The following is a 131,849-nucleotide window of genomic DNA, read 5'->3' on the forward strand; positions in this document are numbered from 1 at the left end:
AGACACAGAGTTTGAAGCAGGCTCCAGGCTCTGAGCTGTTGGCACAGAGCCTGATGTGGGACTCAAACTCACAAACTGTGAGATCATGATCTAAGCCCAAATTGGATGTTTGACTGAGCCCCTAGATAACTCATATTATTAAAGGAATATTCTACCTGGCATTATAGCTTACTTGCAGATTTGCATTTTTTAATAAAGTGTGAGATTCATGGAACAAAAAAATAATGAAAATAATAAAAAATAAAAAAGACCTCAAATCAACAATCTAACTTTACATCTTAAGAACTAGAAAAGGACCAAAAACATCCAAAGTCATGAGAAGGGAATAATAAAAATTAGAGCAGAAATGGAGAACAGAAAAGATCAACAAAATCAACAAACCATTAGCTACACTGAGAAAAAGAGAAAAGACACAACATAAATCTTAAGTGAAAAAAGGACAAGTTACAACTGATACAGAAATAAAAAGGGGTAAGAGACTATAATGAACAAATTATATGCCAACAAACTAGATAACCTACAAGAAATGGATACATTTCTAGAAACATGCAATCTACCAAGAGTGAATTGTGAAGAAATTAAAAATCCAAACAGACCTAGTAAGGAGACTGAATCAATAATCAAAAATCTCCCAAAAGCCTTGGACCAGATGGCTTCACTAGAGAAGTCTACCAAACGGTGAAACAATTAACAATTCTTCTCAAACTCTTCCCAAAAATTGAGGAGAGAATATTTCCAAAGTCATTCAATGAGACCAGCATTACCCTGATACCAAAATTAGACAATGGTGTTATAACTACAGGCCAATATACCTAATGAGTATTGATACATAAAGTCCTAAGACAAAACACTAAGCAAATCAAGTCCAACAGCACATTAAAAGGATTACATGATCATAATCAAGTGAGATTTCTGGAATACAAGAATGGTTCAACATATGAAAATCAATGTAATTCACCACATTAGGGACAAAAACCAGGATCATCTCAATATGTGCAATAAAAGCATTTCACACACCACCTTTTCATGATTAAAAAAAAACAACACACTCAACAAAATAGGAACAGAAGGAAATTACTTCAAAGTAATAAAGGCCATATATGAAAATCCACAGCTTAACATAATATCCAATGGTGAAAAGCTGAAAGCTTCCACTCTAAGAGTTTGTCTTTTTAAGGTTAACTGGAGTATAAATTCACAACACGTGACAATGATACTCATCCAGAAAATACCTGTATTTTTTAAAAGCTCTGAGAATCCAAATGAAATCAGTGAATAGGTCACCGGGAAGGTAGAAGTCTGAATATTAATAGAACTGGCTTCGTATATAAATAAGGAAGACAAATGGAAAAGGGAGGTTAAAGGAAAAGTGGTTTTATATTTGGATAGGTAAATAGGTAAGTTCTTGAACAAAGGAAACATGATATACTGTAGAGCAAATACATTTAAAGGAGGTTCCTCTGCGTACTTCAAAGCCTCCAAGGGCACTTAATAGTTTTGAAATATATAAAACCTTATTCCATTTTAATGTGTGAAGGTAAATCAACAAGATTTCTGTGTAGAGACAAAGAAGCTTTTTTTTTTGAAGCCGTTTAGCCTAACATAGTCTAAAGTACAGCCACAATTTTGCTGAAAGGTGAGACTAGATAAAGAATTTGCTAGTAATTTTTACTTTTCCTGCACTACCCTAAAGAGTTCAACAGGAGCCATAGTTGCTGGCCATGTTTATTTGTCCTTTTCTTTGAACAGGATAACTAAAGATACCGACAGTATTCAATAAAATAAAATAGATGAAACAAATTCTAAGAGACTCCAACACCACATGCTATATTTAACCTAATTTTATTCATGCTTGCCTTGGGATGGGGAACAGATCATTCAGTAAAAACATACAGTAAAAACAAAATATGTCTTATCATGTACAACTTTTAAACTACAATAATGATGTACCTTAATTACTTCCATGCACACAAGTCTAACATTACAATTTGTTTTGTTTTGTTTAAAAATAAACACAGTTAAGACTTCTAGGAGCATTTTATAATAAAGTAATTCCTAATGTTTCTTTGTAGATAGATCAAGCACCTCCAAAATACAAATTCCTATACACAGTGAGCGCTTTACTTAAAATGAATACGAAAGTAAATTAAGTACGTGGACAGCCTTAGGATGAGCCGACATTATATATTCAGCTAAGTAGGCAACAAACCATAGTGCCAAATGGAAAAAGTGTATTTGCAAATAAATTTCAAAAACTAAGTCAACTTTTTATAATTAAATACAGAAAATATACTGATTTTCTAAAATAAATAAGATGTGATGTAGTAACACTTCACTATAAAGAATGCATACCAGAACATTTATAAACGGTGCGTGAATCTTATTAATAGTTTACTACAATAAACGCTGGCTAAATAGAAGTGCATGTGTGAAGCACTATGGATGGTATATGTTTTGCCACATACTTTTGTTACCTTGAGGTAGATAACACATGTGTACCAAATTCGGCATTCATTTTCAGTTGCTGCTGGTATCATGTGTTTTAAGAAATGTGTACAGTATGAAAAACTTGAAAATACTCATGAATGAAAAATGTTTTAGGAAAAAAATAGATATTTTCATGCAATTATGTACAGTCTCACTGTGTAAATTTCAAGGCAAGATTTTTGTTTCCTGTAAAACAGATCATTGTTCTATGAGAGAATGTTTTTTACTTGTCTTAGTGCATTTCTTTTGTCTCCTCCTGCATTGCATTATTTTGCTCTATTCTTTATTTTTGTGTGCAAACGACATGCCAGTTAAAATGAAAACCATCTCACATGTAGAAAAAAAGTCTGGATTTTAAAAACCAAGAACTAATAAAATCCTTTCTAAATGACACCATATGATTCAAGTAAAAAAATGACTTAAACACTAGTAATAAAAAAGACAAAACACATTTCATGAAGAATACAAAGAGAAATGTCTGCTGAGTGTTTTAGTTCAGATGTTTCAGAATGCTGCTGTATGTCTTATGAGGAATCTGAGGGGAAGATTTCATAGCAGAAGGTGTTAAGGTGGCCTGGATTGACTTCAGTGGGGACCCAACTGGACTGTGAAACTGCGGGATGCCTATGGATTCGAGCTGCTTGTTAAAGAGGAACTCCCCACTGTTGTTCAGAAATCCTTCCTCATTTCCTCTCTCCCCAAGCTTCCCATCCTCTACTGGCTCAGTTTCTAGCATTTCGGTATCTTCTTTCCTGCTAAAGAACTTGTCCAGGTAACTGGTATAAGTGTTTTCCTTCTCAATTTGTTCATCCTTCCTTACCTCACAACAAAATTGATTTATAAGAAAACAGTCCTCCCCACCACCCACAAACTGGCTATCCCAAGAAGACTGGTACAAGGCTTCTAACTGAGCCAAATTTGCCATGCCTTTTTCCTGTTTTTCTCGGCTTACTGACTTTGATATCAAACTTTTCAATTCTAGTTGGGACACTGAGCTATTCAAGTCATTCAATTTATCAACAACATCAGTAGGTTCATGTTGTGAACTAAGTTGAATAGTTCCTGCAATAAAGGAATCAAAGTCAAATCCCTGATTCTTTTCCCTTTCTTTTTCAGCCAGTTGCTGTGATGCTTCCTCTAGAGCTATCTGGGCTTTAACCAATCCATTCCTTTCACATTTTGACTTGCCTTTCTTATCAGACTTTTCTTTGCTTTGTTCTTTCCAATTGGAAAGATCTATGATAAGCTTGGGTTCATAATAATGGTTAACTTCACTCTCTCTCCAAACTAAGTTATCTAAATAAGATGATGACCTTGTTTTGTAGTTACAAGTATGGCTACACTCCAGATCACAATATTTGTTTTCATGATGATCTGGGTACTGCCAACAAGGCTCGGTAGAGTAATTCGTATCGAAAGCAGGATCCTCCAAATACTTCTCACGATCTCCATCCAAATATTTTCGAGGATCGACTTGTACTTCTTCTTCATCAGTGACATCAGACAGAGCTCTTGGGTCAAGCTGAACTTCATCAATATCAAAGTTGTTATGTATAGGCCAATCATGCTCTGAAAATTGGCAATCGTGGTACCTGAAAAAAATGAATACATTACTGTTAGTGCAGGGGTATGATTTCATTTTCAAATTCACTGAGTGCCTTTTAGGTGAAAGCATTCTGCTAGGTCTATGCAGGGATAACAGGAGCGTAACTCCTAACTTTAATGGATAGGTAAGATCTATTACTACATAAAGTAATAAAAGGCAATTTTGGTAATTACCAATGAAGCCTATGATTATAACAAAATTCTAAGCCCTCCATTTTTAAATTTAAGATGAGATACCATTTTACACTTATTCCATCTTTTCTCTATTTTTCATCCACCTCAAATACAGCTGCAGATAAACATCTGAGTGACTGGCATGTCTACGGTTCAAGTCCAACAGTTTCATACACAGAAAAAACACTTTGTGGCCACAAAATGAATCTCTAATCTTAATCAGGTCTCTTACAGATTTTCACTGTACAGGTACCAAGTCAGACTAGAAAAAAAGGAAGGCTTCCTAGAACTCATAATGAATAGAAAAAAAACCCCTCCATGTATAAGCACTACCAAATACGGTATCCTCTTACTGACATATCACAGCGAGGTGACCATTCATGCCCAAGTAGCAGCAGACTGGGAGACACACACAAATGGTTGGGGGATGGGGAGGAGAGACTCGGAAAGATATTAGAAGACATCTGGTTATGTACCTACTATACACAGGTAGTAGAAATGTTCATGTGGACAAAATGGTCATTGGCAGAGGTGTGTAAACATACAAATACCTGAACATTTTAGGAGGAAAATGCAATGACTTCACAAACTAATTTAATGATTTTTCTTTTAAACAAAGAAATATATGAAATTTTAAAGTTTTACGACTGTCATTAGTGACTTAACACCTAGTGGCTAAATATCAAAATTATCTGAAGATTTTAAACACCATCGATCCATTATTATATGCTACAACCTTACTTTGAAGCAAAATTATACCTAAATTTCTCCAGAAATTTAGAAATCCTAAAAGAAAGTGGAGGGAAAAAAATCTTTAACTCAAATGTATGATGTTATCCATCTTGATATTTTATACTATTCAAAACAGAAAAGTCCCTTATACTGGACCTATGTTAACTGAAGTTTTTTTTAAATTTTTTTAGTGTTTATTATTTATTTTTGAGAGAGACAGAGAAAAACAGAGTACGAGCAGGGGGAGGGGCAGAGAAAGGGAGACACAGAATCCGAAGCAGGTTCTAGGCTCTGAGCTGTCAGCACAGAGCCCAACATGGGGCTCAAACTCACAAACCGTGAGATCATGACCCAAGCCGAAATTGGATGCTTAACCAACTGAGCCACCCAGATTTCCCCCAAAGGTTAATTTTATGTCATTAGGAAAACAGATTTGAATAGCATATACCATGAATCAAAATAATTGCTATCCTAAGATACAAGAGATTATATGGAAAGATTTGAGACATTATGCAGATACCTTACTGGATTAAGGTTGAGTCTTGTCATCCAACATCTTAAATAGTAACTATTAATATTTAAATTACATAAAGGCTATTCAAAGATATTAAGTTTAGCAGAAACCCCAAGGGACCATCACTAATTATTTTTTTAAATTTATTTATTGTGAGAGAGCGAGCAAGCAAGGGAGGGGCAGACAGAATCCCAAGCCAACTCCGTACTGTCAGCACAGAGCCCCACACGGGGCTCAAACTTTCAAACAGTGAGATCATGACCTGAGCCAAAATCAAGAGTCTGACACCGAACTGACTGAGCCACCCATCCAGGTGCCCCCCATCAGTAAATTTTTAAGAGATCTACATTGTCTTACCATAATTTAAAAATAAAACTCACATAATAAGTGGGCCGTGATCATATAGTAATTAGTACACTGTTGTGAAAATATAATAAATTGTATTTTTCTACCTTAGCATCAGTTTACCTTTCCCAGTTATAAATGTGACTATGAGTTTCATCCATAAGCAAAATATCATCAACTTCATCTTCAATATGAAAAGGATGACTGGAAATTGGCTCATCCATTGGAAAAGAATATATGCTCATGTAAGGATGAGAAAGCGCTTCCTCTGCAGTCAACCGATCCATTGGGCTAAATGTCAGAATTTGTTCCAGGAAATCCAGTGCTGCAAAAGAAAGAGATAAAACACCTTAACTGTACTGGAGGTCTGCCAACCAATGTAGGGGAAAAAAAGGGATTATACAATTAAAAGGTAAATTAATTTATCAGTAAAATAAAACTGATTTACAGATTAAAAAGATACCTATTCAATAATCTTAATAAATATGTGAAATGTACCCCAATCTCTTATTATGCTCAGTTACAAAAAAAAAAAAAAAAAGAATATATTAAGTTGAATCATCTGAAACTTCTATTTTTGTCAGTCAAAAATGGGCAAATGACAGCAATTTCATATGGTTCGACCTAATACTATAGGTCGTAATCTCAGCTCTGTAACTCACAAGCTTAACTGAATTACTCCCTAGCTGTCAAGAGCTAGACAGATTACTTAAACTTGAACTTCAGTTTCTTCATGTATAAAATGGGTATATTGACAGATATCTTATAAGGTATAAAAACTTAAATGTAAAGCATAGTGTCTAGTGCTTAATAAAAAACACTTTCCCCTTTCCTTCCCTTATCTCACTGACTAGCTGCTGTACTAATTTGTTGATCTCTGTCTCACATCAATCACTGGGCCTTCCTAAGCTGCTAACTCAGCCTGAACCACACTGTCACCAGCCTGAAGGTTGCCCTTACACCACCACACACTTGTATGCCTTATGATTTATACCAATCTTCAACTTTGAGTGATTTCCCCCATCTACTTTCTCTGCTCCCTAGCCGTACAGGCCTGATGAAAGCTACAAGCAAAATCACACCCACGGCTCACTACAAATTCATACTGTGGAATTGCAATTTGGCCTTTGCTATTGCTCAGCAATGTTCCACACCATCTCTTTACACTATCATTCTCAACAGATAAACCCGCTTCACATTTACCTCAGTCCCTAGTTCTTCACTATGGCCTGTCACACACCCTCGTATCTTTACCTCTGTCTCTAAGGAAAAGATAATTCTTCCATTTTCAATTCCCGATTTCTCATTAATGTAAACAATAGCTGATTTTTTACAGCCTTTTATATTTTACAAAGTGTTTTCATATACATTATCTCATTCAATACTCAATCACTCCAATAAAGACTATAGAAACTAAGACTCACTGCTATTCAGGCCCTGCAGTGGCCCAGGGCTGAGGCCTCTTCCTCTCCTCCCCCTTATCCCCCTCTTATCATATTACCCTAATCTAGGAAGTCATTTCACAATACATTAAGCTGTTCTTGGTTGTCTTGCAAAAGAGTCTATCTTAATTAGCCCAGGGACCATGTGTCACAAGGCAAGAGAGACTCTAAGGCACAGTTATGAAGGGCTGACCCAGCACAATCACCATTCTCAGAGAGAAGGGAGATACATATCCCAATACACAAGAGGAATATACTCAAATCCCTAGCATTTGGGAACTGTAGGCAGCAGGTGGAAAGAGATAGAGATAACAAAGAAACTAGCTAGGCTGAGCTCCCAAGTGCATGCAATATACACATACATAGACTATCTCCATAATTACAGAAAGTTCTATTGGACAGCACTGCTCTAAAGGAAATAAATCTATTTGCTATGATGGTGTTGAAGTGTGCTAAGACATAAAAAAAATTTTGATGTGAGAAAGCAAAAGGGAGGATGAGAGATAAGTATAGGGGGAAATGAAAAAAGATTATTTCACTGAAAGATGAAGACCACTAGGGTTCTGGGGCGCCTAGGTGGCTCAGTCGGTTAAGCGTCCGACTTCGGCTCAGGTCATGATCTCACAGTCCGTGAGTTCGAGCCCCGCATCGGGCTCTGTGCTGACAGCTCGGAGCCTGGAGCCTGTTTCGGATTCTGTGTCTCCCTCTCTCTCTGGCCCTCCCCCATTCATGCTCTGTCTCTCTCTGTCTCAAAAATAAATAAACATTAAAAAAAAAAATTAAAAAAAAAAAAAAGAAAGACCACTAGGGTTCTTAATTGTCTTCATTATTACATGTTAATTCATATGTACTTAATCTTGTTTGACTTTTTCCTCTGAAGATCATGAACAGAGTGGGAGAAAAGAACATGTATTTCTTATGAAGTCCCCATTGCCTCAGAATGTGCTCTGTTCCAAAAATAAAACTCCAATGTTAATCTTGATTAAGAAGAAACTGGTGTAGAGCACATCTACACAATGTATCTTTAGTCTCAGGAAATTTAAAAACTCTGCAATGCACTTGTATATAAGCATAGTTCCGCTACTTGTGAATACCAAGGATCTTTGGCTGATGGTTAATTAACCCATTATGAAAGACATACATTCAACGCATTATGAAAAATCCCAGCCATCAGGCAAATATTCAAGTTGATTCAAAACCAACTAAGACATGGTCCTGACCCTAATGAGGGTAGGGGAAATAGAAGATTCAAGTTTGGCTAGCCTGCAAATGCTTCAACAGCAATGTCCTACATTATTACTAGCTTGCCTCTGTGGATAAGACACAGCAATAGCGACAACGGCTCAAAGCCAATCAAGGTTATTCCTGAGCAATGTCTCTCAACCTGGCTGAGTGGGGCCACACCTGTAGAGGGCTTTAAAAACAGACACCTGCTCTACTCCCCACCTTACCTCTGGATTCTGACTGAACAGTCTGCATTTTTAAGAAGCTCCCACTTGGGACACCTGGGTGGCTCAGTCAGTTGAGCATCGGACTCTTGATTTCAGCTCAGGTCATGCTCCCTGGGTCATAGCATCAAGCTGAGTACAGAGTCTGCTTCAGATTCTCTCCCTCTCTTCTGCTGCCCCTGTCCCCATCTTGTGTTCTCGTTCTCGTTCACTCTCTCTCTCAAAAAAAATTCTCCCACAGAGGATTCTGAGGCACAGTCCAATGCTACGTGACTACTGTTCAGTTACGAAAAAGGGTGTCATGACATGGCTACAAGGTCAGGAGCAAGACAGCGCACTGGAATCTGAATGTGAAGATAAGACTTGAAGACTGGTTAGGAATGTAGAACTACTGAAAAGGAAGCCTACAAAACCTGCTGAAATTAAATACAGCTGCTTCCTCATTACTTAGGCATTTACTATATAGGTTCTAAGCACAAGAAAACAAAATGTCATTATGATATCCCCATCCAGTGCCTATTTCTCAAAACACTTGCTACTTTAAAACACTTTGATACACACTAACCCAAACCACATATAGTGATCAGAGTGGGTAACATGAATAATGGATATGTAATTAAGAGAAACAACTATATATCCCTAACTTGATTCATGAGAGAACCATACAATACTGACATTGATGTATCTTAATATAATTCTTAAAAATATAAGACACAATCAACTTTTAAGAAAGATTTTCCTTATGTCCAATGCTCATCCTTAAAAAAATGTTATCCTGGGGCACCTGGCTGGCTCAGTCAATACAGCATGCAACTCTTGATCTGGGGGTTGAGTTCGAGCCCCACATTGGGTGCAGAGATTATTTAAAAATAAAATTTTAAAAAAATTATCTTACTACAGGTAACCACTACAAGAGTTAAAGACTTTTGTATATTATTTATATCAACAAATCCTGAAGACATGTCACTCTTTTTTGAAACATAAAATTATTATGTTAATGGTCAACAAAGTTTTGATTCTAAGTTCCTACCCCTTTCAAGCTTGCACAAATTCTCATATTTAGCACCTAATATTCCTAACACGAACCTGCAAACTCTTATGTAATGTGTTTGCTCATATGGAGTTTTGCTCTTTCCTCTACTTCCTTGCCCAGAAGCCTTTGCTTTCTCCCAACTCAATTCACTTTCATATGTAAATAACATGCATATTCATACCCAACTTACTTATCATATAACCCTCACAGAACATTCTAGCTTAATGAGGGACAGGGTTTCTAGATGCTCACCTATGCCAGAGAATCAGAGGTGCAAGCTAAAAAAATAGATGGAGTTAGAACCAGGACAGGGGTTCAGTTTATTCAATCTGAAAAATTATTCAGAGGAACAAAAAAAGATATCCCTCTCTAAGAGTCAGGGAAAGGGAAAGTAAGGGTTGAAATTTTAGATATATCTTAATGTCTAAAGACTTTTTGGGAATATAGAGATCCTGCTTGCATGCATGCATGTGCACACGTGTGCACGCACATGCACACACATACACCCCATTACATGATGGTTACTCTTGAGTAACAATACCTTCTCGACTAATTCCTGGAAGCAGCTGAGTTAAAGGTTTGTGTGGCTCAGTCATGTCATTTCTAATGTAAACTGGAATTACGCTGAGAAGCTCCTGACGATCTTCCTCATGTACTACAGGAATAGATTCTAAAATCAGCTGCATCTGTTCAAGTTCATGTGCACCTGAAATTAGATAAACATCAAATACAATATAAACATATTCCTCAATGCTTACTTATTTGCAAAAGACATTCTAAAGTTATAGGAAACTAACTTAAATACTATAATGACCACTGGGAGGAAAACGGTTTTAACTGAATCTTTAATCAGCATGTTTCTTTACTTTGAATATCATCAATCTACTCAAAAAGCAGATCTATTCCAATTTCAGCTCACTGACATATTTACTTTTGGCTGCTTTGTTGCCATAAGAAACTGACCCTTTATGTTTAGCCTCAAATTAAGGCATCATAAAGTAGTGAAGAAAGCAATGAACTGGGATTCAAGACACATGGATTCTAGTCGTGGCTGTATCGCTAATTAACTGGCTATACCTCTGGGCATACTTAAGATGATAAAGGCTTCATTTCATCACCAGTAAAATGGATGGTTGGACCAGATCTGCACAACAAGAAGTTTTATAGTTATAGGTTACACTCAGGTAGCCATTTCAGAACCAGTATTAAAGAAATAAAAGCGGGAAGAGGTGCCTGGGTGGCTCAGTAGGTTGGGTGCCCAACTTTGGCTCAGGTCAGGTCATGATCTCACAGTTTGTGAGTTCGACCCCGTGTCCAGATCTGTGCTGACGGCTCAGAGCCTGGAGCCTGGAGCCTGTTTTGGATTTTTTGTCTCCCTCTCTCTCTGCCCTTCCCCCACTCACACTCTGTCTCTCTCTCTCTCTCAAAAATAAATAAGCATTAAAAACTAAATAAATAAAAGGGGGAACTTTAAGCTAAATGGTGACTAAAGAAAACCATTCAGTTTGCCTTTCCATGAATTTCTAGAATCCATTCAATCTCCCAAATTTTTCTTGGGGTTCCTACTATGAGCAAGGTACTTTAAAATACAGCTATGAGGGCACCTGGGTGGCTCAGTCGGTTAAGTGGCTGACTTGGGCTCAGGTCATGATATCACCGGTTTGTGAATTTGAGCCCCATGTTAGGCTCTTTGCTGCCAGCTCAGAGCTTGGAGCCTGCTTTGGATGCTGTGTCTCCCTTGCTTTCTTCCCCTCCCCAACTCACAATCTGTCTCTCTCAAAAATAAACATTAAAAAAAAAAAAAGTTAAAAGAAATACACCTATGAAACAAAAAAGACCAAACCTCTGTCTTCACGGAGCTTACAATCTAGTGGAGAAAAACAGATAATAACTGTCAACATTTATGTCAAATGCCATGAAGAAAAATAGAGTAAGCAGGGAGGATAAATAGCAGTGTTAGGGGCAGGATTATTAATTTATGCAGGATGACCAAGGAAGGCCTCCTTCCTTGGAAATGCTGAAAATTAAAGAAGTTGGAGAACACACCATGCATTCATATGGAGGAAAGGAGTTACAGAAAGATGGGGAAAGCCCCAAAGGCCCATAGGAGACAGAGGGCTTGTCCAAGAAACAACAATTAGTTAAGTGTAGCTGAAACAGAATGGCTGCAGGGAATAGAAGATAAAGTCAGAATGGTACCAGAACACAAAGGGTATACTTTATCCTGAATTTGATAGGGAGACATTACAGAATTTCAAGTAGAAAAATGGCATGTTCTGATTTATGTTTTCAGAGAATACTATGGCTACTATGTGGTAATTAGGCTACAGACAGCAAATATTAAAGCAGGAAAGACAGTTAAAAATCCTGCAATAGACCAGGAGAGACACAGTGGTTGACTGAACCACAGGGAGGTGGGAAGCTAATAGAGATAATAACAAGCAGTTAGATTCTGAATATATTTCAAAGGAAGAGTCCATAGACTCTGTACTGACCAAAGTGAAAGATGAAGCCAAGATGTTTGCCTTGGCAACTAAAAAGTGGATCTGGTTTACACAGATGAGGAAGACAGCAGAAAAAGAAAGCAGGGAGAAATACCAGTTCAGTTTTGGATAGGTTAAATTTGAGATGGTATTAGACATTTCAGTGGGTGTCTTTTATTGCTCTGTTCATTTGAGGCCTCTATCTAATAAACATCTCCCTCATGCTGCTTTTGTTGAATGGCTCACAAATTTACCAATAAAGGAGAAGAGAATTAAAACTGGATCTTTCAAATCATTTCACATATAATTCTCATTAACTGTTTAAAGTTTACATGGGTGTAAGATCAAAATATTGTTATTTAAAGGTGTTGTTTAATCCAATTATTTTTATTGCTATACTTGAACAATTCTGAATATGTTGAATGAAAAATCAATATAGCATTAAGTTCTGACCCCATTTCAAATGACTTAGAGCATGATATAACAATTATAAACAAGCTAGTTTTCCTGATAAAATATTCATTATTGTGGCAGCATTAAAATATGTCCACAAATTTGGGTGCCTGGCTGGCTCGATCATTAGACCATGCAACTTTTGATCTCAGGATCCTGAGTTCAAGCCCCTCATTATGTGTAGAATCCACTTTATTTTATGCTGTTTTCACGTTTATTTTTGAGAGAGAAAGATACTGAATGTGAGTGGAGGAGGAGCAGAGACACGGGTAGATGCAGAATCTGAAGCAGGATCCAGGCTCTGAGCTGTCAGCACAGAGCCCAATGCAGGGCTCGAACTCATTAACTATGAGATCATGACCCGAGCCACAGCAAACACTTAACCGACTGAGCCATGCAGGTGCCCTGTAGAACCCACTTAAAAAAAAAAAAAAAAAAAAAAATGTCCACAAATTTTTTGGTACTCTTCCCTTCAAAAGGTGGAATCCAACTTCCCTCCCTTTGAGTGTGAGGTATACTTAGATGACATTTCTAATGCATAAAATAAAGCTGAAATGACAGTGTGTCACTTTTGAGTCTAGGTCACAAAATGACATGCTGCATTTAGGGTCAACTGGTTTTTGACAAGAGGGCCAAAATAATTCAATCAGAAAGAATAATGTTTTCAGCAAATGGTGATGGAATAACTGCATATCTACATCCAAAATAATAAAGTTAAATCCTACCTCACACCATATACAAAAATTAGCCCAGAATGGATCACAGACCTAAATTCAAAAGCTAAAACTATAAAATTCTTAGGGCTCAGGCAATAATTTCACATATATGACACCAAGCAAAAGTGACAAAAGAAAAAAAATAGGTAAAATAGACCTCATCAGAACTAAAATCTTTTGTTTCCAAAGACACCATCTAGAAAGTAAAAAGAGAACCTGTGGAATGGGAGAAAATATATTCAAATATATTCAAATCATTTTTCTGATTAAATGATTTGTATCCAGAATATATAAAGAACTCTTATACCTCAAATATAAAATACAAACAACCCAATTTAAAAATATGCAATGAAGGGGCACCTGGGTGGCTCAGTCGGTTAAGTGTCCAACTTCAGCGCAGGTCATGATCTCATGGTTCGTGGGTTTGAGCCCCGCGTTGGGCTCTGTGCCGACAGCTCAGAGCTTGGAACCTACTTTGGATTCTGTGTCTCCCTCTCTCTCTGCCCCTTCCCCTGCTCATGCTCATGCTCTCTCTCTCTCCAAACATAAGCATTAAATAATTAAAAAACAAAAATATGCAATGGATCTAGATAGTTCTCCAAAAATGACACATTGTCAATAAACACACACTCAACATTATTAGTCATTAGGTAAATGCAAATCAAAACCACAATAAGATACTACTTCATATTCAAAAAGAATATAAGACAGGGGCGCCTGGGTGGCGCAGTCGGTTAAGCGTCCGACTTCAGCCAGGTCACGATCTCGCGGTCCGTGAGTTCGAGCCCCGCGTCAGGCTCTGGGCTGATGGCTCGGAGCCTGGAACCTGTTTCCGATTCTGTGTCTCCCTCTCTCTGCCCCTCCCCCGTTCATGCTCTGTCTCTCTCTGTCCCAAAAATAAATAAAAAACGTTGAAAAAAAAAATTAAAAAAAAAAAGAATATAAGACAGACTACATTTTAATTAATGTTGGTGAGAATGTGGAAAAATAGAACCCTCATACACTGCTGGTGGGAATGTAAAGTGTTACAACCACTTTGGAAAATGGTCTAGCATTTCTTCAAAAAGTTAAACATAGAGTTATCATATGACACAGTAATTCTACTCTTAAGTAATATACAAATCCAACAGAATGGAAAACATAAAACTACACAAAAACTGTTCACTGATGCACATGGTAGTAGCATCATTAACAATAACCAAGAAGGACAAATAACCCAAATTTCCATAAACTGCTGAATGTATAACCAAAGTGTGGCACATACACAGAGTGGAATTATTTAGCCACAAAAAGAGGACATACTAATACATGTTATAACATGGATGAACCTCCAAAATATTACATTAAGTGAAAGAAGTCAGTCACAAGGCCACTTGTTACATAACTTATTTACATGAAATACCCAGAACAGGCAAATCTACAGAGAAATAAAGTAGCTTAGTGTTTGTCAGGAGCTAGAAGAAAGGGGAAATGGAAAGTAACTGCTAATGGTTACAGGCTATCTTTTAGGGGGGACAAAAATGTTCCAAAATTAGATGGTTATACAATCCTGTGAATATGCTGCAAAATATTGAACTGTATATCTTAAATGGGTGAAGTGTATGGCATGTGAATTACATACTGATAGGACTTTTTTTTTTTTTTTTTTAAGATACAGAAGCTTTCTCCTTGCTCTCTTTTGGATCATTCATTCTGGGGGAAGCCAGCTTCATGAAGCCAACATAATGAAGACATTCAAGCAATCCTATAGAGAAGCCCATATGATGACAAACTGAGGCTTCCTAGTAAGTCATGCGAGTAAGCTATCTACAAGTGGATCTTCCTGCCCCAGTCAAGCCTTCAGATGACTGCAGACCTAACCAACACCTTGACTAAACAAATCTGAGTTAGAACCACCCAGTGAAGTCACCTCCCAATTCCTGACACATACAAAATATGAGATAATAAATGTTTGTTGTTTAAGCAACTACATTTTGAGACAGCTGGTCATACAGCAACAAATAATACAGTAATTATTTTACATATGTTGGAAGGTACTTGAATATCAGGAATATAACCTCCAATTACAGTATTGTTTCTAGGAAAAGATTCAATCCACTCAAGCATTTAGTTTCCACAAATAACTGGTATTTTCTCAGTTTTCTAAATTGAAATTCAATCACTATGAGACATATCAGAAGAAATTTCAGATAAATTTACAGGGAAAACTACAAATGATTGGTCAATGTTACGTAAGCTGAGTAGTGCAAATGTCAGCATTAAAAGAGAAAAGTAAGGGCATTTAGTCATACCATCCTTTCTTCAATAGTGTTCTCCTATGCACCCTTATCTTTCTTTTAGTAATCCTTCTTTTGTAAGCAGACCCTGCCCTTTCTTCTGCTCTTAGCATAATCTGGGAGTGGTGGGAGGGCCACTCTAAGTAAGATTGGTTAGAGAGAAAAACAATAATGTCCAAAGAGAGAAAAGACCTAAATCACCATCATGTCACTTCTCTAACTAAAAAATCTTCAGTACCTTACTACTTCCTGGTTTTCCAAATGGAATTCTTCTGCCTACTTTCTAAGTATTCTGGCCCCATCTTAACTAGACATAGATATCTTCATTATTTGACACCTTGCTTCCATCCAACTTTTTGCACCAATTCTTGCATGTACACGATTTCTGTCATCAAACTTTTCTCACTGATTCAGGCTCATACCCTCATTTACATTACCACTTTTTTCTTTCTCTTCCTCTCACCAAAATTCTTCACTATTTCTATGTAGTGAAAAATCTCATAGCATCAAACTCAGCAAAAAATTCCTTGTTTCTGAAAGGTCAAAGGAGTCAAGCAACAGGACACAGCAGTTCAGGCAACAGGGATGATAGTGGACAAAGAATTACTGGGTTTTCAACAATAGCTAAAAATTTTGACTACGAGTGACAAATACTGACAGCATTATACAACTCAGGTATCATTTACCACAGATTACCAACAAGTATTATAAATCTAAAAATACAACATTATGTTTGGGGTGCCTGGGTGGCTCAGTTGGTTAAGCATCTGACTCTTGATTTTGGCTCAGGTTTCTCATGGTTCATGGGATGGAGTCCCACATGGGTCTCTGCACTGACAGGGTGGAGCCTGCTTGGGATTCTCTCCCAGCCCCACCTCCCATCCCTCCCTTGCTCACACTATCTCTTTCAAAAAAACAGACATTGTACAAAAAAACACACAACATTATGTTTAAGATAAATACAAAAGAACACTAAAATTCTGACTATATTTGCTGTGTGAACAATTCAGTGAATATATGAAAAAGTTTTTTAAATTTTTTAAATATTAAAAACACCATTTTCTCTCTTAATATTCCAGACTACAATTGTTTTAAATCTTATATAAATCTTGCTTCATAGATACATGCAAAATTATTTCTCTTTTGGATAATTTTCCATATATTTTAAAATCTCTAACCTGCAAAGAGGGTTTTACCAGTCAGCATTTCAGCAAAGATGCAGCCTGCAGCCCACATATCAATGGCTTTAGTATAATTATTAGGAGAAAGTAAAAGACGTGGAGACCTGTACCATTTAGTAACCAATCCTTCAGAAAGATGACCCTGAAAAAGAAACAAAAACATAGTTCAGTTTTTTTCTTTAGCTGAAGAACAGTACAAAACTTGAATCCCTGATCTTAAAAACAAAACAAAAAACAATAAAAACGAATTGTGAGATCCTAACAAAATGCAGTTGGTTTCTATAGTTTTAAGGCGCTTATACTTTTCTGGCTAAATAGGAGCTTAAACTCCCCCTGGGATATATAATCTATAAGATGATGTTCACATGAAGTCTGCTCACCAAAATATACTGTAAGAATTTAGTGCTGATTCTAGGTCACACTTTCAAAACATGTTTCAAAAGAGGAGCTATTTTTCACTTCAGGTCTTAATTAAGGAGCAGGCATGTTTCAAATCAATGAGGGAAAGGTAGAGAAGAACACCAAAGGTGCTACTTCTAAACTAATGCCAAGCTCTTTACTGACAACCCACGGGACTGGCTCTACTACATATCCCACTCTTAATCAATTTTGCTACTTTACATTTATAAAGCATTTAACAAAAACAGTTATACATATATTGTGTTACTTCATCCTCAAAACAACCTTGAAAAATTATGAAGGTAGATGTTAACTAGGGGTTCTTTATAACCAAAGCAGCTCCACTTCAATATTTTAAAGATCAGGATCCCACAGATAATTTCATTTGAAAGTTAAAAAACCAAAGTTCAACTCAGAAAATACTCACTTCTTCTATGAAGGCAAAATGTTACCTAAAGTACAGTTACTATGAGTCCCTTTAGCTATTCTTACTTCCCATTTTATCTTCATGCAAATTTAGATAGCAAACTAAATTAAGTGTGCCTAAATAAGGCATAACAGAATACTAGAGACTCAAAGGGACACAAGACATAAAAGTTCTAATAGCATCCCCTCTTAACTTCAGATAGAGCCACAATTCTGCCCTACACACTTAAGAATATATCCCACTTTTAGGGGCGCCTGGGTGGCTCAGTCGGTTGAGCGTCCGACTTCGGCTCAGGTCATGATCTCACGGTCCGTGAGTTCGAGCCCTGCGTCGGGCTCTGTGCTGACAGCTCAGAGCCTGGAGCCTGTTTCGGATTCTGTGTCTCCCTCTCTCTGACCCTCCCCCGTTCATGCTCTGTCTCTCTCTGTCTCAAAAATAAATAAACGTTAAAAAAAAAATTAAAAAAAAAAAAAAAAAGAATATATCCCACTTTTAAATAAGGGAGAGTTTCAGTTATAATAAATAACCATACACTTTTAAGAATTTTTATGTAATTAGGATCCCACTCCACCTTCCTTTTAAACACAGATTCTGACTGAAAGATCTGTATCAGAAAAAAAAGGTACCATGGAAAGTTTAACACAGTTAAGGAAAAACATCTGTCATAATATAAAAGAAAATACAAGACCTATTCCTGATGATACACATCAGTTTAAAGATCTGTCTCAGCTGGCTTTGCACCTACCTTATGGGAATAATGGGGATCCATGATCCGTGCAAGACCAAAGTCACCTATCTTCAGCACCAAGTCTTCAGTATTAATGAAAAGATTAGCTGGTTTGAGATCTCTGTGCAGTACGTTTGCAGAGTGAATATATTTGAGCCCACGTAGCAGCTGATACATGAAAAGTCTGGCATGCTCTTCCAGTAAAGGGCCCTGCTCCAGCACATTAGCCAAGTCTGTCTCCATGTACTCCTGAACAATGTAAACACTGTTCAGTTCGGTAAGAGAGCCCACATCGTCTGTTAACTGGCTTCCACTAGGACCAAGAATTTCAAACACTTTCACAATGTTATCATGGTCAAGTCTTCTAATAATTTTGATTTCACGTAGAGCATGTTTGACACTTTGGGGATCAGTAAGGACAATTTTCTTGATGGCTACTCTTTTGTCACAGTCATTGTCTACAGCAGAAAAAACCAAGCCATTGCCTCCACAACCCAATGGTTTTAAGTCCATATACCTAGAGCCCAGATCAAAACCATGAATGTTCATGAGACTTTCAAATTTCTCTGCCATTTTGAAACCTCTACTATTGCCTTTTCCTTTCGAATTGTTGAACTTGTGTAAACAAGGAAGAAAACTGACATCAAAAGGAAAGATCTTTCAAAAAAGGAAAAGAAAAATAATTTTGCTTCCACAGCAAGATGATTTCTTGATGTTCATTGCATATGCCAACCAGGCCCGTTGAGTTCCCCTTAGATTTAAAGCTCAAAAAGCTCTACTCATATTGAGAATTAAAAAGATTGCAGTACTCATAGTTCAAGAAAGGGGCAGCAACTCTGCAGACATTTACAGAAAACACTCAAGAAACTCAAACGGAATGAAATGACATACTATGCACTCAGATTTACTGTGCTAAACGATTTAACATTTAACAAAAATGTGAATAAATATGCACACAACAGGCTTCTATGAACATTCTCCTCACAGTGCAGATACATTCAGTGTTGGACTGGTCCTGAGCAGCATCATTCTAAGGTGCTGGTAAGCACTATTTCCGTTTTGCCTCTTTTCTTCCTTTGTTGCTGTGTATTTCAACAGGAAGCCCTGGTGGCTGTTGGTTAACAGAAGATGTCTTTTGTTAGTGATCAGGTGGCTCCAGCTCACCACAATCACAATCAAAGCTACCGTCCATCTTACTCTGATACAACCTAGAGGATGAGAAAAAAGAAGGAAAGAGTCACCATTGCAGGAAATGCTCTTCTTACACCTTTGTTAAATGACACGAACTGAGCATTTAGCTATAAACAACTACTGGTACATTGAACTTATTTATTTATAGTCACCAAATGGAAAGATGACCCTCAATCAAAAATAGCTATCCATGTTGTAAGCAATTCACATGTACTAGCTCTGACTCTAGATCCCACCATACTAGATACTTTATAGTATTTACAGTCATTAGGTTGTATCATTTCTTAAATGGCAATGAATGAAGGAAGGTTCATAATTGTTTTACAGAGCTCTTTAGAACTTTTTGAGGACAACATTAGTAACATTTCCCTAAAACAAACAAAAAAACATAATGAGCCTGCAATGTGTTAGTCTTTGTTAAAAAAACATATTTACTTATTAACTATGCCAATCGATATCGAATAAACAAAAATCTAATAGTACAAATAAGAAATCTGCAGAGCATGCTCTTCAGTTTACAAAAGAGTGAACCTGAACAGTGAATAAACCAATAAAGGTGTTTAACTCTACCGGTAATTAGAAAAATCAAATTATTCGAGAAGAAAACATTTCAGATTAGAAAAACATTTTTAAGAGTTTGCTAATATCAAATCTGAGGAGGAATGTGGAAAAACAAGGACTTTCATACAATATTGGTGAGTTTAAATGAGTAAAAGAATGAGAAAGAGCACTTTGGAATAAATAAATATGTATATGAATAAGTAGCATACCTATGATTTGGTAATTTTTCTTCAAAAAACATTCCCTAGAGAAATACTTGCAAATGAAAAAATGCCCACTTTTTTTTGTAGTGGCAAAATATTAAAAACAGCCTAAACTTTCAACAATTGGAGAATAAATGAACTATATTCATATAGGGAACCACTATATAATAGTAAAAATGAATAGATGGTTGAAATCGCCATACACTCAATTTAAAAAAGCAAACTGAAGATAGAAACGGACATGCTGAAACCAGTTATTTCAGGTTCATAAACAGGCACAATGTTACTTTATATATCTATGTCTATATAGATAGATATAAATACAGATATAAGGCAAATGTATTAAAAACATGATTGGTAAGTAACAAATTCATGATAATCATTACTTTGAGCAATGAGAGAAGGGATTACCAACAGGGTGGGGTTACACAGTATGCTACAACTACATCTTTAATTCTTTTTAAAAAATATGTATGGAGGCATGACAAATTATTAAGAATTTAACAGAACTGGGAGGTATGTATGTGAAGAGCTCATATAGTGGGGGAAGACTGGCTGACAAATAAGCAAAACACAGATGCTAGATGGCAATAACTGATGTAAAGAAAATAAAAGAGAAAGGGCACAGGGAGAGTGGTTAGGGAATGTCTCTAGTGAGGTGATATTGACAGCAAAGCCCCAAAGCAGGTGGGCCTCAGGGGTGCTGTGTGGGAGTAACTGTTGTGGACAGAAGGGCTAGCACATCAAAGCCCCTGAGGGTGAGTATGTGTCTCCTGTCTGAGACACAACTAGGTGGCCAATGTAGTAGCTCATTTAACGCATGTAATACAGGCTAACTCTTATATGAAAAGGCTTGTTGTTGCTGCTTTTTGATCTAATAGCTGGCAAAGGTGTACGTACAGTGTTATTTTCTGAATGGGTCTGAAGAAATTGGAAGTGGGACAAGTGCAATATTCATTTATTCAAAGGGCTAATCATTTAAAGGCAATGACAGACATGAAATAAAGCAGTCCATTCTGAATTTGAATTATGTGACAATTTTCAATCACCTTCAGCTGTGGCTTAAGAGAACTGCTAGCACTCTCAAACACATGAGCTGTTTCACAGTAGTGAAGCTTTTGTACAATAGGGAATCTGCCTTTATTTCCTGCCTTCTTCATATTGCCACATACCTCACATGCGGAAATACAAGATTCTGAAAAATATAAGGTACAGCTACTTGCCACAATCTGAGCAAACCACTTTCAAGAAATCCACAAACATTATAACTGTGTGAAAGAGGAACTGATGATACTGATAACTCAAGAGTCTAGATAAAGGATCCTTATGGCAACAATTTCACAAAAATTGATATTTACTATCACTGAGTTCTTTTAGTAAATATGAGCACTTCTTGTATCTGATTAATGTTGTCAACAACATTAATAGCCTAACAGTTTTGTTTTACTCTAACAGAGATAGTTTCTTCTCTTTGCAAGCTTTTGTCTGCTTCTCAGAAATCAAGGAAAAAAACAAACAAGCAGACTCCGAAAGATTCTGTACCTTACCAGTTTGTGCAAAACATTTTAAAGTTAAAGTCTGCAAACAAACTTTTGAATTAAAGAATGTTTCAATTTTTAAAAGGCTTTAATTAATACTATCTCCCCTTCCCCTCAATTTTTTCTAGTTGTATACATCTTGGTACTTCCAATTCTCTACCAAATATCCTTTAAGAAACAGTACTTTTTTAATTTATTTTTTAGAAAAAGGGAGAAAGAGAGCACATGCGAGTGACAAAGACAGACAGAATCTTAAGCAGGCTGCTCAGCCCACAGCCTGACACAGGGCTCAATTCTACGACCCTGGGATCATGACCTGAGCCAAAATCAAGGGTTGGACCTTCAACCAACTGAGCCACCCAGGCACCCCTAAAAAAACAGTATTTTTTTAAGGCACCAATATTTCTGAAATTTTACATTTCCAGTCTCCACCCCAAACAGAATGTTTGTTTCATACTTATCTTCTTGCCCTTGTGTAGACAATTCCTTAAAGCTCAGTCAACTTTTAAGTTTTCGATAAATGTACTCAGTTCTACAGACTTGACATACAGAAAAATCTCTAAGCACTCTCTTAAGCTTCTAGTTCACTAGTAGAGCAATCATAGTCAAGTGCAAATAATTTAGCTTTGCTAAAAGTGACACCGCTATTATTGGACAGAATAGCACTATAACAGGAACTGCAGCCAGATGACTGGAGAGTCATAAGAACGCCAAGATCTCCACTCAAGGCCTCCACCCACATCTGCTCCCTTTAAATCGTAGTGAGACCCAGAAGCATCACAGACCAAAAACAACAAGGATGACAATGCCTTTTCAGATATCTGTGACTGGTCAGCACTTACAGGGGTAGACAGTGGGTAAAAAATCATATTGGGGAAGGCAAGGACTTGTAACCAACCTGAGAATCACAGAGTCCTCATTACAGATTCAGATGATGACTATACTGAAAGACTTGAACAGACTTTACAGAAACATGAGACCATTCTAGTGAAAGAAAGGAATGTTAATCACCAAAACTATAATTCTACAGTGAGGATTACACTAATAAAAAAATGGGGGGGGGGGGGGTAAAGCTATTCTTGCCCAGTGATCTACCTCACTGCTCTGTACTAGTCTTTAAAATCCTTCAATATCCATTGGACCAAAAGCTATTGGAGCAGGTTTTCATCCAGGAGCTTGGAAAGTAAGCCCACCTTAATCAGTAAGTTGGAGATAACGCTATACTTCTGCAAGATAAAGTGGATCCACTGAATGTTTCCAATTCATTCATGCTCCTTTCAGCAAGTATTTACTAATTATATGCTATGTACCTGTGAATATATAGGTACTGGGGGTAAAATAGTAAGAAAAAACAGACTTGTGCCTTGACCTCATGGGGTTTACAGTATGATTGGAAACAATAAACTAATAAAAGGAAAAAAGAGGAAGGCAAAAGGGGACAAGTGGTACCAAGGAATGGTACAGGATGCTGAGAACCTGCACACTGGGGGATCTGACCTAATTAAGGAGATCTGGATGTATGCCTCTGGAAGCCACAAAAAGGCAGAGGCCTCCCATGCTCACTCTTAGTGACCATGAATACAGTTTCCTCCTTATCACCCTGATACAAATCCTGATGTCTCCAACTACCTCCATCTTATAGGTCAATCATGGAGTTCTTTGGCCTGAATAAAAGCATGCAGTTACAACTTAACTGGACCAGCAGATTACTGCTCAGAGCACCCTCCATCCATATCAACAATCTCTAGAAATGTCCTATTTATTCCATTTCCTCTACCATCTTTCATGTTTAACTTCATAAAAGTCAAGTTCAAGGCCTAGACTCAGGAAAAGATACATATTCCTTCTTCATTTCCACATACTTCAAGGGAGGAAAAGGAAAACTAAGATGGGACAGTAAGTAACTTAAAATAAACCTTCCCAGCATCCTTCTAATTTCTCTACCTCCAAATGTTACCCACTCCTACCAAACCCAGTGCTGATACTGTGTTGCCTGGAGAGGGATCCTTAATTAATTTAAATTTTAATTAACATTAGCCCATGTTTTGTTTTGAACAACAACTAGGTAAATAAAATGAATTACAAGGAATGATTTATAAGAATAAAGATGGCTTTATGCTTTACCTTTGGTCTTCAGTGATCCACCATATAACAGAAGTAAGTCTTCTATGTAGCCTAGTTTGGGTACCAGCTTCCTACATTTATGACAGTTCCCTGAAACTGCATTGGCCACACAGATCTCCTCAAGCACTCCTTTCTTCCCTTAATCATCCTGCTTTCTGTCACTTAGCCTACCGCCAAGCCAAGAGAAATACAGGCACTGTGAGTCAAGCCTAAGAATATTCAGTAAAGTTATAAAATGACAAAGAAAGAAATAAAACAGTTAAATAAATAACTTCACTCTGCCCCATCTTCCCATTCTATAGAAACTGGATTTTCCTTCCCTTCCTATATAAGAACTTGGCCCCCTATCAGAAAAGGAGTCTGGATGTACAAAGCAAGTTTGAGGTGAGAGACTTAAACATATAAAGGTTACTTATCTGGTTTTCTCTTCCATCTTCCACTCTACTGCTTATCAGGTTAAACGTTGACATGGGTCATCTGGCCTGATCACATGCACTGACAACTCTCCACCTCCCCCTCCTCAATGCCTCTTGCCTACTTTGCTCCTCTCTAGGGTCAAGTGAGTAACTTGAGTTACCTGGAATCCAGCCAACCTCACATCTCCTCAGCCAAAACCTAGCTGCTTTTGGAGAGAAGGGAAAGGTTGAGCTCTATTTACATTCACCTAGGACTATCTCTTAACCCTGGCACAGAGAGGTGTTGTCATAGCAAATTCATCCTCCCCTAAGATCATGTCTCAAGCTCTCATCAAAGCTACTAAGTTTCTAGGGCAGAAAAGGCCAAAGGTTACAGCTTAACTGCTTGTTCATATTCATTGACAATGCCCTTGCTCCTGATGTAGGGGAGCCCTAAAAGTTACCAGGGATCCCTCTCAAGATATGGAACTCAAGGAGGCTCATTGTGCAAACTAATGTCAATGAATGATCTTAGCCTTCTGGGGTGGGACGAAGGACCTTAAAACTAAAACACCAAAGCCTAACAGGCCTTTGCCTACTATCAGTATCTGCTATAGAAGCAAACTTACAAAGTCAAAGAGGATTACTTGGCTTCAAAGTATCCAATTTTTTAACAACTCTTCTACTCCCAGCTTCTGTTCTTAAATTGTCTGATCCTTTGCCTGAATATACTTTAAGAATTTGCATTTGCCTTTAACTATTTAAAAAGCCATTATAAAATAAATGCCATTATGTTTATTTAGGTGCTTATCTCTACTTGCTATTTATTCTAGGGTATCCATATTAGAATATAAAAACACAGACCAGATAACTTGGTCAAAGAATCTCTCAAGACCCTTCCAACTCTAAGTCTATGATCTGTGGAAGTACATACAACAGGTCTTTTACTTATCTGGTCTTTGTTCCCAAGCACTTCTTATGGTGGTATGCCCAGAATGGGGGAAATGTGATTGAAACTGCTATATACTAAACATTAAACAAATACAATCCTTTCTACAAATTTATGGCTGGAAATTTAAAAATAATTATAATAACCCTTCATCCCCTCTCCTATCTTTCTCTTGCCTGAGACCTCATTTCTAAGACTCCTCTCTTAACTAATGTTAAGGCAACACCAGAGCAAATATATAAGCAGGAGACAAGTGGGCAGCCTCCTCCTTCAAGTGCCTTTGGCCATATGAGGATTCCAACCAGATGAAAATTAATATAAATATCTGTAGTCAACATAGGTTAGATTACTGTACACTAACAGAAAATCCCCAACATCTCATTGACTTACAACAGAAGTTTTAAGTCATGCTCATGCAACAAGTCCAACGTAGCTGTCATCCAAGTTGCTGAAGGAACTACCAGCTCTGCCACTGCCACTCGATGGTGCCAGAAGGAAACAGAATGTGGGAATACCTCACTGGTCTAAAGCTTCCATCCAAAAAAGACACATTTCACTTCTGCTCACATTTTACTGATCAAGGCAGATCACATGGTCAAACCTGCTTCAAGGGAGTGGGGAAATGCAATCCCAACATAGTCCCAGGAGCAGATAACCAAGATGTTTTGAACAGCTTTGACTGAAATAGCTTTAATTCTACCATCCATTACATTTTTATTCAACAAAACCTTACTGCATGCTTACCATATGCCAGACATTGTTTTAGGCATTAAGATATAGCAGGGATCAAAATAGTTTAAAAAAACAAACACCCTGACCTCATGGAGCACATACTCCTAGATCATTGTAGTAGATTCCTCCCTCGCCCACTAACATTTCTTCCCCCCCCCCCCCTTTTCTAATAGTATTCTCCTTCCCTTGTCTTAGGCCATCCTTGCCCAATCTAATCTCATCTCTACTCTTCAGATCCCTCTACACTTCCAGGGCACTGTTCCCCTCCCCTTTGTTGCATGTAGCTCTTTTTTAAAATAAAAGGTTTGAGATTCAGTTGCTTTATTAATACTTTCTGAGCATAGTACCTGGTACTTGTAGGCATTTTAAAAACTGTACTGAGTGAATTAATGTAAATATCAAATTGTATTTGACAGTAAGAAGTTTTGGAGAAGATAAGCTCTATCCTCAATTTTTTCAGAATCAGATCATACTCTGACCTACCACAGGGGAACATCAGTGATGACTCCTAGATCTGGTACTTTCCTTTCCAGGCATTCCCCCCAGGAGCCTCACCCTATGGTAAACACACAGGTTTATCAACATGTGAAACAAGCTCACTCAGACTGAAAACAAAAACAAAAACCTTCAGCTTTGTTATAGTGCCTTTTTTGTTGTCGAGGTAGTAAGAAGGGGTGGTACCACTGAAATAGCGTCTTATATTAGTAGACAAGCAGGATTCTATAGGAAGCCATTAGCCCATGTGATAGCAAGTAGGTATCATGAAGATATGGGAGACCTTGACATTATTCTGATTATTCTTCAGTTCATCCTAGCAGGCTCTATGGCATTTAACATCAAAGCTTTCCAGACTGCACATCAAACATAACTGCTGTCATTTTTCAGCTAACCCTGGTGAGGGTATGAAGAAGGCCATGCAAAACACTTTTGGACTCTCATCAAATGGACAGAACCACATACTTCATTGGAGAATAATACCCAATTAAAAAAAAAAATGAATCAGAATGGCATGTAACTTTTCTGGAATATCCTTCCTGGTTTGTTTCTCATTTCTCCAAGGCTGAACAAGCTTACAAGATTAAAAAGCACAGTGTAAGTTTCCTGTCAGATTCACACTAACGTTTGGCACTACTGAAAAATTCCTGTCTGGGTTCACTAAGCCCATATTAAAAGGGGGTAAAAAATGAATTAAAGAGATCTGACATCTAGTTCAGGATTCAAGGCTAAATTAGCTGTGTATCAAAGTAGTCCACATTTCTAGGCCTCAGTTCCTCATCAGGAAAATGATGTAGCTAAACTACATGACTACTACAGCCTCTTCCAGCTCTAAAATTTTATAATTTTTTTTAAGTTTATTTATCTTTTTTGAGAGACAGTATGAGTGGGGGAGGGGCAGAGAAAGGGAGAGAGAAAATCCCAATCAGGCTCTGTGCTGCCAGTGCAAAGCCCAATGCAGGGCTCGAACCCATGAAACCGTGATATCATTCCTTGAGCCAAAATCAAGAGCTGGATAATTAACCAACTGAGCCACCCAGGTACAACAAAAGTTTTATAATTTTAAAGAAAGGCTCAGGATTTCCACTTCTGATTGGAATGCAGAAAATTACAAGACTCTATTACTCTCACCCTATAAACCACAATAAGTTGGATAAGCTACAATATTGCAGTTTTAAAAAAAACTCAACAGGAAATCTAAAGATGCAAAGAAATCTAAATTCTAAAAAAATTTTTTTAATATTTATTTTTGAGACAGAGAGAGAGAGAGCGAGCGCGCGCGCACGCAAGCAGGGGGAGGGGCAAAGAGAGACACAGAATCCAAAGCAAGCTCCAGACTCTGAGATGTTAGCACACAGCCAAACACAGGACTCGAACCCACGAACTGTGAGATCATGACCTGAGCTGAAGTAGGTCGCTTAACTGACTGAGCCATCCAGGTGCCCCAAAGAAATCTAAATAAATTCTAGAAAACATTAAGCCCTTCATAAAAGAAGGACCATGGCATAACTATTCTCATTCCTGGCAAAGTAAATAATTTACCACTAACAAAACTGAGAAGAAACCAACCAAATTTATAACCAACTTTAATAGCTACATGTGGTTTCAGCAAACAGATTAGAATTCAGAGGAGGCCCAGCTTCAAGTCCCACCCGCCAACTCTTCCCCACAGGTCCTCACTGAGAACAAAAATCTGAGGGTAAGGCAGGAAAGCAAAGAGAGAATCTCATGAAGCATATGGGCCTCCAACACATCCAAGGCAGCTGCCCTCTGAGGGCGGTGGCGAGGGACAAGTCAGGAAGCAATGCATTCTGAGTATAAGGCAGATGTTCTTCCTAAAGCAAATAAACAGGGCAAAAACACAAAGTACAGAAAACCTGAAGTGGTACCAGAAAGCAAAGAAATGTCCAAGCAGTCCCACGAGCTAACAGCTAGGCTGAACAGATTCAGAAAGCTGACAGGGTAGAAATATATGAAGAGATAGTCAACAAAGACTTTCCAAAACTGACAAAAGACACCTACTCACAGACTCAACAACTCAATGCAAGGCAAGCAGGATAAATATAAAGAAATTTATACCTAGGCAGATCATAGCCAAATTGTTGAAAATGGAGGAAGAGGAAAAAAAAAACAAAACAAAAAAAAGAGCTCCTCTTAAAAGCAACCAGGTAAAAAAGAGTTAAATATATTAAGAGAAGAATGAATAGGATGGCTGATTTATCACTAGAAATGATGAAAGCCAGAAGACAACCTAACGTCATCTTTCAAGTGCCAAAAAAAAAAAAAAAAAAAAAAAAAAAGGAAATATTAACCCAGAATTCTGTATCTAGGGAAATACATTTCAAAAGTGAAGATGAAATACAGACATTTTCAAAGAGACAAAAGTGACAAGAATTGGTCTCCCTCAGACTTTTGCTAAAGAAATGCTAAAAGTTCTTGGGCTGAAGGAAAATGACAACAAATGGAAGCTGCAGAAAGGAACAAAATTTCCGGAAGGGGTAAATAACTGGGGAATATAAAAAATCTTAAAACAAAACAAAAAACATCTACATGTTTAAATGTCTTTAAGAGATTACTGATTATTTAAAGCAAAAATAATAATGTATCATGGGGTTTACAGCACATGTAGAAATAAATTTTAAGACAACAAGAGCACAAAGTGCTGGAAAGGGGTGAACTGAATCATGCAATTCTAAGGTTTACAGAATTGGTGAAATAATTTATAATATTTTAAAAAGACTGTGATAACTAGTAAAAGGCTCACAGGTTATCCTTAAACACCTTCTTCCTTTTTGGTCATTATGTTTACTTAATAACATGTCCATCAATGGAGAGTAAAAGGAAGGGAAAAAAGGAAAACTAAATAAATCAACAACTGCAAGTAATACTTAGTTTGTCAAGAGGTTCTTTTATACTTTTACATCAATCATAATATAAACCAATACATTAAACGTTACAGATTCATTGGTAATTCCGAAAGAAATGGAAATTAACCATGTTAATCAAGATATACATATTTTCATTGAAATAACAAACTTGATTAAGAATGTATTATGTGGCAACTATTGTACTGGACATATACTCTTATACTAAATCCTAACAAGGCTGTAAAATGGATTTTATGATCTTTATTTCAGACAATTTAAATAATGCATTCAACATCACACATCAATGAAAGAGCCATGATTTGAATCTCAGGTTGCAAACTAAAGCCCATGACCTTCTCCCCCACCTCTTACAGAGTACAATATATTTCCTACAGACAGGACACTCTTCTGTATAACCAAAAAGTAATCAAGATCAGGAAATTAACGCTGGTATAATACTACTATCGAATACTCAGATCCCATTTAAGTTTCTACAAATATACCAATAATGTACTTGAGAGCTAAAGGACCCAGGCCAGAATCACATGTTACATTGACAACACAATCTTTAATGTAGTTTTCCCTTTTAGAAGCTTAAAGGAATCAAACATTTTCTATAGTCCACAAAAATTTAATTTACTGAGTACCTGGCATGTGTCAGGCACTATTTGATGGTACAGTGCATATTAAGACAGTTAAGGTTCTTCTACTTCCAAAGAGTTTACAATCTAGTTTACAATCTAGTGAGGACAGATTAACAAAGAAATAACATAACTCCAGATTTATCTAAGTGCTATGATTGAATGTCTGGGAAATGGCCATCTAAGAAGCTGAAATCTAAATAAGACGGTACCAGCATTGCTATGAGATGGGAGCAGAGCATTCCAAGCAGAAAAAACAGCAAATACAACCTAAAGAAGGAAAGAACGTGGTATTTTGGAGGAAAGGATGGCAGTGTAGCCACAGCATCCTGAGCAAAGAGAGGGGGGAGTGACGTGGAGTTAAAACTAGACAAGTAGAAAAATAACACATGAGGCTCTGAATTTTACAGTAAGCACAAAGGAAAGCTATGAAGGATTTAAGCAGACAACTGGCACAGTTTCATTTACATTTTAAAAAGATGAATTCTGGCTACTGGTAGGAGAATGGACTGAAGATAATAGAGTGAAAGTAGAACCAGTTAAAAGCTATTTTCAGTAGGCCAAGTGAGGTGATGGTGGCTAAAACTAGGATGGTAGCAATCAAGATGTAAAATAGGAGAGAGATTCAAACAATATTCTGGAGACTAAGAGAATCTGGTGATGGATTAGATATGGGGGTAAGGGGAAGAGGATTTAAGGACAACACCTAGGTGCCAATTACTGAGATGGGGAAGACTGGAAGAAGAATAATATGGGAAAAAGTTCTATTTTGGATATGTTAAGCCTATTTACATAGTGTCTGTTTAGGTAACTGAGTGGTAGTATCAGGTACACACTGGATAATGTCTGGAGCTCAGGTGAGAAGTCTAAATGTAAATCTGAGAATTATCCACGGTAGACAGTACTTAAGTTGAACGAGTCGACCAGCTGGGGAAAGAATTTAGAAAGGGTTGGGGGAGGCCCAGAACTAAACTCTGGGATATGCCAATATGTGGAGGCAGGTAGAGGACAGAAGCCTGTAAAAAATTTTAACAAGGTGTGAGGTAGCAGAAAAACAAGAATATATGTCTCATAAGCTAAGAAAAGCAGGTGAATATGCAGAAAACAGTAGTCAACTATATTGAATTCTATTACAAGATCCAGTAAGGTGAATTTGGTAAATCAAAAGTCACTGGTATCTTGATTAGAGCAATTTCATGGGGTTGAGATGGTGACAGAAGCCAGTCTAGAGCAGGCTGAGGAGCAAAGAGGAGAGAGCACACAAAGACAACCCTTGAAATTTTGCTTCAAAGACAATCAGAGAAATGAGAAATTAGTAGCTAGAGGAGAATGTGCAATCAATCAGGAGAGGGTATGTAGCAGATTTCTATAGACATACTGTTCAATATGGTAGCCAATCAGCCACATATGGCTACTGAACAAATGAACTATGGTTAGAAGTCTGAGAAACTGATTGTCTTTCCTCAATAAATTTTTATTTAAATAGCCACATGTGGCCAGTGGCTACCACATTAGATAGTTCAGAGCACATTTATGTACTAATAAAGACGATCCAGTAGAAAGGGAAAAATTCATGATACAACCAAGAGATGAGTCCATAAGAGGTCAAGAGAAGGAAAGCAGAGCTCAAGTGGAAGAATCTACAAGGGATATGACACGAGTGAAGCAAAGCATGAAGTTACAGCAACCAGTAGAAACCAGTAAAATCTAAAATTACACTATGTCTTAAGCCTGGTTGAAATCTTAAGCATAAGACTAAATTACAGAAGGCCATAAAAGCTAACCAGGAGGTCTTAGGAAGGCAATTTGTATTTACTAAGTATGTATTAAGCGCGAGACATTTTCTAAGTGACAAATTATTTCTGCTACTCAGAACTAGTACCTTGCAAATCTTATTTTACAAACAAAAGTACTGATACTCTGAGAGAGAAAACAACTTCACTGAAATCATATACATAGTAAATGTGAAGATCTGGACACTGGCCAGTCTGATTTACCTTAGGGTTAGTTCTTCCCTGTGCCTAATGTGCGAGGTTAAGAATCAATCAATGTTTCTGCACCTGGAAATAATATAAAAAATGGCAGGGGTGCCTAGGTGGCTCAGTCGGTTAAGCATCTCTTTATTTTGGCTCAGGGTATGATCTAGTGGCTTCTGAGTTCAAGCCCCATATTGGGCACTCTGCTGTCAGTGCATGAACCCCTTTCAGACCCTCTGTCACCCTCTCTCTGCCTCTCCCCCACTTTCTTGAGCTCGTGCTCTCTCTCTCTCTCAAAAATAAATAAAACATTTTTTAAAAATGGGAGATCAATCTGGCAGCTATCAACAAGTGCCAACAAGCCTGGAGGTACTAGACCAGAGGCAAAAACTATCCCCTCGATACTATCTACAAGATTAAAATTAAGGCACATTTATTTAACAACTATTTTTAATTTTTTAATGTTTATTATTTTTGAGCAAGAGAGACAGGGTGTGACCGGGAGAGGGGCAGAGAGAGAGGCACAGAATCCAAAGTAGGCTCCAGGCTCTGAGCTGTCAGCACAGAGCCTGATGCTGGGCTCAAACTCAGAACCGTAAGATCCTGACCTGAGCCGAAGTCAGACACTTAACTGACTGAGCCACCCAGACGCCCCTTTAATTTGTTTAATCTGAGTGAAAATATCTTTATTAAGACAAACAGGAAAACATACATTCTTGCAACTTACATTACCTACTAAATACAACAGTATCAATCAGAAAACTGGCAGTACTTTATATTAACTACTAAAATCATATCTGGGTATAATGGAAAAGCAAGCAGTTAGAAACCATCTTTCCAATTTGTAAATGAAGAAGGAAATTATTTTTTAATATTTATTTATTTTGAGAGAGTGAGCGAGTGGTGTGGTGGGGGAGGCAGACAGGGAGAGAATCCCAAGCAGGCTCTATGCTGCCAGCACACAGCCCTACGCGGGAGGGGCTCAATCTCAGGAACAGTGAGATCATGACCTGAACTGAAATCAAGAGTTGGCTGCTTAACCAAGTGAGCCATCCAGGTGCCCCAAGAAGGAAAGTATTAAACTGAGCCTAATCACTTATTAAATTACACCTTAGATTATTTTAAATTTGGTACAGGCAAAAATCATCTAGATCTGCACTGTCCAATATGGTAGCCACTAGCTACACGCAGCTATTTAAATATAATTAAAACAGGGGCGCCTGGGTGGCTCAGTCAGTTGAGTGTCCGACTTCGGCTCAGGTCATGATCTCATAGTTCGTGAGTTCAAGCCCCGTGCTGACAGCTCAGAGCCTGGAGCCTGCTTCAGATTCTGTGTCTCCCTCTCTCTCCGCCCCTCCCCTGTCTGTGCTTTGTCTCTCTCTCTCTCTCAAAAATAAACATTAAAAATAAATAAATAAAATTAAGTTAAACATTCAGTTCCTCAGGTACACTAGGCATCATAAAGTGCTCAACAGTTACATGTGGCTAGTGGCTAGAGGCTACCTCACTGGACAACAAAGAATACAACACTTCCATCATCACAGAAAGTTCTATTGAACAGTGATCAATTAGAGCTTCAATTTCCCTTTTGACTTTTTTCAGGAGACCCAATAAAAGGAGCAACTCAGAAAACCTGAATTTTCCAAATCAGTCACTAACCAGTTAAGCAACTAAATATACATCATTTAGCAGAGCTTCTAGAAATGAGTGTGCATTTGAATCACCTAAGAGTCCTGTGAAAATGCAGATTCTAATTCAGTAGGCCTTGGGATGGGGTGGAGAACTCTGCACTAACAAATTTCTGGGTGATGTTAATACTGCTGGTTCAGAAATAACACTGAGTACTAAGATGTTAGTTCTCTCTGGGCCTCGGGTTCCTCAGCTATCATGTACCTGGGGTAAGAAAATGGCCATGACTCCTCTGTAAACGCTAATATTTTATAGTTGATACAGAATTAAATGCAGAGATTTCATTCTCAGCAGAGGAAGTTTCTTCCCTGAAGTATTCTAACAAACAACTTTTGTGCTACCATTTTTTTCCCATGAAATGACATAGTAACTTTAAATGAAAATCAATGGAAAAATCTGATTTGCTATATAAACGTTCAATCTCTGTACACTTTTAAATCCTTAAATAGATTTAAAGGGCTGACATGTATGAAAGACAAACCTTTTAAGAACCATCAGCGGGGCACACTATATTTTCTAAATACACAGCTTATGGAAGAAAAAACTTGATGCTGGACTCAGCCCATACCACTGTTACCTTAAAAGCATCAGCTCCACATCAAAAGCCAACTCCCTGGGAAAAGCCATTAACTACAATAACACTATGTTGTTTTGTTTTTGTAAAGTTTCAGTCAGGTCTCTGAGCAATAATACTGACCAAAATCCCCATACCACTAGCAAGCTACAGAGTAATGTTAACAGCCCACAAAACAGGCTGAAAGAGCTGACACAGGGCAGCCAACAATGCCACAAAGAACTTATTTTGAGACATCTATTTTAACAGGAGTCCTAGAGTAACACATGGTTCAAATGAGCAATGCGAACAAGGAACTGGACCGCAGAGGTGTGGCTCACCGTTTCATAAGGATCTCATGGAAAGGAGACAGGCTAAGGTATCCAGTGTGTTCATAAATTCTGAATTATGAATGACAGGTAATTATCTATACTCTTAAAAAGATAATACTGGTGGGGGGCGGGGGGGAGCGCAGTCAGTTAAGCATCTTACTCTTGATCTCAGCTCAGGTCATGATCTCATGTGAGTTAGAGCCCCACATCGGGCTCTGTGCTGATGGCAAAGAGCCTGCTTAGGATTCGGTCTCTCCTGCTCTCTCTGCCCTGCCCCTGCTTGTGCACCCACTTGTTCTCTCAAAATAAATAAATATACTTAAAAAAAATTTTTTTTAAACCTGGAAATACAACATGTTCAACCTCTAGGTGATAGGATGTTTTGAAAATATACGATACTTTTACATTTGTATTTTTATACTTCCTTTAGTGGGAAATACAAAGTTTAAATTAAACTTCATTAAACTTCTGTATAAATCATGGAAGGATCTTCCAAAATCTTTCCAAAGATTTAATTCACATTAACAATACACCTTACTACCTGCAAAACTCTTCAAATAAATCACTTTGAGAAGAAAACCTAGGGGATGGGGAGTTTTTCTTCTCACTTTTAAAACAAACTGCTATTCTCCTCAATCTTTTTTCCCCCCTCAGTCTTATTTTAAGCCAACCTGCTAAATGGTGGCTTTAAAAACTCTGTCAAAATATCTTGTTACCAAATTTCAGTTTGAGTCCTAAATTTGGAACCTTACATTCTGCTGGTCTTTAAAACAAAGACTGATGAGGGGTGCCTGGCTGGCTCAGTCAGTGGAGCATGGGACTCCTGACCTCAGGGTTGTGAATTCGAGCCCCATGTTGGGTGTAGAGACTACTTAAAAATTAAAAATAATTAAAAATAAACTTGGGGGAAAAAAGCACTGATGAAAAAGTGCCTATAACAACACCTACTTCAAGTTGTCTTTATTAAAACAGAAAATTCATGTAGATCAGGAGAAAGCACTATGTATAATTCTATCAGAGTGAAATGCTCATGTTCAGAGCTATATCCGATTAATATTTCTGCACCTTTACATTTATTTAAACTAATTTCTAGATATTAAAGATAACTTTTAAATTACCAATGAGAACATAAGGTTAATTTCTACCCATACCACAAAAGTTCTGTTTTTAAATAATCCTTAACAAATCTCTCAATAAGGGAAGAACTGCTGGTATCAAACGTTTAATCATAGCAACTGACCAGCAATTAATTTTACCTCTCAACAAACGTTACAAAATTCCACCTGTAGGTTATATGACCTTCTTTTAAAATGCAATTTAAGAAGCCATTACTCTTAGAGAAACTGTGGCTCCTCTTGAGAGAATTATGATGTGGACAGAAACATTTTAGCCCTATCATTTAAAAAAATACAGTGTATAAAAAAAAAAAGGGCCACGTAGCAGTCTGTGGGCAGTATGAGTCATCATCCAACTCAAAACTTGCCACACTTCTAAGCTTCCTCCTACCAGACCCCATCCCCTTCAGTAATGTACCCTGAGTCAGCAAACCTTACTATTTTGTCAGTTATGAATTCTCACGATGCTTAAATGAACTTATGCAAAACACTGCAACACATTTAGTACTAACACTTGTCATGAGAACATGTGCTGTTTCTATCGCAAAATTAACTCATCTTCAAATCAATCTTCTTCAGATTCTTTCTTAATCACAAAGAGTAGCCAAACACTACATTTAATCCTCTTTTGCAAGTAAATGAACTCCAAAATATGGTCATATATAAAGGTTTTTATAAACAATTCCCTATTTCCCAGAGATTTTTTTTTTTTTTTTTTTGCTTAACAGTAACATCTAAATAATAAAACATGTCCTGCTCAAATCTGGCATATTTCCTAGATGACTACAATTACTGAATTTAGAACACCAATAAGCAATTTTACAAGTTTCACCAGGCAATTCTTACTAAGTGATGTAACATATATATGTGAAAGGACTTTACACTCCTTGGCACACTGCAAGCAAGCCCTTCATAAACGTGTTTGAACAACGACTTGTTAGAGAGGTTAGAAATTCTTCCACCCAGTTCAAAATTACTTTTCACACATTAAAACCTGACATTTCTAAGAAGAAACTCTAGAAGCCATTCCTTTTCAGGGCCAGGCCCTGTTTGGACCCTACATTCTTTCTGTCAGATTACTCTTTCCATCTCAGTTTCCCAACGCTTAAGAGAGAATATATCCAATCAGAACTTTAAAACAGAACAAGGCTAGAAGAAACAAGCAATCAGAAAATTACACTGAAGCTGTCTGAGCTCCATTTTGTCCCCCGTTAATTTTTTTCCCTTGACAAATCATCTTGCATCGTTAAAAAAGTTAATACTGACTTTTAAGAGCATTTTTAGCACTGAAGAAAACAACATGAATTTTGCTGCAAACGCAATAAAGCTTCTAATTCCACCACTTCATTGGATGTTTGCCAATGAGCAAGCAAAAGATAAATAAAACAGGAAAGGAATCAAAAAGATCCTGCTTCACAGAGCTCCCACCTAACACCTGAACCAGTTGAGTCTCGCTAAGCCAAGGAACAAAGGAGGCTAGAAGACCTTTACTTTTCAACGCACCTCACTAAATCAGATAAAAACGCACAGCCAAGTGAAGAGGCCCTTTTCAGTGAACTGACAAAACAAGTTTCCATTTGGGTACTTTCAAAGACCAATGCTCCAAGTCCCGAACGCAGCTAAGGAAAGGCTGCAGTAGGGGGGGGGGGGGGGTGGAGAAAAGAAATTAGGAATTCCGACTCGGACAAGTTTTCTGTACCTCATTTACAGCTACAACTCAAAACTTAGGCAGAAGACTTCGGGGCTCTGAGACCAGCCGGGTGAGTGGTGCGCGCTACGCAATTCGCCGAGTCCACTGGAGACTTTGCCCGGCCGGAGTCAGCTGAGGCCGAGTCACCGGAGTGGGATGGGGGAGGAGACGCGGGAGCATTTCGAAGGCAGCGTGCCAAGAAGGCGAGACTCCGCGCCACCTCACGCTCCCCGGGCCGCCCATCCCGGCCACCGCCCCTCGCCCGTCGCTCGCCGCCCGGGGCGGGCTTCGAACCCGCGGAGCCCGGCGCGGTTGGCGGTGCCGCAGCGGAGCAGCTGGGCCCCGGGGCCGGCGGGCGCGGCCGGGCCCGGCAGCCGGCGAGGGGCGTGCCGGGTGGGAGGGGCGCGCCGGCCGCTCTGCCGGCCCCACGCGGGGACCCCAGCCCGCCGCCCGCCGCCCGCCGGCTCGCGCGGGGACGCGCCGGCCAGGCCCGAGCGGGCGGGCCGGCGGGCGGGAGGGCCGGAGACGGAACAAAAGCGCCTTTGTTGAGCGGCGGCCGCCGGAGGGTCACACACAATGGAGGAAGGAGCCGGCTCCGCCGCCGCCGGCGGGCCCGCCGCGGCGCCCTCCAGAGCCGCCCTGCCGGCGCGCCCCGCACACGTACACACACACACTCACGGGACTTCTCCGGCTCATCGAGGGAGTGCGGGGCCCGCGGACAGCCCCCAATGTCGGCTCAGGTCTCCGGCTGTGCTGGCGGCAGCGGCGTCTCCGAGGCTCTCGCTTTGCCGCAGTCGCCGCCATGTAACCCCGACCCGCGAGAGAGGGCGAGGGAGAGGGGGCGGGGTATCCATGAGCCACGCCCCCTCGCGTCACAGGCTCACTCCACGGGTTCCCCCGCCCCCGCTCGGCCCCGAGCGCCTTGCACGCGCCGGAATTTCCAACGCTGGTGACTGGGTTCCGCGCGCTGCGGGGGCGGCGGGAGAGGCACGCGGTGTCATCAGCCACCTCAGGTGGGCTGGGCTGGGCCGGGGGCTGGGTGGGAGGTGGGCAGACGGGCCCTCTGTGCTCTGCCCTTGCCACATCACTATAGCACAAAGTGACCAAACTCCTTGCTAGTGTTTATTTGCTCACCTACTACGGGCAAGCCACTGGGCCATCCGAGAGGAGTGAGCCTTAGCCCGTGTGCTTAGGGATGGGCCGGGAAACAAGAAAGCCTGGGCCTGAAGACAGGTTGGCTAAAAGGTAGCAGCCTGAGTACGAAGCCAACACTGTTAGCGGCTAAAAGCTAAGAAGGTCATTAATTCTACCTGAGGGTTAGGAGGAGGGCTTCTAAGTGAGGTCGCCACGGGTGATCTTTCATCTGGACCAGAAGGAGCAGATATAACCAGAGGAGGCTCAGCTGGATCTGAAGGAGATATAACCAGAGGAGACGAGGGGGAGGGTGTTGTTGCGTTGGGAACAGCAAGACAGCTAAAACAGGAAGGAGAGCACCTGGCTTGTTGCTGAGCTGGGACTAGGCCTGAATCAGAATTTGGGAAGGGGTGTACTGTGAGATGTAGTGGGAAATGTAGATTGGTGCCTTCTTGGGACTACTTGGATGAAAGCAAACTTAATTTTATTTACCATGACTTATTTGGTCCAAGGAGCCTTTCCAGCATTTATGGGAAATTTATGTAGTTATTTGTCAATTTAGAGACACGGGTCAGCACTTTTTTTTTTTTTTTTTTTTTTTAATATATGAAATTTACTGTCAAATTGGTTTCCATACAACACCCAGTGCTCATCCCAAAAGGTGCCCTCCTCAATACCCATCACCCACCCTGCCCTCCCTCCCACCCCCCATCAACCCTCAGTTTGTTCTCAGTTTTTAACAGTCTCTTATGCTTTGGCTCTCTCCCACTCTAACCTCTTTTTTTTTTTTTTTTTCCCTTCCCCTCCCCCATGGGTTTCTGTTACGTTTCTCAGGATCCACATAAGAGTGAAACCATATGATATCTGTCTTTCTCTGTATGGCTTATTTCACTTAGCATCACACTCTCCAGTTCCATCCACGTTGCTACAAAAGGCCATATTTCATTCTTTCTCATTGCCACGTAGTATTCCATTGTGTATATAAACCACAATTTCTTTATCCATTCATCAGTTGATGGGCATTTAGGCTCTTTCCATAATTTGGCGATTGTTGAGAGTGCTGCTATAAACATTGGGGTACAAGTGCCCCTATGCATCAGTACCCCTGTATCCCTTGGATAAATTCCTAGCAGTGCTATTGCTGGGTCATAGGGTAGGTCTATTTTTAATTTTCTGAGGAACCTCCACACTGCTTTCCAGAGCGGCTGCACCAATTTGCATTCCCACCAACAGTGCAAGAGGGTTCCCGTCTCTCCACATCCTCTCCAGCATCTATAGTCTCCTGATTTCTTCATTCTTCCATCCTTGTCAAGGGGAGTGCTAACCTTCTCTCCTTTCATACAACACTCAGCACATTTTTTCAATGACTTAATAATTCCTGGTGAGGACCAAACGTTTGGTAGCCCCTTAACCATTATTATGCCCATCTTCAAGCTTGAGGCAAATAACCACTTTAAATATCACATAGTAGCTTGAAGTTAAGTGGTTGGGATAGAGCTGGTGTGTTCTATATGTTTTATATTTAAAACAGTATCATCTGAGTACCAGGTGTGAAGAGGTTGAGTAGATAAAACCAAGAGAAAGGGGGAGCCTGTTTCCAACCGCAAGATTTTGTGGATGCAGTCTCTCTGCAACAAGAGCTCCTTAGGTGTGACCATTACACATCCCTCCTGCCCCCGCAATAGGATACCCTCAGATCCCTGAGACACCCTTCCTTCCTTGTCCATCAATGTTTGATCACCAGCAGGAGATAGGAGGAAAACAAATAAATACTGCTTTTCCCTTGAGAGCTTGTAATGTAGTGTCAACTCCTGACGTCCAGCAAAGACAACCAAAAGAACCTGTTGATCAAAGCCAAGTTTATTGCTTACAACAGTAAGTGATACCACTATGTTGATAGTCTTAGCATCTCAAAAAGGGACGTCATGCGTAGAATAGTTCTAAGATTCAGGGCATCTGGTTTAAGACAAGTCTTTTCAATGAAAGCATGATTGAGACTGGACTGAATTTATAATATCATTCAGGACGATTACAGGGAGGGGAGAGTTTTGAAGGGAGCCTAGAAGAGTAAATAATTGTTTGACAAATTCAAGAGTAATCTGTTGAGGAGCAGGCTGTTTATCCTGACGAAGGCTAGGTCAGTCAATAGTCTGTTGTTCAGATAAATGGACTTTGAGGAAATTCCTGAAACCGCAGTTAAGTTATTTGCAACTTCATCTTCTTGGGCAAGAATTTCTTGGAATTGAAGTCAAGTTTCTGTGAATGGTGGAGTTGTAAAGGCATGTTAATGTCATCGGTCTTCGTTCTCAATCCTATTGTGTGGCTGTAAATAGTTTCAGTTCTCAGTAGTTTTTCAAACTGAAGGCTATGATCCAGTAGTGAGTAGTGAAGTGATTTTGGTGGATTATGACTTGCATTTTTTCTTGTGGAAATAGAATAAAAAACTAGAGAGCATTGCCTATAATAAATGGTAAATACTGTTTTGTGAAACTTATGTTTCCATTATCTACTATATTTCAACAAATCTGAAATGTCATTAATCATGACATGCCATTATTTTATGTACTATTAAGAAAGTGAAAACAACACAAGTGAAAACTCTTATCAAAATATGATACTCTATTGCTGCATCCTGGTTTTAGAAATATTAACACAGAAGACCTATTTTCTTTTCATTGTTATTTTTGAGAGACAGAGACAGAGCACGAGCCAGGGAGGGGCAGAGAGAGAGGGAGACACAGAATCGGAAGCAGGCTCCAGGCTCTGAGCTGTCAGCACAGAGCCGACGTGGGGCTAGAACCCATGAACCGTGAGATCATGACCTGAGCCAAAGTTGGACACTCAACCGACTGAGCCACCCAGGCTCCCCTAGAAGACTTATTTCTTAAAATTGATGAAATAAAGTATATATAAATGAGCCAATTGGATAACAGTGTAAAATGTATTTCTACTTATCTCTCATTATTGCTATGAACTATGCTGTTGTCAAAAGAGTCTGAAAGCCACTGTTGTAGTGGAGTCATGCAGGAGAGGATCGAGTAAGTACACCATAAAGCAGCATGAGATGATTACTTCCAGAACAGAAATGCAAATTACCTGCTCTTATTGGAAAGAACAATTAATGAGGACATCAGGAAAGCTTCAACTGGAAGAGGGAATATCTGAGCCTGGGCGTGATTCCATCAGGAAGGATCAGGGAAAAAATTTCTGAATGAGAGAGCAAAATGTACAAAGGCATGAATGTGCCAGGCACACTTTGGAAGTAGAAGAAATCTGACAGGCCTAGGGGAATGCAGACAAGTTAGCACCAGACTGAGAAGGCCTTGTTTGGATGCCAAAACTTTTGGATTTATGTTAAAGGCAGTAGGAGAGGCACTTAGATGATACAACTAGTACTTTAGAAAGGTAATTCTGCCATAAATGGGAAAGGTGGGTTAGATGAACAAGAAATTAGAGACAGGGAGAAGGTAGGAGAATCTATTGCTTTTTCTGCCCTGCATCCTTAATCTGGTAACAATACTCTGATGCCCTCTAAGGGCCACTCTTTACTGGGTAAGTCAGAATTCTGTCACAGTGACGGAAAACCCAATCCAAACTCTGGTTTAAACATGAGAGAAAAAGAAAGAGAGAGAATGTGTCTCTAGTGGGCACAGAAAGGGAATGACGATACAAGCGATAGTCTTGGGGCAGAATCAGAGGGAGTTGGTGAATGCTTAGATGAGTGAAGGGTAAGTCTCTAGTCACCCAGTTGCCCTCACTTCACCTGTTTGAATTTAAATTCCCTCATTAGACTACTTGTTTTATCTTTTTCCAACTCAATTACTATCTTCCTATTAAGATAAACTGCCAGTATCATGATTTGCAAGATGGAGAGCAAAACAGATTTTAAAAATACAGACCACTAAGCTTGATGCCAAACCCTGGAAATTTCCTAATATAAATCACAGAACACAGTGTGTTAGGGAAAATGTAACTATTAGTAGGAGTCATGGAGTCTTTTCAAGTAAATCATTACAAAGAAATACCACTTCCTTTCTTGATAGGATTATTACATTATTGAACAAATGTGTTGGTCATTTCAAAAAGTCAAGATACCTTTAGGTTGGGATGAGAGGATATGGGTTTATATTATTGCAGAGAAACGTTGATTGGAAGAATGCTGATTAATGGAGTGACACAAATCTTGAAGCCTTGCGTTCTCAAAAACAGCAATACACATTTTTCTTCCCCTTTTGCCCAGTCCTGAGTAATGTTTTTGTCAATGTTTTGAATTAAGATACTTAGCAAATTTAAGAACTCAGATCAGAATATGATAGACGACAGAATAATTATTCAAAATCATGGTTTTTACAGAAAGAGATGACATTTAACTGTAGTAAATATAAAGTATAGCCTCTTTGTTCAGAAAAGTCATTTGGAAAGGACCAGGACTTGGGAGATTCAGCTTGACTTGATAATATAGGGGTAAATTACAGATACTCATGCGGCATGAGCAATCATAAAAAAATAATAATGACATAATGTAAATTGTGTTAAAGTGATACACCCAGCATTCAAATCACAGGGGTATCAGACCTATGCTGTTGAGCTCAGAATTTCTGAACTTTTTGTGTTCAAATATAGATATCACATAAAAAGAACTACCATACATAACAAATTAGGATTCTTTCAGAAGAGACATCCAAGAAAAGTGTGGAAATCTTATACTCTGAAAAACAGATGAGGGAATTGGGTCTATTTAACCTGCAGAAAAGAGATCTGCTAAAGGGTTGTTATGCAGAGGAAAGAGTAGATGTGTTTCGTGTTGCTTTGGAGTTCAGATCTAAACCATCAGGAGGGCTATTTCCAAGAGGAAAATTTTGGCTCAGTATAAGAAAGGACAGTTTTGGATATTGGAACTGAACCATAGTGGACAGGACTTCCTGGTGAAGTGCGGTGCTACATTGCCGGAAGCATTCAATCAGAAAACAATGGCCACCTGTCAGGGTGCTATAAAAGGAAATGAGGAAGGAGGGGCCTGCAGAGATGTGTAACATCCAAGGTCTTCTCTAACTTGAAGCTTCTATGTATCTATGTTTATACTCTTAATTTAAAATGATTGCTCTCTTAGACATGGTTTCTAAAAGAACACATTGTAATTTGATTTGTAAATAACTTTCCACTGAAGAAATGCATTGCCAAGTACAGTTGATTCTTTGTTCATGGTAGCTTTGTTCTATAAAGTCACCAAGAACACTGAATTAGTGACTGCTGAGCCATTGCTTCTAGGGGAAATAACAGGATTAGGATCCTGCAAAACTCTGGTCTCAACATTTTTGCCAATCAGTCATTGTATAATTTTGTGTTCTGTGTGTTTCTATTTAAAGACACCTAATTTAATATATATTGTTGATTCTTTAACATTAAACTCATGGCCAAAAGCACTATAACTCATGCTAAATGAAGAATATCTAACATATAATCTCTGAAAGGCATATTACACCTTTCTTATACTTAGGGACACTCGCCAGCACATCAGTATTATTCTTAGGGACCATTTTAAACAGCTAAATCACCACCACCACCAACAACAACAAAACAAAAAAATATGGCACTAAATAGACCACAGAAAAGACACTTGCTTATAGTATGAGAGTTGATACAAGAAGGTAGACTACTGCCTTGTTCAACCTCTATGGAAACGTAGACATAAGGCAACAAATTTTTCACCACTCTTTGCATAACCACAAATGACTGAAAATGCTGAGTATTGATTTTGCTTTTCTTGTGTTATTAGTGGATTGGCATCTGGTTTACAGTGTACAGTCTTTGGGACAAATAAATTGAAGCAAGTAGTCAAGTTTGCAAACAGAATCTGCGAGTAACGAGAGTTGACTATAGTTAAAAATTATGAAGAAACTGTCTTCAGTCAAAATCCATTAAAACTGTATGTAAAGTTCATTAAGAGGCAGATCAGTTGAATGCTTTTATGAGGTGGGAGACACCTATAAAGGAAAATCAAAGATCCTACATTTAACTTGATGGGACAACAAAGAGCTTACCCCTTGGGAGAATGGTAATAGCATCATTTGTCAAATTCCTACCAAGCAGCCTGTTTCGGGTAAACAGTTTATAAACATTATATCATTCTCTTAGGCTATGATAAATGGGATTTTGTAGAAAAGCTGCAGTAAGTAAGCTACTTAAATTTTTTTAGATAAAGCCAGGCTTTCTGTGCAATAAAATTACTTTCTGAAACAAAAATGTGTACACTTCTTGAATAATGGTTATGTAACTAAACATTTAAGTGTACTGGGAAATACCTATTGGAGTAATTTTGAGAATAATCCGGGTTTCTGCCACATAACCACTGTAAATAGAAAGAATAGACATGATTTCCTTCTGCCCATCCACAGGGACTGATAAATATTTTCAACTGTGGGGACAAAGCAGCTTTCACTGTACAAGGTCATTCCCTTCCCTTTTGCATTCCAAAATAGACAAGCTATCTGTCACTTGGGAAAGAAGGTAATTACTATCTGTAACTCTAAGTAAACTTGTGTGGAAGATTTGTTTACATTCAGCATTCTGAGTACTCAAGTTATCAACTAGTATGTAGTATGATTTAGTAGGTCTGCCTTCCACAATCCCATCTCCCACCTTCTGTTTGACAAATATTTTGCCAGCTGGCAGTTGCCACTACTCAGACACCCTCCCCTGAAAATGTTATCATCCCTATAGATCCAGACCCACCTCTGGGGTCTTGACTGAAGCCATCACCATCTCTAACAATGCCCTAGGTATGGTGTCCTGAAACAAAAATAGCGAGGCCCTCAGGAGGCCTAAGATCCATCTGCCCACCCTGGGTGGCTCTATCTTTGTGAATGCCCGTGTTAGGCTGCCAAAGGCCTCTCCCCACGTCCCCCAACCTCACCCCCACGCCTCCCATACTCAGGGTGTTATACAGGACCCCACATTCAGAAAGACTATGCTTGTTTTAATACTCTACTGTTGCCATCTTGAAATTCCTAATAATTTTATCCTCCTTTTCTTAGTTTTTTATTTTTTGAGAGAGGGAGAAAGAGTACACACGTGTGTGTGTGAGCTGGAGAGGGGCAGGGAGAGAGAGTAAGAGAGAGAATCCCAGGCAGGCTCCTTGCTGGCAGTATAGAGCAGGTCTCAGGGTTTGATCTCACAAATCAGATTGTGAGATTGTGACCTGAGCCAAAATCAAGAGTCAGATGCTTAACTGACTGGGCCACCCAGGCGCCCCAGCTAATAATTTTATCTTTGAACTTCTGTTTTATAGTACAATTGATGGGACAATGGAGCATGCATGTGAGTAAGAGAAGCAATATGCACGTCCACTGTTCCTTGCTGCCCCATTCACAGAGAGCATTCTCCATGCCCCACAAGCACAGAATACTCATGGACCCACACTGTGCTGGAGTTCAGTGAAACAAAGCCAGTGAGTACAGGGGGTGTTATGCCCACAGCTGAGTAAGTGGAGGGGGCTGATAACTCCAAAAGGCCATGCTTTCCATTGAAACCAGAACTTGCTGGGGCGCCTGGGTGGCTCAGTCGGTTGAGCGTCCGACTTCAGCTCAGGTCACGATCTCGCGGTCCGTGAGTTCGAGCCCCGAGTCAGGCTCTGGGCTGATGGCTCGGAGCCTGGAGCCTGCTTCCGATTCTGTGTCTCCCTGTCTCTCTGCCCCTCCCCCGTTCATGCTCTGTCTCTCTCTGTCTCAAAAATAAATAAATGGTAAAAAAAAAAAAAAAAAAAAGAAAGAAAGAAACCAGAACTTGCTTTGAAACCAGAAAGAAGGCAATGTCATTCTAAGAAACACAAAAGACCAAGGAACCCTATTGTACCCTCTCTTGTGTTTCTTCCCTGTATTAGCCAACCACTTATGCTGAAAACATTTCCTTTTCCTTTCGGTCCTTTCTTCCTCCTCATGAAGGCAAAGGTAGACAGTCCTGGCAGAACGTGTATCAAGAAGTGAAATAATAATGGTTAAGTTAGTTTTCTGCGGTGTTCCACTGCTTTGGTAAGAACAAAACATATATGCATGTATGAGCTATGAAACAAATTGTGTCATTTTGGTGACTTCACATAGGAGTTAAATGCTCTTGTATTTCAAACTGGCATTGTTTATGGCAATATAAAAATTGTGAAATCCATGCTAATAACAAAATATTTCCTTAGCACGATATTAAAGTTATAATAAACTGTCTATCTAAATTTAAAACACCAGGACAAGTCGAGAGAGACCAGAAGGAAGGAAAAAACCTTTATGTTTTAGTATCTTTAGCTGCATTTGTTTTTTTCTTTTTGAACAAGGGACCCCAGAAATTATGTATCTGGCTTTGATACAAAAGAATACCAGCAGCCCTACCCTGAAAGGGGAAAGACTCCCTACCTAATGCCACTCCCCTCACTGGTGGGCTTAGGGCAGGAGAGGTGAGAGACTATCTGTGCCAGGTGGATATGACATTCCAGTCTGCCACAGAGCCCAGCCACCCACACTGGGAGCTGCATTTCCTGTAGTAAACACACTGGCTTCATTACTCATGGAGGTAGGAAGTGGGGGAGGAAGGAAGACCTTGTTCAGCTGCTGGGGCCCATTTTCCCCATGGAAACAATGCCATGGTGTCCATTCTTCTCACAGAGTGGCATATGTGCTAAGTGGGCTCCTATGAGTGGGCCTGAGAACCTAACCCAGGTTTGTCACATTGTTTCTCTGAGGAAAGTGCATTTTCAGTTTCAAACAACCAAGTTAGAAATCAACTTTGGGGAACACATCTTGGTCATACAGGAGCTGTCTGTACCTTCCTCGCTCAGAAATGCTCACCACAGACAAGGATGGTGTCTGTCAAAACCTAGGTAAGCATTAAAGAGAAGGTTTATATTAAAAGTAAGAACTTTATCCTCTCAGTGGGATGAGGAGTCCAGTCCTTCAGATGTGTAGCTTGAAGAAGTTGATTGTAGGTTCACCAGGGATGATTGGTCTCTGGCAACCAACACACGCCTACCAAACCCAAGAAACTGTGTACTGCAAACCAGATGCCAATCTACTAAGAACTCGAGAAAAACTGTGCTCAGTTGGACTAAAGATCTGTCTAGTCTGGTATTCTCTAACGATGGTTGTGAACCTCTGTTCTATTCATTGTGAACTCTAGTGTTGAGCATAGGCCCTGAATTTAATGTTCTCTCAAATGTTGAAAATGAAGTGGGGTTGCCTGGCTGCCTCAGTCGGTAGAGCATGTGACTCTTAATGTCAGGGTCATAAGTTCAAGTCCCACATTGGCCATGGAGCCTACTTTAAAAAAAATTGGGGTACCTGGGTGGCTCAGTCGGTTAAGCTTCCGACTCTTGATTTCATTTCAGGTCATGATCTCATGGTTCATGGGTTGGAGCCCTCTGTTGGACTCTGCACTCACAGTATGGAGCCTGCTTGGGATTCTCTGTCACTCCCTCTCTCTCTGCCCCTCCCCTGCCTCCCTCTCCCTCTCTCTCAAAATAAATAAATGTCAAAAAAAATTATAAACAACACAGATGTTTAAAAAAAAGAAAATGAAGTATTTTTTAATATTGTAATTGCTCTCTATGACATAAAATTCAGAAAGGTAAGGATTTCCTCCAAATATCCACTTATTTAATAATTTTTTTAAAGCAACTTTCTTCGCAGGGAATCTGATTATTTTAGTTCCCCTTTATTACAACCTTATGTATCTACCAGGCTCTTTTTTTAAGGGTTTGGGGCAGAATTAGGTGCATGATTCCAGGTATTCATTATCATTATGTCAAATGTAGGATAAAACAATGTTTCCAGTTTTATTTTCCACATTCTTAGCACCAAGAGCTAGCATCATTCTATATGACTTTAGGAAACAGTCAACAATAACTCATGGTTCTCTTTCTTTCTTTCTTTTTTTCAGTAGGCTCCATGCCCAACATGGGCTTGAACTCCTGACCCTGAGATCAAGAGTCTCAGGCTTTACAAACTGGACCAGCCAGGTGCCCCTGGCCTTTCTTGAAAATAAAGCATAGCTCCTTTCTTGTGGCTCCTTTCGTGAAATAAAGCATAGCTCCAAGCTCTTCTTTTAAGTATGCTTCAGATTAACAATCCTAAATACATTATTCAAAATTAGTACAGGATGAAACTTATTTGTCTCACTTATGTCCACTCACATAGCTTTGTGCAATTTATCTTTTCTTCAGTTTGGATCCATCTGCTTGGTATTTAGTACCCCAGAGAGCTTCAGGACATCTCAGCCCAGTGACTTTTTTTTATATGAGTCTGCTTCCAAGCAGTCCCTAAAAGTCTTAAATAAGACAAGTCTTCCAGCAGTAATTCATGGGGGTTCCACTCTGAAATCAGAAGAATCCATCTGGTATCCTGCACTGACAATAGATAGCAGACCTAGGGACTGGTCCCAGTTCTGCCACTTATTAGTTGTTAGACTACAGGCAAATCATTTAATCTTACTATTTTTTAAAGTAGGCTTTACACCCTACATGGGGTTTGAACTCATGACCCTGAGATCAAGGCCTGAGCTGAGATTAAGAGTCGGACGCTTAGCTGACTGAACCACCCAGGTGCCCCTAATCTTATTTTTTTAATGGTATAAATAACACCTGCCTCACCTCCCTCCCAGGATTGTTCCAAGGATTACCTGAGACTGTGTCTGTGAAAGCACTCTGAAAATGCTAAACAACTGCATAAATAAAGGGTGTCATTAACATCATCATTCAGTAGCTCACCTGGTTAAAACATGGTTTCCTGAAGGTAAGCCAGCTCTCTTTCCTTTCATTCAATCCATCCCACAGAGGTTCTTCTAGTGCCTATTTTATCCAAGATAGAACTTTTCCCCCACTTTCTTGGTAACTTGGGTAGGATTTCTTTTTCAATGTTTATTGTGTAAATTGGTAGACATTTTTTAAAAAGTGCAATGTCCACTCCGTGCTTATTTCTGTCTCAAAGAGATGTGGTCAAATAGTGAAGCAGGAGACACGCTTGAGCACGCTGCTGCCAAGGTGGAAGGCCAGAGCACAATCCCTACCCGCATCTCCCCCCAGAAAGCAGTCTTCTGCTACCCTCAGGCTAGGAGAGACAGAAAGGAAAGCCTAGAGGGGGTGCAGCAAAGCGGTTAGTGAAGAGAACACGAGGAATAACTGTATACAACCTCTCAGATCCCAACGATCAGTATTATAATAAATAGATTTACTTACATGAAAGCAGCTTAAAGCAAATCTCCTTTAATTTAGCCTGTGGTCCATTCAGCAAAGAAACATTTCTTCCATTTTTAGAAGCTTCTGATGGAGATTTATAGATACTGTTTCCAGAGGAAAAATAAAAGGCAAGTGATTCTCGGGGAAGAGAGGAAAAACACAAAATTTTTAAATGATTTAGCTGTACAGCAGGTTATGAAGGAAGGAAAAGGAAGAGATTAAAATGGTTCTTTCCCTCCTCCCTCTGTGACTCAGAGATTCATCCTAAAAATAATTTTCATTCCAGTTTGGGGAAGCTGAGCAAAGACTCACGTCTCCACATTCCAAGTTCCATGATGGCCTTGGAGAGGGAGGGAACCAAAGGAAGAGGAAAATGGGAAACAGTAACTATTAAAGGTAACCTGGAAAAGACTTTATCTACTCAGAAGAGGTGAGGTGAAATTAAACACCAGGCTAGCTGTAATGAAGCAAGCATTTTCTGTTCTTGCCCTAGTCTGAGGTATGTCGTGTCAGCCAGGATGAAGCCTCAACTTGCCTTTCAGCCTTATTTCCTACCAGCTCTTCTGGTGATCAGTGTTTTACTCATTCAAATGAATTTTTGTCTTCTAACATCATTCCCCTTTCTTGTTTTTTTTTTAATTTTTATTTTTTCATTTTATTATTATTTTTTTTAGGTATAATGGGTCATTCCTCTTTCTTTGTATCAGCAGCAGAAGGTTCTTGTTTAGGTGTTTCTTTAGTCACATTTAATTGATATTAGTATGTTCATTTTAAAAAGAGATTTTTATTTTTAAGGTATTTCACACTTACAGAAAAGTTGTTCACGTAGCATACTGAATTCTTTTTTTTTTTTTTTTTTTTTAACCTGAACAATTGGAGAGTAACCTGACAGATAGCAACATGCATTGACTAGATGCCCTTCAAGGAAGGACTTGTTGCCCAGCCTTGGAGACTGTAGTCGGCACACAGCTGTCAACTTGCATTTCCTTCAGGGTTTGCCTCATCTGCAGAGAGCCATCTTGCCCAAGGAGATGCCCCTTTCCCAGGTGGCCCAAATCCAATGACTGATAATGGCAAGGATAGAAAGGCCTGGCTATTTTGGCCCTGTGCAAGACAACTTCAGTGGCCATTTCCGCCCGAGAGCTCCCAGTGGGGTTAGCTGAGGCTATCAGCCTGCAGCTCAGATCAACTTCTACGTCTCCCCACTCCTGTTTGCTTCCCCTCCTATCCACAGATGTTGATCCCAAGAGCTCTCCCTAATAATTATCCTGAAGACTAAAGTCTGCCTCAGAGTGTGTTCCTAAAACACCCAAACTACTACTCAGCCAGGACAGGTCTGAGAAAGCAGACAATAAAATGGAGTTTTGGATCTGCATCACTCACCATTCACCTGGTAGGAAGACCTCGTCACTGGTGATAGATGGAGGTCAGACGGTGACTGGCAAAAGGTGGCAGCCCAGTTATTAAGATTTTCACCAGCGATGAATTGGGGTAGTATACCAGTGAAAGAGAATGTATTAGCTTTTGTACTGTGTGGAGGAGATAGTAACTACAAGGGGATTGAATGGTTATTGTGTAGCCCTCCTGAAGCTCTAGGTAAAGAAATGAAAAAGCTGAGAAAATGACTAGCAGACAGCTGAAAGCCAAGTGTGAGAACCAGAAGGTCTCTTTCATAGCAAGTAAAGAGGCTTTCATAACCTGCAGTGGAGAGAACCGGATCGAGCTAAACCGTTATGTAACCAAGAGCCAAAGGTTAAACTACCAAGTAAACTAGGTCTCCTATGCTAGAGATGCTGCTGTGGTTGAGAAGGAGTGAGACCCTGGCACATGGAATGGGGACATCTGAGCTGATGCCCCCCAAAATCTTGAATTCCCAGATTTCTCTTGATCCTCGGAGCCTGAAGAAGTGAGCTACCCTTCCCTATTAAAAGCCGCACATTCCCTTTGCTTGAGAAAATAATGCCAAGGCCTCTCTCTGCAAGACAACATGTGACTCCCCAGTATCTGCCCCCACCTCCCCTCCTGTCCACTAAATCTATAACTAGGGTGACGTGGCAGCATAACCCACCTGGGGACATGCTAGGCCTGAGAAGCGAGCAAAGAAACTAGACCCCAAAGGAGCAAAAAGATCTAACCAGCATGGACTGCAGGAGGTGGCGGGAATACACATGGGACTAGATTCTGAGGATACTTGATCAAAGGGGATAGAGCATGAGATTAGATAACAATTTGTGTGTGCTCTCCCATAGTCAAAGATTTACACTCTGATGTAAATCTTACTTGCCAGTAAAATGGCTTCTGTGAAGCATGGTAAAAGTGATGGCCCATGCTGAGTGAGATCAAAATACCATAAATGTCTTGGCAGGTGGGAGAGGAAAGAATTAAAATGCTAAGAGAAATTTAAAAATAATAAAACATCTAGGAGTGAATTTAACAAGACTTGTACACTGAAGTAAAAAGGGGGGGGGGATAAATTTAATAAGACCTATACACTGGAGAGTACAAAACCTTGTTGAAAGAAATTAAAGAAGACCTAAATAAATGGAAAGATATTCCATGTTCTTTTATTGGAAGACTTACTGTTGTTTCAATGCTAATAACCTCCAAATTGATTTATAGATTCAATGCAATCCCTATCAAAATTCTGCCTGGATTTTTTTTTTCTTTCTTTTTTTTTTTTTTTTTTTAAAGTAACAGATCTTAAAATTCATATAGAAATGCTAGGGACCCTGAATAGCTAAAACAGTCTTTGAAAAGAACAAAGTAGAGTACTCAATTCCTAATTTTAAAACTTACTACAAAACTATTGTAACCAAAACAGCATGGTACTGGCATAATGATAAACATAGCATAAGAGAATAGAACTCAGAGTCCACAAACAAGCCTACATGTTTATGTGCAATGGATATTCAGCAAGAGTTCCAAAACAATTATTGAGGAAAGAATAGTTTTTTAAACAAATGGTTCTAGAGCAACTAGACATCCCTATGCAAAAGAATGAGGTGGGACCGTTATCTCACAAGTGCACAAAAATTAACTCAAAATGAATTATAGATCTAAATTTATAAAGCTCTTAGAAAAAAATTAAGTAAATTTTTGTGACCTTGGATTAGGCAACAGTTTCTTAGACATGACATCAAAAACATAGCCAACCAAAGGTAATTTGGTAATTTGGGCTTCGTCAAAATTGAAAGCTTTTGTGGTTCAAAGAATACCAGCAGGAAAGTGAAAGGACAGCCCACAGAATAGGAGAAATTATTTGCAAATAATATATTTGATAAGACTCTAATATCCATTATCTGTATCTATATGTGTGTATCTATCTCTTTATTCAATAAGAGAAATAACCCAATTTTAAAATGAGCAAAGACTTTTAAGGGGGGCCTGGGTGGGCTCAGTCAGTTAAGCATCCGACTTCAGCTCAGGTCATGATCTCATGATTTGTGGGTTGGAACCCCATGTTGGGCTCTTTGCTGACAGCTGAGAGCCTGGAGCCTGCTTCAGATTCTGTGTCTCCCTCTCTCTCTCTGCCCCTCCCCTGCTCACATTCTGAGATACCATTTAGCACCAATAGAAAGACTGTAATAAAAAAAAAAGGGAAAATAACAAATGTTGGTGAGGATGTAGGGAAATCGGAGCCCTCATGTTGCTGGTAGAAATGTAAAATGATGCAGCAAATTGAGAAAACAGTGTGATAGCTGCTGAAATAGTTAAACATAAGGTTACCGTTTGACCCAGGAATTCCATACCTAGGTATATACCGGAGAGAATTGAAACATATGTCTGCACAAAATTTGTATCCAAATATCTATAGCAGCATTATTTACAATAGCCAAAAAGTGAAAACAACTCAAATCTCCATCAACTGATGAACAGATAAATAAAATATGCTATATCTGTACTATGGAATACTAGTCAGTTATAAAAAGAAGTGGGACTCTGATACATGTTACAACATGGATAAACTTTGAAAACATTATGCTAAGTGGAAGAAGGCAGACATAAAAGGCCACATATTGTATGATTCCATTCATATGGCATGTTCAGAAGAGGCAAATCCACAGTGATAAAGTAAATTAGTGGTTGCCAGGAGCTGTTGGTAGGAGAGAATAAGGAGTGATTGCTGACTGGCACAGGGTTACATTTTGGTGTGAAGAAAATATTCTAAAATTGATTGTTGTAATGGCTGTACAGCCTTGTGAACATACTAAAAACCACTTCAAAATGGGGAATTTTATGTATAGTTTGTGTTACCTCAATTTTTTAAAAAGGATTCAGGGAAGTAGGAGTGCTGGTGTGGCCACATTATGTAAGATCAGAAAACCCACCAGATGACTGTTCCACAGGAGGACCTGGAGAATACAGTGTCTACCAAAGCAAAGAAGAATGTGTTGGTAAACAGCACTAGAATCACTGTGAAGTCTAGTGGTGGCTTGCTTTTGAAGGCTGGACTTATGGTAGGGGAAGCTGTTACAAAACTGATCTCCTCATTAGCAAGGGGGATCATATAACCCAGAAATGATTGAGCCAGGTGACATCACGCGACTGTCAGAAATCATGTGGATGCAGTTAGGATAATGAGTGGCAAGATCAAAGTGGCAACCATGAGCACCTGACCTACAGAGAGTTATGGAGATAGTTAATAAAACATGGTGTCACTTGCTAGAAAATAGATGGGCAGCCAATAAGGGTACTACTCCTTCTGTATAAGCAAAAGAAAACAGAGGATGAAGGGAATGGAATATTTGGGAGCAAAGTTTTTATATACTGTTGAAATTAAATTCATATAAAGATGTTAATTGTAATACCCCAAGGAACCACCAAGAAAATAACTCAAAATATACATATGTACTAAATAGGAAATGATGAGAGAATTAAAATGGTACATTGGAAAACATCTTTTTAGCACAATAGAAGGCAATAATATAAGAATGAAGGAATAAAAAAGACATGGCATATAGAAAAGAAAGCTAAGTGGCAGATGGGCAGATATAAATCCCTCATGTATAGAAGGACTCAGCCAGTTGATTTTGCCTCTGTTACTGACCACACTATTGCTGGCACAATGGATACGTGAATGAAGTGGCCATGGTGGCAGAGACTGAGGCTATTCTTGGCCCGATAGCATGGGTTCCTACTTCTCAGGGCTCATCTAGCTATTGCCACTGCTAAATGTCTAACTTGACAACAAGAGATCAATGCTGACTTCCTGATAGAGCACCAATCTTCAAGGAGACCAACTAAGCAATTGGTGGCAAGTTGACTACTTTGGGACCTTTCCACCTTGAAAGGGCCAGTAGTTCATCCTGCTAGGATGAAGACATATTCTGGGTAAGGGTTTAAATGTCTTATCTTCAGGCTTCACCCTGGGCTTACACAATGTTTGATGCACCAGCAGAGGACCTCCCATAACATTGTATCAGATCTAGGAACCCAACTTACAGCACAAAAGGTGTGAGAGTGAACTCATGACAATGTTATCTACTGGTTGTTATCACTTATTTTAGCACTCCAAAGCTTCCAGCCTTGTAGAGCATCGGAAAGCCTTGCTGAAGGCACAGCTGAAGTATTAGCTTGGTTGAAATGCTATGAGTGCCATCTTCCAGGATACATTAAACCTATTGAATAAAAGATCTTTTGTGGTGCTGTAACCCCAGCAGGAAAAATACATGGGTCTTTGAGACAAAATATGGAATTAGGAGTGGTCTTGCTTATCATCACTCCCAATGGCCCCGTGGGGAATTTATGCTTCCTGTTCCTGCTATTCTGTATTCTGCAGGTTCAGAGGACCTGGTTCCTAAAAGGAAAATATTTCTACCAAATGGTACAGCAAGAGTCACTTTGATTTACTAGCTAAAACTGCTGCCTGGGCACTTTGGGTTCCTACTATTCAGGAATAATTGGGCTGTAAGTAGAGGAACAATCTTGGCAGGGGTATTAACCCTGATCATCAGAAGGAGTTAGGTAAGGTTGCTGTTATACAGTAAGGGTAGGAAAAATTATTTTAGCATCGAGACCATGTATCTGAATGCTTCCTGTTAGTCCCTTGCACAGTTACAATGGTAAATGAATAATGCAGCAAGGACATGGCAGTTAGGAACTCAGACCTCTCTGGGATGAGAATCTAGATCATGCCCCCGGGTAAGCCACTAAGACTAAGAGAAGTGCTAGCTGAGAGTGAGAGGGATTTAGAAAGGATGGTCAAGGAGGGAGGCTGTAAGTTTCAATGAGAGCCCTGAGACCAGCTACAGCAGGGCTATAGCTTGTCCTACAAACCTTCCTCTTCTAAGTCTCCCCAGGAGGAGAGGCTCATCAGAAACCTGGAGAAGCTACTCTTCAACAAAGATGAAGTGGATCCAAGAGCAGCACAGGGAATGAACATGGAGATGAGCCCCTGAGATTTCTCTTTGCAAGACTTCTTGTCCCGGCTCCCTGGAGGACTGTCAGCAGGCAGCCTTCAGTTCCCAGCTCCTGCTGCTGCAGACAGTTGCTTTATCAAAGCTCAGGCCCTTTGGGGCTAGGCCATAGCCAATTCTTGATCCAGGTCTGGGTTTAAAGCCCAGCCCTTTCAGCCTGGTTTGGGACAGTAATGAAGGGCCATTTCAGCTCCAGAGCTCCTCGTGGGGTTAATTAAGGCCGCTGGGCCTTCCTTATACGCAGCTTGCTTTTTCCTTCTGTCTAAGCCTGTTTCTAAGCCTGACACCCTTCCACAGGTGTCAATACCAAAGGCACTCCCTAATAAACATCCTGGACACTAAAGTCTGACTCAGAGTCTTCTTCCTGCAAAGCCTAAACTGTGAAAATGCCTTGTCATCTCAAATGTGTTTCTTACTAATGAGAACTTTCATCTAGATCGCCCCAGTAGAACTATCAAAATCAGGAATTTAACATTGATGTATGAACATCGGTTCAAATGTCGTCAGCGGTCCCAATAATGTCCTTAGAGGAAAAGGATCTTGTCCAGAAATTATGCATTTTATTTAGTTGTCTCTTTAATCTTCTTCAATCTTGAATAGCTTCCTCATCTTTGCTTTCATGACCTTGACACTCTGTAAGATTCAGGCCTTTTTTTTTTTTTTTTTTTTTTTTTTTAAGAATATCCCTCAATTTGGGTTTGTCACCTGTTTTTCAAGATTACATTCAGGTTAAGCATCATTGGCAGAACTAGTAGAGCAGTGATGCCATGTTCTCGTCATTGCATCCTGTAGGTTGGCACATGACTCTAATTTGTCCCATCACTGATGATGTGGACTTGATTAAGGTGATGTCTGCCAGGCTTATCCACTGTAAAGCCACCCTTTTCCGCATTATAATTTACTATTTTGTGGGGAAGTATTTTAAGGCTATAAAAACATCCCATTCTTCATTAAATTTCCTATATATTCTCTTATATATATCCATATTGGTTATGGAATCCTTATTTTATTCAATGGCTTATAATCCATTATGGTTATTATTTTGACACTGAGACTGTTACATATTTGGCCAGTGGGAACCCTTTCTGGTTTGCTTCTTTATCCTTTTGACATACCTCCATTATTCTTTTTGCACTTCCTTCTTGCTGCACAAGATAGTCCAAGCTTATTTTGTACTTTCTCTGCCCCAGTCCTAGAATCAGCCATTTCTTCATGGAGCTCTGGTTCCCTTTGGTGAAACTAAGGGCATTTAGAAACTAAGATCTCAACATTAGGTGTGCTCATTGCTATTGAGGTATCACTGTTCTCAAGCCCTTTCAATGGACAGAACTAGGGTCTATCTGAAATACATGACTGGATGTACATAAATACACATGTATATAAACATATACACATTTCTATAAACACATTTGCATCTGTATGTATATACCTATACATATTCAAAATCATGAGTTCACAATGATACCTCCAGTTCCAATTTAACACCAACTAATTCATTCTAGTTTTTCACATTTCATATATTTAACTACTGTCTCTACCAGTAAGAAACCTGACTCTCATTATCCTGAATATGATTACTTATTTAATTAATCCCTCTGCACATAAGCAACCTCCTGTGATTGCTCCTTTCCCTAGTGTGGACATGCTCTTCACCCTGCACTGGGCTACTGCTCCACCCAGATACCCACCACATCTTGCTTGGGCTCCAATGCCCCAAGATGGACCATCAGGATTTCCTCACCCTGATCTGACTCTGACACCTGTGCCAGGTGGCCTTCCTTCATGGATGCCCTTTCACCCAGCTGGATCTCTGCACCCACACTAGGCCTCCTCTCTTCCACTCCCCTTCCCTTGTACTATCTTACTGCCACTGAACTCCAGTATCTGGCACCAGGCTGCCCCTCTGCAGGGACTCCATTCCTACTCTGCTCATGACATACTCTGATGTCCCCCCTCCTTATGGGAACACCCTTCTCATCCCACTAGGTCACTCCCTTCACAGATGCCCTTCTCACCCCTCCTGGGTTCTGACACTTGTACCAGGCTGCCCTCTTACCCAGATGCCCTACTTACACCTCTTGACTACCATGACTCCACACCCCTACCAAAGACATCCACCCTGCTTGGCCCGTGTAATGACTTTTGAATTGTTTTATGGAGGAAGAAGAAGAAAGAGAGTGGGAAAATGGAGGAAGAAGCAACAAAACATTAGTTCATCTTTTTTTTTTTTTAAGTTTATTTATTTTGAGGGAGAGAGAGAATGAATCCCAAGCAGGCTCCATGCTCAGCAGAGCCTGACTCAGGGCTCCATCTCAGGACCGTGAGATCATGACCTGAGGGGAAATCAAGTCAGAGGCTTGACCAACTGAGCCACTCCGGGGCCCCTCAGTCATCTTTTGGTTAACTTTTAATAAAATAATTTTTCTGAGATTCACTTCCATTTTAGTTTTTGGCTAGATCTATTTCTGCCATCATGTCTGTTAAATTTATATTTGTCAGGAAAGCCAAAGCTGCCTGCTCAGTGCATTCCTTATCTATGATACCTACCATCTACCAGAAATATTACGGTTCACACAGGCCAATACATAACTGAAAGTCCTCCTCTCTCACCATTCTTTTCAGTGGGGTTTTCAGGATAATATACAGTTACGGGCATTTATATTTGGGGGTAAGGGCATCTTGCTTCAATACTTTCTACTTTTCCCTGATTTCCTTTTTCCTCTTCCTAGCAGTACTCCATTAAGCTTGCTAGGTTGATTTAAATGGAACCTCAGTTGGTTTAACTTTGTGCTATACTTTTTCTCATAGGAAGGCATTTCAAATGTCCTAAAGCTACATATACCCCAGATCCCCGTAAGAATGGATTATTTACCTCTCTTCAAATGTGTTCCAAGCTGTCCTACCTATGTTTTTATTCATGCTGGGGCTCCCACCTGGTCCATTGTCTCATTGCTTCTCCAAAGTCAAAACCCTACATCCTGCAAGGTACACTTCACACACTACCTCCCACCAAAGCCTTTGGCACTATCCTCAATCCGGGACCTCCACAGAGCTCTGTATGCATCTGTGATGTGTATCCTTTTCCGACATGTTCTTTTTTGAAAAATATTTATTTATTTTTGGGAGGAAAGCAAGCTGGGGGAAGGGCACAGAGAGAGGGACAGAGGATCCGAAGCCGGCTCTGTGCTGACAGGCTGACAGCAGTGATCCTGATGCAGGGCTCGAACTCACGAACTGTGAGATCATGACCCGAGTTTAAGTTGGACACTTAACCAACTGAGCCACCCAGGCTCCCCTTTTCGGACATATTCTAATTATCATTCTTAGGAGACCAGAAGCTAGCTCCTTAGATACAGGTACCATTAATTTACCCCATGGAGGCCTTGCATGGGGTAGAAGCTCTACATATGTTTAATTGAAACCTAATAAGGGTTTGTATATTTTATATTATCTTTTCTTTGCATAGTACAGTCTTCAAAACAATTAAACTTCCTAGTAGCCCTTTCTGGCATGAGACCTAAATTTTCCACCTTACAGAAGAGAAAGATGTTTACTTTTATCATCCAAAGGACAAGAAAATGAAGCTGTTCATCTTTTTTTCCAACATGATGCAATAGGTTGCATTAGTATATCAAGAGATAAAATCTACTCTCAAAGCAAATTCATATTTGCCTACGGACACCTGTATGTTTATCCTGCCCAAATAGCACTCTAAGTTTTGAAGTTATTAAATACTGACATTGTCTCTAGAACATATGCATTTACTTTGCATAGTGAATAAAATTATATTTTCACCTGCAGAGAGATGGCCCCAATTCCTCACTCCCCATAGGAATTATGTAACTACAGTAGAAGACCGACCTGCTTCTTTTGTGTTGGTCTTAGCCTGGATTCTCATAATCTGTTCTAAAGTAGGGCATTATCAAAAATCTACTTTGTCCCATTTTTTTTCTCCATTTAACTGTTTATTGCAAGGGCAATCCTTAGATTGTAAACACTTTGACTCAGAGGTGTCTTCTAACTCTTTTGCATTCTTGTGTGTGTGTTAGTGGCACACTATATATCTACAATGAATCATTTCACCGAATTACTCTTAGGGTGCTTTCTTCCCTAGGCTATCACTACAGATCTCACTATGTTAAATAGTCAAAATATGAACTTTCGGTGTTTTTCTCCTCATGCTTGATCCTCCTGGTTTTAGATCTCGTGTTCATCCCTACTGGTCTGATAGATATGGCACCAAGATTTTAGAGTTGGCAGCTTGAAAAATTTTAAGCTCCTCTTTCTACATCATGCCACGAAATGGCAAAAACTTGGTGAAGAAAGAAGGGTTGGGGTCCATGAGGCGATCTCCTGTATACTAATAGAACTCTTGCTGACAGATACCTGTGGTAGGCTGAATCATGGTGCCCCAGAAAGACATCTATGCCCTAATCCCTAGATTATGTGAATGTTACCTTATATGGCAAACAAGGACTTTGTAGGTGTGATTAAAGATTGTGAGATGAAGAGATTATTCTAGATAATCAGGGTGGACCCTACATACAATTTCATGTATCCTTTGAATAGGAAGACAGAGGGAGATTTGACATGCAGAAAAAAGAAGGTAATGTGACCATGGAGGCAGAGATTGGAGTGATGGGATCACAAGCCAAGGAGTGTTGCCAGCCACTGGAAACTCAAAGAGGTAAGAAACCCATTGTCTTTATAGTCTCCAGAGGGAGCAGAGTCCTGCTGTCACCTTTATTTAACCCAGTGAAATTGATGAACCTCTGGCCTCCAGAAATTGGAAAGAATAAATTTCTGTTGTTTTAAGACACCAAGTTTGTGCCCACCAGAAACTAATAAAGACTTGGAGGGTGGGGAGCATAAAGAATAAACACAAACTCCATCCTTAAGTATCTATGAATTAAATAGGAGCAGTTTGTAAAATATTATGACCCAATGTGTGGTAAAATGCAAAGATAAATGCCAAAGTCAGGAAGTACTGGAGAAATTCAGAAAAGTGAGTAATCTTCAGTGAGGAGCTGGAGTAGATTAGGTGGGTTTTACTGCATAGGTAGATTGTGAAAGTAGGCCCTTGTACAAAAGGAGAAGACTTTAGATTTAATCCCCTGGACACTGGGAATTCAGTAACAAATTCTCTCCTCATTTTCTTTCTTTTTGCATTAGGAAAGTAATCTAGGCTTCTCTTAAAACATTTCATAGACATAAAAATTTGAATGTAAGATTCCCTTGTAATTCCAGTACTCCCAGAGAAAAGCTTTGCTAACAAGTTGGTATATATTCTCCCAGATTTTTTTCTGCACATATAGTAATAGGTTTATATAATTATTGCCAAAATGGGATCATGCTATAAATATTCTTTTGCAACCTGCCATTAAAAATTTTTGAACAAAATAAAAAGGAAAATCATATTTTAAGATGATTAACCTTTTGGCAACACTCATGTAGATCTCCCTAATCTGTCCTAATTACAGTATGTACTGTACTGAGGGGAGAAATGGAAACAAAGAAAGAGTAGCTAAAGGTTGTTAAAACAATCCGGGTAAATCAGGGTAGGGTCTTTGGCAATAACTGATAAAGTAAGGGATTGGAAATTTTTCTAGTAAGGGTCAGGAAATATATGTATGTATTTCAAGATCTTGGGCCACATAAATAAAAACTAATTTCTCCTTTTTACCTTTGAGAGAGGGAAAAAAAAAAAGGTTCCACTTATCCACATTTGAAGATAGCCATGCTCTCTGATTGTAGTAATAGCAATCCTAAAGGGAAGAAATTGCTTTCTAAGCAGTGATGGCAAGGCTAAGTATTTTATATACATTGATGTCTTTTCTGATTATGAAAGCATTACATAATTATGACAACATGGAAAAAATTGAAAAGTAAAACAAAAAATAAAATTGCCCAGAATTCCATCATTCCACTATAACCACTGTGTGGTTTTTGGCTTATTTCCTTTCAGACATTTTCCTGTGTAAAGGAATATATATGTGTATGTGTATGTATATATATACATATGAATATATATGAATATGTATATAAATATATACACATATATACACACATATATATGAAATTGAGATAATACTAGATACTGCTTTGTGACATGCAGTTTTTACCTGACAGTGTGTCATAAGCATTTTCCCATCTATTTCAATATTCTTTTAAAAACCTTTGTTTCCCAAATTGGCATTTTGGTGGTGGTGGTGGTGGTGGTTGCAACAGTGATACAATTTCATTATGAAAACTGGAAACAAACACAGCCATATGTGAGGTGGAATATGAACACCTTCTCATAATGTCACGTCCCAGAAGTATAGAGATATGGTGGAACATACTCATGCTGGCTCATTGAGCTACTTGTGTGCTTCTTTCCCAAATCCATGTTCCATAACTATAGCTTGAAGTCAGTCATGGCAGGAATATTTATGCCATGGAAGTTGGCAAACATCAGTTATCAAGGCTTTTTGTCCTGGAGTGCTGGATGTTAAACTTTTACCATTACATCATTGTGTGTACCTTTCTAGACATTTAGTGTATATTTAAATATTTGTTTACATAAACATAGATGATTACCATAATAAGGTTAGTTAACTCATACATCATCTCAAATAGTTACAATTTGTGTGTGTGTGTGTGTGTGTGTGTGTGTGTGGTGAGAATACTTAACATTTATTCTCTTAGCAACTTTAAAATATACAATTCAATATATTTTTCAAAGATTTTATTTTAGGGGTGCCTGGGTGGCGCAGTCGGTTAAGCGTCCGACTTCAGCCAGGTCACGATCTCGCGGTCTGTGAGTTCGAGCCCCGCGTCAGGCTCTGGGCTGATGGCTCGGAGCCTGGAGCCTGTTTCTGATTCTGTGTCTCCCTCTCTCTCTGCCCCTCCCCCGTTCATGCTCTGTCTCTCTCTGTCCCAAAAATAAATAAAAAATGTAAAAAAAAAAAAAAAAAAAAAAAAAAAAAAGATTTTATTTTAAGTAATCTCTGCACCCAACTTGGGGATTGAACTCACAATCCCAAGATTAAGAGTCACATGCTCTACCAACTGAACCAGTCAGATGCCCCTACAATTCAATATTTTTAACTATAGTTACCGTGCTGTACATTACATCCCTAGGACTTACTCATCTTATAACTGGAAGTTTGTACCTTTTGACCCCCTTCACCCATTCTGTCTCTTTTATTACCCCCGCCCCCAGACCCTGGCAGCCATAAGCTTGTTTTTTTTTTTTTTTTCTATGAGCTCGTTTTTTTTTTTTTTAAGATTCCACATATAAGGAAGATCATACAGTATTTGTCTTTCTCTGTATGACTTATTTCAACTTTGTATAATATTCTTAAGTTTCATCCATGTTGGGCATGGCAAAATTCCCTTCTTTTTATGGCTGAATAATATTCCACTGTGTATTTACCACACTTTCTATATCCATTCATCTGCTGAGGGACACAGGGTTTTTTCCATGTCTTGGCTATTATAAATTCCGCTGCAGTGTATATGGGGGGGGGGAGGCAAATATCCCTTTGAGATAGTGATTTCATTTCCTTTGGATATATACCCACAAATGGAAATGCTGGATCCTATACTAGTTCTATTTTTAATTTGGGGGGAACCCCCACACTGTAAAAAACATCCCATTTTCTAACCAGCTTTGGCAATCTAATAATATATAATGTTCCTCTCTTCGATACATATTCATCTACCTAATCTGTGCTACTTAGTATTTCACTGTATGACTGCATTATAATTTATTTGAACAATCCTCCACTGATGGGTGTTTTGAGTGGTTACAATTTCTGACTATTATAAACAAACTTTCAATGAACATTTTGTCCACATATATTTGCATATCTGTCAAATTATTTTCTCATGATAAATACCTAGACATGGAAATGTTGAATCAAAGAGTATACCCATTTACAATTTAAATAGACGATACCAAATTGCTCTTTCAAGAGGCTGTCTTATTTTTCTACTACCTTCACCAGTATATGCACTGATACATATAATTTGTGCACCAGACAATGCACTGATACATATAATTTAAGTGATTGCATAGGATTTCAGTTTATGGATGTCTGATAACTTGTTTGATCCATTCCCTACTATGATGTTCCCAATATTTCTCATTTCTATGAACAATGCTATAATAAATACCCTTGTACATCTTCATGTGAATCTCTTATTTTCTCAAGATAAAGTCTTTGATACAGAATTACAGAGTCAAAGGTAAGAAATTTTTATGACATTTTGTCACTTTGTCATTTTGACATTATCAGATTCAGGTCAGTATTTGGAATTTAAAGTGGCGTTTAAGAATTTACTTGATGCTAAATAGAAATGAATACTTTTTTTTTAAGTTTATTTAATTATTTTGAGATAGAGAACGAGCAGGGGAGGGGCAGAAAGAAAGGGGGACAGAGCATCCAAAGCAGGCTCTGTGCGGACAGCAGAGAGCCCGACACAGGGCTCAGGCCCATGAACCATGAGATCAGGACTTGAGCAGAAGTCTGCCGCTTAACTGACTGAGCCACCCAGGTGCCCCAGAAAGGAATACTTCTTTTTTTTTTTTTTTTCAATATATGAAGTTTATTGTCAAATTGGTTTCCATACAACACCCAGTGCTCATCCCAAAAGTTGCCCTCCTCAATACCCACCCCACCCTCCCCTCCCTCCCACCCCCCATCAACCCTCAGTTTGTTCTCAGTTTTTAACAGTCTCTTATGCTTTGGCTCTCTCCCACTCTAACCTCTTTTTTTTTTTTTTTTCCTTCCCCTCCCCCATGGGTTTCTGTTAAGTTTCTCAGATCCACCTAAGAGTGAAACCATATGGTATCTGTCTTTCTCTGTATGGCTTATTTCACTTAGCATAACACTCTCCAGTTCCATCCATGTTGCAACAAAGGGCCATATTTCATTCTTTCTCATTGCCACGTAGTACTCCATTGTGTATATAAACCACAATTTCTTTATCCATTCATCAGTTGATGGACATTTAAGCTCTTTCCATAATTTGGCTATTGTTGAGAGTGCTGCTATAAACATTGGGGTACAAGTGCCCCTATGCATCAGTACTCCTGTATCCCTTGGGTAAATTCCTAGCAGTGCTATTGCTGGGTCATAGGGTAGGTCTATTTTTAATTTCTTGAGGAACCTCCACACTGTTTTCCAGAGCGGCTGCACCAATTTGCATTCCCACCAACAGTGCAAGAGGGTTCCCATTTCTCCACATCCTCTCCAGCATCTATAGTCTCCTGATATGTTCATTTTGGCCACTCTGACTGGCGTGAGGTGATATCTGAGTGTGGTTTTGATTTGTATTTCCCTGATGAGGAGCGACGTTGAGCATCTAGAAAAGAATACTTCTAATGACTACTATTGTTTTTGGAAACAATATCTCGTGGCTCTTGAATAACCTTTACATTATTTTCCCTTTAGTTTCTTCTTTGGTATTTTAGACCCAGGATTCTATCCTATTTCTCCTTCCAAATTTTGTTTCTGTGTAAAATGTCAGATAGAAAGTATATACATGTGTGTTTATGTACTAGAAATGAAAGGTATCCATATATCAGTATGAATCACTATTAACCTAAAATGTCACACCCATTTACAGGATTAACCCTGCCTGTCATTTCCTCAATGAGTAAGGAAATAAACTTCAGTCAAGGAGATAAAATCTTTCCTGGACTCTAAGAAAATTTCATCTTATGGAGCCTAAGAAAAAAATTAAAATTTGCTACTTAATTCAAATGTATGACTTTAACAATAGATACATAATAATCAGGTACAAAAAAAAAACATTTTCTTGGTGTTTACCAGTCAATCTTAAGAGAAAACAAGAGAAACCAAATGGTTTCTTCTAAGTTTTGTTAAAGGAAGTGTTTTTATTATTATCTAAAGTTAGTGTTTTTCAAACCTCTTCTCTCCTTCACACCACCCTCACTCCCCAAGTCAATTTTTTTGCTAAGGAAAAACTGATGGGGGTGGGGGTGTGCGCGTGTGCTGCTGGTTTTGCTGATGAATGAGGTCTCTGCAGGGTATACCATCACCATCTTGTGGCCTTTTGCCATATTACCACTAAGGGTTTTAATACGGGAATGCTTTTTTTTTTTTTTTTTTTTGCAATTGCAAGCGTGAAACACAGTGTAGCAATCTCTTTGTAGCAATCCCTCTGTGGATAAGATAAAATATGTTGAGCGCCAGAGCCAGGAGTTGCCACCCTTACAGGGAGATGATATCGCTGCACTTATGCTGATGATTCTAAAACAACCAACTGAATAAGGAAATCTAGTGAAGAGATTTTATTAGAGTAGCTTTACTGTAAAGTGACATTTTTCAGTTTTGCTTTGGGTTTGAGCCGAATTTGTTTTACTGCTTCCTTTGTAAAAATACTTGTAAAAATATCGGTTGGCAGGGCAGTTTGTAAATCTAACTTTTTGTCTGTCTCTTTGGTTCTAACGTTGGGAGGGCGTTCCCACTTTTGTCTCAATATTCCCCCACCTTAGTACTATTTTATTATGTTCTTTTATAAAAATGTGTTGTTGTTTTTTCTCCTTTCCCTTTGTCTCTTTCATCTATTTTTCCTTCTTTTTTCCCCTGCCTCATACTTCCCATTTCGTTCCTTTGGTATCCTTGCTACGTTTCACTTTACTTAGCTTCCTCCATTAACACCCACAAGCACAGCGCCCCGCCTCCCCTTTCTGCGGCCTCCCCTTTCTTTGTTCCTTCTAATTCCTTCCCTGGGTGGTTGATGTTCCGGCTCTTTTAGTGTCTACTACACCGACGTCCTGTGCTGGCTGGGTAGGTCTTTTAAGGACATAGCTCCCTGGTAACCCTCAGGCTTCAGAGAGAAACCTAAATCCTACCTATTCAAGGAAGCCACTCTCTAAACCTAACCCTAGATTCAAGAGGATAAGTTTCAAAAGGACAACCTTTGCTTCAGTGCTAAGAAATGGTTCTTTACCTGACTCATTACTTCTTTTATTTTTTTTTCTCAACTTAAGTGCAACTTTTCATAGGAAGTGTACTGAGACATTTTCCAAGACCATGTTTGCTGTCCAAACTCTCATTTGCATAGGAAACAATTATCAACTAGTGTTTTGCAGTTGGCACTTGGATCTAAAGTAAGTTAGTTTAAAGACAGTGAGAGGAGGGGCGCCTGGGTGGCGCAGTCGGTTAAGCGTCCGACTTCAGCCAGGTCACGATCTCACGGTCCGTGAGTTCGAGCCCCGCGTCAGGCTCTGGGCCGATGGCTCAGAGCCTGGAGCCTGTTTCCGATTCTGTGTCTCCCTCTCTCTCTGCCCCTCCCCCGTTCACGCTCTGTCTCTCTCTGTCCCAAAAATAAATAAAAAACGTTGAAAAAAAAAATTAAAAAAAAAAAAAAAAAAAAGACAGTGAGAGGAAAAAAAAATAAAGATGGTGAAAGGAAAGAGATTTGAGAAAAGGGTTTCCTATCATTTTGGAAAGCAGCTTAAATTTTATTATGAGATGTAGATTTCTGTCTTTTTCTTGACAGCCTGAAAACTCTCCCATGAGGTAATTAGGTTTACATTAAAAAACTTTTATAAATAAATTTATTTATTTATTTTGAGCGACAAAGAGAGAGAGAGAAAAAAAAAACAAAAAACACATGTGAGTGGGGGAGGGGCAGAGACAGAGGGAGAGAGAATCCCAAACAAGCTTCACACTGTCAGCACTGAACCGGATTTGGGGCTCTATCTCACTAATTGTGGTAGGGCATCTAGGGCTTGATGCAGTAAACTGTGAGATCATGATGTGAACCAAAGTTGCTCCTCAAATAACTTCTATCACTCCAACTGAGTAAACAGAGCTTCTATTAAAAAGTTACTTGAGGGGCGCCTGGGTGGCGCAGTCGGTTGGGCGTCCGACTTCAGCCAGGTCACGATCTCGCGGTCCGTGAGTTCGAGCCCCGCGTCAGGCTCTGGGCTGATGGCTCAGAGCCTGGAGCCTGTTTCCGATTCTGTGTCTCCCTCTCTCTCTGCCCCTCCCCCGTTCATGCTCTGTCTCTCTCTGTCCCAAAAATAAATAAACGTTGAAAAAAAAAAAAAAAAAAGTTACTTGAGGGGCACCTGGGTGGCTCAGTCGTTTAAGCATCTGCCTTCAGCCCAGGTCATGTTCTTGGGGTTCGTGGGTTCTAGTCCCTTTCCGACTCTCTTCTGTCAGCGCAGAGCCCCTTGGGATCCTCTGCCTCACTTTCTCTCTGCCCCTCCCCTGCTCGTGCATGCACCTACTCTATGTCTCAAAAATAAACATTAAAAAAAAAAATTACTTCAGGCCCACCGTGGATTATGACAATAACAACTGTCATTTATTAGTCTAAGAACCCACTTGAGCCCTGGGTCGGCTCTGTTCTGATGGCTCGGAGCCTGAAGCCTGCTTGGGAATCTGTGTCTCCCTCTCTCTCTTCCCCTCCCCTGCTCACACTCTATCTCTCTCTCTGTCTCAAAAATAAATAAGCATAAAAAAAATTTATTAGTCTAAGAACCCAAGATTTACTTATTCTTCAGAATCTGAAGACTTCTATAGTCATAGGATTCTAGATGCCAACGTAGTAAAAAAAAAACATAGTTGAATAAAGAATGTACTCCCTAAAGAAAAATTTTCCCCAATTATTCTAAAACTAATGCATGTTTATTGTAGGAGACTTGGAAAACATAGAAAAGAATAAAATACACTAGTCCCCTTATCTGCCTCCCAGTGAATGCTATATATATATATGTTATATATATATAACATATATATATATGTTATATATATATATGCTATATATATATAAATATGCTATATATAAATATATATACACTATGTTTTTTTCCTGTACATATATCTATGATAAAGTTTAACATAGAAATTAGCCACAGTAAGAGATGAACAAAATAACTAATAGCTAGCATTATTAGTAACTGTAGAATTCAAATATGAAGTTTTGTTTTGTGCTTTTTTATTATTTATGACAGTTTTTTCCTGCAGGATGACTATTTGTAATCTTTAGCTTGTTTACTCATTTTGCTGTTTTGGTTTCTGATCTGTCATGTTAATTAATATAGAATTTTGTGTGTGCGTATAGATTCTAAAACAAGTCTCACTCTTCTGACAACAATAAACAATGTTAATACAAAAGAAATAACTAATAGAACTATTACAGCAATGTAGTGTAATAAAAGTTATGTGCATATGGCCTCTCTCTCGAGTATCTTACTGTGCTGTACTCATTCTTCCTGTTGCCATGCTGTGAGATGATAAAATGCCTTCATGGTGAGACGAAGTGAGGTAAAGGATGTAGGCACTGTGACTTAGTGTTGGGCTACTCGTTACCTTTGGAGGATGCGTTAGGAGGGAGATCATTTACTTTTGGATGCAGTGACTTGACTGTGGGTACCTGAAACCTTGGGAAGTGAAACCAAGGAGAGGAGGGGACTGCTGTAAAATAAAAACCTGAGCATCCTGAGTTAACGAAGCAGTATTGACGTTTTGGTGTCTATCTTCTTACTATTAAATTTAATTGAATTTTGAACACAGTCACTGGGTATAAAACTCAAATGTGTCAGGAAGTACACAGTGAGTGAGGTTTTTCTTCTCTTCCCTCCTCCAGTCCCCTAGCTCCTTTCCTTGGTTTCCAGCTTTTGTTGCAGTCTTCCAGAGACAGTGTATCCATTTATATGGTACACACACACATTTCAAATGTGATGGTAGCTTTATATACACCATATTCAGAATGTTTTTCCCCCGGAACTCATGTGTCTTGGATCTTTCCATATCAAATGGTAAACTATTCCTCACTAAAATTATGACTGTGTGTGACATTTTAAAAGTCAAATAGTACTACTACACTTAAAATACTCAGTGTTTACATAATTATGACCAAGCAAGTCTTATTAGCTGTGTAACCTAGGGAAAAACCACTTAGGTTCTCTGTGTTTCCTTCAGGTTCCTTATGTATAATATAGGAATATATTAGGAAAGAATAAGTTAGTTCTGGCCCAGAAGCCCTTAGCCACAATTCTGAAATCCAAAAGCTCTAAAATAAAAAGTACATAACATTTGGTAGCAAATGCTGCCGGGAACTGACCTAAAGCTATTTAAAGTTTTATCACTCTTAGTTTGGATTTTTGTACATTTTGCCATAGAAATTTAATTTTGATTTGGGATAGTCTTCAGACCTAATTAGATGTGTTGAGGAATAAATATATATGTGCTGTATTCCCTTTCTAAAATCTGGGAAAATATCCGAATCTTGAAACATATGTGGCTCCAAGAGTTTTGGATAAAGGACAATGGATCCATATAAAAAGCACTCACAACAGCTCCTAGCAGGTGTAGGTATTATGTGTTATCTCTTATTATTACCAGCTGAACCACATAGCATTCTGTAGCCTTTGGAGGGCTACATTTCCTATTTCCTTGGAGGTAATAATTTCCTTGGTTTTCTGTTTGCTTAGTTTTTGTTTGTTTTTTTTTTTTAATTTAAGTGTTTATTTATTTTTGAGAGAGACAGACAGACAGAGTGCAAGAAGGGGAGGGCCAGAGAGAGAAGGAGACACAGAATCTGAAGCAGGCTCCAGGCTCTGAGCCGTCAGCACAGAGCGCAACACAGGGCTCAAACCCACGAACTGTGAGATCACGACCTGAACTGAAGTCAGACGCTTAACTGACTGAGATACCCTGGCTCTCCTCTGTTTGCTTAGTTTTAATGTGTCAGGTACAAATTTTTTTATACTCTAATTACAGGAAAATACCCATTCAAAATATTCAAACACATTAGATATGAATATACAAAACTAAGTGTATATATTTATAAATTTATTAGTGTATTATTTTATTGTGTCTCATCTTCCACCAAAATGCAAGTTTCTGAGAACAGATGCTTGGTCTATTTTGTGTTCTGTTGTATCTCCCGTGCCCACAATAGTTTCTGGCTTGGAGAAGGCACTTAAATCCCTATTGGATGAGTGACTGCAGCAGGTATTCCATTAGCTGTGCGTCCTTCTCAGACTTCTCTCTCTGGGAGCTTTCTGTGCTCTTGCTCCATTCTGGACCAGCAGCCTTCTAGGATCATAGGGAGTCCTTTTGCGTCTTTCCAATCTTGGGGTTCCTTTTCCTCTAAAGCTGTTCTCTTCCTTGGTTTAGTTCTTCATTTTGGTGGGTCACAATTCATAGACTGTCAAGTACTTTAGTAACTCTTCCAATTTCTATTGCTATATAACAAACTACCTCAAAACTTGTGGCATTCTGCCACAACACCCACTCATTGTTTTCTGGATTCTGTGAGATAAGAATTTCAAAAAGTCTCAGCTGGGCATTTGTGACCTGGGGTCTCTGACTGAGCTTGTCTTCAGATGGAGCTGGAACCACAGGAGGTCTACAGCAGCTGAAGGCTGGTTAGATATTTCTCTCTCTCTCTTTTCAGATATCTCTTTTTATGTAGTTGAGGACCTCTCCATTTGGTCTGTGTGTCTAGTTTGGGCATCTTCATGGTATGGCAGCCTTAGGGCTTCTTATATAGATTCTGGCTTACACAGAATATTATTATTCTTTCCTTGTACTTAATGATAGGTTGTTTGGATACAGAATTCTAGAATGAACCATTTTCCTTAAGGATTTTATTTTCTAACTTTCAGAATTGTTGTTGATAAATCCATTGTTAATTCCAGATCTTTTAAAGTTTTTATTTAATTTAATTTTTTTTTTTTTTAATTTGAGAGAGAGATGGAGAGAATGTGAGTGGGGGAGAGGAGGCGGGCTGAGGGGGGAGAGAGGGAATCTTAAGCAGGCTCCGCGTTCACTTCAGAGCCCAATGAATGGCTCAATCCCACAACCCTGGGATCAGAACTGAGCCAAAATCAAGAGTCAGACTCTCAAATGACTGAACCACTTAGGTGCCCCAATTCTAGATCCTTTCTATGTCAGCTGATTTTTCTCTCTCTAGAAGCTTTTAAAATGTTCTCTTTATCCATAGTGTTCTGAAACTTCATGTGAATCAGGGAATAGATTTAAGTAAAATAACATAAGTTTTGCTTGGTTGAATTTTACGTTCTGCTCAATTTTGTTTCGAAAAATGGGTTCCCTCCCATTACTTCAATAGTCTAGCTTGAATCAACCTGTCTTAGTCTACTTGGACAGCTTTGATAAAATACCATAGACTAGGCAGCTCATACATAACTGTATACACATATATAACTATATATACATAATTTGTTTCTTACTGTTCTGGAGGTTGGGGGGGCCTAAGATCAAAGTGCCAGGATGACAGCATTCTGGTAAGGGTCCTCTTCCTTCCTCCTGGTTCACAGCCAGGACTTTCTTGCTGTGTCCTCCCATGTTGGAAAGGGCTAGGGAGTTCTGTAATGTCTCTTTTATAAGAATTTGAATTCTATTCGTGTGGGCTCCACCCTCGTGACCTAATCACTTCCCAACTTCCCGCCTTCTAGTATCACTACTTTGGCATTGGGATTTCAGTATGAATTTTGAGGGGACACAGACATTCAGAACATAGTACTAAGAAACCTTTCCTGACAGACTGCCATTCATGTTGGTCATTTTCTGGCTTTCCATTCTTCAGGACCTGTATATAGTTTATAATTTACTTCTGAAACTTAAATTCTTCAGATGTTTTACACTATTTTCCCTCAAACTCGTGTATACACACACACACACACACACACACACACGTTGCATATACCATGTTTGCTATTATTTTTATATCCCTATACCACCCATTGCAGAGATCCAATTCAGCAAAGAATCTAATAAAGGCAGACTATGAGTAAGTGCTCCATAGCTTCCAAGAAATGAGCTGCCCCATTGTTGACTTATGGCTAGGGACAGAAACTGCAGGACTTCTCTCTTCCTCTCTAGTTCACACCAAATGGTTCTTTTTATTTTATTTATTTCTAATGTTTATTTATTCTTGAGAGAGAGACAGAGCATGAATGAGAGAGGGGCAGAGAGAGAAAGGGAGACACAGAATCTGAAGCAGGCTCCAGGCTCTGAGCGCTCAGCACAGAGCCTGACACCGGGCTTGAACTCACAAACCATGAGATCATGGTCTGAGCCCAAGTCGGACGCTTAATGGACTGAGCCACTCAGGTGCCCCACCAGCCTGTTCCTTTTAAAGGTTAGCTCTGGGGCACCTGGGTGGCTCAGTTGGTTAAGCTTCCAGACTCTAAGATCAAGCCCCTCTCTGGCTGCGTGCTGGGCATGAAGACTGCTTAAGATTCTCTCTCCCCATAACGCGTCTGGGTGGCTCAGTCAGTTAAGCCTCTGACTCAGGTCATGATTTCATAGTTCATGGGATTGAGCCCATGTTGGGATTTTCTGTCTCCCTCTCTCTGCCTCTCCCCTGCTTGCTCTCTCTCTCTCAAACTAACTAAATGAACATTACAAAAAGAGGGGGCACCTGGGTGGCTGTTGGTTAACTGTTTGACTTCGACTCAGGTTCGTGAGTTTGAGCCCCACATTGGGCTCTCGGCTGTCGGTGCGAAGCCGGCTTGGGATCCTCTGTCTCCCTCTCTCTCTGCCTCTAGCTCTTGCTCTCTCAAAAATAATAAAACATTAAAAAAAAAAAAAGATTCTTTCTTCCTCTCCCTCTGCCCCTCCCTCACTGCTGCTTGTGCTCCTAGGCTTCTCTCCCTCTCTTTCTCTTATACTGTTTCAACTTGATGTGAACATAGAGTTTATAAATCTTAAAGGTATTCTTGTTATTTTGTAAAAATACTTGTAATAATACAGTAATTGTGCTGTGTTATATAATCAGTCTAGTTGAACCTCTCTGGAGATATTGTGGGTGTATCAAAGGTCACAATTCTGAGGATCTATCTTCACCTTATGAAGGCAGAAAATGGGGAAAAAGAGACAACCTCTCAAAAATTTGGTAACAAGGTAAAGCTGCTCTGTAGTTGTTTTATTTAATCACACATTTGATAGATAAAATTCCCCATCCCTGTGAGCAAATCAAGAAATAATCTTAACACTCAAAATTAAATGAATGAAACACAGGGACACCTGGGTGGTTTAGTTGGTTAAGCATCTGACTCTTGATTTCGGCTCAGGTAATGATCTCATGGTTCATGGGTTTGAGCCCCATGTCAGGCTCACACTGACACTGCAGAGCCTGCTTAGGATTCTCTCTCTCCCTCTCTCTGCCCCTCCCCCACACATGTGAGCATGCTCTCTCTCTCAAAATAACTAAATAAAGTAAAAAAAAAAAAAAAAGTTTTGAAAACACAAACCCAATAGGACGAACTTCTCTGAAGTGAAAAGATGATCTTAAATACTCTAAACATCAATGAAAGTGACCTGGGTGTAACCTCAGGCAAGCAGTACATCAATGATTGTGGTTGATTTGGCTGAAATCTAGTTGACTGTATTGTATTTTGTATGAGGAAAGGCAATGAATAGAACAATGATCAGTATAAAGTAGAACAAAAACAAAAAAAGTAAAAAACCAGAAGTAATTTGTTTTGCATTTTTATTCAAATGAAATCAACACAAAGTCTATTAGTCACGAATATAGGCGCTGTAATTCAAGACTGAATAAGTGCACTTTTCAAAGAGAGTACTCTGAATGAAAATGAATCACAAATCGAATACTTATAAAGTGATTCCGTCTACCTAGTCTTACACTTTCCATTTTAAACACAACAGCTCTAGAATTGATACCATATCCATTTGAACCCTGTCAGGCACTCTTATCTGCAACAAAAACATATAATCTCCAAATTAAAAATCCATATTGCTTGTCCAAGATCAAAACCCTTATATGAGACAAAACCCTTATCTGAACTAAATCAGGTAATAATTTAGCACAAGATGTACATTTTTTTAAAAAACCAAAATATAAGCTTTCTAAAAGAAGACCTAGTCTGTAACATATTCAAGTCAGTTCTTTCTTTAAGCTTCAGTGAAGCAAGAGGGTTTACCTAGCAGTAACCTATTATGAAAATTCTTACTGTCTGATTTTATAATGTACAATTATAGCCACATTTCCTACCAAAATAAAACATTTTGTCAGCAAAACGAACACAGTGGAACCCTCTGAATAGTGTTTTTCCAGTTGCATGCTGTAATCCACTAGTAAATCATGAAAGCAATTTAGTGGATTCACTGCTTGCTGGCATTAAAACCAAAACAAAACAAAAGCTGAAATAGAATAAAGGAGAGTAGGAAATCTCAGGCAGCATCTTAGTGGTAAAGAAGTATTGTTTTGTGAAATATTTCATTTTATACAGTAAGTGTATAGTGGGTTAGGATGTAAAATTTGTTTGAGATACACTGCTCTGAAACTGTAGTTGTCAAAAAGCGATCTGAAGAAGACCCTTTCAAGGGGTCTGAGAGGTCCTGTCTGTACGAGGCTAGATTTTCTTCACATGCCTTCAACCGAAACATTTCTCAGTAGACTGAATGTAGAAGCAGGTATGAGAATTAAGCTGTCTTCTAAGCCAGACATTAAAGATCTTTTCAAAACTGTAAAACAATTCCACTCTTCCAATTTTTTGGTTTTGAAAAGATTAGTCATTTAAAATTTTAAAATACTATTTATGTTAACCTGTTTGTTATTTACACATTTTGAATTTAAATTTAATATTTGAATTCAATTGCTTTAATTACTAATACGTTAAATAGCAACAGATATAACCTACACGAAATGCTCTATGGAGTTCTCAACAATTTGGGAACCGCTCGTCAATTTGAAACTAAGGACTTCAGGCCTGATTCGTGGCAGGTTTAACTCGGTCTAGGCCCTTCCGCCCAGCGACTCAAGAACCGCCCACGCCGCGGACACCCAGACGGGAGACGCCCCACCCTCGGTGAGAGTGCTCGCAAATAGGAACGGATATCGACTAAAGGGCGGGACTTATGCTCACAGTGGACATGGGAGAGTCAATGAGCAGGCAAATACCAGGTCACAGAAGGAAAGGAGGCTTTCAGTGAATCTTTACGACACTGTCGCGTTTCGTTGGTTCCTTGCCGTAAAGACAGCCGCGGAGGTACCCCCAGCCGAGGCAGTGGCGGACGTGTGGGTCAATGGCGGATATGGAGGATCTCTTCGGGAGCGACGCTGATAGCGATGCTGAGCGTAAAGGTGGGATCGGTTGGGCTTCAGGGGAGCGGTGCGTGTAGGGGCTTCTGCTGCAGGAGCCCGAAGGCGGTACGGTTCCGGGTCTGCGAACCCTGAGGCGCTACGGACCAGTGGTGGCGCTTCCTCCACGCCTGCCTCAGCGCCCCCAGCACTCCTGGCGGTACCAGCCTCCCTGGGCGGGAATCGGAGAGACGAACACGGAGTGTGAGGCTCGGGGTTCTTGGTGTCCGTGGACCATGCGGTGCTTGGGAGCCGGTGGGGTGAAGACGCGGGGCAGAGGTGGCGGCGCAGGAGAGCCTGCGCGGCCCGGGTAAGAACCTGGGGGTCCTGCTCTGTCCTGTTTTGCACAAGTGAGCGCAGAGTAAGATCTGTTTGTGAATGAATGGATAGTAGGTGCTCGGGAATATGGGTATGAGATGGACGAATTTGCAGAGGGGCACAGAAAGCCCTCTTGATTGAAATCAGAGTGGCGTGATGCGGAGTTTGAGATGTCTGGGTGAGGAGGACTGGCAGGGTACAGGGGTAGGCCTTTACATAGGCGTTATGCACCGGAGACGATGTGTCTTGTGAGAACGTGTGCAGAAACTGGAATTTCTTGAGTCTATGGTATTAGATGGAGAGCATATGGGATCTGTGTTTGGAGAGGAGAAAGGACTTGTTGATTAAATGAATGATTAGTGGTGCATGGAAGTACTTCTGGCACAAGGACTGTGGATGTTTGAGTTTGAAATATGAATAGGAGTTATTTGAAGTGACAAGGGCCCCAAGACCAAGTTCAGAATTCTTGAAAGCCCCCAGGCTCAAAGTAACGTTATCTGCTTTTTTTCCTTAGCAAAATGCATTATTGTTGTGGTTCTTTTTTTCTCTAACTCCAGTTTATTTATATTTTTTAGAGTGTAGTGAAGTGAGCACCAGGTGGAAATCTAGTGTGACGGCTCCACTGAGATGGGTATTCAGGAGGTTCCAGTTGGGATGAGTCTGGAAATACAGAGTCCTGTATACTAACTCTTGTTCCATTACCTTTGCTGGTGTTTTCTTTTCCCCCTTATTTTTACTTGTCTGTATCCCATTTACCTTTCAAGGCACAGTTCTGTGTGAACTTTCCCATGACTCACTGTCATGAAGTTGTTCATTCATTCAATAAGTATTTATTGATCCCCTATTATGTTCTAGCTACTTCGGTGGGTGTCAGGGACAGAATGATGAAAAGGTTGTCTCCCCGCCCCGTAGGCTTATGTGAATGCTTAATACATATTTGATAAGTAGTTGGATAGAAAGAAACAATAGTTTAGTAAGATGTACCCTGCATTGCTTTCCTGTTGCTAACCCAGTGTATGGAGAAGTGATGTGTGGAGATGGTTGCTTTTCTGGGCTTCGTGTTTTAATTTTGTGTGAGTCTGTTGCTGCTTTCTTCCATGTTACGGTTAGATAATAGGACGCTGTAGGATTGACTTACAAATCTGTCCTTGAAGATTGCTTTTGGTCTTGAAGGTAGTATGGACGTGACAGGGCAATTCCTGTTAAGCCTAGCATATTTCATTAGTAAGACAGTTGTGGAAAATAACTACACCTGACAAATATCTTGCTGTAACAATGGGTAAAATCTCTACCTAGGCTCAACATATTTCTTTTAAGGATAATTGTGTCAGGTGTCTTATTTCTTTCAACAGTGTTTTGTAGCTTTAATTGTAAAAATCTTGCACCTCCTGAGTTCAATTTACTCCTAAGTATTCTAGTCTTTTGAATACTATCTCAGGTGAAGTTGTTATCTTAATTTCATTTTTGAATTGTTCATTGCTAGTGTATAGAAATATAACTGATTTTTGTATGTGTATCTTCTATCTTGCAACCTTGCTGACTGTACTAGCTGTAATTGGTTTTTTGTGCGTGCATTCTTCAGGATTTTCTACATAAGAGATCTTGTCATGTGCAAATAGGGATAGTTTTACCTCTTTTGCAATTTGGATGTTTTTATTTCTTTTTCTTGCCTAATTGCCGCAGCTACAACTTTCTGTACAATGTTGTATCCACGTGGTGAGAATGGATATGCTAGTCTTGTTCTTGATCTTAGGGAGAAAGCATCCGTGCCATCACAATTACATATATTAGCTGTGGGTTTTTGTAGATGCCCTTTTTCAGGTTGAGAAAATTCCCTTTTATCCCTAGTTTGTTGAGTAGTTTTATCATGAAAGGGTGTAGGATTTTGTCAAATGTCTTTTCTCCATCAATTAAAATGCTCACTTTTGGGGGCACCTGGGTGGCTCAGTTGGTTAAGCATCTGACTTTGGCTTAGGTCATGATCTCATGGTGTGTTGGTTCTAGCCCCACATAGGGCTCTGTGCTCACAGCTCAGGGCCTGGAGCCTGCTTTGGATTCTCCGTCTCCTTCTCTCTGTCTCTCTGCCTCTCCCTCGCCTGTGCTCTCTCTCAAAAATAAACAAACATTTTTTAAAAATGCTCACTTTTCTTGGGGTGCCTGGGTGGCTTAGTTGGTTGAGCATCTGACTCTTGATTTCTGCTCAGGTCATGATCCCAGGGTTGTGGGATTAAGCCCTATGTTGGGCTCTGTGCTGAGCCTGCTTAAGATATTCTCTCTCTCTCCCCCCCTCTCTCCCTCTCTCCCCCTCCCCCCCTTCCCCTCCCTTCCCCTCCCTTCCCCTCCCTCTCTCTCCCGCTCTCTCCCCTTCTCTCCTTCTGCCGGTCTCTCCCCTGCTTGGGCTTGCTCCTTCTTTCTCTCTAAAATTTAAAAAAAAAAAAAAAAAAAAAAAAATGCTCACTTTGCTTTATTTGGTTAATATGGTCACAATAATCTTGAACCACCATTTATTCCTAGGATAGCTCCCACTTTGTCATATCCTTTTAATATGCTGTTGGGTTCAGTTTGCTAGTATTTTGTTTAGTATTTTTGCATTTGTATTCATAAGGCTTATTGGTCTGTAGTTTTCTTTATTCATGACATCTTTGGTTTTGGTATCAGGATAATGCTGGCCTCATAGAATGGATTAGGAACTGTTCCCTTTGCTTCAAAGAGTTTGAGAAGAATAAGCATTAATTCTTTAAACATTTGATAGGATTCATGAGTGAAGCCATCTTCTGGTCCTGGGTGTTTTGTTGGTTTTGGGTTTGTTTTTTTTTTTAATTTTTTTAATATTTATTTATTTTTGAGACAGATAGAGTGTGAGCGGGGAAGGGGTAGAGAGAGAGGGAGACACAGAATCCGCAGCAGGCTCCAGGTTCTGAGCTGTCAGCACAGAGCCCAATGTGGGGCTCAAACTCACAAACTGAGATCATGACCTGAGCCAAAGTCGGACGCTCAACTAAATGAGCCACCCAGGTGCCCCTGTTGGATTTATTTTTTATTTTTTCCCCAGTAAGCTCTATGCCCATCATGGGGCTTGAACTCATGACTTTGAGATCAAGATTCAGACACTCTACCTACTGAGCCAGCCAGGCTCCCCTGAGATTTCTCTTTTTTTTTTTTTTTTTAATTTTTTAAAAAATGTTTATTTCTGAGAGAGAGAGAGAGACAGAGTATGAGCAGGGGAGGGACAGAGAGAGAGAGAGGGAGACACAGAATCTGAAGCAGGCTCCAAGCTCTGAGCTGTCAGCACAGAACCCAGTGTGGGGCTCAAACTCATGAACTGCGAGATCATGACCTGAGCCCAAATTGGATGTTTGAGCCACCCAGATGCCCCGAGATTTCTCTTTTTTTAATGTAGGTGTTTACAGCTACAGATTTCCTTTTCAGCACTGCTTTCTCTCATCCCTTACCTTTTGGCATCCTGTATTTTCATTTTCATTCATCGGAAAATATTTGTAATTTGCTTTGTGATTTCTTCTTTGAGCCCATGATTGAATGCATTGTTTAATATCCACTTGTGAATTTTCGAGATTTGCCTCTGTTACTGAATTTATTTTCATTCCATTGTTGTCAGTAAAGATACTTCACATGTTTTCAACCTTCTTAAATGTACTGAAATTTGTTTTGGATCGTAACATATGCTCTAACCTGGAGAATGTTCAGTGTGCACTTGGAAAGAATGATGGTAGTGGAGTGTTCTATTGATGTCTATATGTGTGGTTGGTTTATAGTATTATTTAAGTTCTCTGTTTCCTCATTGATCTTCTGCCTAGTTCTGGATGTTATTGTAAGTGGACTATTGAAGTTTCCAACTGTTATTTTTGGACTATTTCTCCCTTCACTTCTGTCAGTTTTTGTTTTTAGGTGCATATATGTTTACAACTATTATATCTTCATGTCAGATGGGCCCTTTTATTTCATAATGTCCTTTTTTATCTTGTAACAATTTTGTCTTAAGATTTATTTTGTTTAATATTAGTATAACCACTATAGCTCTCTTTTCGTTACTATTTACATGGAGTATCTTTTTCCATCCTTTCACTTTCAACCTATTTGTGTATGCGGTTGCCGATGCATAGGGGCACTTGTACGCCAATGTTTATAGCAGCACTTTCAACCATAGCTGAATTATGGAAAGAGCCTAAATGTCCGTCAACTGATGAATGGATAAAGAAGATGTGGTTTATATATACGATGGAATACTACTTGTCAATGAGAAAGAATGAAATACGGCCTTTTGTAGCAACGTGGATGGAACTGGAGAGTGTTATGCTAAGTGAAATAAGTCATACAGAGAAAGACAGATACCATATGTTTTCACTCTTATGTGGATCCTGAGAAACTTAACAGAAGACCATGGGGGAGGGGGAGGGGGAAAAAGTTACAGAGAGGGAAGGAGGCAAACCATAAGAGACTCTTAAAAACTGAGAATAAACTGAGGGTTGATGGGGCGGGGGGTGGGAGGGAGGGGAAAGTGGGTGATGGGCATTGAGGAGGGCACCTGTTGGGATGAGCACTGGGTGTTGTATAGAAACCAATTTGATAATAAATTTCATATTAAAAAAAATAATAAAGTGAGATTCTTGCAGATAATTTACAAAAAAGTAAAAAATTAAATAGAAATTCATTTTGCCAATTCCTGCCTTTTCATTGGAGAAGTTAATCATTTCTGTTTAAAATAATAATTGATAAGGAAGCACTTTTGCCATTTTGCTATTTGTTTTCTATATGTCATACCTTTTTTGTTCCTCAATTTGTATATTGCTCTCCCCCCCTTTTTTTAAAGTATTTATTTATTTTGAAAGGGGAGGGAGGGACAGAGAGAGGGAGACAGAGGATCCAAAGCAGGCTCCACGCCATCAGTGTAGAGCCTGATGTGGGGCTCAGTCCCAGAAACTGTGAGACCATGACCTGAGCCAAAATCAAGATTAGAGGCTTACCTGACTGAGCCGCCCAGGCACCCAGTCTACTTTTTTAAGACTGATTTTCTTTTAGGGTACTATTGATTTCCTTCTTGTTTATTTTTCTGTATAGTTTTTAGTTTTTTTCTTAGCAGTTACTCTGGTGATTACAGTTAACATCTTGAATTATAATAATCTAGTTTGGATTAATATCAACTTAATTTTAGCAGTACAGGAACATTTTTTTCTACATAGTTCATCCTCTCTTGCCTTTGTTGTTATTGTCACAAATTACATCTTTATACATTGACTTCCCAGTGATGTGGTTTTATAATTACTGTTTTGTTACTGTGTTTGAAATCTAATCAAGAAAGGAGTTCCTAGAAATACATTGATGTTAACTTTTATAATTACCTGTTTAGTTTCCTTATTCTTTATTTCCTCACGTGGATTCAAACTGCTGTCATTTCATTTAAGCTGGACAGGCTTCGTTTAGGAGGCAGGCCTACTAGCAGTAAACTCTGTTTTTGTTTGTCTGGGAATGTCTCAGTTTTGCCAGTTTGTTTTTTATTGATGTGAAATTCATATAAAATTAACCATTTAAAAAATTTTTTTTTAAGTTTATTTATTTTGCGAGACAGAGGGAGAGTGCAGGTGGGGGAGGGGCAGAGAGACAGAGGGGTACAGAGGATCCAAAGAGTTCGATGTGGGGCTCGAACTCATGAACTGTTAGATCATGACCCGAACCTAAGTCAGATGCTTAACTGACTGAACCAGCCAGGTGCCTCTAAAATTAATGGTTTCAAAGTGAGCAATTGGGTATTCAGCACATTTACAATGTTTCCATCTTTTGGCTGTTTGAGTAGTGCTGCTATGAACTGTATTTAAGTTTATTTATTTATTTTTGAGAAGGAGCGAGCAAGTGCACAAGTTGGGGAGGGATAGGGAGAGGGGGCAGAAGAGCCAAAGCAGGCTCTAGGCTCAGCTGTTGGTGCAGGGCCGGATGATGCGGATGATGCGGCACTCAAACTCACAAACCATGTGATCATGACCTGACCTGAAGTCAGGCACTTACTGACTGAGCCACCCAGGTGCCCCTGCTATGAACATTTGTGTACAAGTATTTGAATGCCTGTTTTCAATTCTTTTGAGTATATACATAGGGGTGGAATTGCCGAGTCATATGGTAATTCTTTGTTTAACTTTTGAGGAATTACACCATTTTCCAGAGGGACCAGACCATTTTACATTACTACCAGCAATGTTCGAGGGTTTCATTTTTTTTTCACATCCTCAGTAACACTTATTGTACATTTTTCTTTTTTGTTAATGTAGCCATCTCTGTTGGTGTCAAGTGGTATCTCATTGTGAATTCAGTTTGCATTTCCTAATGGCTAATGATGTGGAATAGACTTCTCATGTGCTCATTGGCCATTGGTATGTATAACTTTGGACAAATGTCATTTCACGTCCTTTGTCCACTTTTTAATTGTGTAGTCTTTTTGTTGAGTAGTAAACATTGTTTATGTATCTGGATGTCTGGGTACTAGACACTTAGCAGATACATGGTTTGTAAATATTTTGTCCTATTCTTTTTGTTGTTTTTTCAGTTTCTTGACAATGTCTTTTGTATAGAAGTTTTTCTTTTTGAAGAAGTCTGATTTCTGTATTTTTTTCTTCTGTCACTTCTGTCACACTTTCATTCTGAAGTCTAGTTTTGCTGGGAATATAATTCTTGGTTGACAGTCTTTGTTCCAGTGTTTTGGATATGTTAACCCACTGCCTTCTCGTTTCCATGGTTTCTGACAAGAAATCATTGTTATTGAGAATTCCTTGTGTGGAACAAATTGCTTCTCTTGCTGCTTTCAGCATTCTTTTTTTTTTTTTTTTTTTTTTTTGCCTTTGTCTTTAACTGTTTGATAATGCCGTGTGTAGGTGTGGATCTCTTTAATTTTATCCTATTTGGCATTCACTAAGTTTGTTGAATGTCTTTGATCACATTTGGGATGTGTTTGACCATTATTTCTTCAAATAATCTTTCTGCCCTTTCTTCTTCTGGGACTCCCATTATGTATATGTTGGTACACTTGATGGTATCCCACAAATCTTTTAGATTTTATTTTTCTTAATTTTTTTCTCTTCTGTTCCTCACTTAATCTTCATTGACTTCTAAAGTTTACTGATTCTGCCTACTTCCTGCTTACATCTGTTCTTTAGCTCCCTAATGAATTTTCACTTCATTTATTGTATTTTTCAACTCCAGAATTTCTTTTTGGCTCTTTTTAAATAATATGTTTTAAAAAAAAAATCTTTTTATTGATATTTTCTATTTGGTAAAACATCATTTTCATTGTCTGGGCTTCTTCTGGGATAGTTTCTAGCCTTTTTTCATACATATGGGTCATACTTCCTTGGTTCTATGTATTTCTTTATAGTTTTTTGTTGATAACTTGTCATTTTGAGTATTATAATGTGGTAACTCAGGAAATCAAATTCTCTCCCTTCCTCAGGATTTGTTGTTGCTGTTTGTTGCAGTAGTTATTGTTTAGTGATTCTTTTGAACTAGTTTAGTAAAGCCCACAATCTTTGTTGTGTGTGGCCACTAAAATCTCTGCCCTTTAACATAGTGGTCAGCTTGTGATTAGACAGAGATATCCTTAAATGCCTAGAACCAAAAACAAAACAAAAAAAAAAACAAAACAAAATAAGACAAAACAAAAAAAAACCTCCCAGTCTTTGCAGTTGGGTCTCTGTGTTGGGCAGGCTTTCAACTCTCAACCCGGCAGTTTACAACCTGTTTTTGCCTTCATCTTTTGCTTTAAGCACAGAACCTGAAGGTCAACTGGAAGTGAGAGCTTAGTACCCTCTAAATTCTTTCCTGGGCATGTGCACAACCCTGGGCAAGTATGTGGCCTTCCAGATCTCTAGGAATATGTGAGAGCTTGTAAAAGCCCTTACTCTCTGAATGATGTAATTCTCCAGCCTTTCCTCTTAATTACTTGCCCCAAAGCTTCTTAGTTAATTACTTGCCACAACTATTATCCATTATCCCAGGCAGTGGCAACTAATACATTTGCCTGTAAATGTTTTTGGTAAACATTCCTAGGTAGCTGCCTTTGAGAGACTTCTAAGTGAGATAAAGTCAGCCCTTTGAGCCAGTCCAGTGATCCACCAGGCAGATCAAAACTAACAACCATGATTCTTTGTGAATGAGGTCCCTTCTGCTCCCTCTAGTAGTGGTCCATGTACCAGAAATTTGGGCTATTTTTAAGGCATTATTGAGCTGGGGAGTTGGGGTTGGAGTGGAGGAACAGGATAAATTAAAACATCACAAAGTTTTATTGGAGTTCACCTGGTTTTTTTTGTTAAGCATTCCCCTGGTTGCTGCAGCTTTTGGTTAGTTTCCTGAGTAGAGAGAAAATTGATTCTGATGGTTTTTGACATGTTTTCTCATTCCTTTTATGTTGGGATTGACTTTTGGTGCTCTTTACCTTGCCTTTTTCACTGACATCATTCTGTGTTTATATGATCTCATAGATTCAGATTCTGGATCAGACTCGGATTCTGATCAAGAGAATGTTGCTTCTGGCAGTAATGCCTCTGGAAGTGAAAGTGAGCAAGATGAAAGAGGTGATTCAGGAAAGCCAAGTAATAAGGAACTGTTTGGAGATGACAGTGAGGATGAGGGAGCTTCACATCACAGTGGGAGTGATAATCACTCTGAAAGATCAGACAATAGGTCAGAAGCTTCTGAGCATTCTGACCATGAAGACAATGACCCCTCAGATGTAGATCAGCACAGTGGATCAGAAGCTCATAATGATGATGAAGATGAAGGTCATAGATCAGATGGAGGGAGCCATCATTCAGAAGCAGAAGGTTCTGAAAAAGCACATTCAGATGATGAAAAATGGGACAGAGAAGATAAAAGCGACCAGTCAGATGATGAAGAAAAGATACAAAATTCCGATGATGAAGAGAGGGCACAAGGATCTGATGAAGATAAGCTGCAGAATTCTGATGATGATGAGAAATTGCAAAACACAGATGATGAGGACAGGCCTCAGCTTTCAGATGATGAGAGACAACTGTCAGAAGAGGAGAAGGCTAATTCTGATGATGAACGGCCAGCAGCTTCTGATAATGATGACGAGAAACAGAATTCTGATGATGAAGAACGGCCACAGATGTCTGATGAGGAGAAAATGCAAAATTCTGATGATGAAAGGCCACAGGCCTCAGATGAAGAACACAGGCATTCAGATGATGAAGAGGAACAGGACCAGAAATCAGGTAATGCATTTATGAGAACCAAAATGGTTTAGTAGAAGCGTCCATATACAGCAGTGGTACAGTATCCATGCCCACCTTTAGTACCTGTTTTTCTCTTCTGTTCCTCCATTTCAGCCCTTTCTAAGTGTACGTTTTGCTTTAAATTTTTCCCCCTGATCATTTATTTTTATCTACCATCATTTGTTAATTGATGATAGATCAAGAAAAAAAAGAGGACAGTCTTCAGGAAAGATATATGGTGCTTTAGTAGCTAGGTAATGAATGGAATTGGTTCCATTTCTGTGGGTAACTGACTGAGAAGCATGCCTCAGGTGAGAATAGATTTGGCTGGGGAAAAAAAGCAATGCCATTGAAAATCTCCATAGGGTAGTTGTACTGACTTGTAAATCTCATACTCCAGCTCAAGGTTTTTGAGATCCAAAATTTGATCATCCAGAGGTAATTAGGCTCCAAGGAGTTCATTCAAACTAGTCACTTATACTGATAGTATAAGAAACTAATTTATAAACATTGAATTGCAAAATTATTGATTTTGAGAGGATCAGTTATTTCTCTCTTGTCATTGTATACTTGCCGTTGGAGAAAATCGACATTGGATACCAAATGGTAATATCAGGAGGTTGCCTGGGGAGTATAACATCCAGAAGATGAAAACGTGGCTGGATGATCTCAGTGAGCTATAGTAGCTTGACACATGCATCCTCTAGAGAGATGTGCTTGGGTTAGAATACTTATTTCTTTTTTTTTTTTTTTTTTTTAATTTATTTTTGGGACAGAGACAGAGCATGAACGGGGGAGGGTCAGAGAGAGAGGGAGACACAGATTCGGAAACAGGCTCCAGGCTCCGAGCCATCAGCCCGGAGCCTGATGCGGGGCTCGAACTCACGGACCGCGAGATCGTGACCTGGCTGAAGTCGGACGCTTAACCGACTGCGCCACCCAGGCGCCCCTAGAATACTTATTTCTTAAAGCTGCAGGAAACACATAGCCTAACTTTGGCTACTGACTCCCTTTTATAATAGTTATGTACACTTTTCTTCTCAAGTTAACACATTCTTCATATAGAATATTGAAATTTGGAGATCTTGTTTCTTTGCATTGTAAAAGTCACCTTGGTTAGGTTAGAATTCTTAAGTAATACCTAGATTGTTTCATTTCCATAGGTGATTGATTATACTCACATATTGATCCTGTCATCTTAGCTTAGATATGGGGGAGAGGGCCTTTAATCCTCTAATACATATTCACAGGATGGCATTCAAGACCACATTTTGGCATTATTGAGGAGGAGGCCAAAGAATTTCGAGAGCTAGATAAAGGTCTATCTAGACTACAGGACTGCAATAAGTATTCAATAACTAGTTTTGGGTAGAGTTATTTGTACTGGTAGCAGAATCATTAAAGTTCATGCATTACTTCCCCAATAATAGCAGACTAACCTAAGGCTAGGGTTATGGTGGGGAATCTTATCGCTGGTTATTCTGCTTAACTCTTAACCTAGATCGACGTGGTTTTCTTGAAGTTGACAATTAGGGAAATAGTTGTACCATCCAGAGATAGTGACATACAGTTGACTCTTGAACAACATGGGTTTGAACTCTGTGGGTCTACTTATATGCAAGTTTTTCATTAAATATAGTACGTTATTATAAATGTATTTTATGATTTTCTTAATATTTTCTTTTTTCTAGCTTTGTTGTAAGAATACAGTGTGTGTAACATACCAAATATGTGTTAACTGTTTATGTTGTCAGGAAGGCTTCCAGTCAACAATAGGGTGTCAGTAGTTGTTTTGGGGGAGTCAGACATTATTTGTGGATTTTTGACTGTGTGTTGTGTGTGTGTGTGGGGGGGGCCCAGTGTCCCTAACCTCCATGTTCAACTGTATTTGTCTCTTCCATTGATTGCAATGTTTTTACCTCTGTTTTTCTTTTTTTGTAATGAGTCCTATATAAATTTGGTCATAAGTTTCAGTACCACTTTTTTCATTCTATCAGGTTTTCTGCTTATAGAAAATAATGTTCCTTGAATTAATTTTATTTCTAAATTAACTACAGTTTGTATGTGTATGTACAGTTCTAGTAATGTTAACACATAAATATCTTTGTGTAACCATCCCACAGTCAGGACGCAGAACAGTTCTGTTAACCTAAAAAACTCCCTCATTCTGTCCCTTTTGTAGTCACATCCTTTCTCCACCACTGTCCCCTGACAATTACTGATCTGTTTTCTCACTGCACTTTTGTCTTTGGGAGAATGTCATTAGTAAAATGGAATCAGATGTAGTACGTAGCCTTTTTTCTTTAGTTTAGACTTCTTTAACCTAGCATGATGCATTTGAGATTTATCTAAATTGTTACATGTATCAGTAGTTCATTCTTATTTATTACTGAGTAGTTTTCCATTGTATGGGTACACCACAGTTTGTTTATCCCCAGTGTTGCTTTTAAAGCACAGAATTCAAAGTTAAGATATGACTGTGATTATGAAGAACTTCTAATTCTACCCTTACAGAATCTGCAAGGGGCAGTGACAGTGAAGATGAAGTTTTACGGATGAAACGCAAGAATGCAATTGCCTCTGATTCAGAAGCAGATAGTGACACTGAGGTACCAAAAGGTATTCCAGTTACTTCTTTTACATATATATATATATATGTAATATATATATATTTCTGTCTCTTTCTTCATTTAACTGTAGTGTACTGTTGACTCTGGACATTTACCCCAGACTGCAAGATCCATGGGAAAAGAGTGTGGATACACTTAAGTGTACACAGGGAAGTTGTACAGATATGAGAAATCATTTATGCTTAATCAGTTGGAGAAGAACCTGTTGCTGCTGCTTTTTTCTTCTTTTTTTTTTAACCTAAGCTCTATGCCCAGCGTGGGGCTTGAACACATGACCCTGAGATCAAGCATCGCATGCTCTACTGATAGAGCCAGCCCCACCCCTCTGCTTCTTCATTTATAGTTAGATAAATCTGTTGTTAGGAGGCTGAGGCTTTGATTGAGGTGGCAATGTCCATTTCTTTAGTTTGAATACTGATAGTTTCAGGACTTGTTCTTAATTCCTTAGTAGGTTAATAACACAAGAAGGACTTGATTCTTTAAAGCTATGGGTTAGATGAAGAAGACATAAAAACCCAGGATTAGGTAAGGTAGGTTTGTTAAAAGGATAAAAGATCTGCCTGTTCATCTCTATGGGTGACTGTTTCAAATGGCAGATTGTTGTACAATACAGATGTTAGTGTAAAAGTTTCCACAAACCTAAATTTGATAGTTTCATTACACACAACCATTGTGGTGAATGGTAATTAGGCATTAATGTTAAATAGCTTATATAAATTATTGTAAGTGACACTATAAGTAAAGCAAATAGAGGGTCAACTAGAGAGAAAAGGAGAGAGCTGGCAGAACAGGAAGTTGTGGGATTTACTTAAAGATCTTTGGATCTGTAGCTAGTGGTTATGTGCCTGGACTTTGGAATCAGATGATCCAAGTTAGAATCTCTGTGGCTCCACTTTTCAGCTGTATGAAGTTTGGTCAAATCAGTTATTTACCACCCTTCAGTTTTCTGATCTGTAAAAGGGAGATGATGCTAGCTGTCTTAGAGGGTTGGTATCAGAATTCGATATATTCATTCTTTTATTTAGCTCGGTTGTTTTTTGAGAATCTCTGTACTAGTACTGTTCTGGGTGCTGGGAATGTAGCAATGATCAACATTCTGGTAGGGTCAGGGTAGGTTAGGGAGACTGATAATGACACGAAGTAAATTAAACATACAGTATGTCAGATGGTGTTAAGAACTAGGAAGAAAATGAATCAGAAGGGACATGAGTTGGGTGGTATTTTCATTTTGATTTTATCATACAGATGAACTTGGCAGAACCTGGACCTTCCTAGCCTCTCTTTTTTTTTTTTTTTTTTTTTTTTTAAATTTTAATTATTATGGCTTTATTTTTTTAGAGCTGTTTGTGTTTTAGAGCAGTTTAGGGTTCACTCTGGAATTGGGGGAAGATACAGAGATTTCCCACATACCTCCTGCCCTCACACATGCATAATCTACCTCATTATCAGCATCCCCCACCAGAGCAGTACATGTATTACAATTGGTGAACCTACACTGATACGTCATTATCCAAAGCCCATAGTTTATATTACGGTTCACTCTAGTTCACTCTTGGTGTTGTACATTTTGTGTGTTTGGACAAATGTGAGTGACCTGTATCCATCATTATGGTATCATATCGAGGAGTTAGTTTCACTGTCCTAAAACCCCTCATGTTCTACCTATTCATCTCTCCTTGCACCTAACGTCTGGCAATTGCTGATCTTATTTATTGATTCCATAGTTTTGCCTTTTCCAGAATGTCATATAATTGGAGTTATATAGAACGTAGCCTTTTCTGATTGGCTTCTTTTACTTAGTAATGTGCATTTCCTCCATGTCTTTTATGGCTTGACCGCTTACTTTTTTTTTTTTTAGGACTGAGTAATATTCCTTTGGATGTACCAGTTTATCCATTCACCTACTGAAGGACATCTTGGTTACTTCCAAGTTTTGGCAAATATGAACAAAGCTGCTGTAAACATTTGTTTGCAGGTTTTAGTGTGGACATAAGTTTGCAACTCCTTTGGGTAAATACCAAGGAGCATGATTGTTAGAGCATATGGTGAGAGTTTGTTTAGCTTTCTAAGAAACTGCCAGGCTGTCTTCTAAAGTAGCTGTCGCATTTGCATTCCTGTGAACAATGATTGAGAGTTCCTGTTGCTCCACATTTTTGCCAGCATTTAGTGTTGTCAGTGTTCTGGATTGGGGCCATTCTAGTGTGTTGCCTCTCCTTTTTTTCAGGGATTTTTTTTCTCCCCTTTGTCTCAGTAGCTCTGTCTCATGGTTTTATTGTAGACTATATCATTGCCAATGATTGTAACTGCTCTATAATCTCAGTTTCAAGCAGTCTACTTTCTGACCACCCTCCTATCTTTCTTTCACCCCCTCCTCTACCTTTTGTTTATTGGCTTATTACAGATTATTGTTGTTGTTTTACCAAACTTATCTGAAGTTCTGCCTCTGATGAGAGGGGCCTGGATAGACAGGGGCCTGCATTTTTAAAACTTGAGGGACTGTATAGAGAATAGGCCTGTATTGAGAGCTTGAGCCCCAAATGTGAGTATCTAGACTGTAGGAGGACATTTGGGCTCCTGGAGAATAAAGGAAAACGGAAGAACAGGTTGCAGAAAATGAAGGGAAAATAAATGTTTCCTCTACAGCCTTGCCTTTCCCTGAATTTGCCCCCTTCCCCCTCCATAGGTACTCTGGTCACACCTTTGAGAGCCAGGTTCAGAGTTGTGTTTGTGTAGTTTCCTGGTGCCTGGTCCAGAAACCTTGGGAATATGTGGAAGGGATAACTTTGAAGAACTTTTGTAATATATATTAATACTGTGAATTTTTCCTCTATATTACAGATAACAGTGGAACCATGGATCTGTTTGGAGGTGCAGATGATATATCTTCAGGAAGTGATGGTGAAGATAAACCACCTACTCCAGGACAGCCTGTTGTAAGTAAAATTGCCAGGGTGAACTGTGCCCTTATTGAAGGCTAAGTAAATGTTTCAGAGATTAAGGATCTCTTTTATGCCAAGAAGAGGAAGTTGCTAACTCTTTTGCAATATAAAAGTACAATGAACAGATGACTTTCTTAGTTATGTAGGGAACACATGTTTATAAAGGGGAGTAGGAGTAACCACCCTGGTACATTCATCTGCGGGAATGCCATTCAGCAATGAAAAGGTTGAAGTATTGATACACACAAGAACTTGGATGAAAGTCCAGGGTATGCAGTGTGAGAAAAAGCCAACCCCAAAAAGTTAAGCACTCTATGATTCCACTTACATAGTATTCTTGAAATGACAAACTTACAGAAATGGAGAAGAGCTTAGTGGTTGCCTGAGATTTAGAAGGGATGAGGGTAAGGACAAAGTGGATGTAGCTATAAAAAGGTGATATGAATCTTTGTAATGATGGAAATGTTCTGTATTGATTATATCAAGGTCAGTCTCCTGGTTGCTATATAGTTTTTACAAAGTGTTACCACTGGGGGAAACTGGATATAAAGAAAAAGTAAGTAAGTGCCTGGCATGAGGTTGGTGCCATGCTGTAAGAGAGGAGACTGCAGCGATCTGTGACTGGAAAAACTGATTTATTTTTTTTATTTTTTTAAATTTTTTTTAATGTTTATTTATTTTTGAGACAGAGAGAGACAGAGCATGAGCAGGGGAGGGTTAGAGAGAGAGGGAGACACAGAATCTGAAGCAGGCTCCAGGCTCTGAGCACAGAGCCCGACGCGGGGCTCGAACTCACGGACCATGAGATCATGACCTGAGCCGAAGTCAGACGCTTAACTGACTAAGCCACCCAGGCACCCCTGGAAAAACTGACTTAAATGTCTTTCTTGTTCATGCCAAGAAGTGTGTACTGTTGATAATCTTCTCTCATTTTAATTGAAAGAGTGACTCTTGTTGGTGAATATGTGGAAGACAGATTTGTCACAAAAGGGTTTTTTTTTGTTTTTTTTTTTTTAAGACATCTTTTCTTACATTGATGCTTCCGAACTGATCTTGTTTCCCTTGTGGTTTTTGGTGGGGGCTGGATGGGTAGGGATGGGGACTGAGGGCTGTTTTAGCTCCAGAGTCCCAATATCCTATTTGTCTACCTAAGTCATTAAAGTGTGGAAGTTGAGCTAGACTAGACCATTTCTAAGGTTCTATCAAGCTCTAAAATTCTGTTTCTTTTACTAGGATGAAAATGGATTGCCTCAGGATCAACAGGAGGAGGAGCCAATTCCTGAGACCAGAATAGAAGTAGAAATACCCAAAGTAAACACTGATTTAGGAAATGACTTGTATTTTGTTAAACTGCCCAACTTTCTCAGTGTAGAGCCCAGGTAAGGGGATCAGTTAAAAGTGTTTCTTTTTAAAAAAAAAAAAAAAAATTTTAACGTTTATTTATTTTTGAGACAGAGAGAGACAGCATGAACGGGGGAGGGGCAGAGAGAGAGGGAGACACAGAATCAGAAGCAGGCCCCAGGCTCTGGGCCATCAGCCCAGAGCCCGACGTGGGGCTCGAACTCACAGACCGTGAGATCGTGTCCTGAGCTGAAGTCGGACACTCAACCGACTGAGCCACCCAGGCGCCCCTAAAAGCGTTTCTTAAAAAAAAAAAAAAAAAAAAGAAAGAAAGAAAAAAGGCGTTCCTAGATGTTGGATAGAAATATGTGGAATGTTGATATTTTTTTTTTTAATTTTTTTTTTCAACGTTTTTTATTTATTTTTGGGACAGAGAGAGACAGAGCATGAACGGGGGAGGGGCAGAGAGAGAGGGAGACACAGAATCGGAAACAGGCTCCAGGCTCCGAGCCATCAGCCCAGAGCCTGACGCGGGGCTCGAACTCACGGACCGCGAGATCGTGACCTGGCTGAAGTCGGATGCTTAACCGACTGCGCCACCCAGGCGCCCCGGAATGTTGATATTTTTCTGATTTTACATTAGTTGGCTAATCACAAAATGGAATATCAATCATGTGTCTCTGAAAAAGTAAGCATATCTGGTGATAGAAAAAGTATGGACTGATGTTAAAGGAGACTTTTAATGTTTGTAATTGTTTTTAGCAGTTGATACGTTCTTATGAATTAATAGAGATTGCAAGCCTTTGGGTGTTTTTCAACTAGTGCAGCCCTGAAAAAGCTGAAATTGGGAGTGGTGGAATGTGCTAGGGATACTAAACGTGTCCACTTTAGCTGCCATTGTGGATGTAGAAAAACTAATGGTTTGGGACAGTTAAACAGTGTTGATGGATATTATTCACTAAGTAACATATAAGCTTGGTTCATTTTTTTTTCCCTAGTAAAATGATGTAGAAAGCTAGAGCAAGTATGCCCTGTTCTTTGGAAGACATATAAAAGTAAAGAATATTTTGAATATTTAGCCTTGTTTTTCAAGCAGTATGTATTAGCACCAAATTTCAAGAAGGGGCAGTAATTTGAATACTTCCTTGAAATTGAACATGAAGATATTTATTTGACCATTATGATTTTTCATTATATTATGATTTTTAGTATAATGGAGTATGTTAATAGAGATGTTATTAGATAGCTGTAATGTTCCTTATAAAATATAATTAATAACTTTATTTTAAAAACAATTTATAGACCTTTTGATCCTCAGTATTACGAAGATGAATTTGAAGATGAGGAAATGCTAGACGAAGAAGGTCGAACCAGGTTAAAATTAAAGGTACTTTTCCATGTTTTACTCATTTAGTTTTTCCTTTTCTAAAGTAAAACCTGGGGATATTCACTTGAGACTTGAGCTTTTCAGAATAATTTATGTTTTTCTTTTCATAAACAAATTGTCTTTTCAGAATATTTTTAGGAAGGAAATATATAGCTTTTTCTCTGTAAAGGTGGCACTTTTCCATCATTGTTTTCACTCTTGTATGTTTTTGATGCTTAAATTAATTAGCTTCTTCCTTCAAAGTAAGTAGCATTGTGGTTTGGTGGTTAGAATGACTACCTCCATATGTACTGTGGGTTAAGTTCTAGCAACTTCCTGTAGGAGGATGTCCTTCAGGCTCTTTGATCTATGGATAAATAAATCATATACAAAAAGAATTTATTACTAATACCTTCTGGTTACCCTTTTGACTACTAGGAGAGATTTTTATTATGCTACATTCCTATTAATGTTTCTCTTTGATATACTTTGTCTCTCCACGGAGGGCCTCTAATCTTTAATCAAGGAGGGTGTAGTTTAAGCAGATCCTTTAAAGTTGAATTGTACCAAAGAATTAGAAGCAGTTGAACTGGGGCGCCTGGGTGGCTCAGTCGGTTGAGCGTCCGACTTCAGCTCAGGTCATGATCTCACAGCTCGTGGGTTCGAGCCCCACGTCGGGCCTTGTGCTGACAGCCTGGAGCCTGCTTCGGGTTCTGTGTCTCCCTCTCTCTCTGCCCCTAACCCATTCGCATTCTGTCTCTGTCTCTCTCAAAAATAAAAATAAACATTAAAAAAAATTAAAAAAAAAAAAAAAAAGAAGCAGTTGAACTTACAGTACTGTCACTGGAGCTATCCTTTTTCAATTCATAAATCCAAAAGATTGCCTATGTAAATACCTCATTTTTCAGTGGATATTGCATATGCTGTTGGAATGGTAAGTGGCAGTCCGGCATTCTTAAAATTCAGGGGCTGAATTTTTACAATAATTCCATCTCTTCAAGTGTGATAAATCTACAAGCATCTAAAGAACCTTATACAAGTTATTTCTATCCAAAATGCATTGACTTCCAGAGCTTTTCAGTGAAATTTTACCAGTCCTTTTTTTTTTTTTTTTATTTTTTTTTATTTTTTTATTCCTTCCTCTTAATGGAAATATAAATCAAATGAGAAAATGGAAATAGACACCAATAACTTGCTCCGGGTCGCACAATTAATAGGTATAGTTTTTAGACTGTTATTTATTTACTTATTTTGCTGTCCTTTTTCTTGCCTCTTCCCTTCCCCCATTAGCTCATCTGTTAATATTTTTCCTTTGAGATTGTGTATCTATTGATATAAGGTTAGGACTATGAATTTTTCATGCTTGTTTTAGTGCCTCTAACATTATTATACCACTTTTCATTATTTCTCATCATTTATATAAATTAATGTGGTAGTTTGTTATTAACTCCTTATTGATTTTTTGCATTTCCCCTTCTATTAGGGTACAGCAAATACCAATATATCTATTTTCAGGCCATAGAGTGTCAGACTCCAGTATAGGCATCAAAGATTATAAATGAGTGTTTTACTCTAAAACTTTGAGGCTTAGAGTACAAAAGGTTGGTGTGTAACTATTTTTTAATGGTGTGTGATGGAAAATAACCCTGGATGCTTTCTTTTTTGCTACATTATTTTTTCAAATATTCAAATTTCAGTTAGTTAACATATAGTGCAATATTGGTTTTAGGAGTAGAATTCAGTGATTCATCATTTACAAATAACACCCAGTGCTCATCACAAGTGCCCTCCATCACCCATCTAGCCCATCTGTCACCCCCCTCCCACCATCAACCCTCAGTCTGTTCGCTGTCTTATTTATTTAAATTCTCTTTAAATCCAATTTAGCATATAGTATAATAATTTAAGGAATAGAATATAGTGATTGATCATTACATATAATACCCAGTACTCATATCAACAAGTGCCAAGTGCCCTCGTTAATGCCCATCACCCATTTAGCCTGTCCCCCAACCCAGTACTCCTCCAGCAACCCTTAGTTCTATTTAAGAGTCTCTTATAGTTCACCTCCCTCCCTCTTTTTATCTTATTTTTCCTTCCCTTCCCCTGTGTTCATCTGTTTTGTTTCTTAAATTCCACATATGAGTGAAGTCATATCATATTTGGGGCACCTGGGTGGCTTAGTCAGTTAAGCGGTGGACTTCAATTCAGGTCATGATCTTGCGGTTTGTGGGTTCAAACCCCACATTGGGCTCTGTGCTGATAGCTCAGAGTCTGGAGCCTGCTTCAGATTCTGTGTCTCCCTCTGTCTCTGCCCCTCCCTCTCTCGTGCTCTGTCTCTCTCTCTCCCTCTCTCTCTCAAAAAAAAAATTAAAAAAAAAAAAGGGTAAGACTCATATCTAAATATTAAAAGAAATCATATGATATTTATCTCTCTCTTATTCCACTTAGCATAATACACTCTAGTTTCATCCATGTTGCAAATGGGAAGATTTCATTCTTTTTGATTGCCAAGTAATATTCCATTTGTGTGTGTGTGTGTGTGTGTGTGCGCGCACACGCGCGCGTGTGGGTACACCACATCTCCTGTATCCATTCATCAGTCTATGGCCATTTGGGCTCTTTCCATAATTTGGTTGTTGTTCATTGTGCTGCTCTAAACATTCGGGTGTATGTGCCCCTTCAAATCAGCATTTTTTTTATCCTTTGGATAAATCCTTAGTAGTGCAATTACTGGCGTCGTAAAGTAGTTGTATTTTAAATTTTTTGAGGATCCTCGTACTGTTTTCCAGAGTGGCTGCACCAGTTTGCATTCCCACCAACAGTGCAAAAGTGTTCCCCTTTCTCTGCATCCTTGCCAACCTTTGTTGTTTCCTGAGTTGTTAATTTTTCCCATTCTGATAGGTATGATGTGGTACCTCATTGTGGTTTTGATTTGTATTTCCCTGATGATGAGTGATGTTGAGCATTTTTTCATGTGTCGGTTGGCTGTCTGGCTGTCATCTTTGGAGAAGTGTCTGTTCATGTCTTTTGCCCATTTCTTCCCTGGATTAATTTGTTTTTTGGGTGTTGAGTTTGACCAGTTCTTTATAGATTTTGAATACTAAACCTTTATCTGATATGTGATTTGCAAATATCTTCTCCCATTCTGTCGGTTACCTTTTAGTTTCGGTGATTATTTTGTTCTCTTTTTAAAAGTCTCTTACCTATTTTGACTGCTGTTGAAATAAAGAGGTCATGAAACCCAGAAAAAAAAAAAAAAAAAGAATCTTTTGTGTTTTTTTCCCTGTCTCTCTTTCCTCTTTCCTCTTTTTTGTTTATTAAATTTCACATGTCAGAGAAATATGGTATTTGTCTTTGTCTGACTTCACTTAGCATAATATGCTCTAACTTCATCCACATCATTGCAAGTGCCAGTATTTCATTCTTTTTGATGGCTGAGTATATTCCATTGTAGATATATATATATATATATCTATACATATATATGTATAGATATATGTATATGTGTATATATATGCCACATCTTTATTCATCAGTTGATGGACATTTGGACTCTTTCCATAGTTTGGCTATTGTTGATAATGCTGCTATAAAGATCAGATAATGCTGCTAAAAAGATCAGGATGCATGTATCCCTTTGACTCTGTAATTTTGTATCTTTTGGGTAAATACCTAGTAGTGCAAATTGCTGGATCATAGCGTGCTTCTATTGTTAACTTAAAAAAAATTTTTTTTTCTGTTTATTTTTGAGAGATAGAGCATGTGTGAGTGGGGGATGGGCAGAGAGAGGGAGACAGAGGATCCAAAGTGGGCTCCATGCTGACAGCAGAAAGCCCAGGAAGGGGCTTGAACTCAGGAACTGTGAGATCATGACCTGAGCCAAAGTCAGATGCTTAACCAACTGAGCCACCCAGATGCCCCTATTTTTAATTTTTTGAGGAGCCTCCATACTGTTCTCCAGAGTGGCAATACCAGTTTGAATTCCTACCAACAGTGCAAAAGGGTTCCCTGTTCTCCACATCCTTGCCAACACCTGTTGTTTCTTGTGTTGTTAATTTTAGCCATTCTTACAGATGTGAGGTGGTATCTCATTGTGGTTTTGATTTGTATTTCCCTCATGATGAGTGATGTTGAACATCTTTTTGTGTGTCTGTTAGCCATCTGGATGTCGTTTTTGGAAAAATGTCTATTCATGTCTTCTGACCATTTCTTCACTGGGTTATTTGTTTCTTGGGTGTTTGATAAGTTCTTTATAGATTTTGGATACTAACCCTTTATTTGATACATCATTTGCAGATATCTTCTCCCATTCCATGGGTGCTTTTTTAGTTTTATTGACTGCTTCCTTTGCTGTGCAGAAGCTTTTTATCTTGATGAAGTTCCAATAGTTCATTTTTGCTTTTGTTTCCCTTGCCTCCAGTGACTGTCTATTAATAAGAAGTTGCTACAGCTGAGATCAAAGAGGTTGTTGCCTTTGTTCTCCTCTAGGATTTCTGTGGTTTCCTGTCTCACGTTTAGGTGTTTCATTCATTTTGAATTTATTTTTGTGCATGGTATAAGAAAGTTGGACCCTTTGTTTCTTGAGTGATGTTCTGGAGACTAGCCTGAACATTTTTAAAGAGTTGGTTGGTGGTGTAATTCTTCAAAGAACAGGAATTGGGGTGGGGTGTCTGACTGGCTTACTCAGAAGAATGTGTGACTCTTGATTTTGGGGTTGTGGCTTTGAGCCCCGTGTTGGGTATAGAGATTACTAAAAAAAAATAACCTTAAAATAAAGAGTAAGGAACCAGGTATGGTTTATATATTTCTATGAGGTCATCCATCTTTAAAGGTATTTTACTGTGTTTTTCATCCTGATAGGGTAGGACCTAGCAGTGTATTCTATCATAGCTTCATTCTAATTTGAATCACCTTGTATAATAGAAAACATTTTTCACAATGGTTTCTCAGTTAATAATGGCCCATATATGTGTGTATGTTTTTTTGTTTGAGAGGGAGGGTAGGAATAGGGATAGATTGTTTTGTTTTTATGTCTTTATTAAGGAAAATTTTAAACACATTACAAATATAATGAGAACTGTATAATGAACTCTGATGTAACCATCACTCAGTGGTTGGACAATTTTGTTTCATCTGTATTCCTTACTCCACCTTACCCAGACTTTTAAACAATCTCAGATATGTCATTGTATTTCATTCATGAATATTGAGTTCTTTCATCAGCCCGCTTGGTAGTTGTTTTAAGTTTATTTATTTATTTTTTAATGTTTATTTATTTTTGAAGGAGAGAGAGAGCATGAGTCGGGGAGGGGCAGAGAGAGAGGGAAACACAATTAGAAGCAGGATCTGGGCTCTGGGCTATCCCATAGAGCCTGATGCAGGGCTCAAACTCACAAGCTGCAAGATCATAACCTGAGCCGAAGTCAGACACCCAACCGATTGAGCCACCCAGGCGCCTCAGGTTTATTTTTTTAGTAATCTCTACACCAACCTGGGGTTCGAACTCATGGCCCCAAGATCAAGGGTCGCTTGCTCTTCCCATTGAGCCAGCCAGGCACCCCCCATAGTTGTTTATATAGAGAAGAATAAAAAGGAAAGTGGAAAAACTGGAAGGGAACCATTAGGACCGTGTTGCAAAGACAGTCACAGCTAACAGTGGACATCCAGAAAGTCTAAGTGGGAATGGGAGCAGCTGCTTTTCAGGTTGATGGTGAGGGAATAGGCATAGGGAAGCATGGGCTTAGATCAGTTTTCAAAATACTGACTTCTTTTTGTTGCCATCTTGATTCATATTCTCTTTATCTTTGTGAGTATATGTTTTTAAATTTTTTCACTCTCATTTCAGTGGCTTTCCAGGATGCAGCAGTGATAAACTACATGCATTTAATGTGCTATGATTTCCTGGTAGTCCCATTGAGTTTAATTTCAGTGGCAGTGGTTTTCATTTTAGGAAGCTCTTGAATATTTTCCACATCTGCCTGCCATTTCCCCTACATGCAATTAAGATAATGTTAGACTCTAAACCTGCTCAAAAACTAGGGTTTTAATCTTTCCAGGGTGCTGCTTTTTCCTTACCCATATTTAGGGAGCTTCTCTATTTCCCTAGGTTTTTGGTCCCATATTTATTTGGTTTTTTAGCTGTGTGAAAGAACCTGCTTTATAGAGGGAGCTTCAGGTCTAAATTGCTACCTTCTGTGGCCTCAAGTCTTTATCTCTTGTCCCGATAGCTCTTATTGTATCTTAACACATCCAGGGTTATGACAGACTTAGCATTAGCTCAAATGCTCTGGCATTCAGTCCCCTTTGTGATTCCAGCTCTAGGAGTTGAGAAGTTCACTTAAGCTAATTAATTGTTTTTCCTGTTGATAACGTTTCCAGCATCTCTAGGTGATTAAAACAAAAGGGTTTCAATGTTGTCTGTTTTTCTGTCACTACGTGTGTATGCTTATTCTACAATTCTATGTCTCTTGAGGAGAAAGGAAGCAGAAAGTACAGTACTCTAAGGCACTTGTGTTTTAAAACAGGTAGAAAATACTATAAGATGGAGGACACGCCGGGATGAGGAAGGAAATGAAATTAAAGAAAGCAATGCTCGGATAGTCAAGTGGTCAGATGGAAGGTGAGTCCGAAACACCTAGAATGCGACTAGGAGGGATCAAACTTTAGAATAAAACTTTATTTTTTGGATACCTCGTATTAAAGAATTTCCATTGCTAAGCCTTGGCATTGCACAGAAATCCTGAGGAAATAAATAGGTAGTTGAAGGTCGAGGGGGCTGGTGAAACACATTAAAAGTAGGCCAAAGATGTGATCGTCCTTGCTGGCTATAGTATGGTTGTTTGGAAATGTTAGACCAGCTCCCCTCCCCATTGCATGCTGCCCAGAATGAGATGATGTGTCAGAAAAGCTACCTTCCACTGGGAAAGTAGTAGAGGCTGAGTAAATGTCATAGTATGTTTAAAGGCTGAATAAAAGTCATAGTATGTTTTCCTTTGGAACGTACTTCGTTGGTAAACATGAAAACAACATGTTTTGCTTCTTTGTAGGTTGTTTTTCACATCATCCTGGCTTCTTTACTCTTTCCTTCTGAAAGTAGCAGTTGTATCACATTTTAAGTAAAATAAAATCGTAGAATGAAAGCTTTATGACTTTAATATATGAAGTGTTTCTTCTTTTCAGCATGTCTCTGCATTTAGGCAACGAAGTGTTTGATGTTTACAAAGCTCCACTGCAGGGAGATCACAACCATCTTTTTATAAGACAAGGTACTGGTCTACAGGGACAAGCTGTTTTTAAAACCAAACTCACATTCAGGTAACTATTATCAACTACAATATTTATTACGGTAAAAGCAGTGAATGTAGATATTGTCCAAATTACTTGACTCCTGATTGAATATAACCTTCTGTATAGTTCACCAAAGACCAAGGTCTGGGTCTCAACTCTGAAGATTCAAACGCTATTTTGTCAGGTACACTAAAAGTTGCTCTTTCACAGGGAACCAAGTCATGCTAATCGAACTTACAGGAGACTCTTATGTAAATCAGAATGTTAATTTATTCCAGTGGTTACTATAGCTTCCAGGGGGTCTAGAATACTTGCTGGTCAGTGTCTTTTTTTTTTCCCCCCCCCCAATAAAATTGATCTGGAAGACTAACTGATAACTGGAGGTTGGTAGTGTGCATGTGGTCAGAGGAAAGGCAACGAGTTGGGCGTCAAGGCTGGGGTCCTGTTCTTTAGGCTGCTGTGTCCAGACCACTCTGGGGGTATGTCCCCCATGCAGCCCAGAGTACTCAGGTCAGCTGGTGAGAGCATTCCCCTTCTTTAGACTGTGTAGGCACTACGGTGAAATGTTCGCATTTTTCTTTTCTTGATTCTAAGCAAATCATCCTTCTTGGGTAATGTTTATCTTTAGAGAGGACACAATAATCTTGATTGTGACTTAGCTTTTTGAAAACTGCAATTGTCAAAAGTCTAGGCTTCAGAATCAGACCTATATTTCAGTTCCATTTCCGCATATGCAACCTTGTGCAATTTTCTCAACTTCTCTGCCTCAATTTCCTAATACATAAAATCATTTTCATAGAGTAGCTGTGACAGTGAAATCATATAACTTGTAAAACACAAAACACCGTGCTCAGCAAATCTCCTTGAGTTTTTGTATTTACGGATTCTGGAGGGTGATAATGCCGTGTCAAGCCTTTTTTACTCCAGCCTTTGTTTCTTACTTTCTTTTGAGATAAGAATGTTTCAGTGAGCCACAGAATGGAGAAATTTTGGAATCCTCTCACCTGGCGTGTGCAGTTTAGTGTCCCTGCCTATTTTTCCCTAGAGGATAAGAATGGTCTCTGGTCTGTTGTTTTTGTGATGTTGATGTGACTGGCTCACAGATGTATTTGGTAAACAGGCATTTTTGTTCATTTCTTGCAGACCTCACTCTACAGACAGCGCCACACATAGGAAGATGACCCTGTCACTTGCGGATAGATGTTCAAAGACACAGAAGATTAGAATCTTACCAATGGCTGGTCGTGATCCTGAGTGCCAGCGCACTGAAATGATTAAGGTACTTTTTTGCTAAGCTCTATCCTGGGATTTTGGGTACAGGCATACCTCAGAGAGATTGCGGGTTTGGTTCCAGACCTCTGCAATAAAGCAAATCAAATCGTTTTTTTTGTTTCCCAGTGTATGTAAAAATTATGTTTACATCATATTGTAGTCTATTTAAAAACAATTTTTTCATGTTTATTTATTTTTGAGAGAGAGACAGAGACAGAGCATGAGCAGGGGAGGGGCAGAGATAGAGGGAGACACAGAATCCAAAGCAGGCTCCAGGCTCTGAGCTGACAGCACAGAGCCTGATGCGGGGCTTGAACTCACGAACTGTGAGATCATGACCTGAGCTGAAGTCGGATGCTTAACTGAGTCACCCAGTCGGCCCCCCCTTTTTGAAATCTTTTTATATCATACTGTAGTCTATTAAATGTGCAATAGCATTATACCTCCAAAAATATGTAGATACCTTAACTTAAACATATTTTTTGCTAAAATATGCAAACCATCATCTAAACTTTTTAGCAAGTCATAACCACTCATCAGAGATCACCATAACAAATATAATAATGAAAAAGTTTGAAATATTGCAAGAATTACCAAAATGTGACACAGAAACACAAGGTGAGCAAATAAATTTCATAAGAAAAATTATGCCTGTAGACTTGCTCAGCACAGGGTTGCCGTAAACCTTCAAACTGCAATAAAATGAGGTATAGCTATATATTAAGAATAGTATTTCCCAAAACTTTGTTTCTCATCTCTTCTTTGAGTACCTTTTTTTTCTTTCCAGCTGACATGAACAGGAAGCTGGATCAATTTCCTAAGCATTTGGCAAACAAGAGTGATGTGGTGATGGTCATAAAACAGACACGAGGGTTTGGGTTTTCTCTGACCAGGTCCTCAGGGTTTAGTAACAAACTGATCACTGAAAGGATCTGAACTTTTGCATATAATTTCAAAGATTATTTAGTGAATCGATGTCAAAAGTTAGTGGAAATGCCAGAGATGTAGTCTAAAATAGAATAATAATAGACCAGAAGTTTAAGTGGGAATATGCCTCAAGGAGAATCAAGCAGAATAGCTGGTGATTTTTAAGGTCCGTTTATAATGTTCTACCTACTAGGTTTTCAAATCCAATTAGCTACAAAGTCAATTCTGGGGCATTGTTTGTAAATGATGGGAGTATAATGCTTGTATCAACCCCTGTGGCCTTTTGTGCAGCACTTGCTTTAAGAAGCCGAATGCAGCAGTATAGTTTCATGCTTTCTCCTCTCTATCTTCTCTGATATCTGCTAGATCTCTCCCATTGCCCTTCCTGCTTCGTGTGGTTTTGTTCCTTGGTGCACCAGGGCACAGAGAGGCTAAGACACTGGTTGCCTCAGGGCCTTTCTTACCGATCTCATTATCAGACTCCTGTCAGACTCTGCTGATGATCTGGCCCTGGGCCCCTTATATTTTGTTCAAGGAGGCTGGTTAACTAAACCAGATTCATAGCAGTGCCTAACCTAATGGGGTGTAGGTACACTGGCTTTGGGGCCTGACTTCTTGCTCCACTACCCCACCTTTTCTGCTCAAGCCAACGCAGCTGGAGGAACCTTCAGACTCTAGTCTCAGCATGATTGGAAGAGCCCTCTGGATTACTTTACAAGATCCCCCCCCAACCGTCTTCCACTTCCCCAGTTTCCATGAAAATGCACAAGGAATGAACTGGTTGGTTCTTAGTCGCTGTTATACTGAATACAGTAGTACAACCTTAATGAAAAATTTGCTGCATAGAATGTTTACCATCGTATAGTTGTATGCAGTAATATAGAGCAATTAAATTAGAAATTCAAAGAAATGCCATAATCTCTCATATTGTGTTTCTGTCTTATGAACACCAGTGTGTGGATCGCCAGGCAGAGAAGGGTGTGAAGGGTGTGAAAGTTCTACTTTGGGGCTCAGGGACCCTCCCCTGCCAGTACCTCCCCATCCTGTCATCAGGAGCGACGGGGAGCTCTCTGGGGTGAGGGGCCCTGACAGGAATATCTGAGCACCGTTGTAGTTTGATGGAGCCTGAGCAAGTTGGGTTGTCTGTCTCAGGGATTAACAGAAACGGCCGCCCTCAGGCGTCCACTGGGCAAGGATGAGGTTCTTCAGGCTGGTTGCTGCTCTCCAGACTCTGACTGATGGGCAGCACAAGGGGACGCTGCAGCTCCCAGGGCCGTGCCTGTGCCAGTTCTGATCGGCCGCTGGTGCGAGAGAGCCCTCGGCCTCTTCACCCTGTGTTACCTTCACGCCTTAGAACTAAAGGGAGTGATCGCTGTGTGGTAACAGGTGTAGAATGGAGACAACTAGGTGTCATCCTGGGCTGGGCATTCACATATTCTTTAGAGTAAAAGTAGTTTCAGGTGGGCAGTAAACTAGTTCATTTTTCAAAGTTCACTATTTTATTTGCTTCTTTACAGAAAGAAGAAGAACGTTTGAGGGCTTCTATTCGTAGGGAGTCTCAGCAGCGCCGAATGAGAGAGAAGCAGCACCAGCGGGGACTGAGTGCTAGTTACCTAGAACCTGATCGATATGACGAGGAGGAGGAAGGCGAGGAGTCCATCAGCTTGGCTGCCATTAAAAACCGATATAAAGGGGGCATTCGAGGTGAGTGTGCAGAAGTTAAATTTCATAATTTCAGGGTTCAGGAACTTATCTTTGCATTTGGCCTACTCTGAATGCCCAGTCACTGGACATTTCATCTTTAAGGAATCCGTGGAATGAGTGATACATTTCAAGAGTTACTGAACTAGACATTGCAGAATTCTTCCAGGTGAACCTGAAGGGGTGGGAACTGCTGCCTCATTCTTACTGAAGGAACAGAAACCTTGAGAGGTTGAGTAACTTGCCCAAAGATGCATAGTTAGTAAGTGGACGGTTCTTGAACCAGGCTCATCTGACTTCTGAGGCATCTGTCTCAGTCCCAGTACTGCATCCAGGGATTTCCCCACAGCCCACGGCAAGGCAAGCTGCTGGAAAGCAGACTGAACCCGAGGTAGAAGACTTGTCCTGGGTTCCCGACCTGAGCCGGCTCTAGTCTCGCTTCTGCCACTCTTCTGTTGGATTGATGACTTCTCAAAAGTTACAATATCTACCTTCTATTAACCTCATTAGGAAAAAGCCAACCTATTAATAATAGTATTTACAATAGGAGGCTCTGAGAATTGAATGATGTAATACATATACAGTACTTTGCCCAGCACCTGGCACATTCAAGTACTAAAGAAATGAAACCTAAAACCATTGTTGTTATTCTTACTAGTCGTCAGCTTTAGGCAGATGACTTCATATCTCTGAATATCGTGTTCCCTTTCTGTAAAATGAGACTCTAATCCCCCCTAGGTTAGCCTGAGAGAGCTTTGGGAACCACTGTACAATGTAAGATACACCGTGGGTGACCATGCATCCTAGTTTTGTCTTTATTGAGTGACAGATTTTAAGAGCACTAAAATTCCCCTCTGTCATCCTATAAAACACCTTTTTCCTTTCCTTGCAGTGACTCCATTTGTTCTGGTGAGCTATTTCATCCTTCTTTCCTACCTATTAATTATTTTGGGACTACAGTACAGAGGCGATTTTTTTGTTAGTGCTAATTTCCCACAAAAAAGATTAGTTACAGAAATAAACCACATGAATACTAAATAAAAACAAAAAAATCGAGGATGCTTTCGGTTCACGAGAGATTGAAAACCTACCTGACAAGTTCATTAGCATTCAGTTCCGTTCAGTCTCTGGGTTCTCAGACAAGGGGGTTGGTCTAAAGTCAGCTGTTCTTGATTCCATCCTGAGGTTCACCTGGGCTGGGGCATTAGCGCAGACTGTTACTCCTCTCCATCTCCCTTTGAAACAGCCATCTGGCAACAAATGGTCTTCTCAGGACCGGGAGTCCATCCCTTGATTTGATTTTCAAAGCTTATTTTGGAATTTTTAGTTATCTCCCAGGAAAGAATGACTCAGGCGTCCATAGGTTATTCTGGAAGAATAATAGTGTTTGTGTCTTTAGTGACCTTGCACACAGCTTTTTTAATATTTAATAGTGGCCATTCTTGTATTATGAGAGGGTAAGTGCTTCATTTCAACATATTAAATCTTACATTTATTTTTAAATCCAAAAAATTTTAATGATCTGTTTCTTGCAAAAATATACAGAAGGAATGAAAGATATTCATCAGAAGAATTCAGAAATGAACAAATCACTGTCTGAAAATCACTCACAAATCATTCCTTTGCTTTCAGAGGAACGAGCCAGAATCTATTCATCAGACAGTGATGAGGGATCAGAAGAAGACAAGGCTCAAAGATTACTCAAAGCAAAAAAACTGACCAGTGATGAGGTAAAACCAAATTTGTTCAATTGTAGGGCATTACCCTGTATGCTTGAGTCCGCTACTGGAATGAAGAAGAACTCACAGCCCAGAAACACAGACAGATGTGTCTGTACACTTCACTGAGAAATAAATGTAGTGACAGGACCAGGAGTGACCCAGAGGGTCTGAGCCCTGTGATCAGGTGCGTGTTGGAAGGTTGCTCAGAGAGGAAGACCCCTCGCTGATGTTGAAGAAAGTGTTAGCTTGTGGGGCACATCAGCCAGGCGGGCATTCTAGGTGGATGAAAAGGCCTGTGAGAAAGTGTGCAGGGCCCTGAGATGGCAAGGCTTGACTAGAAACTAGATATCATTCAGTGTGGGTAGATCAGAAGGTTTATTTATCTCTTCTTTCTTTTGTCTATTTTCAATACATTTTTAAAAATTTTAATTTTTTAATTTACATCCAAGTTAGTTAGCATATAGTGCAACAATGATTTCAGGAGTAGATTCCTTAATTCCTCTTACCCATTTAGCCCATCCCCCCTCCCACAACCCCTCCAGTAACCCTCTGTTTGTTCTCCATATTTAAGAGTCTCATGTTTTGTCCCTTCCCTGTTTTTATATTATTTTTGCTTCCCTTTCCTTATGTTCATCTGTTTTGTCTCTTAAAGTCCTCATATGAGTGAAGTCATATGATATTTGTTTTTCTCTAATTTCACTTAGCATAATATCTTCTAGTTCCATCCATGTAGCTGCAGATAGCAAGATTTCATTCTTCGTGATTGCCGAGTAATACTCCATTGTATATATATACCACATCTTCTTTATCCATTCATCCATCGATGGGCATTTGGGCTCTTTCCATACTTTGGCTATTGTTGATAGTGCTGCTATAAACATGGGGGTGCATGTGTCCCTTCGAAACAGCACACCTGTATCCCTTGGATAAATACCTAGTAGTGCAGTTGTTGGGTCATAGAGTAGTTCTATTTTTAATTTTTTGAGGAACCTCCATACTGTTTTCCAGAGTGGCTGCACCAGTTTGCATTCCCACCAGCAGTGCAAAAGAGATCCTCTTTCTCTGCATCCTCGCCAACATCTGTTGTTGCCTGAGTTGTTAATGTTAGCCATTCAGACAGGTGTGAGGTGGTATCTCATTGTGGTTTTGATTTGTATTTCCCTGATGGTGAGTGATGTGGAGCATTTTTTTCATGCGTCTGTTCACCATCTGGATGTCTTCTTGGAGAAATATCTGTTCGTGTCTTTTGTCCATTTTGTTACTGGATTATTTGTTTTTTGGGTGTTGAGTTTGATAAGTTCTCTATAGATTTTGGATATTAACCCTTTATCTGATAGGTCGTTTGCGAATATCTTCTCCCATTCTGTCGGTTGCCTTTTTGTTTTGCTGAGTGTTTCCTTTGCTGTGCAGAAGCTTTTTATTTTGATGAGGTCTCAATAGTTCACTTTTGCTTTTGTTTCTCTTGCGTCTGAAGACGTGTTGAGTAAGAAGTTGCTGTGGCCAAGGTCAAAGAGGTTTTTGCCTGCTTTCCTCCTCAAGGATTTTGATGGCTTCCTATCTTACATTTAGGACTTTCATCCATTTTGAGTTTATTTTTGTGTATGGTGTAAGAAAGTGGTCCAGGTTCATTCTTCTGCATGTCACTGTCCAGTTTTCCCAGCACCACTTGCTGAAGAGACTTTCTTTATTCCGTTGAATAGTCTTTCCTACTTTGTCAAAGATGAGTTGGCCCTATGTTTGTGGGTCCATTTCTGGGTTCTCTATTCTGCTCCATTGATCTGAGTGTCTGTTCTTGTGCCAGTACCATACTTACTTGATGATTACAGCTTAGTAATACAGTTGAAGTCTGTAAGACACTCTTATTTATGTATATTCTTAGGTATGTTTTTGGTTAAACTCTGAGAGCTGGTTTATTAGTGTGAAAAAAATTAGCCTTAAAAACACTTAGTAATCATAATTAGTCTTAAAGATAAATTGTTCGAAGACAGCTCCTTCAAAACCATGGGCAGCCTGTTGTGTCTGTATGGACTTGCACTTATAGCTGTGGCAGCAGACCTCGTTTCAGTGTGACAAGAGTAGTTTTGTCATTTGTTGCGTGTATACATGGCGCAGGGGTTTTCTGTAGCTCGGTTCAGTGAGGCAGAGTCCCACGTGTTTACCATTCACTGGCCTTTCGCAACCTCAGCCTCAGAATATTCACTCTGTTTCATCTTTGAGGAAGCTAGTTAAGCAATTCTGGAGTGTCATATTCTGGATAATTTAGCTATTGATATATTTGAATTCTATCTGTAAAAATTGTTTTTAGATAACTTTGTGAATTGTTTCTATTAGAACATCATACATGATTTTTAAATTTTTTTTTTATTTACTTTTTTTAAGTTTATTTATTTTGAGAGAGCACATGCAAGCAGGGTAGGGGCAGAAAGAGGGAGAGAGAGTGCACTCGAGTGAGGGACAGAGAGAGAGGGAGAGAGAGAATCCCAAGCAGGTTCTTCACTGTCGGCACAGAGCCCAACATAAGGTTCGATCCCACAAACCGTGAGATCCTGACCTGAGCCGAAATCCAGAGTCGAACACTTAACCTCCTGAGCCACCCAGGTGTCCCAGCATTGTACATGATTTTAAGTAATGCAAACTTGTGTAATAAGCTTTTAATTCAAATATTTTTAAAAAACCTTTATGATGTGAGTTTTTAGTATATGCAAAACAAATCATTAGTTTACAAAATTGATGGTCATTAAAATACTGAATTTTAGGTAATGAAGAGATGAACTGCTGAGGAAGCAGAGAAAAGTTTAATCACCAGATCATTGTAAAAATATACAACAGGACAAGTGGCTATACAGGCAGACTTCTTTGGGAGAGCCTTGATCCTTTCCAGGGCAAACCTAGTTTCCAGTTTTCTGCATGCCCTTCTCCATGTACAAGGCCTTCCTTCCAAGAGATTGGTGATAATTGCTTAGCTCTTCCTTACAGCCCTGAAGTTGGGTTATTTTATAGTTACTTTGTAATTAACGCCGGTTAGTTGTCATTTTTGAATGCTTCTAGTACTTAGTTGATTTGAAAACTGGCCATGACCTTTACCACTGGCTTTATGCATCTGGTGAGTGTTCTTATTCTAAAAATTGTTTTGTTTTGTGTTTTCAGAGGATCATTCAGTTGAGAGCTACTTTTGACAAACCTTCTTGTAAATATTCTCTATTGACTACTAGATTTTTAAAAATTTTCTTTGTGTAGGAAGGGGAACCTTCTGGAAAGAGAAAAGCAGAAGATGATGATAAAGCAAATAAAAAGCATAAGAAGTACGTGATCAGTGATGAAGAGGAAGAAGATGATGATTGAAGAAAAATGTGAAAACATTTTATGTATTTTTTGTACAGTTTATTAAATATGATGTAAACATGAGTTATTTTGATTGAAATGAATTGATTTGCTTTTGTGTAATTTTAATTGTAATAAAAAAAAATTTTTAAAGCCAGTCTCTGCTCAGGAAATCTACTTTTCTGAAAGTGAGTTGATTTTTGTATAAGCTTCACATGAGGCCTGAGGTTTTGGTGAACTCCTGCTGCTCTTTTCTTCCCTACCCCTTCATGAAGAAGCGTCCTGGTCAGGGCCAGGTGAGGCAAGTGAGGCATGCTTATGGGGTGCAGAGTTTTAAAGGCACGGAAAGAGCCTCTGTGATTGTTCGAGTTTGCGGGCTTCTCTAACACAGTACCACAAACTGGGTAGCTTAAAACTGCAAAAATGTGTTCTTTTACAGTTCTGGAGCCTAGAAATCCTAAGTCAAAATATTGACAGGGCCAGCCTCCATCTAAAGGCTCTAGGGAAGAATCTTCCTTCCTTTTGTCCCAGCTTCTGGGGGCTCCTGGCAGTCCCTGGCATTTGGCAGTGTAACTCCAGTCTTTCCTTGGTCTTCACGTGGCACATTTCCCCTTGTGTTTGCTCTGTGTCTCTGTATGTGTCCAGGTCTTCCTCTCCTTATAAGGATACCAGTCAGTGGGTTTAGGACCAACCCCAAGTCAGTGGACTTCATCTTAACTAACTATATCTGCAAAGACCCTATTGCCACATAAACTCACATTGGGAAGTTCTGGGTAGATATGAACTTTGTGGGGATTGGGCAGGGGGAATCCCTGTTCAGCCCACTATAGTAATCAAAATAAATAATATCGTGATACAACATTTAAAAAAATTGGAACTAAGGCAAAAATCCATGATGAACAAGATGTCATTTTTGTAAACAGCATCTGATGACTGGAATTAGGGTAAGGCAAGTGAAACGAGTTGCACAAGTACAGAGCTGGATGGATCCTCGCTTAAAATTTTAATATTTTCATGGGTTTTTCACACGGAGTTTTAAAAACATTGTGCTGCAGTTTAACTTGATGACTGAGATTCTGGCACCCTTTTTTCACCCACGGTGAATGTGTCACTTGTTGCATCCCTGTCCTGGCCCTCGTTTGTCACAGCATGATGCTTGGGATCCAAAGACCAGCACCCAAGAGAGGGAACCAGGGACAAGCTGTATTACCTTTTTTAGGTTTTGTGGCTAGCATGGAAAGTCACATTGAAGTCCAACACATTCTGTTCATTACAAGTGAGTCACTAATCAGAGGGAAATTTAAGTCGATGGAATGGCAAGGAATTTGCAGGTATGTTTTAAATTTAGCACGCACATAATGTCTTTTCTGTGGTGTTCTTCTACATACACTGATCTTTCACTTATGAATGGATTCCACCCTACTTCTCGTGCTGTTGGTACAATCTGGGCGTGGTGGCTGTGGGAGGCTTATCCCGAAATCGGACCATAGAAAAGTGACATTGAAAGAGAAGGTCCTAAATCACCATTGTGCCACTTTCCTAACACCAAAACCTTCAGTCTCGTGCTGTTTCTTGTCTTATCAAGTTGAAACTTGTATGCCTGGGTTTTTTTTTTTTTAAGGTACTTATTTGGGAGAACAAGTGAGCAGGGGAGGGGCAGAAAGAGGGGAAGAGAATCCCAGGCAGGATCCCAAGCCGTCAGCACAGAGCCCAACATGGGGCTTAATCGCATGAACCGCAAGATCACAACCTGAGCCAAAACCAAGTGTCAGACACTCAATGGACTGAGCCACTCAGGCGCCCCTACTTTTTTTTTTTTTTTAAACTAGTAGGCATGTGGGTCCGTTATTATGCTCTTATCTTGCAAGCTTAGTGATGCTGGGGCCAAGTTTCTGTAATCACATTTCATCTTTGCCAGTTGCCCCCTGTTAGGGGGCGCTGGAGGGAGACTGGAAGACTGGATAACAAATAAGAGATTGCTCCTTCCTGTTTGTTTATGGAATTTTCTAGAGGCTTCCTGTCAAGTTGCAGCTTTCCTAAGAGGCCCACAAACACTTCAGTCTCAGCAGAAGCAGTTCCTTCCCACAGCAGCTCTGTCCAATTTGCAGCTTTACCAACACTTGGAGAGCCAGCTTTATTGTACCTGCCCCTCCCAGAGGCATTAGTGCCAGCTGGACACTTTTCTTCCTCAGGTATGAGTTTCAGCTCCATACTGTAAGTTTTTAAGTTTAATAATTTCACCTCTTCTCTTTGTTCCCTCATTTCCAAAAGTGCTAACCTAAGTACAATTAAAAAAATTTTTTTTAATGTTTATTTTTGAGGAAGACAGGAAGCAGGGGAGAGGCAGAGAGAGATGAGGGCACAATCTGAAGCAGTCTCCAGCTCTGAGCTGTTAGCACAGAGCCCGATGCGGGGCCTGAACTCATGAACTGTGAGATCATGACCTGAGCTGAAGTTGGACGCTCAACCGACTGAACCACCCAGGCGCCCCAGTACAATTTTTAAAAAATTCTGTATAGATAACTGGTGTGTTTTCTCTTGCCCCGCTTGGACCTGACTGGGTAGTCCAGGAAACAAATCCTCAAAGAGGCGATTGGTAGGTTAGTTTGGGTTTAAATGCAGGTCTGAGCTTCTCACCGACAGGCAATGGGATTGCTGGTAATCCATGGTGTGGTGGCATGATGAATCAGATAATCTCCTATGTTTGAGGGCTTTAATGGCTGCTACACTTTGTTAGGCAGTAGTGATGATTATTTGGACTGTGGTGTGGCATGGATGCTTCTGAGTGCTCTGGAGGACTTACAGAAGAAAATTACAAGCTTAGGTCTTTAAATATTCAGCTCAGGTCATGGTCAGAGAACTAGTGAGTTCATTACAGCCCTGAAAGAATCTTCTATCTCATAAGCAGAAGGCCGAGGTAGCAGGATGTTAGACAACATTTAATTGTGCAATTGCAGAATTAAAACATTAATTGAATCCACAGCTTCTTGATATCTCTCATGTGAAAGGACATTGGGTAGAGAAAGAAACTAGGAGCGGGGTGTCTGGATGAAGCTGAAAAGCTCGATTTCCTCGTCACTCTGAGACTCCCTTGCTTTTGAGAAGTTTGCTTCCCTAGGTCTGAAGAAACTGATCTTTCCTTGCTTGAAAATGTTGTAATAATGTCACCTGGGGCAGTTTGTATTCTCCTCAAGGCTCACCCTTTGCATGCTGTCTGACCCACTTGTTACCAGCAGACCCAGCGCTACGACCTCCTCAGACTCTGACGAAGAAAGCACGAACTCCCAAATGAGGAAGAACTAGCTTCCCAAAAGAACGGCAAGATTTTGCTGATACAGGGAGAAGCCTAGGGAATATGGGTGGCAGTATATTCTAAGAATGTGAGATGAAGGACAGACTATAACACTAGCATGGGCCAAACTGGTCTGGGTACACTTAGGTACTCTGGATTTGATGCGTTAGCGCATATAGCACATAGTGAGACATGGCTCTGTAGCTGGTTGGTTAACTAAAACAAACTCACTGGTGACCTACTTGCAATAAAGCTTCCCTGGCATTATGTGGAGGGAATCCAAAGGCTTAGGGAGATGAGTGTTGGATTAGACATACCTTGTGTTACCTGCATACCATGCCTCACCTTCTCCAACTCTATCCCCTGAGAAGGCCAGATTAAAATAATAAACATTTAATATTTCACCATTGCTGAGGGTCACGATTGGTTTAGCAGGGTCGTTGTGGCTCAGGGTCTGTGATGAGGTTGCAATCAAGACATGGGCTGAGAACACACTATCTAAAGGCTTGCCTGGAACTGAAGGATCTGTTTCCAACATGGTTCACTCTTGTGCTGTTGGCAGGAGGCCTCAGTTTGTTGCCACGTGAGCCTCTCCGTAGCAGCTTGAGTGTCTTCATGGCAGCTGGCTTCCTCTAGAGTGGGTGACCTAGAGCAGGAGAGAAAGAGCAAGGCAGAAAAGCCACAATGTCGTGCCCTAGCCTTGGAAGTGAGGTTGTATTCTATCGATCGGATAGACCAGCCATGATACGTGTTGGAGGAGACTATGCAAGGGCAGGAATACCAGAGGCAGGAACCACCAGAAAGTATCTTGAAAGCTGGCTGTCATAGCAGCTTTGCCTTCCACCAACCAACTTGGCCACCTTCCCTATCCAGAGACACTTGACGGGCTCCTGAGGGCTAGGCTCAGGCAGCCAGTCTGAGGTTGGTTGAGTGGAGAAGAGATTTGGTTTATGAATCTTAGGAAAATGTCAAAGTGATGGGGTAAGAGCGTGTGAAAAACTTCAGTCAGAGAAATTAATGCTGTACATTTTCTTCCAACACTGAAAGTTATAGTAGGACCATGGATCTGTTTGGAGACATAGGTGACATTTCTTCAGACAGCGATGGGGACAATGAACAATCCATTCCAGGGCAGCCTCATGTAAGTACACTCAGTAACCTCAACAGGTCCCAGTGTTCAAAGTTAAACAAGCTTCAAAGCCTGATGGGTCTGACTCCTATGGGGAGAGGACATTGATAATTGAGTAGCAGTCTGAAACATCTGATAAATGGGTGACTTTCTCAGCTGTGTTGGGAATTTGTGGATATTAGAGGGCACCGAAGGAACTGCTCAGAAGAGGTTGATGCTAAACTTTAGGGGCTAAACTCTGAAAACTCATAATTTGAAAACCTTTGGCTTAAGTTTTTCTGAACCCAAACCTGTGCCAAAAAGCATGTGCTATTTGACTTCTCTGATTTTCTTTCTTTCTTTCTTTCTTTCTTTTTTTTTTTTTTTTTTGAGAGAGAGAAGGAGAGAGAGAATCCCATGAGGGGCAGAGAGAGGAAGAGAGAAGCAGGGCACGAACTCACCTGCAGTGGGACTTGAACTCACAAACCGTGAGATCATGACTTGAGCCAAAGTCAGATGCTTATAAGCCACCCAGGTGCCCTCTTTTCTGATTTTAATAGTTACTTAGTACTGAGGGGTTGTACAATTTCACAGTTCTTTTGTTTAATGGCTTATGCAAACTAGATATGCCAACAAAATAAGTATTTTTTTCTGGTAATGCAGGCTTACAGGTCTTGTTTCCCATGGTGGTATTGTTGGCGGAGAGGATGAAATTTTAGGGAGAGACCTGGAGGGGTTACTGACTACTTTATTCCTAAAGTGGTGCCTGAATTTACTTCCTGTCACACCTGCATCTGCCTAGTATGGGAGAGCCGGAGCATTTCTATTTTTTTTATAAAATTCTTTTAACATTTATTTTTGAGAGAGACAGAGAGAGAGAGAGCATGCACGCACATGTGCACACGCACAAGAGGGGGAGGGGCAGAGAGAGAGGGAGACAGAATCCAAAGCAGGCTTCAGGCTCTGAGCTGTCAGCACAGAACCCAACACGGGGCTTGAACTCACACACCATGAGATCATGACCTGAGCTGAAATTGGATGCTTAACCAACTGAGCCATCCAGGTGCCCTCAGCTAGAGCATTTCTGATTTCACTTCAAGCTCTCACATTCTGATTCTCCTCTTAGGAAGAACGTGGAGTGCCTCAGGACCAACAGGAGGAAGAGCCGATTTCTGAAGGCAGAATAGAAATAGAAATCCCCAATGTCAACTCTGATTTGGGGAATGAATTGTACTTTGTTAAACTACCCAGATTTCTCAGCATAGAATCCAAGTAAGAGGACTGATTAAAGTTTTTTTTCAAGATATTAAATAAAAATAAGTGGAATATAAGTGTTTTTTCTTATGAGTTGGCTAATCATAAAGATTAGAGATTCCTCATCTGAAAGGATGATGCAGGTGTTTTTCACTAGTGTAAAGCTGAAAAATGAGGTTGAGAAAGTTTGCTAGAGAAATCATAAATGTTCAGTGCGAAAGCCACTGTGACTAGAAAAGACCATGATCTTGGACAACAACATAGTATTGGGTATTTTTCATGAAGCCTCGTGAGTGTAAGCTCTTATGCAATTAAACATGATACTTTCCTTTAAAAATGGTGAAAGATGGACCATATGTTATTTATATTTCAGAAAATGTAATTCTTCAAATAAGACTTCGAATTATTAGTCACATTTGGATTTTATTTCAGATGTGTTAAAATCAAATTTCAAGAAAGTACACTAATTTGCATACTTGCTTGAAGTTTTACATGAAGTGACTTGTCTACTGTGACTTTTTAAAAACACCTTGGTGCATGTTGTAAAGATTATTATTATTTTACAGCATTAACAATATTCATTACTAGATATGGCTAACCTGAGATTAAAAAACCATTTTTAGACCTTTTGATCCTCAGTATTATGAAGATGAATTTGAAGGTGTGAAAGTGCTTGATGAGGAAGATAGAACCATGTTAAAATTGAAGGTACCATTCTGTACTTGTTTCCTTTTTTTTTAAAGTTTTTCATAAAACAGAGATAATTATTTGAGACTTGAGATTATGAAATGATGTTTTATGTTTACTCTTCAGTCAACAAACAACTGTTCAGACCAAGGTCTGAAATGTCTCTTCAGAATGTTTTTAGGGGAGAAGTTACATAGCCTCATAGTCCCTGTAATTGTCACTTTTCTAACCTTTTTTTTTTTTTTTTTTGCAGTTGTAATTTTTCAATGGAAGTAAAGATAAAAATTCTTGAAAATTGTTAGTTCATTTTTTAAAAATGTTTATTTATTTTTGAGAGAGACAGAGACAGAATGCAAGTGGGTTGGGGCAGAGAGAGAGGGAGAGGCACAGAATCTGAAGCAGGCTCCAGGCTCTGAGCTGTCAGCACAGAGCCCGATGCGGGGCTCGAACTCACGAGCTGTGAGATCATGACCTGAGCTGAAGTCGGACGCTTGACCGACTGAGCCACCCAGGTGCCCCTAGTTATTTCATTTCGTATAAACATAGGTATATGGAACTGCCTCTACATGTTACAGTAGACTTCCCACAATAGAAATCTCTCAGGCTCTTTCTGGAAATTCAGACTATGTACAAAGAGATGCCTTGTCTTGAGATGTTTCCTCTTGAGAAGGTCTGGGATGGCTGTACACTCTACTGCTCACACAGGGCGTCATGAGCTATTGCCGGAGGCAGAACCAATTTTTACGCTACCTTCATGATTTGGGGTTCCCTACTATATGGGTAGGACAAATTTGAACTAAAAAAACCCAAAAAAACAAAAAACAAACAGGGCAAAGCACAAGTCTTAATTGTTTTAATTGTTAAGAGTATCTTAAGTGTATATTCTTTTATTTACTTTTTTTTTTTTTTTTTAAACATAATGCCCAGAGCTTCCTTGTCTTACTAGGCCAGGCTTACTAGTCCTCCCTTCACTGGGTTCATAGCCCTTCAAGTGGACTTAACAGTAGGCAGAGATCTCTATGTTAACTGCCCATCTCATGTAGACCCAAAGCCTCATCCTTTCTTTGAACTTTTGGTGTGTCTGGTAATACCTCCATCCTGCATTGTCCTTGGCTTTTACCTCCACTGTTATAAACTAGAGCTTAGGAAAGATTAAAAAATTTTTTTATTTTTATTTTTATTTTTGAGAGAGAGAGAGAGCACAAGCAGGGGAGGGCAGAGAGAGAGGGAGACACAGAATCTGAAGCCGACTCCAGGCTCTGAGCTTGTCTGCACAGAGCCCAACATGGGGCTTGAACCCACAAACCACAAGACCATGACCTGAGCTGAAGTCTGACTCTTAACCAACTGAGCCACCTGGGAGCCCCAAGCTTAGGAAAGATTTAAACAAAATGGTTAGTTTAACCAATATCTCTAGGTATTCGTAGTAGGAGTGTTTCAGTGTTTCTTCATCAGCTATTTTGGAAGCTTCTTTTATCACTACATACGAATTCTTGGCACATGATTATAAGTCACTTGAGGAAATGAAGAACATGCAGTTGAGTTACACTGGTTTTGTAATGCCCTTGTATTTTGAACCAGGTGGAAAATACTATAAGATGGAGGAAACGCCGGGATGAGGAAGGAAATGAAATTAAAGAAAGCAATACTCGGATAGTCAAGTGGTCAGATGGAAGGTGAGCCCTTAACGCCTGAAGAGCATTGACAGACCTGGAGGGAGGCCTGGGAGGCGTGGAGTTCTCCATGTGGGACCTTACTTTGGGGTCCTCTGTCACTAAAGAATTAACAAAATCTAGGCCTTTGGGAGGACACTTTAGAAATGGGCCCAAGATGTGATCAGAGATTCATGGTATCTGCCTTATCCGAGTGAGCGCCCAATGCTCGCTCCCATGCGCCAGGTGCTACTGGACAGTATAAATTGGTATTTTGGAAAAAATGTTTCTGTTTCACTAATGAAATGGTAGAGATTGGGAAAGTGACAAAACTATTATGTCTCAAATGGGAAAGAGAAGGAGTTTTACCACCTTTTGCTTTAAAAGGGCATAAGTTGGGGCGCCTGGGTGGGTCAGTCGGTTACGCATCTGGCTTTGGCTCAGGTCATGATCTCATAGTCCGTGAGTTCAAGCCCCGCGTTGGGCTCTGTGCTGACAGCACAGAGCCTGGAGCCTGCTTCAGATTCTGTGTCTCCCTCTCTCTCTGCCCCTCCCCTGCTCATGCTCTGACTCTCTCTGTCTCAAAAATAAATAAAAACATTTAAAAAAATTAAAAAAAAATAAAAGGGCATGAGTTATTTACGGCATCTCTGTTTTTCTCACGAGTTCAGTACACAGTTGCACAGCATTTTAAGTAAAGCCTATAGGGGAGAATGGGAATTGTAGGATTCGTTACATGTCCACCCTAGCACTGACCGGTGTCTCCTTTCCAGCCTTTCCCTGCATCTGGGCAATGAAGTGTTTGATGTCTACAAGGCCCCCCTGCAGGGCAATTACAACCACCTGTTCGTTCGAGAAGACACAGGTCTACAGGGACAAGCCGTCTTCAAAGCCAAGCTCACCTTCAGGTAACCTTCATACTGACGTGTTGGTACTGGCTGTTAAAGAGCAGCCAGGCCAAGAGGCCGTGCAGAAGGCCTGACTCAGCCCTGACATAATTTCGGGGTGCAGCTCACCAGGGGACGTGCTCGGTTCCCATGCTGTTTTTTCACTTTTGCTACAAGTTGCTGTTTCTCAGGGAGCCAGTTCATGCTATCGAAACCACCACGAGACCAGTATGTAAGCCGGGAGACCAGTAAATGAATTCACCTTGGTCAGTGCACCCGGTAGGAGGCTTAGAGGACTGGTCTACGCAGGTCCGCGGGTCAGTGCCCTTTCCCGTGAGAGGAACACAGCTGGGAGGCGGGCCGATAGTGAGCGTGTCATTGGCGTGTGCACGCGGCAGAGGCGGGGGAGGGGCTGGACAGGCTGCGGCCTGACCCCAAGAGGATAGGCGCTGCACCCCTGTGCTGCGGCTGCCTTGTTGGGCGCTTTTCCTCCTTCGCTCCTTCGCGCATCTTGCCTCTGAAGGTTACAGCGCTGTTGTCCGTCTTGCAGCTCTCCTTGAAGTGGGGCACTTAACAGATGAACAGTGCGCCCAGGGTTTCTTTCTTGGGGTCACGGAAATGTCCTAAAATCGGATTGTTGTAATGGTTACACCAGTTGTAATTTAAAAAGTCGTTTACGCGGTGCCTGTGTGCCTCAGTTGGTTAAGCACCGACTTCGGCTCAGGTCATGATCTCTGGGTTCAGGGTTCATGGCTTCCAGCGCCCCGCCCCATCCCCCATTGGGCTCAGCTTAGAGGCTGGAGCCTGCTTCAGATTCTGTGTCTCCCTCTCTCTCTGCCCCTCCCCCGCTCGCTCGCGCTGTCTCTCTCGCGCGCGCTTGCTCTCTCAAAAATAAACAAACATTAACAATTTTTTTCTAAAAAGTTTATTTACTTGTGTATTTACTTGTTTATTTACTTGTGTATTAACTTTCTAAAAAGTTATTTACTTGTGTATTAAAATGAGTGACTTTTATGATATGTAAATTATACTCAAATCTGTTGCTCTGTTTTAAAGATTAACAGCACTGAGGTTTAGACATTAACAGTGTCTGACTTCTGTGCAAGCTTGAAGAAGAGTCTCAATCTCACTAATTTTTAGTGTCCTTATCTGTAAATTGGAGATAATATCTACTTCACAGAATGGTGTGTCAGTTAAGTCAAATGATACATTAGATGGCATGCAGTGTGGAGACCTGGCATAATAAACGTTGTTCGGATCCAACCTCTTAATGAGCTTTTCTCCAGTGGTGTAAAAGACAAACAATTCTGCAGCGTGCTTTTTTCCCCGTTGTGCCCCGTGTTCCACACTCTTTATGTCCCATCTCTCGACAACCTCAGAGACTCTCCTAAGGATCATTCTTTCTTTCTGATGCACCACCAATCTGCCTCCCTTGAGCCAGGAATGTTTTCTGCACCAGCTGTTCCTGTCCTCTGGGCTATCGTGAGGCCTCCTTGCCTTGCCCTTCCTTCTAATTGTATTTCAGATAAAGAGACTTTTAGTTCTTGAGTCAGGACTTGTGGCCTCTGCACCATCCTCACAGACCTGAGATTTCACATCCCTTCTCTTTCTGCTTGTCATCGGGGATTTCTTTGTAAAAGCCCTTGACCCTGCCGCCTGCTCTCCTTTTTTCTCCACTTGGTGCTTCAGCCCCTCAGCATCCCCCCCGGAGAAGGGACAGAGGGAGGAACAAGAGAAGGAGGAAGCCTCAGAGCGCCAGGATCCGAGGCCCAGTGTCCTTCATCTGCTAAAGGGGAAGGGGTCATCGTCACAGCTGTTTGTGCTCTCGGTTTGATCACCTGCGATGTTCTTAGTCAACAGTGGGGCATTCTTGTCCATCTCCCAGCAGACCTCACTCTACAGACAGTGTCACACATAGAAAGATGACCCTGCTGCTTGCTAATAGATGCTCAAGGACGCAGAAGATTAGAATCTTACCAATGGCTGGTTGTGATCCTGAGTGCCAGCGCACTGAAATGATTAAGGTATGTTTGCTAAGCTCTATGCTGGGATTTTTTTGGGGGGTATTACAGGCTTACTCTCCAGAATATTAATTCACAATTTTGTATTGCCACAACCATTTTATTTCTTATAGTTATCAGGGAGCCAACTTAAACCTAAGTGTGTGGTTAACCCTAGTAATATCAGTGGCTTCTGGTGAGATGTAGCAAATCAGACACTCAGGTGTTCTCTCTCCAGTTCATGAGATTTCAGGGAGAAATCTGACAGGTTTTATGACAGGTATCATAAAACTTTGTGAGATATGAAGTGCTGGGAAGGTCAAAAGGACATTCCTGACTCACTCAACTAGGCTCTGTCTTGTGAACACCAGTGTGTGGATCGCCAGGCAGAGAAGGGTGTGAAGGGTGTGAAAGTTCTACTTTGGGGCTCAGGGACCCTCCCCTGCCAGTACCTCCCCATCCTGTCATCAGGAGCGACGGGGAGCTCTCTGGGGTGAGGGGCCCTGACAGGAATATCTGAGCACCGTTGTAGTTTGATGGAGCCTGAGCAAGTTGGGTTGTCTGTCTCAGGGATTAACAGAAACGGCCGCCCTCAGGCGTCCACTGGGCAAGGATGAGGTTCTTCAGGCTGGTTGCTGCTCTCCAGACTCTGACTGACGGGCAGCACAAGGGGACGCTGCAGCTCCCAGGGCCGTGCCTGTGCCAGTTCTGATCGGCCGCTGGTGCGAGAGAGCCCTTGGCCTCTTCACCTTGTGTTACCTTCACGCCTTAGAAGTAAAGAGAGTGATCGCTGTGTGTGGTAACAGGTGTGGAATGGAGACAACTATATTCTAAAGACAAGAATTGTAGTAAACGTAGGTCCAAGTGAGCACAGAGGTAGTTCATATTTTTAAGTTAAATGGTTGATTTGCTTCTTTACAGAAAAAGGAACGTTTGAGGGCTTCTACTCAGCAGACAGTCCATCTGTGGGAGGGGCAGAACCAGCAGGGGCTGGGTGTCCCCTCCCAGGACCCCAATAGTGTCCATGAGGAAGAGGAAGGCATCAAAGCCGTGAAAAACCATAACCAAGGGGACCTTTGAGGTAAGCTGGGCATGGAGGTAACATTTCCTCATCTGAGGGCCACAGAGACTGATGGCCTTTTACTCTCTCTCCTGCTGTTACTTAGGAAAACGGTACAAAGGCCTTTTGTTTTTATTTTGTGTTTGTTAGGGTCACTTTCCCACAGAAAAGCTTAGCTGGGAAGGTAAGGCACCCCCAAAATAAAAAAATCAATTAAATAATTCTTGTTCTTATGGAGGGAAAATGTGTAATAAAGAGTTTGCTGCTCATATAATTGACCCTTTATTTAAACATTGTAGTTTTTTGATGTGATCATAAAACCTTTTGGGTGTTTAAAAGTGATGAATCTGAGAAAAAAACCTCTCATATCTGTCATTTCAGCATGTCTGCAAGTTATATACACTTTTTCTCATCAAAACTTTAAAAATGTTGGCTCTTCAAGGGAAAATGTAAGTGGGAAGCAACAATATTCAGAAGAAAAGCTCAGGAATAAACAGGTCTTCATCTTTGAAGTTCATTCCCACGTCTGGAGTTGGAGTTCCTTTGCTTTCAGAGGAATGAGCTAGAATCTATTTTTCAGACAGTGATGGGGATCAGAAGAAGAAAAGGCTCAAAGATTACTGAGAGCAAGGAAGGTCACCAGTGATGAGATAGAACCAAATTTGTTCAATTCTAAGGGGGTTTGTCCTGAACCCAGGAGCCAACTCCTGGACTAAAAATTTGCTCACAGCCCTGGGGCACAGACAGATGTTTGTATACTTCACTGAGACTCTGGGAGATTAATATAGTGACAGGACCAGGAGTGACCCACAGGAGGGTCTGACCCCTATGATCAGGTGCATGTCGGAAGACTGCTCAGAGAAGAAGATCCCTCACTGGTGGTGAAGAAAGTGTTAGCTTGTGTAAACACCGACCAGGCAGGCGTTCTAGGTAGATAGAAAGGCCTGTGAGGAAATGTGTGGGGCCCTGAGTCGCCACCACACTCAATGGGAGAGGGACCAATAGCTCTGTGTGGTAGAGCAAGACGTCCATCATGTTCATCATGGTAACTGGGCGTTCTTATTGTTTGGGTGTATGAGTAGTTGAGGATTATTCCATTTCCATGTTATTAAAATATTTTCCCTTTAATTATTTCCGTTTCTACTTATAAGTACAAATAAATTTTCAGTCTTAAATATACAAGGGAATCATATTTACCAAGTAAATATATAAGGGCAAAATGGGAATTATTGCCCATATGCCATATTAAAAAAATTTTTTTTAATGTTTATTTTTGAAGGAGAGACAGAATGTGAGTGGGGGAGGGGCAGAAAGCGAGGGAGACACAGAATCTGAAGCAGGCTCCAGGCTCTGAGCTGTCAGCACAAAGCCCAGTGTGGGCCTTAAACTCATGAACTGTGAGATCATGACCTGAGCTGAAGTCGGATGCTTAACCGACTGAGCCAGCCAGGTGCCCCTGCCCATATGCCATATTAATTAATTCACTGTTTTCTGAACACTTAACATGCTTCACTCCGGGTCTGGAATCACAGGTGGGAGTAAACATTTCAGTAACACAAATGTTGAGCATGTCAGTTAAGCGCTGGTCACCTGTCCAAGGGAAGCATTTGTTTTTCATGTAAAAAATAGATTTAAAACTTTAAAAGCATACTGAGAAAGCACATAAAATGCAAGCAGTCATTTTTAAAAATCCATAGGCTTTAAAATACTTTTAGATAGGGAAAGTGAAATGTTGAGGAAGCAGGAAAACATATTTCAAGTAGTATGATTGGAATGTCAGTACAGAGTGAGGAGGGAGTGTCCCTCCTGCCCTGACCACTGCCCGGGGGCAGCCCGGGGTTCGTATGGCCTGACCAGCTGGAGACAGTGTCTGTGGAGATGGGTCGCTGCTGGGCGGTCACCTTCTAATATGAAGGACTGGCTCCCCCATCAGCTCAAGACTACTTTTTTTTGAAATTTTTATTTTAATTCCAGTTAGTTAACATAGTGTTACGTTAGTTTCAGATGTACAATATAGTGATTCGACACTTCCGTGTGACACCCAGTGCTCATCACAGTGAGTGCCCTCCTTAATCCCCATCACCTACCTCCCACCTCCCCTCAGTTTGTTCTCTAGAGTTAAGAATCTGTTTCTTGGTTTCTTTTCCCCCCCCTCTTTGTTCATTTGTTTCTTAAGTTTTACATGAGTGAAATATGGTGTTTATCTCTCTCTGATTTGTTTCACTTAGCATTATACTCTCTAGCTCTGTCCATGACATTGCAAATGGCAAGATTTCATTCATTTTTATGCTGAATAATATTCCATTGTATATACCACATATTCTTTATCCATTCTTCTAGCGATGGACACTTGGGGGGCTGCTTCCCTATCTTGGCTATTGTATGTAATACTGCTATAAACATCAGGGTGCATGTATCCCTTTGAATTACTGTTTTTGTATTCTTGGGTAAATACCCAGTAGTGCAATTGCTGGATCATAGGGTAATTCTGTTCTTAACTTTTTGAGGAACCTCTGTATTGTTTTCCACAGTGGCTGCACCAGTTTGCAATCCCATTCACAGTGCAAGAGGGTTCCTTTTTGTCCACATCCTTGCCAGAACTTGTTTTTTATGTTTCTGATTTTAGTCATTCTACAGGTATGAGGTGATATCTCATAGTCCTTTTGATTTGCATTTCCCTGATGATTAATGATGATGAGTATCTTTTCATGTCTGTTGGCCATCTGTAGGTCTCCTTTGGAGAAAAGTCTGTTCATGTCCTCTCCCCATTTTTAATTGGATTTTTTGGGTTTTTTGGTATTGAATTTTATAAATTCTTTATATATTTTGGATACTCTTTATCAGATGTGTTATTTGCAAATATCATCTCCCATTCTGTAGTTTGCCTTTTTGTTTTGTTGTTTCCTTCATTGTGCAGCTTTTTTTATTTTGATGTAGTCCCAATAGTTTATTTTTGCTGTTGTTTCTCTGGCCTCAGAGGACCTATCTAGAAAAAAGTTGCTGTGGTGGATGTCAGAGAAATTACTGCCTGTGCTGTCTTCCAGGATTTTTATGGTTTCAGGTCTCATATTTAGGTCTTTAATCCGTTTTGAATTCACTTTTGTGTATGGTGTGAGAAGGTGGTCCAATTTCATTCTTTTGCATGTGGCTATTCAGTTTTCCCAACGCCATTTTTTGAAGAGACTTTTTTCCACTGGGTATTTTTTCATGCCTTGTTGAAGACTAAGTGACCGTATACTTAGGGGTTTATCTCTGGGTTTTCTATTCTGTTCTTTTGATCTGTGTGTCTATTTTTGTGCCAGTACATACTGTTTTGATTACTACAGCTATATAACTTGAAGTCTGGAATTATGATACCTCCAGATTTGTTTTTCTTTTTCAAGATTGCTTTGGCTTCTGGGTCCTTTGTGGCTCCATACACTTTTACGATTGTTCTGGTTCTGTGAAAAATGCTGTTGGTATTTTGATAGAGATTGCATTAAAGATTTAGATTGCTTTGGGTGGTATAGACATTTTAACAGTATTTCTTCTTCCAGTATATGAGCATGAAATGTCTTTCCCTTTGTGTTCTCTTTCATCCGTGTTTTATAGTTTTTAGAGTACAGGTCATTCACCTCTTTGGTCAGGTTTATTCTTAGGTATCCCATTATTTTGAGTACAGTTGTAAATGGGGTTGTTTTAATCTTTCTCCTGCTTCATTATTGCTGTTTAGAAACGCAACAGATTTCTGTACATTGATTTTGTATCCTGTGACATTGCTGAACTCACGTATCAGTTCTAGTAGTTTTTTGGTGGAGTCTTTCAGGTTTTGTAATGTGTATTTAGTTTTGAGGGAGAGTGTAAATTGGGGAGGGGCAGCAAAAGAGGGGGACAGAGGATCCAAAGCGGGCTCTGTGCTGACAGCAGTGAGCCCGTTGCGGGGCTCAGACTCACAATCTGTGAGATCATGACCTGAGCCGAAGTTGGACGATCAAACGACAAAGCCACCCAGATGTCCCTTGGGTTTTCTATATACAATTTCGTGTCATCTGCAAATAGTGAAACATTCACCTTTTCCTGATTTGGTTGCCTTTTATTTATGTTGTCGAATTACTATGGCTAGGACTTAGAGTACTGTGTTAAATAAAAGTGGTGAGAGTGGACATCTTTGTCTTGTTCCTGACCTTAGAGGAAAGGCGCTCAGTTTTTCCCCATTAAGGATGATGTTAGCTGTAGGTTTTTCATAGATGGCCTTTATTATGTTGAGGTATGTTCCCTCTAAACCCATTTTACTGAAGGCTTTTACCATGAATATGGATGTTGTGCTTTGTCAGATGCTTTTTCTGCATCTATTGAAATGATCATATGATTCTTATCCTTTTCTTATTGATGTGCTATATTAAATTGCAAATACTGCAGCATACCACCCTTGCAACCCAGGAATAAATCCCACTTGGTCATGGTTTAGTGAATGATTTTATTTTTTATTTTTATTAAAAATTTTAAAAATATTTTAATCTTTATTTTTGAGAGAGAGAGAGAGACAGAGTGTGAGCAGGGGAGGAACAGAGAGAGAGGGAGACACAGAATGTGAAGCAGGCTCCAGGCTCTGAGCTATTAGCACAGAGCCTGATTTGGGGACCTGAGCTGAAGTCAGGCATTTAACCGACTGAGCCACCCAGGCGCTCCAATGTTTGTTTATTTTTGAGAGACAGAATGTGAGCTGGGGAAGGACAGAGAGAAAGGGAGACACAGAATCCAAAGCAAGCTCTGGACTCTGAGCTGTCAGCACAGAGCCCAACGTGGGCTCGAACTCACAGACTGCGAGATCATGATCTGAGCTGAAGTCAGATGCTTAACCGACCGAGCCACCCAGGTGTCCCTATTTTTTAAATGTATTGTTGGATTCAGTTTGCTGAATCCAGTTTGCTAGTATTTTGTTGACGATACCTGAGAACTACTTTGGACAAAATTTCTGGAAATGTTTGATACTGAATTTTACATCTTATCTCGTATCTGTTTAGGAGGTGAGCCCTCCAGAAAAAGAAGAGCAGAGGTTAAAGAGGAAGAACATGACTCAAGTATGAAGTGTGTGCTCATTGTGTACAGTTGACCCTTGAACACAGATCTGAACTGCGCTGGTCCATTTACACACGTTTTTTTGATATAATGTATTTTCTCTTCCTTGTAGCTTTCTTAATAGCATTTTCTTTCGCTTACTTTATTATGAGCATAGTATATAATACATTAAACATGCAAGATATGTATTGTTATCAATAAGGCTTCTGGTAAAGAGTAGGCTATTAGTAGGTAAGTTTCTGGGGGTCAAAAGTTGTATTTGGATTTTCGACTGTGCAGGGTTTGGGCACCCCTAACCCCAACATTGTCAGCTGCATATTATTTTCCACAGTTTATTTTTTTAATAAATTTTTTAAGGTTTATTTTTGGGAGAGACAGAGCATGAGCAAGGGAGGGGCAGAGAGAGAGGGAGACACAGACTCTGAAGCAGGAAGCAGGCTCCAGGCTCCAAGCTGTCCGCACAGAGCCTAACGGGGAGCTCAAACTCATGAACCACAAAATCACAACAAGCTGAGGTCAGACGCTTCACTGAGCCACCCAGGTGCCCCATCAACAGTTTGTTTTAAAGCAATGATTAAATGACTTGTTTTGATTGAAATGATAAATCGAGTTGCTTTTGCATAATCCTAGTTGTGAATAAAAAATGTTCAAAAGCAAGCCTGTGACTTTAGAAGATCCATTTTTCCCAAGGAAGAAACTTGTTTTGGTAACTGTTTGCTCTGGGTCTTAGGTTTTTGTGCATTTCAGCTGCTCTGCCCCACCTCATCCTCCTGGCTGGGCCCAGAGGTGGGCTTAGGTTCGGGTCAGGTATCGCATCTTCCCATATGTCCTCCTGTCCTGCCTAGCTGTGTTCAGGCCTCTTCTGTGCTTTGTCATCTCCACCAGCATGGCACCGCCACTGACCACCTCGCCCTGGATCTTGTCAGAGCAGGTACAGCATCGGAGGGCTCATTGGACACTGGGTGCTTTGCCTAGTGCTGAACTGGTCCTACCAGTTCTAGTCCTCAGAACAACGTGAAAGGTGGGTACTCTTATTTCCATTTTGGACCTGAAAGGTGGGGTTGAAAGAATTTTGAGACCTCTATCCAAAGCTTTTTCCTCCCAAGTAAAAAAATAAGCATTTTTGAGAGAAGGGTCATGAGCTTTTATATGGAACAATCACGAGGTTAAGCAGATACATTAGTGGCCTTCTGGAGAAAGACACCCAAAATACCTGAGATAAACAGTCACCATAAAATTTAGAGAAAAGAGCAGTGGGAAACAAAATACTAGATTTGACTCCTGGCTTTGTGACTGGCACACCAGGTGGAATATAATGGGTACCTGATAAGTATTTACTGAATGAACAAGCCAAAGGTCTTATCTTGGGCAAGTTACTTGACTTTCTAAAGTCCGTCTCCTCAACTCAGTGGGATTTGGACTTGACCATGTAAATCCTTCATGATTTACATAGTTTTTATTTCTCTAACTCCACAAGTTGATACTAATTGGATGTATTTTAAAAAACGTATTAGAGACTCATTCAGAACACTAAGCACCAGCACGGTTTAATCCTAAGGCCAGCTACTTCTCACAAGAGTTGGCCCCGAGGCTCTGCTAAGTCTGCAAACAGGCCCAGGGCTGGGATCTCTAGACCCTCAATCCTTGGAGATATAAAGGAAAGCTTCACATTTGAAGGACAAAAGATGTTTGGTGATTTTGGACCCACGAGTGATCGGCCGCCCTCACTATTTGGTCCCTAAAAGAGCAGAGGCCACTGCGCTAGGCCTAAGGGCACTGTCTCTCCATGGCCACTCAGACTCACGGGAGCTGAGTCACCTGCCAGGGCAAGTGCCCGAGCCTCCTTACCTAGCCGAGAGGACAGGCAGCAAGACCTCCTGCAGGAGAAAATGAGCCCAAAGGCCATTCTCCCAAGGCCAGCCAATATTAAAGATGTAAGGGGACGGTGCTCGTTCGCAAAGTTTCCAGAGCTCTGAAAATGTTAATTTGCCACTTACCCCTAGAAGATTCCTCAAACCCTTTACAACACATTTCATTGATTTCCTCTTTTGCTTGGTAGATTTGGGTGACTGGTAATTAAGGTCTTTGCTGTAAAAATAATCTGTAGTTTATTAGAATTGGCTCCCATCAGGTCCAAAATGTGATGTATCATAGGACCCTGTTTCTTCACATTTGTCAAGTCAATTCACTTTTATGGACAGACCAGACTGAGAACTGATGGTATTTCAAGCACATGAAATTACTATTTTTATGGTTAGAAATGGTCAAGTATTGACAGTTTATGGTTTAATAGAGTGGGATAGAATAACTGGGAAAATAATAAGCTTGTTTCTGAAAAGGCATGTAAGAAATGAACTTTAGGACATAGGAACTGAAGGGATTTTTTTCACACAGTCCAAGTGTATAGAATATTTGATAAACTTTATTGAAATTATTTCAGTATGAAGTCTAAGTTCTAAATGCCTACAGTACAGTTTTCAAAAGAAACTTGACTATTAGCCAAGTTTAATATTTTGTAATATTTATCAGTATATTTAATATCAGTAATATTGGAGTATCAGACTTAAGTGGAATTATAATGCAGAAGAATATAAGACCAAATTAAAATGATATAAGAATATAAAAATCGTTGCTTATCAATACATCTTCTCAATTTAAAAATAGTGAAGTTTCTTTGGTAAGTAAGTCTTGTGGTGAGAATGACCGAAAAACATGAATGCTCAGCGAGAGCTGATGGAAGGCGCTTCTAAAGATGGTTAGACCCAAGAGTTCACAGCTTTGAGAGCAACAGTTGTTCCGGTACGTCCACATGTTTGGTTCTCGTGGGTGCCAGGTCTTTAGTTGCAGCCACTTCGCTTTTGAATAGTATTACGGGCATTATGCTAACTAAGGCAGAGAAAATACCATATGATCTCATTTATAGGACTATCTAAAAAAACTGAACTCAGAGAAACAATCGCCTGGTGGTTGCCAGGGCGTGGGGGTAGGAGGTGGAGGATGGGTGAAGGTGGTGAAAGCTACAAACTCCCAGTTATAAGATGAGTAGGTCTGGAGGATGGAATGTGCAGCATGGTGCCTGCAGGTGACAGTACAGTACTGCGTATCTCAAAGTTGCTAAGAGACTAGATCTTAATAGTTCACATCACAAGGAAAAATAATTTCGTTAAAACGATATGAGGTGACGGATGTTAACTAAACTTGGGGTACATATTTTGCAATATATACATAAATCATGTTGTGTATCTGAAAGTAATACGAAGTTATATGTTAATCATATCTCAGTAATACTAGAAAAAAATTTTTTTAAGTGAAGTGGCACTGTCATGGAGGAGCACGAGCACAGGACTAAACCTGCAGAGGGTGGAAGCTACTGTGATTCCAGAGAAAGCACAGTCCTCAGACGTGTGGGAGGTGCTGTGGCTCCTGACTCCAAGGGGAAAGTGAGACCTGCATGCCCTGGGAACACAGAGCCAAAAATAGAGAAGATTTTATGAAACCTTGTGAATCTTTTCATCTTATTTATTTTTTTTAGTGTTTTTATTTTTGAGAGAGAGAGAGAGAGAGAGCGAGCGACAGCGAGCAAGAGAGGGGCAGAGAGAGAAGGAGACAAAGAATCCGAAGCAGGCTCCAGGCTCTGAGCTGTCAGCACAGAGCTGACACGGGGCTTGAACTCACGAACAGTGAGATCATGACCTGAGCTGAAGTCGGACGCTTAACTGACTGAGCCACCCAGGTGCCCCTCTTTTCATCTTATTTTAATGGCAAGGATTAAATATAATGTACAACAGAACATGACTAACATTTTATGAAAACAATTTTTCTTTTATAATTTTTATTATACTGTGGAATCCCCTTTTTAAATGAAGATACATCAGATACTGTCACTGGAAAAACCGTTTACAAAGTTCTATTTACATGTAACTTTTCCAGAGTGCATCTATTGCACAAAGCGAGTATGTGGGTTACTTCATTCAAATAACAAGAATTTGCAATTTAATGACCAAGATAATTCTCCTTGAAATCTCTAACAATCTGTGAGTTTTTTAAAACACAAAATGTATATTTGGTCTTTTAAATGACAGGCACCTTTAGGAATGTATTTCACCTATACTTAAGACTTCTACTAGATTTTAGCTACAAGTTTATAGCACCAAAATCCACTTTAATAATATCAGCATTAGTATTAATATTGATGTTTTTCAATACAATTTCATGTAGACATACTTGAAAAATGAGATCTTCAAATATAAAATTTTTCAAAATGGGCAATTAAAAGCCTTTAAACAGCAATTTAAAAATGCAAAGAATATTCTTTGATTAGATAACCAGGTAAGTTTAAATTGGTTAGCCTACAGAATGTATGGTCTTAGAAAAATCTTTGGTTTAAAAATCAAGACTATGTGAGAACCCTAATCTATTACAACGCTTTAGAGC

The 131,849-nt window shown here is 39.7% G+C and overlaps 3 protein-coding genes and 1 pseudogene across 5 annotated transcripts; 2 read left to right on the forward strand and 2 right to left on the reverse strand.

Annotated features, from left to right (window-relative positions):
• Positions 1-1,826: 1,826 nt before the first annotated feature.
• On the reverse strand, positions 1,827-49,858 carry MAPK6 (mitogen-activated protein kinase 6). Of its 2 annotated transcripts, none has more exons than XM_058737711.1 (6): positions 49,840-49,858; positions 18,461-19,650; positions 16,887-17,031; positions 10,322-10,486; positions 5,981-6,182; positions 1,827-4,079 (listed from the first exon to the last, which is right to left on the reverse strand). In XM_058737711.1, the coding sequence occupies exons 2-6, from the start codon at positions 19,013-19,015 to the stop codon at positions 2,978-2,980; spliced, it is 2,169 nt and encodes a 722-aa protein (XP_058593694.1). In that variant the 5' UTR covers positions 19,016-19,650; positions 49,840-49,858; the 3' UTR covers positions 1,827-2,977. The 2 variants fall into 2 exon arrangements, with proteins under 2 accessions (XP_058593694.1, XP_058593693.1); XM_058737710.1 differs by lacking the exon at positions 49,840-49,858 and adding an exon at positions 38,172-38,309.
• On the reverse strand, positions 39,921-39,974 carry LOC131518533 (U6atac minor spliceosomal RNA; annotated as a pseudogene).
• A 26,280-nt stretch (positions 49,859-76,138) lies between the features above and the next one.
• LEO1 (LEO1 homolog, Paf1/RNA polymerase II complex component) lies at positions 76,139-110,501 on the forward strand. 2 transcript variants are annotated; one of them, XM_058737712.1, is made up of 12 exons: positions 76,139-76,358; positions 85,154-85,909; positions 88,424-88,528; positions 91,378-91,472; positions 92,712-92,857; positions 94,122-94,206; positions 100,713-100,807; positions 101,368-101,502; positions 102,619-102,754; positions 105,192-105,378; positions 107,008-107,105; positions 110,334-110,501. In XM_058737712.1, the coding sequence occupies exons 1-12, from the start codon at positions 76,301-76,303 to the stop codon at positions 110,436-110,438; spliced, it is 2,001 nt and encodes a 666-aa protein (XP_058593695.1). In that variant the 5' UTR covers positions 76,139-76,300; the 3' UTR covers positions 110,439-110,501. The 2 variants fall into 2 exon arrangements, with proteins under 2 accessions (XP_058593695.1, XP_058593697.1); XM_058737714.1 differs by lacking the exon at positions 76,139-76,358 and adding an exon at positions 83,002-83,053.
• A 5,492-nt stretch (positions 110,502-115,993) lies between these two features.
• On the forward strand, positions 115,994-128,072 carry LOC131516560 (RNA polymerase-associated protein LEO1-like). Its single transcript, XM_058737716.1, has 7 exons — positions 115,994-116,089; positions 116,695-116,779; positions 118,340-118,434; positions 119,184-119,318; positions 121,186-121,321; positions 122,219-122,378; positions 127,361-128,072. The coding sequence occupies exons 2-6, from the start codon at positions 116,765-116,767 to the stop codon at positions 122,375-122,377; spliced, it is 540 nt and encodes a 179-aa protein (XP_058593699.1). The 5' UTR covers positions 115,994-116,089; positions 116,695-116,764; the 3' UTR covers position 122,378; positions 127,361-128,072.
• Positions 128,073-131,849: the final 3,777 nt, after the last annotated feature.

The sequence above is a fragment of the Neofelis nebulosa genome, chromosome 7, assembly GCF_028018385.1.
Source record: "Neofelis nebulosa isolate mNeoNeb1 chromosome 7, mNeoNeb1.pri, whole genome shotgun sequence".
In the NCBI taxonomy this organism is placed as follows: Eukaryota; Metazoa; Chordata; class Mammalia; order Carnivora; family Felidae; genus Neofelis; species Neofelis nebulosa.

What these genes read in the sequence shown, in the direction of transcription:
- LOC131516560 (XM_058737716.1), top strand. An exon ending in GTCAAGTGGTCAGATGGAAG is followed by an intron (nt 118,435 to 119,183) that starts GTGAGCCCTTAA and finishes TCTCCTTTCCAG; the next exon opens with CCTTTCCCTGCATCTGGGCA. An exon ending in AAAGCCAAGCTCACCTTCAG is followed by an intron (nt 119,319 to 121,185) that starts GTAACCTTCATA and finishes ATCTCCCAGCAG; the next exon opens with ACCTCACTCTACAGACAGTG.
- MAPK6 (XM_058737711.1), bottom strand. Translation starts at nt 19,015, where the DNA reads ATGGCAGAGAAATTTGAAAGTCTCATGAACATTCATGGTTTTGATCTG. An exon ending in ATCCCCATTATTCCCATAAG is followed by an intron (nt 17,032 to 18,460) that starts GTAGGTGCAAAG and finishes TTTCTTTTTCAG; the next exon opens with GGTCATCTTTCTGAAGGATT. An exon ending in TCCAGGAATTAGTCGAGAAG is followed by an intron (nt 6,183 to 10,321) that starts GTATTGTTACTC and finishes TTTCTTTTGCAG; the next exon opens with CACTGGATTTCCTGGAACAA.
- LEO1 (XM_058737712.1), top strand. Translation starts at nt 76,301, where the DNA reads ATGGCGGATATGGAGGATCTCTTCGGGAGCGACGCTGATAGCGATGCT. An exon ending in TTTCTCAGTGTAGAGCCCAG is followed by an intron (nt 92,858 to 94,121) that starts GTAAGGGGATCA and finishes AACAATTTATAG; the next exon opens with ACCTTTTGATCCTCAGTATT. An exon ending in GAACCAGGTTAAAATTAAAG is followed by an intron (nt 94,207 to 100,712) that starts GTACTTTTCCAT and finishes GTTTTAAAACAG; the next exon opens with GTAGAAAATACTATAAGATG.